Below are 138,871 nucleotides of genomic sequence, written 5' to 3' on the forward strand. Positions count from 1 at the left end.
GGATGGAAACCAACCAAAGAGAGAAGCAACCTAGAAGTAAGGAGAAATTTCCTGACAGTTAGAACAATTAATCAGTGGAACAACGTGAATGCTCCAACAATGGAAGTTTTTAAGAAGAGACTGGAAAGCCATTTGTCTAAAATGGTATAGGGTTTCCTGCCTGAGCAGGGGGTTGGACTAGATGACCTCCAAGGTCCCTTCCATCATCATCATCATCATCATCACTTCTTGATTTTGTTAGATTTCATTTCCTTCAGGTTCTCTGGCTAGCTCTTACAATTTATCACCCTCCTCCCCTTCACTGTTGAATAAAGAAAAGAAGAGTGAGACTCTTTTTCAAAGTCACCCTGGAGCAACTGTAGCTGATGATGGACTTTTTATCTGTCAGCCTTCCCTGGTAGACCAGACAGGAGACAGGACCAGATGGGCTAAGACTTATTATTATTATAAGGCTACTTGAGCAGAATCTTGTAAATCTGAAAGTGCAGATCTCTTGATGTCCTCTTTACCTGAGAAGGCTCAGTCCCTTCTGAGTCTCTTTCTCCACCTGTTCTGCAGCTGCAGACAGTGACCTCTCCTGTCTGATTGTTCCCTAGGCAGCCTCTCTTTGCCCCATTTTTCAAGGTCTTTCTCACATACTGTTACAATCTGGGTCTTCTTAGTTCAATCCTTTAATTACTAATAGTGACACCACACAGATTAATCATCCTTTTCATCATCATGATCATCAAGTTGGTGGACATGGGCAGATCTTTTTTTATATTTCATCTTTTACATTTCTGTGTGGGTTGTAAAATGAGAGTTTCTCATCTTTTATGGATAGCATAGATACCCTGTAAGTTACAGGAAATTATTCCTCCTCTCCCAGATTGTGATAGTTACATGATAGATAGCTAGATGAGAGCTACAGTAGCCAGCTGGATAAATAGGCAGACAGACATACAGATACATAAATGAGAGTGACAGAGAGAGACTGGATTAGTGTATGTATGCATGTATGTATGAATAAAGGAATGAATGAATAAATAAAATAAATAAATAAATAGATACATAGATGATAGATAGATAGATAGATAGATAGATAGATAGATAGATAGATAGATGATAGATAGATAGATAGATAGATAGATAGATAGATAGATAGATAGATAAATAAATAATTCTGAAACCTTAAACTGTTTATACCAAAAAAGAAGAAGCATGAAATAATGTCACTTTTGCTGACATTATTTTGGACCCTTTCAGTGAACTGAGACTGTAAATCTCAGAAATCTCAATTAGCACAGCTGAACAACTTTATAAAACATGATCATCATTTGCCTCCATCGTGGGAAGGAAAACAAATGTAAGATGTCTCATTTTAAAAACATGTTATTTTGATTTATCTGATTTAGAATATGCTCCATCTATAAACCCTGAGGACACTCCAGTTGGGTACTTCTTACATATTTCTTTCCACGCTAATGAAAGAAGAATGTGCCAAAAGGAAAGGAGGATGTAGGTGATGAAGCTGGAAGATGAAAGGAATGTTTAACCTGTAGTTAGAGATAAAGTTTAGATAGATAAAATAGAGATAAACTTTAGAAGCCATCAAAACTGCTTTCCACAAGGGTACCTGTAATTCAGTAAACAAAAGAGACCAGAGGAGGAAAGAAGGTGAAAAGTTATAATATGGTCCTGAAAGGGCATCAATGTCCCAAACTGTAATTAAATCCAGGTGTATTAGAGGTGTTTATTTGAATTTTGCAGAGGGATCTTTTCATGCAGTTATAATAGGTTAACAGTTAATATCTATATGAACAGCCATGAAAAATATACTGTATTCTGCCTTTCTTAAGAATAAGGTGGGTTCTTATAGACATTTCCCATAAAAGAGAGATGCCTAAAGGTAAAGGTAAAGGTAAAGTTTCCCCCGCACATGCGTGCTAGTCGTTTCCAACTCTAGGGGCCGCTGCTCATCTCCGTTTCAAAGCCAAAGAGCCAGCGCTTGTCCGAGGACATCTCCGTAGTCATGTGGCCGGCATGACTAGACGCCAAAGGCTCACGGAACGCTGTTACCTTCCCACTGTAGTGGTCCCTATTTTTCTACTTGCATTTTTTACGTGCTTTTGAACTGCTAGGTTGGCAGAAGCTGGGACAAGTAACAGGCGCTCACTCTGTTACGCGGCACTTGGGATTCGACCTGCCAAACTGCCGACCTTCTGATCGACAAGCTCAGCGTCCTAACCCAGTGAGCCACCGCGTCCCTTAGAGATGCCTATGATTTGTTAATTTGCACATACAGAGCATTTTGACAATTGCTATGATTTAAAAAGAAGCACTTTACATTTTCATCATAATGGGCAAGTCTATAATCAAATGACCTGAGGAGAAAGCAGCTTTTTCACCTTCTAACCAGGTGATCAGATGATGCTTTCAGACAAGTGACTATTCTCTTGTGAGGAAGGATACATCAAGGTCCCGACTCTGAGAACAAAATTGGACATTTAAAAGGTGCCTAATGACCTGTCTCTTCAAAGTTTTTCTTCTTTCATTGGCAAACTTACATGGATCTAGCAATTTTAGAAGCACATTTTTTCCCTAATCTTAGTTTTTGTCTGAATGTCAGGAGCAAAGTTCCATGTAAGTATTAAACACCTATGCTTAGATATACTGTAAATGTTATTGAGTTGAAGGTCTTGCCTAGAAGACTGTGCAGGGGCCAAGTCCTACCTGATACACAGTCAAGACAAAGAATGTTTCCACAGGTCTATTTTGTGTCACCTATTTGATTGCACTTTCCCTACGTGATTGAACTGAATGTTAAATCTTTGCACAAAAGAAACCTTTATTGAAGACAAATTCCAGTGATATAAAACAGAAACCCATTTTATGCCATAGTTAAGTACCACCTTTCTTCTATAGTCATCCTCCCTCACACTATGTGATCTCTTGAGTCATTGATCACGTGGGGGCGGGTATCACATAGTTTTCTGAGAAGCTCTGAAGCAGGGGTCTTCAAACTTGGCCCTTTTATGACTTGTGGACTTCAACTCCCAGAATCCCTCAGCCAGGCACGCTGGCTGAGGAATTCTGGGAGTTGAAGTTCACAAGTCATAAAAGGGCCAAGTTTGAAGACCCCTGCTCTGGAGGATGATGGGATAGAATGCTCTTGGAGTGAACCTGATTAAACACGTACAAGACCCTATATTGAGATAGGGAGGAAAGGTCAAGTCAACCCCTGAAATAAACTGAAATATGCCCCTTATCCTCTTGTGGAATATTTGCATGAAGTTATAAAATGTCAGAGGGAGTCCACTTAAATAAGCTAATATTAACATGACATTGAGAGTAACACTGATGGAGTATCCACTTGTTAAGCAAATGTCTATTAAAAAAATGTCAAAGTATAAGCAAATAAATGATTAAACCTGAAATATCTCCCTCAGTAATGGGACTTGGGCAACCATGCACCCAATATCAGTATCTAGATATTGCAGTAGACGTTTGTAAAGATCATTCACATTTTGCTTATTTGGACTGGCATTGACTGCTGGTCTATTTCATGACTTTAAATGTATTGAGTTCTCTTTTTTTATATGATTCTTATTGAAACTTTAAAAAAAGAGATAAACATAAATACAAATTAATAGAAAGTAAGACAGGAAAAAAGGAAGAAAGGAAAGAAAAAGCAAAAAATGCAAGAAAAAATTGTATCATAGAAGATAAAGAAAGGAGAAAGAAAAAAATATGGGAAGAAGTAGCTTCTGCTATTCTTCACATAATTATAAATACAACTACCGTATGTTTTAATCTCTCTCTGTAAAATTGCATCATAACACCCACTTTCTATAATTTAATTATTAAAGCCATAAATCACAAGCCCTTTTCTTTGTAACAGAACTCCATAAGAGGATTCTGATCACTAATAAATGTAAATAGTGATTACTTTAATCAAAGAATTTATTTTAATTTATCCACCTCAGCAAGATCTGACAGCTTCACTGACAATTCTTTAATAGTGAGTAACATTGAATCTTTCCATCTGTGTGCATATAAACATGTATTGAATTATCCACTATATGCTATAACAGCTTGTTTAATATGGTATTTTTTAGGTTAGAGTTGGGCATCTGTTGTGTAATCCTAGAAAAAGACAGCTTCTTTGAAGATGAGCTACATTCAAGCCCCCACATGTTGCAAAATACATTTGGGGAATCAAATCCAAAGCAGAATCCTACTCCTTATATATTGGGATTTCAGTTCTTGGAATCTGCAACCTCTCTGCTTGGAATAATCTGGCATTTGCCTTTGATTCTCCTACCTACATCTGGAGACCATTTTATTTAATTCATTTTGAATGTGAACACTAGAACCAACACAGAAACATTTTGAATAAATAGCCAAACACAAAGCACTCATTTAAAAAAGAACATGTTGTTAAAAGAGAGTTTGTACAAAAATGTATGCATTCAGAAAAAATGCAGGACCATATTCTTCTACCAGTTTTGACCAGCTTAGTCCATGTGTCTCTGAGACCCTACTTCACCTTCTCCACTTTTCTGTGGTAATGGGGTTGGAAGACCATAAGTGTTGGGAGACCTGCCCTCTGAAGCAACATTTCCCTGGAAAGTCTACCAACTCCCATGCTTTGGTCTTTAAGTTATCAAACATTGAGCTATTTCAGCAAAACGTTGTGAATTAATGCCATCAGTTATTGCCTGAATTTATATGTAGATTATTTAGATCTATTTATTTGTTGATTTATATCAAATGCCACGGATATATATATATATATATATATATATATATATATATATATATATATATAATGTAAATATATATATATACTTGTATATATATATATATATATATATATATATATATATATATATATATATATATATATATATATATATATATATATATAATGTAAATATATATATATAATGTAAATATATATATATAATGTAAATATATATATATATATATATATATATATATATATATATATATATATATATAATGTAAATATATATATATGTAAATTATTCAAATTGCTAATAAAGAATTTAGGGAGGCTGATATGGCTGATATATTAAGCTAATAAAGAGAGAAAGAACCTGTGGCTCAGGAGTTAAACCAACTGCCTAATATATAATCAGCCCAGGTTCGAATCTCAGATAAAGGGTATGACTGACTGGTGAGAACGTAAGAAGTTGGAAATGGCCATATCAGCCTCCCTAAATTCTTTATTAGCAATTTGAATAATTTACACAAGTAATGAGCTGTCATAAGTTGTGACTATATCCTGTGGATAGCCTTGGGTTAGGCCAAAACAGGAAAGATTTAATTAGCAAGGTGTATTCAAAAGACTTGACAATACTTAAAACACACACACACACACACACACACACACACACACACACACACACACATATATATATATATATATATATATATATATATATATATATATATATATATATATATATATATATATATATATATATATATATATATATATATATATATATAATGGATGCACTGTAAACTGCTGAACATCTTTTGATTGGGGGAATTTTAAATCCCAAAAGAAAGGAGGGAGGGAAGAAGGAAAGAAGGGAGGAAGGAATCTGCAAAAATATGGCCATTAGACAAAGTTGCAAACTTTAGAGAAATACAGATAAAACTGTGTGTTTGTATGCATACACCCAGACAACCAAATATACTTCTTACTTCTTAAAATTGCCCTGCATCCTTAGGAGAAATCTCAAAGCAAAAACACTCTGTACATTGAGGCCACTGCAGAGTAAACAACCTGCAACTTGCAGCCCTTAACAATAAGCCAACTATTTTTTTGTCAACCCAGACAAAATATATATAAGATGAATCTACCAATCTCCCTTTTTACAACCCTGTATTCCTTTAATTGTGGTAGAGTCAGGGGAAGCAAACTGAAAGTGTTTGATTTCTTATCCCTCATCGTAATACATCTAAAAGAACTCTATTTGGGGAGCATCTTCTTAACATTCCTTTTTCTTTTCTTTTTTTGTAAATCTGAAATGCTGACCCCTGTATATCACTTTAAGAAATGATAGCTACTGATTAAGCAATAAATTGTGCAGTAAATCAACTTGTAGATAAAATGTCTCTTCTCCTTTGCGCTGTAGTCCATAACACTACAGGCAAATGTTACTTCTATTTCTTAAAGTACAGACCCCGACACTTAGTAATAGCAATTTTTCTCCTGATCTGCTCATGCAATAATTTCTATTTGGTTCTTTCCTTGTGTAAATGGTTTCGTAACTTACAGCAGCCTGCAATATTGACACAGTCACTTGGTTGCTTCCATAACGCTTACTCAACGAAAATATCTATATCTCTATGATGAAATGTAAAGGGCAAGCAGAAAGAAAACATAAAAGAAAGATTCCTGTTCTGACCAGTTGCAACGTGATTTATTAGAGCAGTTGCAGCTACAGGGTATTGAAGAAATACCAAGAAGAGGGCAATCGATGCAGTCAGCTATTCAGTCTAATCTAATGGGTTAGATATAGTTCAAGGTAAATCCATTGTTGTACTAGATTAAGCTGAGTCAACTCAGTGCTCATTGCACGTCAACAGTCAACTAGTATTATCCCGTACAGGAACCAGCAGAAAAATATGCTGGTTTAAGGTTTCATGACCTGTTCTTCCTTGACAGTGAAGCAGAAAAGAGGCTGAGGTGGGAGGGAGAGAAGTAGATGGGGAATCTTCCAGTAGTTGAATGAAAAGACTCACTTATCTCTTGTTGTGAGTTCTTCAGTCCCACAGAATGGTCTCTTTATGGCCTTGGAAAACTGGCATAAGAGAAGCTGTCTCCCCCTTTTCCTTCTCTGTGGAGTAGTGGTTGTTCACTCTTCTGACTGCAGAGAGTGCCAGCCTAGGAACCTCTTTCTTTGTTTCCCTTCTTCTACCAGAAGGAAGGTAGAAAATTATCTTCAACCACTAGTTTCACTAAGCAGAATGGTGGCCTTCCCCCCAGTGTATTAATATCTCGAGCATCTGGTAGTAGGTGGGTGATAAATTATGCCCTGGAAAGTGTGTTCACTCATCTTGCTGATCAGGTGCTACTGTGCTTGGCCTGCCAGGGCCGTGTGGAGGACAGAAATATTGGGGATAGCAGCTACAGATCATCACTTCTCCTGAAAACTGTTTAGAGCCAAAGTATCACTGTGGCATCATTCTTCCAAGCCCTGACTGCCTGTCCAGGAATCTTCTGCCAGATTTGGGAGGGTTGACAAGAAATGAAAGAGATGACTGTTTGCTTGGATTCTTCCTTGCCAAAAGATGGCCCTGAAGATCAGTGACCAATGATCAGGAGAAGGCATGACTGCAGCATCTGGGCCCACAAGAACAGGGCAGGTCTCCATCCCTAAACTTTCCTAGGTACAAGGGGTTGTAGTCAAACCTCATGGCAAGAAAGTGGAGGAATGTAAGATTAAAGATTGCTTCCTTGGGGAAAGATTGGCTAAAGGCAACATTATCTATTCATGCTCTCTAAGTCTATTTGCTGAAGCATCACTGATCTACATTTATAGTGGTTGCCTAGAGGAGTGCTTAGGTAACCACAACATATTGTGGAATATCCAAACCCAGTCATTGCCTGAGTTTTGTCCACCTACAGTATTCCTCCGAAACAAAACTTGGAAAGAATAGCACTGAAAAATCAATTTAGGTATGAAAGAACTCATTGACACAGCTAGGTAGCATTGATTCATGACAGCAGCAAAGCCAACTACATTGCAGCCCACCTGGTCAATGGTAAAAGGCTAGTGAACTGAAAATTTTGCATTCAAAAGTCAGGGAAACAAAATATATTTCGCTAGACAAGAAACTATCTCACATCTGTGATTTGAAAGAAGCTTTTCAAAAGCTTCTGCCATCCCAAACATAGGTAGCATTGTTAATAGATTAAGCAACACACCTTATCTTAAAATATATCCAGTGTTACCAGGGTGCATGCTTGAATAACCTGATCTGGGCCTGGTCCATGTTCAATACATGGTTATCTGTCCAATTAGAAGCTAGCATATCCATGACAATATATTGGGATATTTCCTGCAGGATATAGAATATTGTGGCACTCTGATCTGATAATAATAAAGTCTTTGAGCGTTGAATACGTAGAGTGTATGTGTTTGTTTGACATGCAATATTAGCTGAAAAACAAACTTGTTGGGTAGATAAAAGGAAATGCAGGGGCAAGTTAAATCAGTTTTGCATATGAAGACTTTGCTGTGAGATTAAGATTCTACTAGAATATATGATAGAATATATGATAACATACATCACTAATGTATCCTCCTTCATCAGACAGGACCAAATAAGTTTTTTACAGGGAAATCTGTGGAGAATTGGCAGAGAATTGATTGCAATGTTCAATAAAAAATGCACCGTCATTGAATTATAAAAATGATGACCAGGTCATCTCTGAAATATTTGCAAAATATGAAATTGCACCATCTAGTGGCACTGTAGTTTTCCTACACCAAAAAATTGAATTTTCTTTACCACTGCAAGAGCTAAATGAAAGTTTTTTTTTAATTTTAAATGAGGCAAAAAGAGATTTGTGACATCTTCTGGAAATTCTCAAATAATGAAGAACACATAAAGATCAAAGATAGATTTCTTCCTGCCTTCCAGATCTGGACCACATGCTGTTTATCTATAAACAGAATTGAATTAATGGAAAAGATACCTAGAACAATAGTTACACTGAATTATAATCTTTAAGAGATTTGTTTACATTATGTATATGACATCATTAGTACATGAGAACAGATAAATTGTCAAAAATGTATAAATAAATGTTAAGCATTTATTGGAAATGTAATGAAATCGAGGGAACACTTTTTCATCTTTGGTGGACATGAAATAAAGCCAAAAAATATTGGGATCAGGTATGTATTTTGATGCATACGATTTTTAAAAATGAATGTACAACTGAAATTAGTGGCTGTGCAAAATCAGATAAAATATTGTGATCTGGTAGGATTTTGGCCAGGATACTGGGTGGTAAATAGTTGCCAATCCCTGCTTTAGTGTAAAATAATGGCTGTGTTCACACTACAAGCTAATGTTAGTTAGATTTATCCTTTGCTGGGTGGTGTGCCATGTTGAATAGTTCCAGTATATGTTCAGCATTCTATATGAATAAAAAATGGGCTAGACTGTGTACACTTTGAAAAATGACTAAAAAGAAGTGCCTTGGATCTTGCGCAAGATTTCCAAAAGATCACCAAAGATGCTGCTGCTTTAAAAGTCCTATTAGCTTTAAGGAGTGGTTTCCTTAAAGCAGCAACAACTCTCTTCCAGATTCACAGAGAAGTGGGGCTGAAAATTTGGGAAAGTGTGGAACTACTTTAATGAGTGAGAGAGAATTTTTTCCCCCCTGAATAATTCTATCAACATGCTCAGCTCCTCATATGGCTTAATTCATTAACGCTATTAAAGTGTCTTGCATGGAACCAGTCCCATATGTAATTTTGATGTTCTAATTTTGCAACACCTTTGCTAATTTATAGTTTAGCACAGTATATCAAAACAGAAGATTTTTTGAAAAATATTTAGTCTATTATCCGAACAATAATGTATTGTTCTGAAAGTGATTCCAGCACACCCGCCCCAGTTTAAAAAATATATCTTTCATGACATACTGTAGAATTGGGTCCTCAGACATTGCAGTACCATGACCCCAAGGTGATTAATGAATTTATATGAACTGCAACCCCAGGTGTATCCGACCTAAGAAAAGTGGCAGGGTTATGTTCAGGAAAGCAAAATGAGGAACAAAGCCCAGAGTAAATTTTGAGGGCCTTCCAATTTTCCCTGTGCTACTCTGGACAAAGTTAAAAGGAAATTGTGAGCCCTTTCTAGGTTGTTGACAACTTTCTGGTGAGTCCTAAGCTCCATATGAGATCCATGGCAGTGAGTTTGAATGATTCTTAGTACAGGGCCATATAAAATTATGAATACTCATAATTTAGCAAGTCATCCTATCACCAATTTCACTCCTTATTTGAGAAAGGTTTCTGTCAGTTTTATTTTTGGCATCTATTTCATTGTTAAGTGAAGCTGAATATCAGTAAATAATTTATGCTTCCAGGAGTAAGCCATGCATTTTACTGCATTTTCTGCTTACAGTACAGAGTACAGGAAACCATGGGGTTACTTATGTCTGTATATGGTAGCAAGATGTCATAAAGGAAGTGATGTGCACAGAATGCTGGTGGGGAAAAATTCTTGGCTGCTGTGTCTCTACTTGCTTTTTTCTCAGCTGTTCAGGGAAGCCAAGAACAAAGAAAGCAAAATATAGGTTGAAAAACATATCCAATTGTCTGAGACAAGGGCCAAATGTATTGCAAAAATTGCTTTGCCTATTCGGAGAGGAATAATTCAAAACCAGAAAAGCAAACCATTTGACTCAACTGAAGAAGTGCAAGCAGCAGTAGAATAAGAAAGACTACATAAGCACCACATTCTGCTAGATACGTCAGAGGTATTTTGCTTACATTATATAATTTGGCAAAGACTCCTAATTTCCAATACTGGTTAAGCCTGACGTTTAAGTACAGTGCAGAGGGCTGCTGGGATTTAGACACAGTGGGTCCCTCAGGTATGGGAAGCTGTAGAGGCTCTGTTTGGCAAGGGTTATCGGAGCAAAAGATTGTGTAGCGAATGAATTTGGGAAGAATGCTGCCAAGATAAAAGTCTTTACAGAATAACAGATTTGGAAGAGACCTTGGAGGTCTTCTAATCCAATCCATTCCAGACAAGTGGCTGTCCAGTCTCTTCTTAAAAGCCTCCAGTGATGGAGCACCCACAACCTCTGGAGACAAGCAGATCCACTGTTCTCGCTGTAAGGGAATTTCTCCTTAGGCCCTAAGTTGTGATGTCAGTGAAGTCAGTGATGGGGTGGGAAAAAGCATCTTTTAAACAGCTTTGAATGCATGCCGGTCCAAAGCAAATCTAAAAACCTAAATCTATCTTTATTAAAGTTTTAAAGAAGTAAGATAAAAAACTAACTAAAACTAATAAAGTAAAAAAAGGGGGGGGGGAGGAGGAAGAAGCCAAAGCCAAAAGTGCAGAAAAAACAAAATATATATATATATAAAGAAGTGATTTCCAATTTTCTTTTGCATTTCCCCCCCTAAATAATAAAAAAATATAAATTAAGATCTTACTCAATGATCACAGCATTACTTACATTTTTTCTATAATCTTTTTTTTCCTAATCTTCAAAACTGTATATCATAATTACATCTTTTTTCTTTTCATGCCAAAAATCAGTAGGATACTTTTAGTCAGTATTAAACTTAGACGATCTCTTTTCTCTACTTAAGGCTGTCCATTTGACCGTCTCAGCATATTCCATCATTTTCGCCATCCACTCCTCCATTGTGGGTAAACTCAATATTTCCACCTTTGTGGATATAATAATCCTGCTGCAGTTATCATTTTATTTTTTTTATTTATTTTAATTCCATTTATATCCCGCCCTTCTCCGAAGACTCAGGGCGGCTTACAAGCTTAGCAGTAGCCTTCATTCTAAGTATATGCCTGCTTATTAGGGCTTTCACACCCCTCCCAAGCGGCATTATTACAAAGTCAGCTTAATTGCCCCCAACAATCTGGGTCCTCATTTTACCTACCTTGGAAGGATGGAAGGCTGAGTCAACCTTGAGCCTGGTGGGATGCGAACCTGCACTAATTGCAGGCAGCTGGTGTTACTCATATACGGGTAATCCTCGACTTACAACCACAACTGATATCAGCATTTATGTTACCAAATTGAGTTTTGCTCCATTTTGCTCCATTTTACAACACATTCTTGCCAGAGTTGTTGAGTAAATCATTGCAGGCGTTAAATTAATAACGCCTGTTATTGTTGTTAAGTGAAACTGGTTTCTCCATTGACTTGACTTGTCAGAGGGTCACGTGACCCCAGAACACTGCAGCTGTCGTAAATATGGACCAGTTACAAGCATCTGAATTTTGATCATGTGACCATGGGGATGCTGCAACAGTCGTAAGTTTGGAAAATGGCCCTAAGTCACTTTTTTTTCAGTGCCATTGCAACTTTGAATGGTCACTAAATGAACTGTTCTAAGTTGAGGACTATGTCAAAATAAAATTCCATGGTTTATTTTCAACTGTTGTATCCATCAGTTGCAAAAGAAAAATCTCTGATTTCATGTGTGTATTAATCTTGAGCATCTTCTGCATTAATATATGTAACTGAGTCCTCTAAGAAGCATACAAAATGAAAGCAGCATTAATTCCACAATATAAACCACAATAACTGAGGTTTAAACAATAATCCCTTTTTTAAAAAAAACAAAAACACAACAATTTGACATAGCATTTACTTAAACGGAGTTCCTTTTGTTTAGTGCCAAGTCCTAAAACAGTCCTAAAATAGCATATTTGATTAATTTCCTACATATAATAGTGCACCTAAGGGACGCGGTGGCTCAGTGAGTTAGGACGCTGAGCTTGTCAATCAGAAGGTCGGCAGTTTGGCGGGTCGAATCCCAAGTGCTGCGTAACAGAGTGAGCGCCTGTTACTTGTCCCAGCTTTTGCCAACCTAGCAGTTCGAAAGCACGTAAAAATGCAAGTAGAAAAATAGGGACCACTCCGGTGGGAAGGTAACAGTGTTCTGTGCGCCTTTCGCATCTAGTCATGCCAGCCACATGTCCATGGAGACGTCCTCGGACAAGCGCTGGCTCTTCGGCTTTGAAACGGAGATGAGCACCGGCCCCTAGAGTTGGAAACGACTAGCACGCATGTGCGGGGGAACCTTTACCTTTACCTTTATAATAGTGCAGTGTTTTATTGTTGATTTAATCATTGTCGAGGTTATAAATCAGAGTTCTTCAGCCTTACCAATATTGTAGCATATGTATGCTAATTCCATTTCAAGAAGGTGAAGTTTATAAAGTTCAGCTTATATAGACTTACATAGTGTTGAGCTTTTTATCTTGGAAGGAGACAAACAGCATTCTTTAGGACAACATTTATTTGCAAATGTACACAGGATGATTTTCTATCAACACAAAACCCCAATTTAGTAGTAGTGCTTTGATGGGAAATAGTATCCATCTCACTGTTGCAAAGATAAGTTTGTGTTGGGGGAAGAGGGTAAATCTTAATATCAACCTGCATAGGGCTGTATTACTATTATCCTTTTCATCTTTCCCATTATCTTCTCCTGTTGGTATCTTACGATTATATCATCTTGTTATTTATATGTACTGTACACTGAGAGCATATGCACTGGAGACAAATTCTTTGTGTGTCCAATCACACTTGGCCAATAAAGAATATTCAACATTCAGTTCAATTCTATCTCCTAGATCCTGCTATCAGATCAAAACACAATGAGCCTCATTTCTGTATTAATTCTATATATTTGTTATGTGCAATGGTTTATGAGAACACTTATAAGAAACAGACTTGGATGAAATTAAACTAAGTCCTCGCTGTTCATGCCCTCCTAGGGCCAGCCTAGCTCTCATTTTTCAGCTATCATGTGGGGTCTTCCTAGGACAGTGCCATCTAGATCCACGGCTATTCAAGGTTACACTGTTGGAAACAATCCTGGAAAACATTTTTCAGTAAAGGAGAATATTTGTAACAGAGTTGAAACGAGGGGTCCCCGGTCCTTGTTTCATTACCCAAATTAGGTAATGTCATCAGTGCTAGTAAGGAGTGGAGTTTGCTGTCATTTTATATTCTAGTGGTTTGTCGGTGGTGCTGGTTTTAGAGATTCTTTGGTTGGGCTGTTGGCTTCATTGGAAATTTCTTGATTTGGGTATTGTTTACTTGATTATTGGTCTGATGTTTACCTTGGCTGATTTGGGTGCTGATTGTTGATGGAGAGTGCTTGGGTGCTTTTGTTCCCTTTGGAGCTAGTTGATTGTCTGTTTTGAATTTGAATTTGAATTTTATTGAATTTATATACCGCCCTTTCCCGTAGGACTCAGGGCAGTATAGTCCTCCGGCATAGTCTATAGATGTTGTTAATGTCTTTGTGTCTATTGATGGCTGATTTGTCAGAGTGCCAGGCTTCTAGGAATCCCCTGGTGTTTTTGGACTTGGCTTGGTTTAGGATGGTCACATTTTTCCCATTTGAAACTATGGTTAAGTCTGTCTATATGTTGTGAAATTAAAGAATTTTTATCATATCTTCTGACTGCTAATTGGGGTTTATGGATGCGTTCTGCCAGTCTTCTGCCTGTTTGTCATACATAGTGGTTGTTGCAGTCCTTACATTGTGTGTTGTAGGTGACTCCTGTTTTTTCTGCTGGAGTTGCTGGGTCTTTTGGTTTACTTAGGATGTTTTGAAGGGCTTTAGTTAGTTTTGTTAATTTTCATCCCATAATACTGGGATGCCTTGATTCATATGAATGTTTATTAGTTTGATTCCTCTTTATTCCTCTCTATGTCCAGCATTAAAGATCCCTCCAGAAGATGCTTCAGCTACTCCTTGCCTCATGAATAACTGCATGGAAAAAAGCACAGCCTTAAGATGAATATCAATTTCCGACAACAGCCTGAGCTTCAACTGAAGAAAGGAAACGCCAGGCAAAGGTCAAATGAGCCCGTGCAAAGAGCAGGAACTTATTTTGTTTGTAGACACTCACCACATCCCAAAAATGTATGTCACATTAAAGGTAAGGCTCCTTTATGCCCCAGACCCCATGTGGATAATTTATATCACAATTCCATTCTCATTTATGGTTTCTTGAATAGAAACATTGTCTGAGTTTGTCAAATTATTTGTCAATTTTATATGGCCGCCAATCTCACAATAAGGTGACTGTGTGGCATACAACATAATGGTAAAAAAGTGACTATATAAAAGAAAATTATTTTTTTAAAATAAAAACTCACAAGCCTAAGAAAGCACAGCATACGCTAATAACAATGGAGCTTCATATTGTATTAAACTATGGTTTGTTTTAAGCATGGTTTTTTTATATTGTTCTGGGATCATTTTCACTTCAAACCATAAGCTATGATTTACAAATCATAATGTGCAAGTTTATATACATTGGCTTTGATCCCTAAATTGAGAAATATTTGATATCTTAAGTTCATTAGCAATAAGTAACTAATAAGGTCTGGAATGAAAATTGTTTGATGCAGCAAATCACTACTAATCAGCTAATGGCTTAATAAATGGGTATTAAATAAAAATATATTTTAAAAATATATTTTTTAAAAACCGGTATGAATTGAAAATAGTCTTTACTGTAACTACAGATTTGCAAAACAGGGTGCAACTTTCCAAATTTGCCTTCATTGACACCGCTGAGCCTCCTATATCTCTCAGAGGCATTGTTAGAAAATGAAAATGGATAATAGCTCTTTTGCCTTGTTTTTCTGTAGCTTTTATTTGTAGGGTTTTGTTGTCATTGTTGTTATTGTTTTTCTCCAGGAAAATGGTAGTCAAATTAGAACAGTAAAATGATCTTGGCAAAGACAGGAAGAGATGGCAGGGGACAACCTCATTAGTTTGCATTCTAATAATTTAATGTTTGCATCATGGCTATTAAGCATCTATGAAGGGTCCAGGACAGGGGTAGGCAACCTTGGCTCTTTTATGACTCGTGGACTTCAACTCCCAGAATTCCTGAGCCAGCTATGCTGGCTCAGGAATTCTGGGAGTTGAAGTCCACGAGTCATAAAAGAGCCAAGGTTCCCAAACCTGGTCTAGGAAAACTTGCCATGGGCAACTTGCCACAAGACAATTATATTAATATCAAAGAAATGGTGGAATAGAATAATTAAAGAAAGGATACAAAAAGGACAAAATGAAATGTGAAATTAAAATATTTTAAAAATTATTTTAAATAATTAATGGTCCTGAGTTGTCCTGCAGTGAGTTGGCTGTGTTGAGTTGGTCCATTCCGTCCATGACGGAATGAAAGCAACCCCAGTATATTCTCAAAATTCCTAATATACTCAATGGTCCTAAAAGATTGCCTGTTCATTATGCCAAACTCAGTTATGCACCTGAGAAAATATTAAGGGCTCATTTTCTTACTCAGGATTAAATGATGTGCCTGTCTGCTTTGTACGAGACCGAGGATACAATGAAGGACCTTTCACCATGCCAGGCCCAACATACAGCCAGCCTTACAGGCCTGTTGGAACTCCAGCAGATAAGATTTTTCCCAATAATGCTTTGCCAAGCCTGATACCAGAGGGAGTCGGAGCAAATCTTCCATGTAAGTAATGTGCATGATTGCAAAGTTATTGAGCTTTTAATCTTTCCATACAAGATTAAAATTGAGTTTTTCCTATTTCATCTTGCATTTTGACACACTTTCAGTAGAAATAAAGGGCTGAAGAGTACCTAGATAAGGACTAGTTGGAATGAGGTCTCTGGCACTCCTTGGTGATCTAGTAACCGGAGATCTGAAGGATGTAAGAGACAAAGAAACAACTAGAAGGCCAACTTGAGATGCAGCTTAAAAACAGTAGCTGCCTACCACCATTTACTTTGTGTTTCAACCACTTTGTGTTGTGGTGAAATACAGCAGAAGACTGAATGGTTTGCAAAAAGGTGTATTCACTGGCATATATGTGTTACTATCACTACAATATTGCCCATTTGAACTTGGGCATCTATTTCGCTATCCCGAGTTAATAAAAACATTACACATTGTTGAATTTTTCTAATAGAAGTGTAATTAGCTGTCCAGCCTTCTAAATTTCAACTTCAACATTTTAGGAACTTTCATTATATTCCAGATCTTACTAAGGATGAATTTGCAGAGCTAAGAAATCAACCAGGACACACTCCTCTCCTAAGGAGAAAGGTGAGGAGTCTCCTGCCCCCATTCTAATGGCTTACCAGGAAACTGTTTGCCAGTAAATTGGTTTCATTAGAATTAATAATCAGGACTTCTTGTCTTGGGTTGCATATAATCATTAGTGCCTCATGATCAGGCCACCCAAATAGCTTAATTTCAGCAATGCTTCTATGCTATAGAAATGATTGGGGAAAGAGATGTGGTAACTGTGGGAGAGCGAGTTTGGGGTAATGGTTAAGGGATCAGACTAGAAACTCAGAGACCATGAGTTATAATCCCACTTTAGGGATGAAACCAGCTGGGCAACCTTGGGACAGTTACTCTCTCTCAGCTATAGAAAGTAAACAATGGCAAACCACTTCTGAAATTTTTCTAAAAAAACTGAAGGGACTTGTCCAGGCATTCACTAAGTCAGGGCTTTTCAACCAGTGGTACGGGTAGCACCTGTGGTACATTGGCACCTGGCAGGTGGTATGCGACCATCCTAGAAAAGTGGTAGCGTGGGAGGGGAATGAGCTGAACCGGTGGCAGCACTGCACAAGCCTGATTGAGAAATGGCTGGAGCTGCAGGGCTGTCAGGGCTCAACGAAAGTGCCAGGATCAGCGCTTCTTTGGGGCTGTCAGGGCTCAGTGGAAGCGCCAGGATCAGCGCCAGGCTCCAGCGGGAGCTTGGCGCTGATCCTGGTGCTTCTGTTGAGCCCAGAAGAAGTGCAGATCACCTGGAATGTTGCAGCATCTCCAGGGTCTTGTGATTTACATTCAGATGCTTGGCAACTGATTCATATTTATGACGGTCACAGTGTCCCAGGGTCATGTGAAGTGACCAAAATCTGCTGCAACCACCCAGCAGAGGGGGGGGAAAATAAAAACCAGACACCTCCACCCCCACTGCCAATCCTCAACAGAAATGCTCACAACAATGAAAACCTCAAACAGGAGGAAGAGCGCCGCTGGGCGGGCAGGCAGGCAGGTGTCTTTCTCGGCTCTGGCTTGGGGGGCACTTTTTTCAGTGCCATTGTAACTTCAGACAGTCACTAAGCAAACTGTTGTAAGTTGAGGACTACCTGTACTTCACCACTTTTTTCCTTTTTTTCCCTTTGGTCATCAAGTTTTTGACACCTTGCTAGGCGACTGGTGGTACTTGGATGTTGCCATATCCTACAAGTGGTACAATGGGTGAAAAGGTTGAAAAGCCCTGCACTAAATGTTCACACTAACTCAAAAGCATCACACACACACACACACACACAGAGAGAGAGAGAGAGAGAGAGAGAGAGAGAGAGAGAGAGGCTGTGGAGATTGTATAATTGTAGAAATGAGGGTTTATTTATAGACTTCTCAAGTAACTGTGTTTAGCAGACTAATTTCACCAAGGAGCATAAAGGGAATTTCTTGGTCTCCAAGACAAAGCTGTCAGGTAGCTCAGGAACTGAGGCCACATCTTCTCAGGATGGAAGAAAAGGAACAAGAGGGTCAAATAGCCAGTTCTTCTCCAATTCGACTGCAGGCTTGAACTCTGGTAAAATCTCCCCTCAGATGTTCCTGTTTTCCCATACAATACCACATCAGAACAAAAGCATAGCAAATTCACAGATGCATTTTTGCTGTCAACTATATTTGCTGCCTCCCTTTGTATAATGTTTTATCATCAGGATGAACCTCTGAGGAAATACCTAGAAGACCATCCACCAAGTAGGACTTCTCAGGACCTCCGTCTTGTCCCTCTTCAGAGAATGCATCATAAAGAAAACTTCAGGGAAAATATTAATTATGTCCCAAGCTATCTGGATCAAGAAATAAAAGTAAGATTCGATCAGTAAGTGGTTCTTCTATATGCTATATGTTAAAATAAGTTAAAATATATTGGGCAAAGAGGAATGATGTTTAAAAGATAGGTTGAAGGATCCTGTGAAACAGTGGATTATACAGTAATTTCCCTCTTAACATACCAGGAAGTATTCTGCGATAACCTTATTTTCCTTTGAATTGCATTGTCATTACTTAATTGAAACTACTAGTAAAAATATGCAGATGGTCGATGAAATTATTGGGTTTTGAATATAGATACGTGTTTAAATGGGTTTCTTTAAAACCCATAAATTTCTCAGGACAGCTGTCCCCAACCATGGTGTCCTCCATTTACATAGATTTCAACTGCCAAAACTCACCAGCGGTCATGCTGGAAGAATTTAACTCCACATGAATGAAGGATGCCCATCCCAGGGAAGGCTGAAACAGAACCCTAGAAAATCCTGCTGGTGGAACCAAAGGTGTATACAAAACCTAACTAAGATTTGTTGGTTTGTTTTATTAGCTTCCCATCTTAGGGTAACTCTGGGCATCTTACAATAATAAAAGAAAGATGTTACAAGTAATCCTTGCTTAACTGGAATTGGGTCTGGACATAAAGTGTGATGTCCAATGACACAAGTGTCAAACTGGATCACGTCATGTGACGTATCGTGATATATCGCAATGTTTTTTGCCTTTGTGGAATCGGGGTGGGCGTGGCCTGTGCGGGACGTATCCGGCTTGTGGGCCACCAGTTTGATAGCCCTGTCCTATGACCATATCAATTAGTGATAGTAGTTCTGGCAGTCCCCAATTACTGTTTTCATTAAGTTAATCTATGCAGGTCATTAAGCAAGGACTTCATATGAAATATAACTCTTGATTTCCTGCTGTCTTACCCACTGACTTTGATTGTGGAAAACCAGCAAGGAAAGTTGTATTGAGAGACATTCTGATAGTCAGAAATCTGGGTCAGTTGTCATTGAAAGAATGGTTGTTAAACAAGAACCACCTGTATTAATATTGTATTATTGATCATCGCACAGTCAGCCAGATGTTCAGACTGGATTTGGCATTTTTGTCTACCTATCGAGTCCTTACCAAGGACCTGGGATAGGAAGGATGTTTGATGGAAGCAGGATGGAAGCAGTTCCTAGTAAGGCCGCCTTTTGCAATTGACTAATGGCGAATTTGTCAATGCCAATGGTGTTCAAGTGGTGCTCCAGTTGTTTTGGGATTACACTCAAGGCGCCTTTTACTATTGGTACTACCCTTGCTTGCCTTTGCCACAGTCTTTCTATTTCTATTTGTAGGTCTTTGTATTTTGTTATCTTCTCCAGTTCTTTCTCGTCTATTCTGCTGTCTCCAGGCACTGCCACGTCCACTATCCAGACTTTTTTGTCTTTCTTATTGACAATTATTAAGTCCAGGGTGTTATGTTGCAGGTGTTTGTCTGTTGTTTTTTTCTGGTCTTCCTATCCATTGCTTTTAGTTCTGCTTGAGTCCAGTCCACTATTCCAGCTGTGTATCTAATGACTGGAATTGCCCAGGTGTTGATTGCCTTCATGATATTTCCTCCATTGAGTTTGGACTTTAAGATCTTCTTCACTCTCTTGATGTATTCACCTCTAATCTTTTTCTTGACTTCAGTGTGCTTGACGCTGTCAACTTGAAGGATTATTATTATTATTATTTAGAAATAGTAATAACAATAATAATAATACTTAGAGAGAAGCAACCTTGAATTAAGGAGAATCTTCCTAACAGTGAGAGCAATTAACCGTTGGAACAGTTTGCCTCCAGAAATCGTGGGTGCTCCATCACTGGAGGTTTTTAAGAAGAGACTGGACAGTCTGAAATGGTATAGAGTTTGAGCAGCGGGTTGGACTAGAACAGGGCTTTTCAACCGGTGGTACCTGTACCACTTGTGGTACACTAACACATGGCAGGTGGTACACAGCCCTGCCTGGCCAAGTGTAGAGGGGGAGGGAAGGAACCAGCGCAGGCAAGGACTTACTGTGAGAGAGTCCTCTGGAGCTGCAGAGTGGCTGGGGTGAGGCAAAGGCCCCAGGCTCACTTCCGGTTCACCCTCTCCCATGAGAAAGGAGGAGGAGGGGGGCGGAGACAGGAGAGGCTGTAAAAGGAGGCAGTTTGGGTGGGAGAGGGAGAGAGAGAAAAAAGAAGCAGACTTGGGAGGAGGTGGAGTCAGCTCTAGGTGCATGGAAGGGAAAGAAGGAAGAGGAGGAGGGTCGGGAGGAGAGGAGAGGAGATCAAGCAGGCCAAGCAGGCTGGCCATGAGTTGATCTACAACTTCTGTGGCAGCCACCTGTGCTGGCAGCAACAAACAGGCAAGAAATGCAGTGGGGGAGAGGTTGCCCTCCATGAGGAATGAAGAAAGGCAGCATCAGCTGGAGGTGAGACACAAGGGAGGGAGGGAGGGAGGGAGATGGAGAGTGGAAGGATTCTTGTGTGCTTTTGTGACTTTGAAGTTCTGGGATTTGTGCAATGTGGGCTTTGTGTTCTTAAGGAGTGTTTGGCAATTTCTATTTGGCTGATGGCTGATGTCTCTTGTTAGCTTCTATTGCTCTGCTATTGTTAGCTGTAAGTTTTGCTGCAAGGGATTTTGAAGTATTTTTCTCTTAATGGATTTTGCCTGTAGCATTCCTTTACTTACAATGGAGCCATTTAGGGAGGCTGCCTTAGCCAGCAGCCAGTACTTATTTACATTTTTTTCTTCCTTAAGTGTCCGCTGCACTCCTTAACTTTCCTTTCTAGCCAGTAAGTAATTCTTAAAGGGGAATGTGCCTTTTTAAGGTAGTTCCCTGAATGGTTTGTCTTTTCTGTCTCTGGAGGCTTTCCCTTGTTTGATGAATATATGGAAGAGAGAAAATATGGAGGGGGGGTTTCAAATTCTTTCTTCAGAAGGAGGTGGGCATAAGAAAGAGGGAGGCAGAGAAGGAGGGAGGAAGGGAAGTCCCGCCTTAGCACTTGGCCACCAGCAGCCCTGCCATTGACTTTACTTGTCAAAAGCTTGCAAAAGAGGATCACATGACCCTGGGACACTGTGACCATCATAAATATGAATCAATTGCCAAGCATCCAAATATAAATCACATGACCCTGGGCATGCTGCAATGGTCATAAGTGTAAAAAATGGTCATAAGTCATTTCAGTGCAATTGCAACTTTGAACGGGTTTTTTTTTAGTCATCAAGTTTTTGACACCTTGCTAGGTGTTACTCAAATATTGCCATATCCGAAAAGTGGTACAATCGGTGAAAAGGTTGAAAAGCCCTGGACTAGAAGACCTTCAAGGTCCCTTCTAGCTCTATTCTGACTGAAGTCAATAGCACCCAATACTGGTGGGCTTTTTCTTCTTAGGCTACTATATTTGGAGAGCAAAAATGTGGATGATTACCAAATGGCAATAAAGAATAAAGATTACACCAGCTAGAAACCGGAGACTGAGAGATCTAATCCTTCCTTAGATACAAAACCAGTCAGTCTCTCTCAGCCTTAGGAAGCAGGCAAAGGCAAACTACTTTTTTTTTTTAATTCCATTTATATCCCGCCCTTCTCCGAAGACTCAGGGCGGCTTACAAGCTTAGCAGTAGCCTTCATTCTATGTATAAGCCTGCTTATTAGGGCTTTCGGGGGCCCCCCAAGCGGCATTATTACAAAGTCAGCTTAATTGCCCCCAACAATCTGGGTCCTCATTTTACCTACCTCGGAAGGATGGAAGGCTGAGTCAACCTTGAGCCTGGTGGGACGCGAACCTGCACTAATTGCAGGCAGCTGGTGTTACTTAAGGAGGCATTAGCCCACTGCTCCACCAATGGGCCCCTTCTGAAACCTTGCCAAGAAACTACAGGGACTTGTCCAGGCAATTGCCAGGAGTAAAAAAAAATGACTCAAGGGTGCACACACAACCATGAGCGCGCGCGCACACACAAGTTTTTGGAGGGATATAAGGGACTTAGGCCACATGATCGGGAAGGTTTTAATGTGTTTGAGCAACGTAGTGGGACTGAGCTAACATACAACTGACAATCTTTGCTGGAATGGCGAGTTTTTAGCTGTTTCGGGACTGCTGGTGAGACCGTTAAAAGTCGTTTGTGCTGTTTGAAATTGTTCTGCCGGCAGAAAGTTCTGACTGATGGCAAAGCGATGGATTTGATTGCAAATTAGTGCTGTTTCCGAAGGAGGCAGAGGAAGAGAGGTCCCAGGGCTTATGGAGTGGAGGAACTGGAGAAGGCTGTCGGCAGGCCCAAAGGAAGGGAGAGAGGCTTTTGGAGGAGTTGGAGGAGGTGGTAGCATGCTCCAGGGGCGAAAAGGAGCCAGACCCCTTTAAGGAAAAGGTGGAAGAGACAGGATCAGAAAAAGGAGAGGAGGCGAGGTTGTCGTGCAGAAATACAGGCTAATTTGAGGGCTAATCTGTCCTGTTTGGCATCGTTGGCTCCCTAGAGACTAAAATGGACCTTCTGAAACTTGAGCTGGCCACAAACAAGGAGTGTATATCGGAGGTGGTGACCCTTTCAGAGCTGTATGCAACAAAATTTCATTTTGATGTATGCAGATTGGTGTACATTCAAAGTGACAATAAAGTTGTCGTTGTTGTTATGGTTGTCTAGATCTTTTCAGACTGGGTGCTGTGGCCCTATTCTTTCCATCAGACTCCACATAAGTTTTTAAAAATTCAGAATCCACTAGCAACTGCCTTTTGCAACTTTGCCCAGGTGCATGAAAATGTTGTATTGCTTTGTTAAAGTCAAAAGTATTGTATTCCCTATTCACGGTGACAACATAATTTGATTAAGGTTCTATATAAAAGTAAATTGGATTTTTATTGTTATGTCTTTCTGAAAAATACCTGCCCTTTTCTACCAGTTTAGGTATCTGAAATCTTAGAAAACTGACGCATTGCAAGCATGGTGTTATGTGTTACACATTATGAAGGTTACATTATTTTACATTTTACATACAGCATTTGTATATAATTTGAACTGATGTTTGGCTCAGTATAAACCCAGGTAGGGATAAAATCAATAGTATTCTAAAAAGAATATTGATATCTTTTTGGCAATACATTGAACTGGAACATTAAAAAAATAAATAGAGTTGTACATAAGACAATTAAAACTTCCACCTAATATGACCATCTTGATTCCAGGTCCTAGAAAAACTCTGTGACATTTTACAGACAGATACCCTTGGAGGGATCCAAAAGTGGTTATTAAAGGCAAGTGTGAAAGGTAAAAAAATACATGGTATAGTTGCAAAACATGTATTTTGTTTTGCTTATTGTATCAATAATCAAGTGTTTAAAAGTGCACAATACACTTTGAAAATTATTTGGAAGGCCTGCTTTTGAACTCTTTGCTATTGGCTGCTACTGCTGCTTTAATGAGTTGACTCATTAAACTTAATATGACTATTAAAGCAGTCATTTCTTTTATTTTCAGTCTACTATATGGGAAGAATTAGCATATCTTATTTCATTTAGAGAGAAGGATGAATATTACTCTTAAATCCTTTCAAGTCATATCAACTCTCTCAGCGGCTTTTGATACCATTGACCATGGTATCCTACTGTGGCGTCTCAGGGGGTTGGGAGTGGGAGGCACTGTTTTACGGTGGTTCTCCTCCTATCTCCTGGGCCGTTTGCAGTCGGTGTTGACGGGAGGGCAGAGATCCGCCCCGAGGCCTCTCGTTTGTGGAGTTCCTCAGGGGTCGGTTCTCTCACCCCTCCTGTTCAACATCTATATGAAGCCGCTGGGCGAGATCATTTGTGGTTTCGGGGTGGGGTATCATCAGTACGCTGATGATACCCAACTTTTTCTTTCCACCCCGAACCAACCCAGCGATGCCCTCGCCGTGATGTCCCGTTGCCTGGAGGCGGTCCAGGTCTGGATGGGGAGAAACAGGCTTCGTCTCAATCCCGCCAAGACTGAGTGGCTGTGCATATCGGCATCTCGGGCTAACCAGACTATTCCATCTCTAACAATGGGGGGGTGTTACCCCCCGTTGATAGGGCTCGCAACTTGAGCTTCCTCCTGGATTCACGACTCAATTTTGAAGACCATATAGGAGCCGTGACCATGGGGGCTTTTGCCCAGGTTCGCCTGGTGCGCCAGTTGCGACCCTATCTGGATCAAGATGCCCTACGCACAGTCATTCACGCGCTTGTGACCTCCCGTTTAGAGTACTGCAATGCTCTCTACATGGGGCTGCCCTTGAGGACCACTCGGAGGCTTCAGCTGTTGAAGAATGCGGCTGCGCGAGTTGTGATGGGGGTCTCCCGATACTCCCATGTAACACCTCTACTCCGTGAGCTGCATTGGCTCCCGGTTGCCCTCCGGGTGAGATTCAAGGTGCTGGTGATGACCTATAAAGTCCTAAATGGCTTGGGTCCGGGATATCTGAGGGAACACCTGCTGCCAGCATCAAGCTCCCTTCGTCCAGTGCGCTCCCACAGGAAGGGTCTTCTCAGGGTGCCACCGGTAAGAGATTGCCGGCGGACGACACCCAGGGATAGGGCCTTCTCAGTGGGTGCGCCTGCCCTTTGGAACCAGCTGCCAGTGGAGCTTAGGACTGCCCCCGACCTCCGTTCATTCCGCCGGGACCTGAAGACCTGGCTCTTCAAGCTCTCTGGCCCAGGCTGAGAATTTTAATTTTAATTTTAATTTTAATTTTAACTGGGGTTTTATTTGTTCAGGGACGGATATAATTTTTTAAATTGTTTTTAACTTTTGTATTTTTGTTTTTAATCACCCTGTAAACCGCCCTGAGTCCTTCGGGAAAGGGCGGTATATAAATGTAATAACATAAAATAAATAAATAAATAAATAAACTAGATATAAAAACAGATCTGATGTAATAGACAAACTACATATTGAAGCATGTGTGTGGAATATTCTCTAATTCTGAAAGAAAATGAAAGAAGCATTCTTCAGCTACAGAGAGAAGGAAAAACAGAGTTTGCCACACTGGCTCTGGTTCTTGATCAACCCTTTTCATGTACCCACATTCTCAGTCAGAAAGCATACATGAGTGAAATTTAAACATAAGCAGATTGCTTAGTATCGAACCAAAAAAATAATTTACAAAGCTTATCTTTTAAAGTGCCCCTATATCTTTCCTATTTCAGAGAAAGAATTTGTATCCAATTTCATACGCTCAGATATGACCGGCCATGATCTGTTGAATTATATGCCAACAAGCCAGATTGAAAGTGAAGTTCCAAACATCCAGGCTTTGCTGAGAGGGCAAAAAGGAACACCTAATGAAGGTAGCCGTGTCAGGTAAACTCACAAAAAGTGCACAAGGAATGGAGTTGGCACCATGGAAGCACCTATTGTAACCTGTTTATCTAAAGCTTCTCAGAGCTTCTGCAAATAGAATTTAACAGCTGATCATCTTTATACATTCTTGATTTTAAGAGCTAATGGAATGGGAAGGTCCAGATCCCAATCTTCCCTTAGGCTGAACCTGGCTGGGTGACTTTGGGCTAGCCATTCTCTCTCAAGAATGACTTGAAAGTTTCAAGTCTTTTCCCTAGACTGGAAAGTCAAAAACCATCTATTAGCCTGCACTGGATGAGTGTGCTAGAAGATCATAGTCCTTAACCTCCAATGAAAAGTCCTTCATCCTACAATGGATTGATTTGGGTTAGGGTTAGGGTTAGGCAAGTCATTTTGACACCATCAGTGGTATTACTGCAATCTTACAACTGGACCTACTATGTGGGTAAGTACACTCATGATTCATTCTGCAAGAAGTGTGCACAAACAAAAAGAAAATATATTGTGACTTTTCCAAATGTGTATGATCATCATTTGAATGATACCACCTTGCTGCACTCCACGTTCTGCCTTTTTGATAATCTGTCATGATTGCACATGTATATCCCCAAAGGGCTGAGCTTGCAATGCTGTTTTTGTCATTTTTGCATTCGAAAAGCAGCTGGAACTGGATTGCCCCCAAAAACATAAATAATTTTCTGTTAGTAGTGTAGTAGTGTTTTTATTTAGAATGCATTTAATATTCAAGTTTAATGCAACTATTTTTCAGGATGAGAGTTATATAATTTATAGTGTGTGGGTCAACTCATCATGTAGATATTATCACCTATACATACCTACAACTGCTTTCGACTGGCTGTGGCTTCTCTATATATTTTAAATACAGCATTGCAATGCACGTAGTCCTTGACTTACAACCACAATAGAGCACAGCATTTCTGTTGCTAAGTGAAACATTTGTTAAGTGAGTTTTGCTCCATTTTATGACTTTTCTTGTCACAGTTAAGTGAACCACTGCAGTTGCTAATTTAGTAACATGGTTGTTAAGTGAATCTAGTTTCCCTATTGACTTTGCTTGTCAGAAGGTTGCAAAAGGTGATCACATGACCCTGGGGCATTGCAACCGTCATAAATATGAGACAGTTGCCAAGCATTTGAATATTGATCATGTGATCACAGGGATGCTGCAATGGTTGTAAAAAAGTCCCTTTTTAGCAGTGTTGTAACTTTGAATGGACACTAAATGAAATGTTGTAAGTCAAGGACTACCTGTATTATTAATTTGGTGATATGGTTCAATGAGAAGGGGCACCTTATTTATATTAGTAGGGAATACTATTTGGGAATTTTCTGTAGGCATGGTGAGATGGATTAAAAGGCACCAAAATCCAGTCTGCTGGTAAAACCAGTTTCTGAAATCAAATAGTAAATGGAGAAATTATCAAGGGGACAATCTCTTGTCAGTGACTATCTAAGAGAACACTACTTTACACATTAAAGTAATACAGATCTTTCTGCTCAATTCTCATCTATTTATATATATTAATTCTTTTCCTACAATCCTTTTTTATTAAAGTCACACAAAATTTAATGTTAGATTTGTACAGAATGGTTAAACAATCTTACTTTCATTTAGGACTTCAAGCCAAGGATCACTAGCCAGTAAAGGATCAAGACCAGGTAGGTTAAAAAAAAAGCTCATAAATATTTTAAATTATGAAGAATTAGGAAAACGACATCAGGCTCCTATTTGGAGTCTGCATAACTACATATGTATAACTGCTTACACATTGCACATCCATTATCCTCGCCTTTTCATTAGATGTGTCGATAAGAATACCCGAGTCCTTAAACTAGAATTTTCTGAAAATTTCTTTCAGATACAGAAAAAAGTAATTTATTTGCAAAAAGAGGGAATATAGAAGACAATGCACCACTAGAGGATCTTCCCAGCAGTCCTGCAAAACACTCAAGTGGCCCTCAGTCTCCTTTACTGACCCAAAACAGCACCCATTCTTTATACCGCAAGGCTCGCTTTAGAAAAACTTAATTCGGGAGGAATTCTTCACACCTGTTCCCTTTCCCGAGAGTCTCTGAAAACGAAAAGGGCATTTTCTTGGAGGGCTGTGTGTAGTAAATCTCTGACAGTGACATCCTGATCTAAGTCCAAATCTAATCTAAGCCCAAATAATACAGTGAACCAGTAATGAAAATGCTGAATACAGTTTACAGTATTTGTCTTTGTAAGATTTCACAGCTGATGTTTGAAATTTGTACAAGACGTAACTGACATTTCCGTTATGTCAGAATATAAATAATGAAGTAATTTATTCACTTAGACCTTTCAGAATTTTAAATGCACTTTTCATTGAGAATTAACTCCATATTAGCCTGGATTTAACAATTTAAATTATCTTCTGTTTTGATCATTTAAAACTGATTGTTTTATGCTAATCCAAGAAACTTTTGCTTCATCTAATGTTGTTTTGAAAGGGACGCGGTGGATCAGTGGGTTAGGACGCTGAGCTTGTCAATCAGAAGGTTGGCAGTTTGGCGGGTCAAATCCTGAGTGCCGCGTAGCAGAGTGAGCGCCTGTTACTTGTCCCAGCTTCTGCCAACCTAGTGGTTCGAAAGCACATAAAAATGCAAGTAGAAAATAGGGACTACTACAGTGGGAAGGTAACAGCATTCCGTGCACCTTTGGTGTCCAGTCATGCCAGCCACATGACCACGGAGATGTCCTCGGACAAGCGCTGGCTCTTCGGCTTTGAAACGGAGATGAGCACCGGCCCCTAGAGTTGGAAACGACTAGCACGCATGTGCGGGGGAAACTTTACCTTTACCTAATGTTGTTTTAACTATTAGATTTTATATTTTCAACAATAGAAAGTCAACATTTCATTTCTCCTTTCCAGCATTTCATGAAAAAATATTTGTACTACTGTAAAGCTCTTAATAAGTGATAGGTTTCAATGTGCCCATAATAGCGTATCATCAATCCCAAAATGGGATATGCATACATGAACATTTCTACTTTTTTTCTGGAGTGGCTCAGTGGATTTCAAGAGTCACCACTTAATGATACATCAATTTTTGATGTATGCTGTGTACATCTTTAGGAGATGAAAGGTAGCTTAGGAAAGAGAATGAAAACAGTAGTACTCTTTGGACAGGAAGAATTTTAAGAGTCTTCTTACTAAATCAGGTTGTATATGTTTGTGGAGAAATCCAAATCAACACTGCAGAAACTTCATACTTACATGGATTATGGCTTCTGCAAAAGCATACCATAGCACAGGGAAAGTAATTGGTAGTTTCAAATTCTAGCTAAGCTCCTCATATCCCAGAGCTTCACTGTGAATCCTTATTTCTTTAAGAAGAGTATCACTGCAATGGAATATACAATTTATATAGTCAATAATATCTTCAAACTGATTTTGACACATGGTCTTCAGGGACTCATCCATGTAGCTTGCTTGGCAGTAATGCAGAATGCATACACAATCATATGAAAAAGTAAGTAAGCCTGGTCAGCCTCTATCATAAAATGCACTATGAATTCTTCATTGTACCAGAGAGTACTTGAAAATTGAATGAGACCATGTGAGAAGACTGGACCTTGCAATATGACAATGACCCTAAATGCTTCAGTATATCCACCAAGCGTGGGATATAAAAGAGTAGGAAAAGCAATACTGGGATACAATCCCCAAAATGACAGAATCCAAGGCAAACCATTCAATATCACAGTAGTCCAAGTCTATGCCCCAACCACCGGAGCTGAAGAGGATGAAATTGACCAGTTCTATGAAGCCCTACAGCACCTTATAGAACTAACACCAAAAAATGATGTCCTTATCATCATGGGGGATTGGAATGCTAAAGTAGGAAGCCAAAAGATAACCGGAATAACAGGCAAGTTTGGCCTTGGAGTACAAAATGAAGCAGGGCACTGGCTGATAGAATTTTGTCAAGAGAATAAGATGGTCATAGCAAACACTTTTTTCCAACAACCCAAGAAACGGCTCTACACATGGACATCACCAGACGGTCAACACAGAAATCAGATTGACTTTGTGCTCTGCAGCTAAAGATGGAGAAGCTCTACACAGTTAGTAAAAACAAGACCAGGAGCTGACTGTGGCTCAGACCATGAGCTTCTCATTGCAAAATTTAGGCTTAAACTGAAGAAAGTAGGGAAAAACACTAGGCCACTCAGGTATGAACTAAATCATATCCCTGACGAATATACAGTAGAAGTGACAAATAGATTTAAAGAATTAGATCTGATAGACAGAGTGCCTGAAGAACTATGGACGGAGGTTCGTAACATTGTACAAGAAGTAGCAACTAAAACCATCCCAAAGAAAAAGGAATGCAAGAAAGCAAAATGGCTGTCTGAGGAAGCTTTGCAAATAGCTGAGGACAGGAGGGAAGTGAAAGGCAAGGGAGAAAAAGAAAGATACACCCAATTGAATGCAGAATTCCAGAGAATAGCTAGAAGAGATAAGAATGCCTTCTTAAATGAACAGTGCAAAGAAATAGAAGAAAACAATAGAATAGGGAGGACTAGCGATCTCTTCAAGAAAATTGGAGAGATGAAGGGAACGTTTCATGCAAAAATGGGCATGATAAAGGACCAAAATGGCAGGGACCTAACAGAGGCAGAAGAGATTAAGAAGAGGTGGCAAAATTACACAGAAGAACTATACAAGAATGAGCTTAACGTCCCTGATAATCACGATGAGGTGGTCACTGACCTCGAGCCAGACATCCTAGAATGTGAAGTGAAATGGGCCTTAGGAAAGCTGAGCAACAACAAAGCTAGTGGAGGTGACAGTTTTCCAGCTGAGCTATTCAAAATCTTAAAGGACGATGCAGTAAAAGTGCTACACTCAATTTGCCAGCAAATTTGGAAAACTCAACAGTGGCCACAGGATTGGAAAAGATCAGTTTACATTCCAATTCCAAAGAAAGGCAGTGCCAAAGAATGTTCAAACTATTGCACCATTGCACTCATTTCACATGCTAGTAAAGTTATGCTTAAAATCCTACAAGCTAGACTCCAGCAGTATGTGGATCGAGAACTACCAGAAGTACAGGCAGGATTTCGAAGAGGCAGAGGAACTAGAGATCAAATTGCCAACATACGCTGGATCATGGAGAAAAATATCTACTTCTGCTTCATTGACTATACTAAAGCATTTGATTGTGTGGATCACAACAAACAGTGGCAAGTTCTTAAAGAGATGGGAGTACCAGACCATCTTATTTGTCTCTTGAGAAACCTATATGCGGGTCAAGAAGCAACAGTGAGAACTGGACACAGAACCACTGATTGGTTCAAAATTGGGAAAGGAGTCTGGCAAGGCTGTATACTGTCACCCTGCCTGTTTAACATGTATGCAGAGCACATCATGAGAAAGGCAGGGCTAGATGAATCAAAAGTTGGAATTAAAATTGCCGGGAGAAATATCAACAGCCTAAGATATGCAGATGATAGCACTCTAATGGCAGAAAGTGAAGAACTAAAGAGCCTCTTGTTACAGGTGAAGAAGGAGAGTGCAAAAGTTGGATTGAAACTAAACATTACGAAAACCAAGATCATGGCATCCGGCCCTCTCAATTCCTGGCAAATAGATGGGGAAGAAATGGAGGTAGTGACAGATTTTATTTTCCTGGGCTCCAAGATCACTGCAGATAGGGACTGCAGCCAAGAAATTAAGACGCTTGCTCCTTGGGAGGAAAGTCATGGCAAATCTAGACAGCGCACTAAAAAGCAGACATCACCCTGCCGACAAAAGTGCGTATAGTCAAGGCTATGGTCTTCCCAGTTGCAATGTATGGCTGTGAAAGTTGGGCCATAAGAAAGGCTGAGCGCCAAAGAATTGAAGCCTTTGAACTATGGTGCTGGAGAAGACTCCTGCGAGTCCCTTGGACTGCCAGGCGATCAAACCGGTCAGTCCTAGAGGAGATCAACCCTGACTGCTCTTTAGAAGGCCAGATCCTGAAGTTGAAACTCAAATACTTTGGCCACCTAAATGAGAAGGAAGGACTCATGGGAGAAGAGCCTAATGCTGGGAAAGGTTGAGGGCAAGAGAAGAAGGGGACGAGAGAGAATGAGGTGGCTGGATGGAGTCACTGAAGCAGTAGGCGTGAGCCTAAATGGACTCCAGAAGATGATAGAGGACAGGAAGGCCTGGAGGAACGTTGTCCATGGGGTTGCGATGGGTTGGACATGACTTTGCCACTAACAACAGCAACAACATATCCACCAAGAAATAGCCGGGGGGAAAAGTAGAAGAAATGGAATGGCCAAGTCAAAGCATCACTGGAAAAAATCTGCATGGAGGAATGCAAAAATATTCTCCCAGTTGATGTGAAAGATCTCTCACCTCTTGCCCAAGTAATGCACAGTAATTTATCAATTCTAGCCTAACGCTGCATGAGCAAAATAGTACCTCTGTCCTCCAGTTCCCCCTCCACTCAATATGCATGCACACCTGTTCCTTTGCTTACTTTAGTTCTCCACCAAAAGTAGCAGAACCAAAACAAGCTGTGAGAAATAAGAGAGAGCTATACCCATGTCTATTCTAGTGCAGTGGTTATGTTTCACTGTACTATAATAAATGATTCTCCTCCAAGCTTCCCCGACATTAACAGCTGAGTCTGCAGTCTTCAGGATCCTGTATGTCTCGGTCTACTGAAACAAGTCAAATAGGCTACTTTAAAGTCATATATCCATGTCAAACACCTCATAAAAGTCTTTAGACAGCAACCAAACATTCTTAGGCATGTATTTATACAATTTATTCTAGGGAATTACTAAAAAGGTCACCGGAGATTAGTTGGTGCAAAAGACAGCAAACCCTCACAGTATTATGGGAGAAATACATGATAAAAGTTGTTTCTGAAAAAGATTTATTATTCACAAAATAGAAACTGAAAGTGACTCTTATTAGTATTTTTATCTAGTGACAACTATTAATGGCTACCCCAAAAAAGGCAATTTTAAAACAGAAAACTACAGAACACGCCTGAGAGACAAAATTGGAAAGTTTCTTATTTCGCCAATTCTTTAGAGCACCAAAATAAATTTATAGGTAATACTTTCAGCACCATTTTGGTTTAGAAAGGAAGAGGTCCAATCGTTCTTGTTCTTCCAGAAAAACTCCAGCTTGTGCTGTCCAAAATATCTGATTTTATCTATTTCCCACCTTCATTGGTTTTATACATAACTCAACACAGTAAACGTACCTAATACTCCTTCCTCCTATTTTTTCACAACCCTGTGACATGGGTTGGGCTGAGAGTGACTGCCTCAGTCACACAGCTGCCTTTCACATCTAAGGCAGGACTATATGCCAGTTTCTAGTTTATTAAGATTGGAACCTTCCTGTATGATGGGGAAAATAGTGGTAACCTTCTGATAGTCAATTTAAATAGCTTTTTCAAGGTTTAAAAAAAGCATCCAAGCAGTTTTTGCATACATTTCCATTCCCCTTTGTTGCCTCCTTATTGCTTACAGAGGAAAGCCAATTGGTTTTAGAATCTAATTTTCTTACACTGTATATACCAAGCTGCATTTGAGTTAAATAAACAATAAAAATGCTGAAGGAATCACTATAACATGTAACACTTTTGTGCTAAAATCTATTATTCAAACATCACATTTTGTTTTATAAACCTCTAGTCATTTCACTTCAGTAAACTTTTTTTAAAAAGTTAAAATATGTAGAAATAGTTCAACTGCGTGGCAGAATTATTTCAACAAATTAAACAACTTTGATCAACTTTGAATACTGTTTTATTTACTGCCGATGTCTCTGTGTATATTGTGTGTGTGTGTGTGTGTGTGTGTGTGTGTGTGTGTGTGTAACGAGGGGAGAAAACATTTATTTTAAATTTCACATACAACTGAATGAGAAACAACGAAACTTAATTCTAGCTAGCTTCTCATTTTGATATTTACTTAACCTCTCCAATCATATCAAAGTTCCTTAACTTGTCTAAAACTTCCAAGCTTTTGGAATATAACTGAATTTCCTAGTGATTTTGAACTTCTGAAAACTAAGTAACTTTGAAGAAGCAGGCTTATTTTTTTCAGCATGCCATATAGCACATAGGAAATATACCTTTCTAGACATTCAACTATTTTAATATTGTCAATGAAGAATTGCAACTATTAAAACAAATCTTTCAGTGAAACTGGGGTGGAGCCTCTTCTTGTATTCATTTGCAAAACAGAAGTTGTGAAAGCATAGCTTCTTCACACCTGAGCCTTGCAGGGAGAAACATATACAGTTGCAAGAAAAAGTTATGTGAACCCTTTGGGATTACATGGAGTTTTGCATGAATTGGCCATAAAATGTGCTCTAAACGTCGTGTAAGTCACAACAATAAAAAAACACAGTCTGCTTAAAATAATACTACACAAACATTAGCTGTTGTCATGTTTTAACTGAACATAAGATGGAAACATTCACAGTGCAGGGTGGAAAAAGTATGTGAACCCCTAGCCTAATGACTTCTCCAAGAGCTAATTGGAGCCAGGAGTGAGCCAACCTTGACTCCAATCAGTGTGATGATATAGGATGTGTTGCTGACAGCTGTCCTGCCCTTTAAAAACACACACCTGTTTTGGGTTTACTGGTCTCAAGAAGCACTGTCTGATGTGAACCATGCCTCGCAGAAAAGAGCTCTCAGAAGACCTACGATCAAGAATTGCTGACTTGCATGAAGCTGGAAAGGGTTACAAAAGTATCTCCAAAAGCCTTGATATTCATGTGTCCACGGTAAGACAGACTGTCTACAAATGGAGAAAGTTTAGCACTGTTGCTACTCTCCCTAGGCGTGGTCGTCCTGTAAAAATGACTGCAAGAGCACAGCGCATAATGCTTAATGAGGTAAAGAAGAATCCTAGAGTGTCAGCTAAAGACCTACAGAAATCTCAGGCACATGCTAACATTTTTGTTGACACATCTACAATAAGGAAAACATGAAACAAGAATGGAGGACATTGGAGGACACCACGGAGGAAGCCATTGCTGTCCAAAAAAAAAATATTGCAGCACGTTTGAAGTTTGCAAAAGAGCACCTGGATGTTCCACAGCACTACTGGCAAAATATACTGTGGACAGATGAAACCAAAATTGAGTTGTTTGGGAAAAACACACAACACTATGTGTGGAGAAAAAAAAGGAACAGCACACCAACATCAAAACCTCATCCCCACTGTAAAACATGGTGGAGGGAGCATCATGGTTTGGGGCTGCTTTGCTGCCTCAGGGCCTGGATGGATTGTTGTCATTGATGGGAAAATGAATTCGTGTTTATCAGGACATTTTGCAGGAAAACGTATGACCATCTGTCCGCCAACTGAAGCTCCGCAGAGGATGGGTGATGCAACAGTACAATGACCCAAAGCATACAAGTAATTCAACAAAACAATGGCTTCAACAGAACAGAATATGCCTTCTGGAGTGGCCCAGTCAGAGTCCTGACCTCAACCCGATTGAAATGCTGTGGCATGACCTTAAGAGAGCGATTCACACCAGACATCCCAAGAATATTGTTACACTGAAAGAGTTTTGTGCAGAGGAGTGGTCTAAAATTACTCCAGATCGTTGTGCAGGTCTGATCTGCAACTACAGGAAACATTTGGTTGAGGTTATTGCTGCCAAAGGAGGGTCAACCAGTTATTAAGTCCAAAGGTTCACATACTTTTTCCACCCTGCACTGTGAATGTTTCCATCTTATGTTCAATTGAAACATGACAACAGCTAATGTTTGTGTAGTATTATTTTAGGCAGACTGTGTTTTTCTATTCTTGTGACTTACATGACGTTTAGAGTGCATTTTATGGCCAATTCATGCAAAACTCCACGTAATCCCAAAGGGTTCACATACTTTTTCTTGCAACTGTACAACGGTAACTCCTTACACTTAGACAATGTCAATAGTATAATGGGAAGCTGCTGTATAGGTTATGTTTCTGATGTTGCACCTTCATTTTCATTCTTACTGAAAAAATTACTAAGTGTGCCCATGATGTAAACTGTACTTGAATTACATCAGGAAAGTTGAAATGTAAAATAAAATTCTGTCCTGTTTCTGCACAGGAATCCAGAGGATTTAGATTAAAGTCTTCATGAAATGCAAAATTACTCTTCATCTTCTTAATCTACAATTGTAGTTGCAGTTGCATCTTGTCATATCTTGCTTTTACTAAAGAAAGATCTCAAATATTATGGAACAGAAAATTATAATTATAATCAAGAAAACATTCTACAGGAGTTTCAACTCTACAGGAGTTTCAATACATATTTCAGCCAAATGAATGTTTACTGTATTGTAATTGAAATTCTGTTGTGAAGTTCAGAATAAATCAAATATTACAAACATGAAGCAAAAAAATAAATAAACAAGAAAACATTACACTTGATATGAGTTTCAGTATAATTTCAGTCAAGTGAATGTTTACTGCATTATAATTAAATTTTATTGTGAGGTACAGAATAAAAAACAAATAGTTTCCGGCAAATATTAAATAAAAGATTAAGAAGGAAAATAAATACTGGCTTCCTTGAAAATCTAAGCTCCTTCAATGTTTTTTTTTTTGCATATTTAAATGCTATTAAATATTTTATGAGTAAATATGCAGCTTAAATTTGGTAATATAAATCTGGCGCTTGAAACCAGGAGACGAGGTATAGCATCATCCCATAAATTCCAAAGTTGAAAGCTTTCTATCTTGTGTCATGAGTAGCATTTTCACTGACATTTAGCTGCTTTCAGAGACTTCATCTTGAATAATTTTTGACTCTTGCTGCTTGCATGGGGAGGCAACGGTCACCTCGGTTGCCCCGTGTAGCAGTTTGGCCCCTTTTCGCTGTGGCAAGATAGTAAAAAAGGCTTCTTCCCAGTTCTTCTTTTCCAGATATGCCAAGATGATTTCAAATACTATGAGAAAAAGAAAACCATGTTGTTATTTTTTTAAAAAGGAAAAGAAAATGTTTGATAAGAAAATTAGATAACAAAGGAAATAAAATAAAATAAAATCTTACTTTAATTAAACTAAGTATAATTTAATCATTAAAAACTTATGTTTAATTTTGTGCAGTAACCACAAAATTATCTTATTTTGCACACAGAATTTGATTTATATATTATTAAATGGAAGTCAGCATGCAATTGTTCTTAAGTGAGAAATAACTCTATTACTTAGTTTTTCTCCCTAAATTCTGTAATGTGACAAACATTCTAAATCACACATCTATAAGTAGAATAGATTGATATTTAAAAGCAGATAAAAAACATAGTTCTAAAAGAGATATATTGCAATTAATCTAGGCAGCAAATAAGAAAAATAGACTCAGCAAAATCAATTCCATCTTTTAACATCTAACTGTACTTGTAGCTTATGTATTACGGGAATTGAGAAAAAAGGTTACTCTGGAGAGCTACTCGCAATAAGCTAATAGCTAATGGATAGCTGAGGGCAGGGTGGAAACCCTTCCACTGAACTATTTCTGTGAGTATGTAAATAAAAATAAGATAACTGCTTCACGTACACCCAAGCATTTTCCTGATTTCTACTTTGTCAGTAGAATATCTGTAGCAACAAAACTTTCCTCTGCTATATTGTACGGCTTTTCTTCCTGGTTGAAGACTACTTCTGCACCTTCTCCATCTCAATTATCTTTATTGGGATTTGAACCATTTACTAACAGTTGCATTAAACAATATGATGTAGCAATTTGTTGTTGTTAGTTGCGAAGTCATGTCCGACCCATCACGACCCCATGGACAAATTCCCCCAGGCCTTCCTGTCCTCTACCATCTTCTGGAGTCCATTTAAGCTCACGCCTACTGCTTCAGTGACTCCATCCAGCCACCTCATTCTCTGTTGTAGCAACTAGGAAAATATTATTCTTACCATGATTGACTGCCAGAACTTTCCTGCTGTTCATTTTCACAAAGTTTCCTAGGGGGAGCTGTGCATGGCTTATACCTTGTTCTTTTGCTCTTTTGTATGTAATTCCCTATAAGCAAAATAAAGAAAATGACCATTTGTTATTAAATTACATTGCCTGAGATTATTTGCACTGAATTCATTTTATGTTTGCATAGTAAAATATATGCATCACTCAGTCTTACAGCATGATTTAAAGATGTTTCATATTATAGAGCACTGATTTATACAAGATGTCAATTATTAAGCTATTATATACAGTATAATCTAAAATGCTGAGAAACCACTTTTATTTTCATGGCTTGTATACAAAGTCAACCAATTAACTGATTATGTATTCACCAAAGTAAACAGTTTCTATGAACTGAACCAATTATCAGAACTGATATGAAGAGAAACAGCTCAAAAGATTAATTAAAATACGGGCTTATTTCTTAAATTGTGCACAAATTTGTTGTGTTTATCAAATCCACCTTATGCTGTCATCTCATTTCCCCAAATATTTGACTCACATTTTCAATAATGTCCCAAAACTATCCATATTAACAAATAACAGCTGTTGAAGCTAAAGAAATGTAATTCCTAGACTGTGACTTGAAGGTATATCATCAGAAACACATAAAAACTATACAAGCTTTTTAAAGAAACAGTAAGATGATGACAAATGATAATAAACATACCAACCATTCAACACCTTGCTGTATTTCTGTTCTGCACTTCGGCAGATTTTCCTGTAAACTTATGTCTATGAATGCTATAAACAGTTTTATTAGACACTAAATTCCTTTTGCATTATTTTTAATGCTAGCAATACAATAAACATGATTGAAATAACAGAATATGCACTGGATGAAACACTAACCGCACAAGTACACTGCTGGTATGCTCTCTGTGCTACAGAGCATAGATGTATTGTGATAATATGCTATCCTGTGACCATAATAAAGACTTGATTTGTAGTGTGGCAGTATCTACAGAATTTCCATTTACATATGGGATGGGATGGAACCTCTTTCTTAGTTCCTGCTGGTGATCTTGGAGTCCAGATGACTCAGGGCTAAGTAGTCTCCTCCATATTACTTAAAGGTGCATGAAAACAGTAGAGATCATTTAGAGGTTCAGGCTGAGTTTACTGTGACTTCAGGCTTTAGCTTCAGGATAAACAGGAGGAAACCATGGCCAGAAAGCCTCTATCCAGCTCCATCTGACATGCCAGAATAACCCTACTTGAACAAAAGTGCCCTGGATGATAGGAACCCATACTCTGATTTGGTCGGTCTACTGCAATGCACCCCATGAGGTTGTGTTTGAAAGTTATCAAGAAACTACAGCTAGTACATAATGTAGTGGCTCCTAAGAGGTTTGGATAGCATCCATTTTGAACTCATACTGGTTATTGGTAGGTTTTCAGGCCCGGTTCAAAGTGCTTTGAAAGCTCTTTATAATGCTGCCCCAGGATTATCAGGCAGGTAACACAATAGAGCCCATCTTATTTTGCCCTAATCAAGAGGGCCTAAAGCTTATTAGGTGCATGGGACATGTTCTAGGCAACAGGCCTCCTCGATGGTAACCCCCCGTTTATTCTTTCCCAGAAGCGCTAATGGCCCTGACTCTGCTGGCATATTGTGAATTAATTAAAGTAGTTTAATCCTAATGAGTGGTGAACCCTTAGGTCAGTTTCAAAAACATCTATGAGATTTATTGACAGCTGTCCAGCATATAACATATAAAGGTCCAACTTATCCAATTATGTTTCATTTTTTATTTTTACCTTTGCTGTACCATAACTATGGTGCAGGGTATAAGTATAGAAAAATACTGTACATCCCAATGACTCTCACCATGAGGGATGTTGTAAGCTGTAAATCAACATGTGGGAAATCACAAATTCTCCAAACTGAAGATAAAACTACATTCATAAAAATCCCATTTCATTTTTCATTAATTTTTAGTTCATTAAGATTTTTTTAAAGTATGCATGCACAACATTATAATTAGTCATCTACCTTGTGATGATTGTGATCAACCAAGCCTCCAATAACATAGACTTTTGATTCATCTAATTCATTCAAGACATCTGGAGAATCTGAGGTAAGGTAAACAAGATCTTCCTTTTTCACCAATTCATTATAATGAGCTGATTTAATATGAATATCCTTCAAGACACAAACACAAGTCCAAATATAAATTATTTTTAAACTATTTTTTTACTATCTTGAGTATATATATATATTCTATACCTGCACTAAGAGAAATGTATGTGACTATCAGTAAAGGGTTAACAACGCAACGAAACAGTATTACAATATTATCATTTATCTGGAAAGAATATCTATTTATACACACACACACACACACATTTTGAGCACCTCGTCGACCCAAATATGGGCGAAATATTTTGCCTGTATCAGCCCAAACTAGGGCCATCCACAGGCGGCAATCGCAACTGCGACGATTGTTTCTATTAAATAAATTTGGATTGCTGACAAAGAATTAAAGGGAGACTGATATAGCCATTTTAAGTTTCTTTGCTCTCATCAGCCAGCTACACCCTTCTGAGATTCAAACCTGGGCTGCTTTGCATGTTAGGCAATTGTTTTTTCCTTTAGGCCACAGGCTCTTTCTCACTTTGTCAGCTGCATTAGGGAGGGAAGAGATGAGCGGAGGAGATATGTCTTGAGTGTTTTGAGCACCTTGTTGTCGAGGTGCATAAAGATTATAGCTAAAATGAAGAAGGCACTTATTTGCAAGTCACTCAGTGATCACAAAATACAGGTAATCCTTGACTTATGACCATAATTAAGCCCAAAATTTCTGTTGCTAAGCAAGAAGTACTTTTTGCTTCATTTTATGAAATTTCTTGCCACCATTGTTGTGAATCACTGCAGTTGTTGACTTAGTAACATGGTTGTTAAATGAATCTAATTTCCGCATTGACTCTGTCCGTCAGAGGGTCTCAAAAGATGGTGACATGACCTTGGGACACTGCAACCTCATAAATACCTGCCGGCTGCTAAGCATTTGAATTTTGATCAGATGATCATAGGGATGCTGACTTGGTCGTAAATGTGAAGAACAGTCACAAGTCACTATTTGCAGTGCCGTTGCAACTTCAAATGTTCACTAAGTGAATTGTTGTAAATCGAGGACTACCTGTATCCGTAGTTTCATTTCACCGAAGGTAAAGTTCATAGTACAGCAATCTGACAATGTTGAGACAGCTGTTAAATTCATGCATTTCTAAGAAATTGATTCAAAAAATGTTTGGCGAATATCTGTAGCTCGCGTATAGGATGAAGGTGAAGGTTTGTTCTCCAAAAACCCACAAGCTCAGAGAACAAACCTTCACCCTCATTTTTTTTAAAATATAAGAGTTAATTAAAAATTATATACTTAAATTGCTAGCACCTTCCAATTTATCCATCCCTTGTCTGTTTCATTCATGTTGTCCTTCAGCTGGCCCCCATGACTGGTCAGGTAAAACTGGGAAATAAAAATGCATGCAACATTCATTGATAATTTTTAAGATTATACAACAAATACTCTTTCCCACCATTTCATATTTTGCACATTTTAGTTCACCTCAAACAGGATAATAACTTAAGACTTGGAAGTTCAGAGGGATTTTTTGGTACACACTTTAGGTGACACTGTGGTTTTACATAAAGACCCCCAAAATGTGTGCTAAAAGTTATATATACTATAAATAAAATAAAAAGCATGGAACCATACAAACATTTTGTCAAAGGGGAAAAGAGAAATGATGTTATAGTAAATATGCTATATCTGTAAGGGATCTCCAAGAAAGAGGAGGTGAAAGTCAGTGTGAGTAGTACAAACTTCATTAAACTTTATGACTCTGTTAAACTTACTGCGTTTACTTGAAAATAGAACCGGTCTTCTATATTTTTTTGGCTCCAAAAGACACACCATGGTTTATTTTCAGGGAAACACAGTATCAGGGTGATCAGCCCGGCCAGGTGCTCCTCCTCCCTGGTGTGCGCACAAGAGGCGGCGTGCATGCGGGGGCCGACGGTGTCCGGCAGCAGCTGCAGCCTGCCAACCCCTTGGCCAGTGCATTCTGCGGCTGCACAGCCTGCGCAGTGCAGGTGAGTTGATGATCTGTCCAAGCAGTGGGTGGAGGCAGATGCGCGAGGGGGCAGGCAGGTGATCTGGATGTGCGGTGCGGCCGTAGGCAACCCGAGAGACAGTGGGACAGAGAGGGTGGTGCGTCAGGATCACCTGCCTCCCCTGTGCCTCTCCCTCCTGCCGGCGCATGAGCATTCTGCGAGCCAGGCTGCCGCACAGCGTGTCCGGATCGCCTGCCTCTCCACCTCCATACTTGGACGTACCTTTGTTGTGCAGGCTGCGGCTGCTGCTGGACACCATCGGTCCCCGCTCGCTTGCCGCCTCCTGTGCTGGCCATACCGAACTACCCCCAGGCTTATTTTTGGGGTAGGGCTTATATTAAGAACATGCTAAAAATCAGGCTAGGGCTTATTTTCTGACTGGGTCTTATTTTCTGTGAAACATGGTAGCATACATGCAATTTTATGACAACAGATTCTGGATTCTGCCATAGCACATCCCTACCAAGAATTAGTTTATAAAGTTTTTATAATTATCTTTGCATTCACTAATCTCATGCACAAAAGAAGTTATCAGGCATAACTTACGGGGGAAAAAAACCCAAGATTCTCAATGGAATGCTCTTTCCATGAAATCTGCAGTGTCTGTATGAGGTGTCATGTCATTTATGTGCCTATACGGTCTGTGCCTTGCTGCGCAGCTGCTATGTTTTATATTAAAGTTCATGCAGTGATTAAATATGGTGTTAGCCTGTTTTAGTGTATACATGGAGAAGTTTTGTCATAAAGAGGGAATAAATAACATATATATATGAAGGAAGAATGAATGGCCTGAGACAAAGCGGTGGCAGGATGCAGCGGACAGGATGCAGCTGACCTGAGAGAGAGGTTTGAAGAACAAAAGCCAATGTTTGAGTTGTTATAAGGATGTGGTGGATAGTTTGCAAACTATGACTTGCAAGCAGTAGAAAGATAGGAGGAGAGATATTTATTTATTTATTTATTTATTTTATTACATTTATATACCGCCCTTTCCCGAAGGACTCAGGGCGGTTTACAGGGTGATTAAAAACAAAAATACAAAAGTTAAAAACAGATTAAAAAAATTATATTCGTCCCTGCATAAGTAAAACCCCAGTTAAAATTAAAATTAAAACTAAAATTAAAATTCTCAGCCTGGGCCAGAGAGCTCGAAGAGCCCGGTCTTCAGGTCCCGGCGGAATGAACGGAGGTCGGGGGCAGTCCTAAGCTCCACTGGCAGCTGGTCCCAAAGGGCAGGCGCACCCACTGAGAAGGCCCTATCCCTGGGTGTCGTCCGCCGGCAATCTCTTACCGGTGGCACCCTGAGAAGACCCTCCCTGTGGGAGCGCACTGGACAAAGGGAGCTTGATGCCGGCAGCAGGTGTTCCCTCAGATATCCCGGACCCAAGCCATTTAGGGCTTTATAGGTCATCACCAGCATATTGAATATATTGAATATTGATATATTGAATGGATTGCTGTAAACTACCTTTAGGCACACTTTATATTCTTTTTCTTATCTCCAGGCATTAACCTCTTTTCCTTACCACTTCTAACTCCTTTTCTATGCGTGCATTGTTACCCAGGATATTTTGTAGCAGAAAAAAAAATACATGGCAATCAGTACTTTAAATTATTTATCTATACCATGCGTAAACTCAGTAGAGGTATGACAACTATATTCAGACACATTTGGACGTTAGTATTGTCACATTTCTAGACCAATATCTAAAAATCTTTAAATTATTTTTGTGTATGCTAAAATGCAAGTATAATAAGCATGATGTTATGTTTAAAAATCATCTTTCATATGTATTGCATAACACTAAGAAAGTCATCAAAGAAGGAGATTACTTGGATTGACATACCTGAACAGGATGAAGTGCTTTACGATTTTCTGCATAACACCTCTGAATTTGCTTGTGAAGTTTCTTGACATCCTGTATACAATACAATTTGTTTTTATACTGTCCTTCAGAGAAAGCACCACAAAATGCTTTAACCAAGAGATTCAGAAAGACGCTAAAGAGAAAGAAAGGAAGCTTTTAACCAACAGAAATTACTTCTAAAACATGTACCTGAAGAAGAAAGCATGCTAAAAGTATAGAGGTTTTCTAAGCTCTCACTTATTACTAGCTCATCACTCTAAAAATAATCCAGATGAAGCTAACAATCTGATTAAAGACAATATCTGGGCAGCAATGCTGTGTACATGAGCTTCAAAATGATAATAGTCATGCATAATTCTTTCTGGGACTTGTCTAATTTTGAATTCAATTTATTAGTAACATATTAGTAAAATGTAATGAAATTAAACAATTGAAAATGAAAAATAATTTTCCTAAAATTAAATTATACAAGCAATTTACAAAAGCGCAACACCATTTTTTCCTAAACCTATTGGGAATATTGGTAATGTTTGTCAAGTAACACTAACATATGAGAGTCAGTCTGGAGAAACGGTTAAGGCATCAGGCTAGAAAGCAGAAGACCACAGGTTCTAATTGTGCAAGGGCAAGCAATTTCCAAAAATCTTGTTAAGGCAAACTGCAAGGACTAGTCCAGGCAGTTGTGACGAGTCAATGCTGACTCAAAGGCATACACACAAAAATGTACCATATTTTTGTACCAGGTTAAATCTTACTTCTTCGGTCCTTCTACATTAATTTCTCAAGTCTCAACATTTTCCAAAAATTCATTTGAATAAATTCAGTTCAGATATTCATTTCCATCGCTAAGCAGTGCAGTCGCAAAGTACAATGTCACATGACTTCATCTCTCAGTGACAGCAATCCTAACAGTTGTTGCTACCACTGTTACGAGGTTCATGAATCATTAAATGAGAATCTCACATGACTACAGTGTGAGACTTTGTGTGAACCTCTCCCAAAGTCAATGGAGAACCTGGCAGGAAGTCTCAAGTCCTCAGTGGCTTGCAGGGAGGAGGGTAAATATTAGAGAGAGGCAAAGAGGAAGGGTACTGAAATAAGGGCTTATGGCATAGGGGTGTTGCTGCGAAGTGCAAGCCAGCTGGAGATAAGATGTTGCTGTGAGGCATGAGTGTGCATGGGCTTGGGACAGGCTGCTATAGCAAGACACGAGTGCATGTAGGCTGAGGAAGAGAGCTGCTGTGACTGCATGCAAATTGGGAAGGATGTGCTGTTGCAAGGTGCGAATGTATGGGGGGCTGGGGAGAGGTTGATGATGCAAAGCAAAAAAGTGTGTGAGCTGGAGAGAGGAGGTGGTGCTGGTGCAAGGCCCAAATGTATGTGGGTGGGGGGAGGGTGCTGCTGCAAGGCACAAGTGTGGTTGGGCAAAGGGGGAGGGTGGGGTTGAGACCTGACTTCACACTAAAGAACGTGAGTTCTGTAGCAGTTACTCAGGAAAAAAAATGGTGGGAACAATTTACAAGCTTCCCTCCCAGCTTAAAATGTCATGGTAACTTCAGTCACTGAATGTGTCATTGATAACCAAAGGTTACCTATGTCTTGGGAATCTAAAGAATAACTACAAAATCTACAGGATTGCAACGAGTTGACAATGACTTGATGACATAATCTTTCAATCAATCCAGGGGTCTTCAAACTTTGCCCTTTTATGACTTGTGGACTTCAACTCCCAGAATTCCTCAGCCAGGCACACTGGCTGAGGAATTCTGGGAGTTGAAGTCCACAAGTCATAAAAGGGCCAGGTTTGAAGCCCCCTGAATCCATCCATCCATCCATCCATCCATCCATCCATCCATCCATCCATCCATCCACTTCTTAAATATTATTTCTATTTACCTTTAACTCCATTAAATTGTCAAAACTGCAGTCTATTATAATCCGAAGTGCACTAGGAACAATATCCCTACGCATACGTTTCCTGACATTTCCTTCACTGTTTGATTCCACCTGAGATTGGCGCTCCGTTTTTCTCTTCAAGCGTTTTTCTTTACGTTTTTGCCTGAAATGTTGGAAACAAAAATATCACTATATTATTCAATGGCATAATATAAGTTTATTATATTCTTCCATATTGTTTTAAAGATAATTAAGAGATAACTGTTGATTATCTGCTAAGACACGTACTTTTAAATGTCGGATGCTGGCATATAATAGTCAAGCAGAATACATGTTTAAAGGATAATGAATAATGAGTCATGAAGAGAAAAAGAATGTTTGAAATATGGAAAGGAAGGCCAGAAGAAAACAAAAAGATTTTTAGGTATTTACTGTATATATAACCTATTATTTCATTTGTCCAATAAGATACCATTTATACAGTGTGAAATCAGATAGGTCATAAGAGTTTCCTAGAAGTCTTTCATCACGCAGGAGAGAGATTACACATTTGTTCAGTCCTCTCCAGTATAAAGGAAACAAAAAGGATGAGTTTATATAATCCTCAGGCTTAGTTCTGAACTTTTTCATGGAAGAAACTGGGTAGCAATAAAACAGCTCAGAAGTGCCTAATCACAAAATCCATCCCTTTTATAAGAAACAAACCGTACTTGCGCAAGGCTCTTTGTTCTTCCCATTGCTTCTGCTTTATTAGCTTCTTTCTTTGTCTTTTTGACATAGTTTCAATATTCTCCATCTTTTCCAATGGCAATTCTTGAATTTCTACCTTATCAACATTGCACTTCACCTGTTCTTCTGTATCAGTAACACTGGGTGTTTTAAAGTTTTCTGGTGGCATTCCTGAAGACATGAGCTTCAAAAACAACAACAACACTTTGATTATTAGAAAGCTTAATCCAAACAGAATATATATATATTAAGCTCTTGCCTAAGGCAGTTGAATATAAAACATTCTCCGCCTATCATACAAATTATGATGAAAAAATCATTTCATAATTTGTACTAAAATGCATACACACATAAAATGCCAATCAACAAGAAATAGTACAAATTCAAGACATTTGTGATTGAAATAAACAAATAGATGGCCCAAAGCTGGTACAATATTTTTGGGGGCAGGGAATTGTAATAAAAGAGAACATTCACAGATGTCAGTTATCTTACATTATCATACATTCTATTTTGCAACCATATAATAGCCATTGTATTATTTTCAGTTTAAAAATTATCTGGATTATGTCTGCATTTTATTACATTTACTAGAGGAATCAGCAATCCATTTGATTAAATATCAGTAAAGAAAATAATAGTAGAGAATTCATAAGGCTGCTAAATACAAAAGCTTTGAAATTTTATAAAACTCAATGAAATGGAAAATATCCCCAAATAAAAAAATAAAAATCTGTACACCGCCTTAGAAAAAGGTACTTAGCAGCATTCAAAAGCACAAAAGAATTGCCTCTCCTTGATGGCTACACAAGCATATAGACAACCAGGGGCAGCTTTCAAAGAGGTTGTGCAAGCCTGTGCTGCATTCTGCAAAGAATCCCTTTCAAATGCTTTGCATCAAACTGACAACAATACAGTGTAAAACATCCATATAATTTATTCCATTTTCTTGAAACAATTTAAATTGCAAGAAACCATGACTTGCACTTTTTCTCCAGCAGAGTCTTAGAGTCAAACTTGTAGGTTTAAGAAACACCAAGCTCCACCCTTCTGCATGGACAGGGAGAGGGAGAAAGAGACCTGTAGTAAAATACTACTTATGTCATTTTAACAAAAGCAACAGCAGCCTAAAAAAAGCTCACAATTTTATTTTATTTTTACTAGGAAGCCTGAAATGAAATGAAATGAACCTTTCTTGTCAAAGTACAACTATGTGTACATTGAGATTAGCTGAGCCTCCCTTTGTGCTCCCACCCCCCAACACACAGTGACAACAAACCCTCCATCTTACTACACCATCTTACTACACCATGTACACCACACACCAGCCTCCCAAGTCAATTCTGCATAAAATTCACAAAAGTTATTTCTCATTCAAAAGCCTAACAGCCCACGGATAAAAGCTGTTTTTCAGCCTGTTGGTACGGCTGGCTATACTCCTATATCTCCTACCAGATGGTAGGAGAGTAAAGAGATACCGTCCAGGGTGTGAGTCGTCCCTGAGAATTTTCCTCACTCTTCCAAGGCAGTGAGCCCTGGCGATGTCATCCAGTGGTGTCAGGGGACAGCCCACAATGTCTTGTGCTGTACTCACCACCGTCTGTATTATCATCCTATCTGCGGCTGTCAGACCAGCATACCAAACCACAATACCATACGAGAGGACGCTCTCTATAGTAGACCGGTAAAAGAGGGTCATAAGCCGTTGTTCTACCCTGTTCTTCCGCAAGACCCTGAGGAAGTGGAGTCTCTGTTGGGCCTTTCTGGCCACCTGGGTTGTATTAACTTTCCAGGTCAGATCTTCACAGAGGTAGACTCCCAGAAATTTAAAGGAGGAAACTCTCTCCACACAGTCCTCCCCGATGTAAAGTGGGGCAGGTTCCTCCTTTTTTTCTCCTGAAGTCTAGCACCATCTCTTTCGTCTTGCTGATGTTCAAGTGCAAGTTGTTGTTACTACACCATATGGATAGTTTTTGTACCTCCGCCCTGTATGCTGTCTCATACCCACCTGTAATGACACCCACCAGAGTTGTATCATCTGCGAACTTAATTATTGCAGTGGATGGGTCAGATGATACACAGTCATATGTGTATAAAGAGTACAGCTAGGGGCTAAGCACGCAACCCTGTGGCGAGCCGGTGCAAAGCTTCAGGGAGGTGGTCTTCTAATTCTCACATATTGAAGAGATGAAGTTGAGAGGACAGATGCTTTAAATCCCTTTTTTTCTTTTCAAATTATGAGTATTATCCAGTGACCTCTGCTGAAGTTTCAAGTTTTTAATGGTCAAAGTCAAAATGCCTTATGCCTTGTAAGATCCACAGAAATTAATCTGAGTTGTGAATGACAAAAAGTCTCCACTCCTATGTTGGTTATTATTGAATTAGACATGAAGGCAGGGATGGAGCCCTCAAGACTCAAATAATCAGAGACAGAAATGAAGCTAGCTGCACTGGTTCTATTATTTTAAATACTGGTTTCAAAATATGCTTTACTCTTATTACATCCCGAATATTATTCTGAAAAACAAATCATAGTAATGGTTCATAAAGTGGTATAAATTACACTGACAGAGAAAATGGAGAACTGCATGGCTAAGGAGGGAACAGAATAATTTAGTGATGCATTTGTTGGAACAAAAGTCCCAGAATTCCCAGTCACAAGTGTCAGTCCCAACAAATTTGGAAAGCACCGACTTGGAAAAGAGGACTGTCAGCCACGCCGTTTCCTTTGCGATCTATTTTTTGCTTATCATCATAGGCTGATCTCAATGCTCTTAATTCGGATTTTCCCGGCCCCGCCGTTTCCTTGGAGGAGCATAGATTACTTTGGCTCCGTTCAGTTCAAGCTTTCTCGTCCCTGACCGCACACATTTTGCCCCTGGCTTTTCCCTTCTTTTAGGTCAGGGGTAGGCAACCTCGGCTCTTTTATGACTCGTGGACTTCAACTCCCAGAATTCCTCAGTCAGCTATGCTGACTGAGGAATTCTGGGAGTTGAAGTCCACGAGTCATAAAAGAGCCGAGGTTGTCTACCCCTGTTTTAGGTCATTCGTAACAGAGGCTCAAAGCATTTCTAAAGGACTTGGTCCGAAGTGGATCGGGGAGAAGGAGCCGAGAGCCATGTACGTTATCTTTGGAACCAGGGCTGGACTACAACTCCCGTCGTGCCCCTCGCCAACATGGCTGTCAGCTAGCGCTACGCTGGGCAAAATCGGGCTCGACTGCTGAAACCTTCGGGGAGGAAGGTTGAGGAGAAACGTGACTTCCCGCCGACCAAACTAGGAGGAAGGGCTCTCTCTGTCTCTCTTACCTCGCACCCCAGCGCACGAAGCAGGAGCAATGGCCACCGCCGAAAGACCAGCAAGCCGGGCTAGACCTTCCCTCCGCAAGCGCCGCTGACGCCCAACACCGCAGTGGCCTCACTCGACGCGGACTAATGACGCAATATCACAGTCCCTTGATTTAGTAGGCGGGGTTGTAGTGGGAAAACTCCTCCCCGGCTCGCTTTTGCGTTTATAATACTGTATTTTGTCTTTTTGAGAGGCTGTTAAATCATTTTTATTTTTAAAAAAGACCATAGTGCCTTTCAAATGTATTGGCTTACAAACGTTTGTCCGCGGGAGCTGAAGAAGTATTTAGCATCTGCTAAGCTTGTAAGCCGCCCTGAGTCTTCGGAGAAGGGCGGGATATAAATGGAAATAAAATTAAAAAAAATCTGTTTCAATAATCCAAATGTGGTTTAGTGCACGTGCCTTTGATCAGACACTAATGGACAATAAATAGTTCAGCGGCTTTCAGAAGTGCCCACTGGCTTTTGAATCTGCACTTTAATGTTTTTTATTACCTAGTGTACATTACACACAATATCTTTCCCATTCAAATATTTTCAGTGAAGAGTAGCTTCATAGGTTGCAGAAGCAGATAGAAAACGAAAATTAATATAGAGTATACCTTCATAGAAGGGACGCGGTGGCTCAGTGGGTTAGGATGCTGAGCTTGTCGATCAGAAGGTTGGCAGTTTGGCAGGTCGAATCCCTAGTGCCGTCCCAGCTTCTGCCAACCTAGCAGTTCGAAGGTACGTAAAAATGCAAGTAGAAAAATAGGGACCACTATGGTGGGAAGGTAACAGCGTTCCGTGCACCTTTGGCATCTAGTCATGCCGGCCACATGACCACGGAGACGTCCTTGGACAAGCGCTGGCTCTTCGGCTTTGAAACAGAGATGAGCACTGCCCACTAGAGTTGGAAACGACTAGCACGCATGTGCGGGAAACCTTTACCTTTTATACCTTCATAGAAAATATTGCTACATAGTGAGCTGATATATGGATAAGTTTCTTAATGACTCAGCATGACACATCACTTTTTTATCTTTGGGGATTGACACATATATTACTGTAAAATATAAATTGCAATTGCCAGATTACTACAAATGGACATGACGGTTTACTGATCATTGCAATCAAAGGGATGCATCTTAAATTGGATTAATCAATGGCCTGTGGCTATACAGAGGCCTCAGTTCCCAAAAAATGTGATCTCTGGAGCTGTGACTTTTAGTGGGTGACTGATGAGAATGATAATGCTATTTATAGTAGGAAATCAACTTGGGTTTCTGCCAACGGGCAGAAATGGTTGGCAGAGGGTCACTGGGACAGAAGCAAAAGGGCAAAGAAGAGAAATGTGTGAGTGCATATTTGAAAAGGTCTATGCCAGTTTGCATGTCCATAGTGATGCGTTCCTGAAAAAAATATTACCCACACACATTATTGTAATGCATAGAGATATTCTCTTCTGCACTAGGTTTTTCTTGCTTGGCTGGAAAGTAATTGCCAAATTGTTTTGTATTGATGGTAGTACATACAGGAGAAGTTTATAAATGACATTTCCCCCACTAAGCATTCAAATGAGGCTTGTGAGAAGAGCAGAACAAGACTTTTTTTAAAAAAAATCAGATTGGTTAAAGAAACCATAATTATCTTCATTACATGATAATGGAAAGACTTTTATGACTTGGACTCTGGAAATTTATGATGGCGATAGGACTTTAACCCTGGAATGCTGGCGAGCAAGACTAAAATGAAGTGTATTGAAAGGAAATGTTCATTTAGATCAAAGAGAACAGTACCATTTGTATGAATAGCAATCCTGGAAATAGGAATATCTTTGTTCTCAAAAGGCACTTTGATGTTCCCTGAAATAATGCATTCTAATTTACCATTGAAGCAATATCTTCAGCTCAGAACTAAATTAGATGTGTCCCAGAAAATCTAAAAATGGCATTTGTTATGCCTTTGTATATAAGTTATTGGAAACAATAGAATGGAGAAAACCATTTCCCCAACCCTACCCCCTATATCATATTTTGAATTTTCTTCTCTCTATTTAATCAGTGTGAAATACATGATTGTGGACTAGAAAGGGGTTTGGCTTGAGTAATGCTGGATCAAACCAGAGGCTTTTCAACTTCAGTAGGCAGCTTTAATACATCAACATCTGCCTATCCCAGGTCCTTGGGAAAGACTCGATAAAAATGGATGGTGGATAAAAATGTCAGATCCAGTCTGAACATCTGGCTGACTGTGCAATGAACCATAATACAGCTAGTCCTTGACTTGCAACCATTTGTTTAGTGATCAAAATTACAATGGAGTTACAAAAGTGACTTATAAATGTTTTTCATACTTACGATCATTGCAGCATCCCCATGATCATGTGATTAAAATTAGGATTCTTGGCAACTTATTCATACTTATAACAGTTGCATTGTCTTGGGGTCACTGATCCCCTTTTGCAAACTTCTGACAAGCAAAGTCACTGGGGAGGCCAGATTCACTTTACTAACTTAACAATTGCAGTGATTCACTTAACAATTGTGGCAAGAAAGGTTGTAAAATGGGGCAAAACTCACTTAACAACTGTCTTGCTGAGCAATAGAAATTTAGGGCTCAGATGTGATCGTAAGTCAAGGACTACCTGTAATCCTGAATTCTTGGGAAGAAATCAGTGCCAACACCAACTAAAAAACTGGCAGCTGTGACTTCACATTGTTGTGAACCAATAACATCTGCCTATCCCAGGCCCTTGGGAAAGACTTGATAGGTGGATAAAAATGCCGATCCAGTCTAAACATCTGGCTGATTATGTGACCAACCATAATGATAAAATGCTTATGCTTCCTGACTCACAGCAACTCTGTGCAGTTATTAGAATTAAACAGAGTGTGTACTCTGACCATAATTTGGTTCCAGGAAAGCAAACAGGTGAAAACAGTTTTTCAAAGCATCTTGTTTTCTCTTAAAAATTAGGAGTAAGGGAGTGGCATAATAAAAACATTTAGGGCAAAAACATAGGAAGGACAAAGTATGTTTTGAAAGTTCTTAAAGACATAATGCCACACAGTGCAAAGATTTAAAAGATTAATTTTTCATGAAATTTATCAATCATGTCTTTTGCAATAATTCCCATTGCATTTATGAAGTTTAAAGAAAGTTGGGCAAATGTACATGTAATACACTGGCTAATATTAGTACGTCTTTTAGCATGTAGTAATGAAAGCTTAAGAAAAGAATAAAATATTTAAACACAAATTACCTCACTTTTCAATAATTAACTAGAAAGACTTTTAATGAACTTAGTACCCAAGTGTGGAATTTGGAATCTGACTCTTACTACATCTAGATAAACACCATTGTGGCAGACAGAAGACTTCTTTGTAGATTTCATTTCAATCAGAACAGTTCACTTCACAATTGCCTTACATTATTTCCAATATGATAATTTGTAGCTTATGTGAGCCAGCTATGGTTCTTCTTACTGTGCTTTTCCCATGCATCATTTCCACATATTCAGCATCAGTCAAAGGTAAGTTGCTTTAAACTTTTAGCTTGCATTCATATGTTTAAACCTTTGACTTGCATTAGCAGATGTGTATTTGCCTTTTAATGAGAGAAATGAAGGTATAATGTAGATTTTACTTATGTGGATCTTTTATATCTAGATAATTTTGAATTAATTGGGAGGTGAGGGAGATTTTGTTATATGGATTGCTTTATGAGCTATCTGTGGTTTGGAGCAAGTAAGGTCTTTCTTCTTAGGAAGACTGGATTTATGCTTTAACATTGAAACTATTCACAGGAATCTAATTGAAAAAAGGTTTAAGAAAACAGTTTTTCTAATCTGGGCCAGACCTTTTAACCAATGGAAATTATTTCTGAACAGATTTCACTGTCAGTTATTAAGGTCTTGTGTAGTCATGACCAATAGTTGACACATATTTGCTTTTCGAGGCGTCAATTATTTGTTGGTTTTTCAAAGATTGGTTGAAGGGTGCCATTATCAGAATAAAGAACTTAATTCCCACTAGTATGTACTTTGTGTGAATTAACTATATGTATATTTGCCTATGCACATTTAAACAATAATGTAAATACAATATATCTCATCAAGGTCTTCACCTGTATCCAGCAACCCTTTTCAATCTATTCTCCTCCTGATCTCTCTTCTTATATTTTTTCATATTGGGCTGAATTAATTCAAAATTATAATGCCAAGGCAGTCTTTCATTAGAGATCTGTTTGATCTGAGGTATGACAACTATGTACAACAACATAGTTGTTAAGCAAAGTGCACTGCACTATCTTCTTTAACTCTCCATGCTTTTAAGTATCTTGGAATGTCCTGTTAAAACAATGACAGATAATCCGCTTGTAAAATGTGAATGGTAAACCAGTAAACTGGCTAGATACTGGGCCTATCAATAAGAAAGAAAGGTAGCTAGTTAAATTTGGAAGGAATGGGTAGGTCAAGCCCATCAGTCTACATGATTATAAGATAAACAGCTGCATAATGTAAGAGATTAAGATAGAATGTCTAGGTCTCAAGACCTAGAATGTCTTTATAAACAGAACTATGTTCCTCTGACTTTGGAAGTAGGATATTTAGAAGGAATTAACTACAAATTTTCCAAGAGATTTAAGAATGTATGCTATGGAAAGCCAATTTATAGGACTACCTCTGTTCAGTGATCAGATTGAAAATGAACTTGGGTGATAATTTAAATAGCAGAATGGAAGAAATGATTAAATGTTTCAACCCAACTACTATATTACAATCTACCGTATGTGACAAGAGGTGATGCAGCAGGTTGTATTCCATTGGAATGCAAATACAGAAGAAATCGCCAGCAAGAAATCATTTGCTTACACTGTGCAGGGATTGTAGCAAGGAACTACATCCTTATTAGTTTTATTTGGCAGAGATTTTCTGCGTTTTTTTTTTCAAAGTCGCTTAACAAAAATATAGTGGAATATCTTGCAGTACATTGGGCCACATTTGCAAGAGGTTTCAAAGACAAGGTTTTTCCTAATTACTGGGTATTACAATGAAAGTCAATTTAAAAATCCAGAGCACTCTCTATATTTTTATTTTTATATTTTATTTAATTACATTGTCATCTAACTAATTAAATTTTAGGACTAATGATGTGAACAAGAAGGTATGTCATTAAGCACAATGGCTCTTTGCTTACTACACCCAGCAAGGAATAATAGGTGGTGTCTTGCAGATGATGTAGTCCTCATTGACAAAGAGTTAGCTCTGGTCCATTAAAAGAGGTGATAAGGAAGGAATATTGAACTACGGTCAGATAAGTTGGCTGCTAGCCAAGTGTGGGTACTCTCGGGTGAAATGCATTTTCTAGATCACCTTCAAATGGAGTTTGGCACTTGCTTGCAAGGAGACTTGCAGGGAGAGAGATGAAAAAGTACCCTGACATCCTCATTGTCTTTTAAGAAACGTTTAGGTCCAAATGAAGATGCTGGCACAGTATGATTTCAGGGAACAAATGGAAACAGTGGGCAATATATTTGGCCCATCTTTAAATTATAATATGCTTAGCTTACTTGCTTCAAGATGTGATCAGCAAGCCCTGCTGTATGTGTTGTCCATTCTTTTCACTCAACTGAGTGACAACTGAGCTTTCTGCCTGAGTCTTAAAATTCAACCCTTTCAAAACCTTTCATAGTGTGAGGATTTACTGAAGAATTGCTTCTGGATACATGCGCCTACTGAAATGCTGGCGTAATCTTCCATTGACCTTTTCTGAGTGTCCCTGCTGAGTGATAGCACGGTGAGGGGGTCCCTGCTATGGATGTCCTCTCCAAAAACATCTTAATCGTTTTTTTTAAATTTTCTTTAAGCCAATTTATCTTGGACCTTGTTTCAACTGTGTGCCTAGTTGTCTCTGTTTTAAACGTGGTTGCTTCTCTCTTATTTGTCTTCTGTAATGGTTATTTTGATTTAAGGTTATATTTTTGGATATGGTTGCATTTTAATGTCCTTTCACTGCAACATGTTTTTTTTTTATTCTATCCTACGCATTTCTGGGCGAACGTGTTTCAGTGGGTAGTTAGAAATCATTAGGTAAAGGTAAAGGTTCCCCCGCACACGCGTGCTAGTCGTTTCCGACTCTAGGGGCCAGTGCTCATCTCCGTTTCAAAGCCGAAGAGCCAGCGCTTGTCCGAGGACGTCTCCGTGGTCATGTGGCCAGCATGACTGGACACCAAAGGCGCACGGAACGCTGTTACCTTCCCACCAGAGTGGTCCCTATTTTCCTACTTGCATTTTTAAGTGCTTTCGAACTGCTAGGTTGGCAGAAGCTGGGACAAGTAACAGGCGCTCATTCTGTTACGCGGCACTCGGGATTCGACCCGCCAAACTGCCGACCTTCTGATCGACAAGCTCAGCGTCCTAACCCACTGAGCCACCGCGTCCCTATTGAGCCACCTCGTCCCTATTAGAAATCATTGGAATAGTTTAAAAAATTAGGAGGGAAATGCAATTTTTATAATTTCACTGAGGAATGTCTAGTGGTTCCTGGAGAGCTGGCAAGTAAAAAAAAATAAGATGGTGTCTATAGCACGTTGAAAAGGTTGGGGATTCATTCGTGCCCTCTTAACTGCCATACGCCCCTGGAAATGAATTATGTTCAGCCTGTATTAATAGACTAAATTCCTATTGAAGGCAGTTTTGAAATGTGTTGCATTTCATTCATGCTAGTAAAAAAAAAAGGATTATGAATACACTGAAAACACTCCCACTTTTTTTTTCTTAGTTTCTGTTGGAGCCATTCATTGGTTACCGTGGGAGGAAAAAAGTGAGCTATCATATTCTAAAGAATGTATTCCTTAGTTTCCTGCCCCAGGTGAAAAGTGTAGGGTGGCCTTTTGTTTTTCCAAGAAGTACCTCATTGTCAGTGTGTTTTTCTTCAGTTGGAGGCAGCCCAATTTAAACTTAAAGAAATACAGTACAAGCAGTGATGTCTGAAGAACAGATTGTCTAGTCCAGGGGTGTCAAACTCAATTTCACTGAGGGCCGCATCAGCATTGCGGTTGCCCTAAGGGGGCCGGGTGGGCGTGGCCAGGGTGGGCGTGGCCTACTGGGTGGGCGTGGCTAGAGTGCGTATGGCCTGCTGGGTGGGCGTGGCCAGCTCCACATCGTTCGCATCAAGGGTGCCTATGGGGGCCTGGGCAGGAGTGGGACAGATCTGAGGGTCTCTGGCAGAAGGAGGGTCTCTGGGCCAGGGCCAAGGCAGTGGGGGCCGTTCCCTCACTGTTTCCAGGATGGCTTCGCGGGCCGCATGAAACCACTTCGCAGGCCGGATCCAGCCCCCGGGCCTTGTGTTTGACATGTCTGGTCTAGTCACAGATTACCCCATAGTAATGAAATGCTATTATTGTGCTTTTAGATCTAGGGTGGACCACTTTGGGTGGCTAAGATCTGCATCTTTAAGAAAAATAATGTCTCCACTGAGTGGAACTAATTGTGGTATGAGGTTTTCAATGTTTTATTTGGCTTTTCTGCTTTTAAGCAAAATGCAGATAGTCCTCAACTTACAACAGTTCATTTAGTGACTGTTCAAAGTTGCAATGGCACTGAAAAGAATGACAGGACCATTTTTCACAGTTACGATCTTTCCAGCATCCCCATGATCATGTGATCAAAATTCAGATGAATTCAGATGCTTGGCAACTGGTTCAAATTTATGACGGTTGCAGTGTCCCAAGTTCATATGATTGCCTTTTGCGACCTCCTGGCAAGCAAAGTCAGTGGGGAGGCCAGATTCGCTTAACAACCATGTTCCTAACTTATCAACTGCAGTGATTCACTTAACAACGAAGGCAAGAAAGGTTGTAAAATGGGGCAAAATTAACAAATGTCTCACTTAACAACAAACATTTTGGGCTCAGTTGTGGTCGTAAGTCAAGGACTACCTGTAAACTGCTTTCATTAGATGCACTGAAATATTCAATGATTTAACACACCTACTTTTGTTAGTTTTTGACCAAAAGTGGACAGGAAATTATTTGAGATACGCACATATATATTTCTGACATACTTTCCTGTGCATGTGTGTTTGTGTATGTGTATTATATGTGTGTATGTGTAATATATAAATGTGTGTATGTGTACATGTGTAATACACACACACACAGACACAGACACACACACACACATATATATATGTCAGAAATTACTAATATCCTATCTTGCTATTTATGGTAATTTGTACATTAGCCAAGGGGAAGTGCAGAAAAGCTAAAGGGCAAATAGCAGCTGGGAAAGTGGATTTTGAGTGGCAAACTGATGTGGGCTCTGATCCAAATGTGGGCTCTGATCTGGATTACAGCAGCAGATTGGGGTTCTAAACAGCCGCTTTGCTTTTTAAAGAACAGTAGCAGCGTTAAGCATTTTCAAAAATGTCATAAGTATAATGTTTAATTTAGCAATATGAAATTATATGGAAGCATGAAGAAGTCTCTAATTTTTTTCTATTAATCTGCATTGAAATGTATTCCCTTAATTATATTTGTATTATCTCTGCAAATTGCAACCTTTAGACTATAGCAGGACTTAAAGTATACCTCCATGGAAGATTTCTTAAAGACATTGTGTTCTGATAACGATAAATGCAGAACACTAAGTTAGCCTGAGTGTATAGATATCTAATGTTGCCTTCATTCCACTTTAGTAATTTATTATAAAAGAATATGTTTGTGCATTAGAATGATCAGATAACTGGGCAAAAGTGAACCCAAATTTATCACAGCCACCTGGTGTTATAAGATGGAATGCTTTCTTTGACAATATTGTCATTATGTTGAAGTTTATAGTCTTAGTTTATTTCATACCCTTCATCCTGCAGTGAATAGACAATGGCTAAAATGATATATACACAGTGTGTGTGTGTGTGTGTGTGTGTGTGTGTGTGTGTGTGTGTTAATTTGACATTTTGAGTTATTGTAATGTGCTGTACTATGTGTTGATACTTTGCAACTTAGAATCACAACTAAAATAACACACATGCTTTTGAAATAAAATGGACTTTGATTATCATATTTTGATTTTTTATGTATGTAAAATATTTCTAAGTATTATACTTTTCAGATGGATTCAGTGAGATTACAGTATCTGTAATATTATAGCTTAATATTTTCTCTAAACTGCTTGCTGTTTTTTGATATAGTGAACTAATGCTGTAAGACACAGCAAGGGTAAACTTAGAGCCAGCTAATGGTTAAAACTGCATGTGTTGTCTATGCCAGCAGTACTAATAAAAGGTACAGTCTCTGACAGCTGTCTCAGCTCAAGCAGCATAGCTTTCTCCATTATACAGAACCACGAGTTAATTTTAGAAAGTTGTAATGACAGATACTAAAATAGTTATTCAAGTTGCCATGTACTCATTTCTCTCTGCAACATGCTTAGATAACAGAGGCACTCTTTGCCTTACGTGAGAATCTCAACATACAGCATTAAAATGTACGTCTAGTAATATTTAGAGAAATATACATATCTATGAATAAGCTCTGCAAATGTGTCAGGAGAATAATATTCAGTGGAAAGCAATGTAAATTAAAGTTGTGCAGATGAAAATAGATACATATTAATTAAAGTGTCATGTATTAGCATTAAGACCATTATTTGTCACAGTTTATAATCAGGTAAAATACTGTACATCAAATTTTTGTAAGCTATTCTAAGTCAGTAGATCAGTCATAGCAAATTCTAAAAAAAGATAAATTAAAAATTGAACTAACAGGCTAAACATATTATTTTTTTCTAACTCAGTCTGTGTTGTTCCCTAGGATGTATTAAGGGTTTTTTTTTCAATCTGTGTTTTTTTATTATTATTTCTGTGATCTTAATGCATTGCCTCTGCCACAATACCCAAGGGACTTTCAAATTTAGAATACTATCATATAATTTAACACATGGATAAGAAAATAAAAAAGCATGGGAACAGAGAGAAAAATAAGCACATTTAGATGTATGCATATATTTCTATGTGTACATCTAAATGTGCTTATTTTTCTCTCTGTTGCAGTGGCTTAGTGGGTTAGGACGCTGAGCTTGTTGATCAGAAGGTCGGCAGTTTGGCGGGTCGAATCCTGAGTGCCGCGTAACAGAGTGAGCGCCTGTTACTCATCCCAGCTTCTGCCAACCTACCAGTTCGAAAGCACGTAAAAATGCAAGTAGAAACATAGCGACCACTCCGGTGGGAAGGTAACAGCGTTCCGTGCGCCTTTGGCGTCTAGTCATGCTGGCCACATGACCACGGAGATGTCCTCGGACAAGCGCTGGCTCTTCGGCTTTGAAACGGAGATGAGCACCGGCCCCTAGAGTCGGAAATGACTAGCACGCATGTGCGGGGGAACCTTTACCTTTACTTTTTATTTATTTCTAACAAATGAAATACCGTACATTTGATCTTAGCCAAAAGGCTTGGAAGCTATTAAGAAGAGGCATCTTAATGCAAAGTTTCCAGAAAATGAGTGAAAAAATGAAGGTCAAATTGAATGGTAAACCCAGTTCAGGAATGCAGTTTAGTACTTTGCTGTTACACCATTCATCCTAATAACCAACAATCTCAGCCAATAGCTTTACTAGGTTTATAGTAGGGATGGCCTTGAAATTGATACAGGGGCATATTACTTCCCTTATGAACTCTGCCCTGCAAGTCATCTATTGAAAATTTAGTTGAAATAATAATATCAAAATATTATTTACAGCACATCAGATTATTATGGAATGCTACCGGTAGGAAAGATTCATATATATATGCAAGATTCATATATATATATATATATATATATATATATATATATATATATATATATATATATCTCAAAAAATAAAGGGAACACTTAAACAACACAATGTACTGTATTTAAATAGTAGGATGTTTATCTTGTGTTCCCTTTATTTTTTTGAGCAATAAATATATATATATTCCTATATGCTTTGCTATATAAGACTGTTCCTGTTTTTAATCCTGGAATGTTGGTTTGGGTATGCTACTCCATTATTCTTTCATTAAAGGCAACTATTTTTAAGTAGAGTTTAGTACAAATATGATTCACAAAAGTTTATGAAAAAGCATCTGGAAAGACCCTTAAGGCTCAGTATGAGGAACCTTGGTGGTGAATCTGATCAGAAGTAAGTTTAAGAGTTGTTTTAAATCTCTCATATTTAAACTATGCTTTGGAGATAGGAATATAAAATATGGTGGTCTCCTTGAGCTTATCACTGATGTAACACTTTCCACAATTAATTTTTTGTTCATATAGGCCACAATACAGGTCCCCGAATAAACAATGACAAATTATACAAATTTGCATATTCCACCCAAGTTCTTATTGACAGAGTGAAAGGTTTACCTCATGAGAGTGTGGGCTATCAAATTTCATCTGGAGTGGATGTCAACTTAGTATGGAGAAATCCCAATAATGACGATGACCAACTGATCAAAATTGCGGTAGGCAATTATTGTAACATGATGTTATAAAGGCATTTTCTGATTATTTGGGTAGTTAGCTAATGTAAGTCAAGATGTAAAATGTGATTAAATTCTATTTATAGAAAATATAAGATGAATTTTAAAATTGAAGGCATTTAATATTGCAATGTTTACTTAGAAAGTATAGACCACGATGTTCAATGGTACATGCTGGGATACAGGTTTCAACATAGGGAGCTGTCAGGGTCAAAGTTGCAAATTTAGGCAAGAAAAACCAAATGCACAGGTACAATGTAGGTGGTACCTTGCTCAACAGTAGTAACTGTGAGAGGAATCTTGACATCCTAGTGGACAATCATTTAAATATAGGCCAGCAGTGTGTGCTGCAGCTGCCAAAAAAGCCAACATAGTGCTAGGCTGCATTAACAGAGGGATAGAATCAAGATCACGTGACTTACTTTACAAGTAAGGCCACACTTGGAATACTGCATCCAGTTTTGGCCACCATGATGTAAAAAAGATGTTGAGACTAGAAAGAGTACAGAGAAGAGCAACAAAGATGATTAGCGGACTGGAGACTAAAACATGTAAAGAATGGTTGCTGGAATTGGGTATGTCTAGTTTAATGAAGAGAAGGCCTAGGGGTGACATGATAGCAGTGTTCCAATATCTCAGGGGCTGCCACAAAGAAGAGGGAGTCAAGCTATTCTCCAAAGCACCTGAGGGCTAGCAAGAAGCAATGGATGGAAACTAATCAAGGAGAGAAGCAACCTAGAACTAAGAAACTTCCTGACAGTTAGAAGAATTAATCAGTGGAACAACTTGCCTCCAGAAGTTGTGAATGCTCCAACACTGGAAGTTTTTAAGAAAAGACTGGACAACCATTTGTCTGAAAATAGTATAGGGCAGGGGTGTCAAACCTGCAACGTTACGTGATGTGTTGTGACATATCGTGACTTTTTTTCCATTGCCGGCAATGGGGTAGGGGCAGTTTCACTCTGATGCATCTGGCCGGTGGGCCGGCAGTTTGACACCCCTGGTATAGGGTTTCCTGCCTGAGCAGGGGGTTGGACTAAAAGCCCTCCAAGGTCTGTTATTCTATTCTATTCAGATGGGCTGAAATTTCAGAGGCATTATTTATGTATACTATGCTTCTGTCAAATGCGTTGTTGCTTTATGTCTTACAGTATATAATTTAGTGAACTGAAGCCAAATGAGAAATGTAGATTTTCTATTTAGAAGTTTCCAATATTTAAGGCTCATTGGTGAAGACCTATCAATTATATAGAGTTTAATCATTTCAGGATGCTTATGTAAACTCTCATATAATAGAGCAAAGGCCAGATTTGTCAAATTCCCATCATAGTAAATCAAAAACAAATCACATTATAGGTTAGTGTGCTATGTGAATTGTCTTTGACCAATCTGTATAAGACTGACTGGTTTGCAATAATCACAGCAGAAATCACATATATTTTTCAAAGGAGAAATTAAGTGTGAGGAAATAAACTCCCACTGCAAATTAGTTGATTTTGTCCTATTTTATTTTATCGGGTTTTTTGCCTTTTCAGATTACAGATGTGTCACTTGAAAATGTGAACGAGCGTCCTGTAGCAAAAGACATTTTTCAGCAAAAAAACATAGATAAACTATATGAAGAAGAGCATCTTGCTGCTTTAAAAAGGCCTGTATTTCTGCACTGGATTCGTGGAAAGGTAAGAGAATAAGTAGAAAGGTTTGTTTTAAAGGTTTTACTTGTTGCCTGAGCAAATTTTCATATCTATCTATCTATCTATCTATCTATCTATCTATCTATCTATCTATCTATCTATCTATCTATCTATCTACTGTGCTTTGAATTAGGGTCATAACATTTGTGAAGGGCTAAATGATACGTAGTCCTGTCACAATGTATTATATAGCCAGCACATGCTCAAAAACTGTCTTGTCAGTTCCATGCAAACAATAGCAGGAGAAGATTTAGTACATCTCTGATAGCTGATATGGCTGGGCAAAGTTCCATATTCAAAGCATACACTGTGATTAAGAACTTTCAATGGCATTGAGTGTCGGGGGAGGGCAAAGAGCACAAAAAGGTTGCACAATCAAAGTTCAGTTCTTTTTTTCTGCATGCCATGACACATGTAGAAAAGGGTGGGGCTTCAGTTGAGTGTTAATGGCTTACTTTTTGAGCCCCTCCCTCACCAGTGGTTGCCCTTGAAGACACGCATGTAGCATCTGTGGGGAACACTATACAACCAATGTATCTTTTCCAGGATTGTGTATGAGCTGCAGCTGCTTTAAGGTGATCCCAACAAGTATTACATGCACACCCACATGTTCTCTGAATCACTTGAAATCCAGTTCTCAGTACAGCCCTGATAGAATCTACATGGCCAATGTACTAAATGCCAGCATTAAAACCAAAAACCAAAAAACACTATATCATCATGACCGCTTTGAGGATATTGTGCAAGTTATGGAGTGGACAAATTAGATTTTTGTCTTCACTCTCTGCCAGAGCAATCAAAATAAAATGTCACGGTGGACAGTGTTTTTGGGTAGAGAAGCTGCATTAGACCACATGAAACTATGCAAGGGTTTCATGAGTGGAACTAGCTTGTGGATAATCCATTCCCACACATCCATTCATGTCTTGGATTCTCCATTCCAGTCTAATGCCAGGGAGAGTCAGAATACATAATAGAAAAGCAATTTCAATTGTGTGGGCTACACTAAATGCCCTGGACCTTTTTTGTATTTAACAAAGAGCACAGGATCAAAGGCTGGTGAGCCCACTCTATATCAGATCCCATGCTATGATCCCACTGGTGAAAGCTTTATGATCAGAAGATGGAAAAATGGCATTTCGAGGGTGAATGAGAAGGACTTCAAATGATTCAACTACGTTGCTTGAAAATGTTTTGCCCATCATGGAAATAGAATACATCTCTCAAAGGGATGCCAAAATGTATCAATGGAGTGCTTTAAGAGATAATGTGTTTATTGTAACCCTTATAAAGTGCAGAATGGAAGTTATAACGGCTCGAGTGCTAGTTGAAAGGACAAAGTCTTGTGGTTTAAATTCAGATGCAGCAGCCAGTGCAAAGATCACTCTGCATTTGACACGTCCCTGTGTTATTAATTTCACTATAGTTCATTTTTGACTGATTGTGTAGCTTAGATTGAGGGCCAAGATATTTGTTATCTCAACATTTCTGCTGGGGTGGCAAAAGAGGAGTTACTAGGAAAGGTGAACATATTAAGTATCCTGCAGACTAATCAGTGTACATGACTATTATTATGGTCAGATAGAACTAACATTAGTAGTTTCCTCCTGCCATTCCAGAGACATCCTTATTTATTTTCACTTTATTAGAGGAGGCAATCATTTGGGGACACTTTTTCCCAGTTTGTGAGAATACATGGTGGTATTAGGATTGGTCCCAGTGCATAACACCAACATCATCTGGATCATTGAGGAAGCATCTTGTGCAATCTCTGTGGCAAAAATTGTATTAAAAGAAACAGTAAATACTACTTTAAGACTGCTATAGGCTGGCGATGATAAAGAAAATATCATGAGTACATCATCATCATCATCATCATCACAGCTATACACTGCTCGATGAAGGCTTAAAAATATTTATTCTATGCTTAGAGGGATATGAAAAAAATCCATAAATTATTTAGATTATGGGTTTCCAAAAAACACATCATGCATATTTAATATTCTCTCCATCTCTCCCAAAGATGCTTTTCCAAAAGGCTTCTTCATTTCTTCTTGGGTGAGAAGCAAAATGTTTTCAAGGAAAAAAAACATGCAAGTCCAGTTGCCTTTTGGAAAAAGCACTTTTGGGATAACCATGACCTGGATGATTGAGAATCTCCATAGACATCTCTCCATCTCTCCCAATATTTTATTGCATTGTTGCCCAATTTCAACAAAGGATGAACTACAGGTATTTTAAAAAATAGGATAGAATGTAATTTTTTAGCTACCAGTAATCTAGTCTGGTAGTGATTCCCTGGGGTTTTGAGTAGCTAGGGTTTCACCTTCTGATCTGTTTTAAAATTGAAGATGCCCGGAACTCACTTTAGGATATGCAGATATGAGGAATTCTAGAAATTGATTTACAATAATCTGGAGGTCACCAGGTTGTGAAAAGTTGGATAAAGCCTTCTGCATTTACAGTAAGTGTTCTATATCAGAGCTGGAAAAGGGTGCAATAGCTCAGTGATTAAAGACGCTAGGCTTGTCAGCTGGAAACTGACAGCCCGTGTTCAAGACCTCAGTGTTGTATGAAGAGGTGAGCTCCCATTAGTTGCCCCAGTTTCTGCCAACCTAGCAGTTCAATAGCATGCAAGTAGATAAATAGGTACTTCAGTGGGAAGATAACAGTGTTCTGGTGTGCCTTGGCATATAGTCTTGTTGGCTACATGACCTTGGAAGCATCTTCGGATAACATTGGATTCCTCTCTAAGAAATGGAGATGAGCACTGCCCCTAGAGTTGGATACCACTGGACAGGGGAAACCTTTACTAAAGCTGGATACTCAGCCCAAGAAAATAGAAGACTTATTTGCAAACAAACATCACATCGTCCATCCTTTTTTGTACTAAGTATTCTAAGTCTTTTGGCACTTTAAATAACCATCGGATGGTAATAGTATTTATTCAGTGCAGCTTGAGAAAAATGTATTGCATCTGATTCTGGGTCAAATATTTTGACCTCAGGTTTAGGTTTTCACGAGACTGCTGATTTTGCATGAATTAAAAGTGTTATGATGTTTCTATTATTGAAATAAAGTGTTGCATAATAAGATCATTCTATGCTTGGAAATAAATTATAATAGATTGTGTTTTGCCCTTCTGATTTGACAGTTTTCTGTTGTTGTACTGCTGCTTTTCATTGGACCTGCTTTGGGACATATCTGTGTAGAACAGAACACCAGTTCATCTTCTAATATTAATAACTGTGAAAATAAATTAATGATAAATAATGACCAGAATTTTTGGAGGATAGTTTTCAAATTAAAATTTAATTCTTATTACAAATTCTCTCTTTCTCTCTCCCTCCACCACACCTTCTAGATTAAAAATTTCTACTGCTATGAAGATGAACCTTCTATTATCAAGAATCTCAAAAGAGGACTGGCTAGCTTGTTTCAAATACAGCTGAATTCTGGAGCTGCCAGTGAGGTACACTCTTCTGTTATGAATGCTAAATGTATTGATTTTAATAGGAGAGTACTTAACATATTAAATTGGCTTAATTTAGGCACAGTGCAATTTCAAATTGACTCTGGGTGGTATATATCTTAATCAAACAACATAGGAAAATATAATAAAATTATAAAAGTGAAGGAATAAAGAGAATAAAGAACAGAAACAGATGGCATATTACTCTGGAATAGGAAATACATCATTAAAATAGAAGAGAAAAAGGGATATATAGATTTTTGTAAAAAGTTATACAGGCCTTTTCTAGGTATATGTTCACATTTGGGCAGAAATTAATGCAGAGAGTACTACCCTCTTACAATGTTGAGGACAAAGTTTTAAAGAGCAAAAATATAATGCATATGTCTTATTCATGTTATATAAAAAGCTTGTTATTTAATTAACACACCACCATAATGAGAGAGATTTATAAACTCTGCTGAAGAACCAGCTCATTATTGCCCTCAAAGTAAGGGTTAAGGGCAAGATCAAATGAAGTCACAATCATGAAATGCTATGCTAATGATATAAACATAAACACATTACATTACATTCTATTACATTACATTTATATAAATATAAGTATCAAATTAAGAGCCTAAAGACCTGGCTCTGCCTGTTGGCCTGGGAACCAAATGGTGGGCTTCCATCCTAAAGGTGGCAATTAGACTGATGGAAAACTCCACTCACCCACCCTCCTTGTACTCTCCTCTCCACCATTCATCTTTTTAGTTATCATACTGATGTATTCTCATTGTGTTCTTGTTCATTGTTTATTCTGTTCTATTATTTTACTTCTGTTTACACTTTTTTCATTTTCTTCTTTTTATTATTGTAAGCTGCCTAGAGTAGCCCCACAGCCAGATAGGCAGAAAAATAAATAATAAAACAAATAATAAAAAAATGCTACAAAAAATGAATGTATTTGCTGCACATGTATCCTATGTTGAAAACAGTCAATTTGTGAAATGTTCATTCCTTTTTGCTAAGCCCTTTGTTTCAACATGTTTGCCACCGTTTCTCGACTTAGACTATTCTAAATTCACCTGAAGAAAACTGGGGAATCTAAGATAGGAATATAGTTTTGTTTGGTTCTACTCAACTATAATTTACATGATGAAACCATAGTTGACAAACCATGGCTTGTCAGGATGCAAACACAGCTAATAGTTGTTGCTTGATTTGTAGAGTTTCTACACAAATGTCAGTTGTAAATTAAACAGAATGTTCTGATTCACTTTAGTATTTAAATAGGGCCTATTGATTGCTAGGTACCTGAAACAGCCCAATGTCAACAGATGTGTATTGATGTCATTGTGTCTAATGCCATTATAATACATATGACATCATTTGCCCTGCCTCTCTTCCTTGTGCAGACATCCTTGCTACAATCTATTTGGAAATCTAGACTAAAGGTTAGACTGACAGTATAACAATAAAAGACTTATAGAGAAAATTTGGACCTATTCCTGTCTCCTCTTTGATGTCAGAAAGAAACATGAGCAAATATTTAGAGTTGTAGTGTTAGCATGAAAAATGTTGACACAAGCTAGTCAGTTTTGTTTCTCATAAACAAGTTGTGTGGATCCACTCTGTGTGGTTTCTGAGCCATGGTTCGTGGCATAGTATAGTATATGAACACAACCAATTGTGGCTTAATCAACACATAATTAAGCAAATAATGCCTTAATGTAATAAATGAACTAGGGCAGGGGTCAGCAACCTGAAACAGTGAAAGAGCCACTCAGAACCAGTTCCCTACAAAAGGAAAAACTGGGAGCCGCAAAAAATGTGTGTGCATGCGTGTACATGCGCACATGCGCAGAACAGGGTTTGACTGAAGAGTGGAGCCAAGGCAAGATATGCACCTACCTTGCATATTTGAATTGATTGGTTGAACTTTTTTAGTCCCACTTTTTTTTTGGACTACACGTAGCAGAAGACTGGGAGCCGCAGGAGATGGCTGAAAGAGCCGCATGCGGCTCCGGAGCCGCGGGTTGCAGACCTGTGAACTAGGGTTTAATTAATATTAAACACTTCTTTGAGATTATCTTACAGATTTTAAAAATGTAAACAGTATTACTCTAATGGGAGTTAGAACTATTGGGACTGCAGATCCTTCCTTCACCAGCTATAGTCTTAAAGAAAATTCCTTCACTGAGGTGAAATTTTCTTTGGGTAGAAACCCAGTTGGAATCTACAACTCCAAAATGGTCAGATATGGATGGCAAAAAGATTTTGGACCCTTAAAACTGGCTTGCTCACTAAGGCTTTTAAATTATATCTCTGTTCCTGTGCTTTATTCCTTCAGTTACATGGTTTTATTAGTTTGCTACTATTTTATAATATTTGTAATGAAAAGCAGAGACTATGTTTCATAAAAAAAAGTTGGTCAGCAAGTCTTTGATACACCAACATATTTATTTCATCTGTTCTCTAGATTGATATCTGTGGAAAATGCAATGTGACTTATCAGGCTCGGCAGAATCAGATCACTAAAGTGAAAGCCCTGAACTCTTGCAACTTAGAACACCCAAGTGTAACCAACCACAATCAGGTACAGTAGGGTGCACTACTTTTCTACAACTTGGTTCATTCTTAGGTTTTAATCTTGTGCTCTCAATCCTGAATTTCTTTCTTCAGCAAAACTATGGTCAGTTGGATACCTCCAAAACTATGACAATTAAAATTACACTTTTTTGCATCAGACAAGAAAAAAAGGTTTGAAAAATACTGAATAAAGAAAACATGAGTTTGGGGACAATGGAAGCTAGTTTAAAAAGATTTTATTCCACTAATAGTTGCCATATGAAAGCTAGTATGGCTCAATAAATATTTTTTCCAATGTCTTAATGATTTATTGATTTAAAAAATCATATAAACCAGGGATTATCATCCTAAACTGTGGCAATGTATTGTATTTGATTTGCTTTCTTTTATCATAAAACTATAGTTAATTGACCTGATTCTGTGTTATAACCTAGAACAAGATAATGTCAAGTAATTTTATATCTGGCAAACAGTATTAGAAAAAGGGATTGATGTACTAGAAAAAGGGGTTGATGTAATTTGGAGAATTAGTTTCTGATTTTATGTATTTTTTATTTTTGTAAAATCATTTTTTAGCTCTTTGAAGTGAACAAAAAATCCATTTCAGCTGTAATTTATGTACTGGAGGACACCTTTATTCAATCTGTGCGGGCTGAAGAAAATCATATTTTTAATTTGAAATCTCTGCAACTTATTGATACAAAAGTCATTTCAAAGTAAGGTGGTTTCTTTTATTTTTCAGAAAATTTCCACTGGTCAAATCCAATTAATAATACTTTTTACTTTTATTGATATCCCACATTATTGATATAATTTAAAGCAAGGGGAAAACATTTTGAAAACAATATATTTTTGTATATAATTTAAGAAGCTTAACATATTTATTATTGTTTTCATTGTTTCGTATTAATTGGATTTTCTACTACAGCAGTGCAAGATGTTTCGAAGAAGTGCTTTGCAAGCATATAAGCAAAGCATATCTTCTCAACACATTAAAACAGCTGCATCATTGAAAACCATGAGTGGTTATCTGGAAATTTCTCCCTGACTGGGGTGAATGCAGCCAAATTGTGCAAACGATGAAGCTGCTTTAATAATCTGAAGAGAGTATAGCTCTCTTGTGGCCCTTGCTACTGCTATAAATCAACACATACAGTCATTTTAAATTCTTTGTGTTAGAGGAGGCATGTTTGTTGAACTGCTTCCTTATATCTATACACAGGCAGAAACTAGAACTGAAGTCAACTGAAGCCGGTCCAAGAATGAAGGCTGGGAAGCAAGTTGCCAGCATTATAAAAACTCTGGATTCAAATTATGTGGCAATTTCTTTGATGGCAGAGCCTGTCTCTCATGAATGCAAAAGCTGTCCATCAGTAAGTAATAACAAAATACATAAAAAATACAACAGTTCATGTACTATTGAAATGGCATTAGCTGAAAAGGTACAAGAAAGAATTTGAGTACTTGAGATTTCATTATTTGGGGAATATATTTGCTGCTAGTTATACTTCTGAGCCTAATTCCAAGATTTTGAACTCTATGTGAGCAGTTTTCAAGGCCTTATCCTATGGCACCCTATTCTTCTCCAGCAATTGAACAACTGAGAATTCTATCCTTATGCAGAATTTGGGACTATCCAAAAATGCTCTTTGGCGAAATGCTCAAATTCTAGATATGTTCTGACATAATGCACATAAAGACAGTGAAAAGATGCCCTGTTCAAGTACTACTGTTTCCCGTTTGCTTTTCCTGAATATCCATGAGCGTGCTTCCTCTGAATGGCATGCCTAGAAGTGATTTCTGGTAACTCAGTGGAAAAAGTCATTTGCAGAGCTTCCCACACAAAAACCTTTGGATGCCATATTTTCAGCATAGAACATGCTAATAATTATTGAACAAGTCACTAAAATGTTCTATGCTGAAAATATGGCATCCAAAGATTTTTGTGTGCAAACCAATCACAAATCTATGAGCCTGATCAACAGAGCCAAATAACTCTTATTGAAATCAAGATAAAGATAATCCAAGAGTTAAAACAGATTGAGATTAAAAAGCAAAGCATGCTTTTTAGAGAAAGTCAGGCTTTCACTTGAAGCTAGTTTGGCGAGCAAAGGCAAAAACCATAGAATAGGCATCTGTAAAATGGGCAAGACTGTGTGGCTTAATAAGCTGTGCACATCCTCACAGCTCTCCTCTCTAAAGAGAAAAGACAAGGAGAGGAGCATCTCTTACCGATAAATTAGAATGGGGCAGAACACAAGAGAAAAAATATCTGCTAAACTCACAAACTCTTGAAATGTCAGTAATTGCTGATCAGAGTTGTTGCTATTATATAAAAATTAAGAAAGCTTGAAATCTTCACACTATTTCAAAACAAGGACAGGTAGTTTTTTTTCAGAGAAAGCGTTGACAAGTGCAAAAAGTAGGCATGGTCAAGGTTAAAACTCCAAAATTCAATCTTTCCCACTCAAAGACATTCGTATTTAATTCTAATGCATTCAAAATACTATGCTTGATAAAACAACTGCAGCCAACCACATTTCACAGGTAACTTATATAGCTAAATTTCAGGCAAACATAAACCAGTCATTTTTTGCTTTGGCAACAACTATACAGTATGTATAGGGACGCGATGGCTCAGTGGGTTAGGATGCTGAGCTTGTCAATCAGAAGGTCGGCAGTTTGGCGGGTCGAATCCCGAGTGCCGCGTAGCAGAGTGAGCACCTGTTACTCGTCCCAGCTTCTGCCAACCTAGCAGTTTGAAAGCATATAAAAATGCAAGTAGAAAAATAGGGACCACTACGGTGGGAAGATAACAGCGTTCCGTGCACCTTTGGCGTCTAGTCATGCCAGCCACATGACCACGGAGACGTCCTGGGACAAGCGCTGGCTCTTCGGCTTTGAAATGGAGATGAGCACCGGCCCCTAGAGACGGAAACGACTAGCATGCATGTGCGGGGGAACCTTTACCTTTACCTTTTACCTTATACAGTATGTAGATTAATGTTATTATTCTCATATAACAGAGAAAGGGCTCATTCAGCCAGTCATCTCATTGTTCAGGCCATTGCAGGGAATCCTCACTAACAGAAAGTTCATTTATTATTCATCTATCCTTCTTCAGTATAACTGTAGAGACTAAATGTCCATAAATTAGGAGGAGGCAACTTTTGGGGTTAAGGTCACAGTTGGCTTTTAAATGGCATTTTGGGGACAGACTCCAAAAAATTGGAGGTTAACACAAACATTTTAACTTTAATTTTAAAATGAAAATAATTAATATAATCACTCCTCACATATTTCCAATATTTCTCCTTGTAAAATATTTCATTCAGAGGAGTTGCAAGGCTCACACACAAGATTTTGAAAATGATGAGGGCCACTTACAATCCCAAGGCCTTGGGTCATACATTCTTGGCTATAAAGCAATATTTAGCATAGGATATATAGGGATGCTCAGCTGAAGTTTATAATCTCCAGCTGTGTTGGGAGCTATTAGTACTCCCTTGCCATTCATTAAAACTCCAGAAATAGCTTCTGTCTCACTCATCATTACTTCTGTGTGTTTAATTACAATTCAGGCAAGATAAAGTTGTACTGCTGAAATTATACTAGCGCTATTTGGAATTAGCATCTGTTACTATTGCTTAATAAACCTGGCCCAATAAGAGAGAGAATATTTTAGCAGAGGCTGAGCTGAGCTCCTAATTTCCTAGTTAGGAGAGCTGCAATAAACATTGCTGGAAGGAACAGCTGAGCTTTCTCTAAAGAATGCCAGAGATAATACTGGATAACAGTAGTGGCTGTATATGGTAACGCTGGTCAAAATATTCACTCAGCTCTCTACAGGAAGTTGTTTGAACATTCACCTTTTTTTAATGACAGACAAAACTTCACAAGAGATTTCAAGGATAAAAATCAGACTTCTCAAATTAGACATCTGAAGTTTTTAAATAGTATCCAGCACCAGTATTGTAGGCCTATGTGTATCTACAGTATTCAAAAGAAGATTTTACGGAATGTTATGGGATTTATTCTTAGTGAAGTGTATAGTATTCATTTTTTATTCAGAAGAGTGTGAATATATAACGTGTTTGATAATCAAATGGTGTCAAGTGGAAAGATGGTTCCTCAAGCCAAGAGTTATTTAATGGCCTCCCTCAGGGTTTCATTCTGTCTCCAATATGGATATATGTGCTCAATAAACATATGAAATAAATGGGGCTGTTCATCACAGGTTTTTGAGCAGGGTGCCACCAGTCTATTTTTATATGAAGGTGTTGCTCTCCTGAAGTCAGTACTGGGTTGGATGATCTACAGTAAGTTAAAGCTGAATCCAGATGAGGCAGATGTATTTGTGGAATGGGAAGAGGAGTGTCACACTTGAAAGTTTGGAAGTGATTTTGGATCTTCCATGATTGATTACCCTGAGATAGCAGAGAGGAGCTTTTTTATTAGCTTTAGCTAATAGGCAAAGTAGAACTCAAAATCCCCAAAAGACCAATGATGCCTCTGATACTAATATTACTGTCAGCCCTTGAGGAAAGCCAAGTCAAGAGACTGGCTCCACTCAAAATATTGAAACTCTATTTTGTTTATATACACTGTAATAACTCAGTCTTCAAAGACTAACAATATTTCCCTTTCATTTGCTCCTATACCAAAGAAAGTCAATGTCAAGCAAACGTGACAGTCAAAGCAAGTCAACTTTAAGATTCTTTCTCATACTACCTTGTCTTCCTGAGCTTAATCCACATTTGGTTAACAACCTTGACATTTGCAGGCTCAATTCTGTGGTTTTTAATTGCACTGGGTTTCTTTTTGGATGAAATATCAAGTATTGATTATTACTTTTAAAATTCTGTAAAGGTATGATCTAGGACAGTGATGGCGAACCTTTTAGAGACCGAGTGCCCAAACTGCAACCCAAAACCCATTTATGTATCGTCGGGGTGTCGGGTGGGCATGGCCCATTGTGTGGGCGTGTCTGCAGTGGTAATGGCAGACTGGGTGGGACTAAAAAGTTCAATCAATCTATTCCAACTTTGCGAGATCTTTTTTTCCCCCGCAAGAAGTTGAAATTGATTGATTGATTGAACCTTTTTTTTTTGCACACAGCGGTGAAGGCCTAAAGCAAAAAGGTTTTATAAAACCCAGCTGAAGGCCTAGGACTGGGGCAACGGCGCGCGTGCCCACAGAGAGGGCTCTTTGTGGCACGCGTGCCATAGGTTCGCCACCACGGATCTAGGAGGTTATCCTGCCTGACTTGAGCAGATCTGAGGAAGCTCAATTACAATTGCTATGGGCTTGCCTCATAGTGACCCAGGACTGTTCTAGTGCTTCCAAGCAGGCTTTGGAACATGAATAGACATACGGACACGGCACTTGTGTACAACACTTTAAAGCAGCTGGGTCCCTTTTTAAAGATTGCATATCTGTTCTGTGTCACTGCTCTTGGTTCCACCAAAAAGTACAATTATTTTTAGGCCTAACAGAAAGGTGCCATATTTGTTTTCCTGAATATTTCATAGCCCCCTTGTAAGATCAGATATAAAATGGTGCACTTTCCTGTAGCCACTTTACTTCTTTGTTATTAAAGGCATTAACTTTTCTTCTAATATTAATTTTTAATTCATTTAATACCTTTTGCTTCAACTCCCTCCTGCCTTCTTATTCAAAACTTGAGAGACTTCAGGAGACAACAGTATGTGCAATATAATGCCTGCATACATAGCATGGATGTTGTCTATACATGTAACAGTTAATAAGAAGCCAAAAGCTGAATCAACTGATAGATTTGATTGTCCTCTGAAAGGCAAAACAAGATGCACCCAAGACCGCCTGGTATTTTGAAATTTGATCAAATATTATCAGAATAGCAAAAGTCATGCTCTTCATGCTTCCTTGTGATGAGATGGATATTAATCCGTCATTTATCCCTTCCCATTCAGCAAAAGTTCCCTAATTCTTCATGGGAATACTTTTTTCCAAATCACTGGCTATTTTATAAAATCTGCTGGTCAACACAACACAAAAACACAAATGTTTTTCTGATCTCTTACTTTCTCATTCTGTCCTTCTGATTTCTCTGAAAGAAATAAAAAAAAATCTAAAGGGGTCAAAAGGTCAGATCCTCTTTTAGGTGCGCGCGCACCTCCCCAAACCTCCCCAAACTTCGGCAGGTCTCCAGACGGCGGCGGCTTGGGAGAGGTGCGTGCGATCCTGGAAGCACCGAAGCCTCGGCCGCGCGCAAGTCCTCGGTAAGCTCCGGGCGGTCACTTGCTTCGCATCTCCTGAGGGAAGGGGGGGTGACTGGAGCGGGCGTGTTTCCTCGCCTGCTGGGCGCCGCGATTTGCCCGGGGAACGCGCGGGCCCCGAATGGCAGCGTGGAGCGAGGAAGCGGACAGCCAGGGCTTCCCCGAGAGCCGCGGCCACACAGGGTATTCCTGTGTATTCAGGCTTGCAAAATGGCGGATCGAGCCTCTGCTGGCGGCAGAGGCTTGCAGAGCGCGGATCCAGCCTCCGCCGGTGGCGGAGGCTTGCAGAACGGCAGATCGGCTTATACTCGAGTCAATAACTTTTTCCAGTTTTGGGGGGTGAAATTGGGGGTCTCGGCTTATACTCGAGTCGGCTTATACTCAAGTATATACGGTATACCAGGCCAGTTACAAGCAACATACAAAGGACAAACTTTTTTAGGGGCAAAAGTTCAAATTGTGTATCTTTTTTGGCAGCTGTTTCAGCAGTGGATGGTCATCCGAAAACAGTTTGAACCAGATAATCTTTCAAAAGCTGATGCTGCAAAAGGATTTTTGGCGTTTATCGAGAGTGTGAAGAAAGCAACAAAAGAAGAAATCTTACAGCTACTGAGAAATGAAAATAATACAGAAATACTGTGAGTTGCTAGCAACAGGTTTTACTCTTTCTGCAATAACATGTCCATTTTCAATTTCAGTTAGCTTTGGAGAAAGATTTATTGAATTTTGTAAAGTTATATAAGATTAGACCTGTTATGATCAACATGAACAAAACACCAAAGCACTGTTGTGGTTGTTGCTTGTTAGCACAATATGCACCGTTTCAAGCCACTATGAGCTAGATCAGAGGTCGTTATGTTTTTTTTTTCCAGGATAAGCCATAAACAAATCACTAGTAAGCCAGCTAATATTATTATTAAACAATTGCCTTGTTAGTCAGGCCTTATTACCCTGGTTTCAGATCTAACTTTAGGTTTAAGTAGTTTTGAATTGCAAACAATATGCAAAATCAGTAGATGGCAGAAAAGAGACATAGACCAATGCTAACTTTTTGCTGCCAGCTAGCGTTGTGTGGAATTTTTTATGGAAGCTAGTGTTGCACAAACCTGTTGTGTAGCTGCTCAAACTGACTAGTAGAAACATAAAACACTCTTCAGGTAGTCCTGGCATAAAAATGGCAATTGGGACTGACAACTCTATCACTCAGTTATGTGGATGTCACACAATCACTATTTGCAACTCTTGACAGCTTTCCCATTGACTTTGCTTGTCGGAAGCCGATTGGAAGATTACAAATGAAAATTGTGACAGTGGGATGCAGCAACCATTATAATTATGAGATAGTTGCCAATCGTGATCACATAATGGTGGGGATGCTGCAACAGGCACGCACAACCTCAAGGACCAGCCACAAGTCTCCTTATTCAGTGCTATCATAACTTTGGTCACTAAGCAAGGACTAGCTGTAATCCAATACAGTTATCAAAAATGCAGGAAGACACAGCAACAGCAATGTGTTTTAAAATAAATAATTATTAACTTTTTATTTCTCTGTTTGGCCTCCATACAGACCCCAGCTAGTTGATACTGTGGCATCCACACATACTTCAGCCTCTCTGGATGCGATATTAGATTTTCTGGATTTCAAGAACAAGAGTGGATCTCTCCTTCAGGAACGATTCCTCTATGCTTCTGGTTTCACTTCTCATCCCAATGAGATATTACTCAGATCTTTAATTGTAAGTTACCCATGGCAGTCAATGAAATGTGACTACAGCACAGTTTTTAAGAATATTTTTTTCTGAGAAACACTCTTTTCTGGAGAGCTGAACATAAGCTTTTGGAAGTCACCTGGAAGTGAGCTTCCTTGAATCAAATGGGACTAGCTTTTGACACCCCCTTTGGTTTGGGTTGCACTTAGTACCATTAGCAACATGGTAAAAGTAATAATTAAAGTAAAAACAAAAACCTTATGAATATGGATAAATAAGTGTGTTTGGAATTCAAAAAGATCAGTACCATTAGAGAAAATGCACATAACAATGTGACTAAAATTCGTCTTCCTCCTAGTATGCAATTAGCACTAAGAAAAATGTTTGAGGGTGCTATTTAATGGGATTTGTCTTCCTTCTACTGCTAATTTTAATGTGGAGAGAAAGAGATGCTTATTCAAGTTATGTTTGGGACAGGTAAGTTTAAATTCCCCCACATTTCATACTGCAATACGGATTGTTTTTTCTCTCCTGACTCTTAATTAAAAACAACATTTTAAAATTGACAGCCAAAAGATGCTCCATGGAGCAGCAGATCTCATCAGCAGATTTCCTCCTGATGAGATGAATACAATCCATCATTTATCCTTTCCCATTCAGCAGAAGTGCTCCAATTCTTCATGAAATATTTTTTCCAAATCACTGGCTGTTTTATAAAATATTGTCTATAGCACAGCACATTGGTAGGTAGGCTGGTCTTTCTTGAATAAGGAGCATTATTCCCTCCAGTTATGAAACAGGACTTGGAACATTTCCTCAAGAGGATTTATTTATTTTATCAATTTATTCAATTTGTATGACCGCCCATCTCAGATATTTCTCTTGGTGGCTTCCAGGAAATCAAAACAAGATAAAAAGATAACAAAACAATAAATAAAAAATATAGCAGCCTGGATAAATCCTAGCAAACAGCTCAATCAACCATCATATGGGCTCAACCTACGTACTCCAGCATCAGGTTTGGCAACAGAACCAGGTCTTTAAAGCCTTAGAGAAAACCAGTAGGATTAAGTCATGCTAGCTTTGTGTAAGCTCAATTTAAAAAAAAAAGGTTTGTGCCAAATTATCCAAAGGGATTGTAGACATTTTTAAATGTTAGATTTAAGGAGTCAATAATAACACTATTTCCCTTTTTTTAATACAACAGAATAAATACAAGAGTCCAATTGGTAGCAGTGAAATCAGAGAAACGGTTATTATTATTGCTGGAGCACTGATCAGAAAACTGTGCAATGTGGGAGGCTGCAAACTGCCTGTAAGTATTTTCTGGTTTCCTACAAGAGTTTATGACAAAATAATGCAATAGTCCTCAATTTACACAGTTACTTAGCAACCATTAGAAGTTACAATGGATCTACCTGGAGGCTATTTACAATCCAGATTCAAAGTCCTGATGGACAACCTCCTCTGGTCACATGATTGAACTTCAAGAGCTTGGCAATCAGGCTGCATTTATGGCTGTTTTTGGCATCCTGCAAACACAACTATTTTGAAACAATTTTGTTAAACACCAGCATTCACTTCCAATTTTTTGGCAAAAATATGCCCATAGCAAACCATTGGTTTGTTTTTTTAATGATTGCCACAAAAGAAGATAATAAAATTTTATGACTGTCACGACTTACAACCAAAATGAGCAGGTTCCATTACTGATGTAAGTTGAGAACTACCTGTATGCACTTAATGCAAATGTGAAATTTCATTTACGTTCCTCTGGCTATTACTGACTCCAATTATTAGGTTTGCTTGAAAACAATCCTTCCTTTCTCTGTGCCTCTGACAATTTCCCTTTCCTTTATTCCATTGATGCCCCTCAAGAGCAATCTTCCAAATAATTCTTATTTTGCTTTCCTCACTCCCTTATTATTTCTCATCCTTATTCTCTTCTATTTGTGTCAGCCTCCTTCTGCTTTCTGTTTTCTTTGCTTGGCTACTGCTGTGATGTTATCTATCCAGGAAAGACTAGCATGGTCACTGGGTGAGAGAGCGTGTCACTTCCATATACTGCAGAGTACAATGGTATGCTATCTGGGCTATATATAAAAGGCCCATCGTAGCAGCCACAATTGTATTTTGCGCTTAAAATAACTCACAGATGCTTGTTTCATCTCCCCTGCTCCCATCCCAAATTAAATATAGACAATCTGCAAGCCACATGTGGCTCTTGGACTAATTTCCAAAACTCTCTGCACAAGATCACTTCAACCTCTGCAAAGAGATTTTGCCCATTGTTTGCGACTTGGGAAAGAGACGGGGTTGTTAGATAATAAAAGGAAAAGACGAAGCTCTTCCACTATCTCCTAATGGCATTTCCACATACCATTATATCTTCCCATTATGTAAATCCTTGCCAAAGACTCCTGAGGAAATTCAGTCCTTGATGGAAAAAGGTTTGTCCATAATGCCCTGAAAAATAGACCAATATAATGCTCTCCAGTGATCTCTTGCCCAAAGGCTTAAATCATAATTAATTTCATATTCATAATATTATGGTCAAATACTTTATTAAATAAAGGTAAAGGTAAAGGTTCCCCCGCACACGCGTGCTAGTCGTTTCCAACTCTAGGGGCCAGTGCTCATCTCCGTTTCAAAGCCAAAGAGCCAGCGCTTGTCTGAGGACGTCTCCGTGGTCATGTGGCCGGCATGTTGTTCGGAACGCTGTTACCTTCCCACCGTAGTGGTCCCTATTTTTCTACTTGCATTTTTACGTGCTTTCGAACTGCTAGGTTGGCAGAAGCTGGGACGAGTAACAGGCGCTCACTCTGCTACGCGGCACTCGGGATTCAACCCGCCAAACTGCCGACCTTCTGATCGACAAGCTCAGCGTCCTAACCCACTGAGCCACCGCGTCCCTTAAATACTTTATTAGATTCATCAAATCTAAGAAGAAAGCCCAATGGATGACTTGTAATGAAGTGCAATATAGGTTGTCCTTGACTTACTACTATTCCTTTAGTGACCATTCAAAGTTACAATAATACTGAAAAAAGTGACTTATAAAAGTTCTTTTCACCCTTAAGACTGGTGCAGTCTCCCCATGGTCATGTGATCAAAATTCAGATGCTTGGCAATTGGTATACATTTATGAGGATTCCACTGGCCCAGGGTCACGTGATCATCTTTTGCGCCTTCTGACAAGCAAAATGGGGAAGCCACATTCACTTAACAACTGTGTTACTAACTTGACAAGGGCAGTGATTCACCTAAGAATAGTGGCAAGAAAGGTCATAAAATGGGCCAAAACTCACTTAAACTGCCTTGCTTAGCAACAGCTGTGGTTGTAAGTGGTGGTTGTAAGTCGAAGACTACCAGTATACTGTTCTTGATTCATAGTTTTTTTAAATATATTTGTTCCTCATTTTACTACAGCAGGTTCCCCTAGATCGGGGGGGTAGGCAACCTTGGCTCTTTTATGACTCGTGGACTTCAACTCCCAGAATTCCTGAGGAATTCTGGGAGTTGAAGTCCACGAGTCATAAAAGAGCCAAGGTTGCCTACCCCTGCCCTAGATTCTCTTTGGTGCACTATTAATATAATGGGGTTGATTCTTTCCAGGCTGTTGTGGAAGCCAAGAAACTGATATTCCAAGGCTTGAACAGAGCAGATAAAGTCGATGATGTGAAGATGTTCCTTTTGGCACTGAAAAATGCCCTTTTGCCAGAAGCTGTCCCTGTGCTGCTGAAATTTGCTGAGTCAGGAGAAGGACCGATCAGCAACATTGCTGTGACTGCTTTACAGAGATATGATCATTCATCCATAACTACTGAGGTAAATAAAAAGAGTGGGTTTTTTTAGGAGTATCGTATTATTCCCTGTTATCTGATGGGACTCCATTTAGAGAAAGGAGTTGTAAATACATCTGTGTATTTTACCAAAGAACCCACAAAGATTATGGAGTTCTCATGCAAAATCCAAGAGACTGCTGAGTTATACCTTTACATTTTTATATCAGCAACTATTTTAAACAACAGCTGTCATTCTGCCCTTCCAGAAAATTGCCCCAAATTTGGCTAGATCATCCAGTCTTCAAAATGTTGAAATCTTGAGCTATGAAACTTTATGGAATTTTGATGATCTCATGTATAACTTAAAAATTCTTGTAATTAAAAATGTAATGTTAACATAACTTGAGCAGTTTATATACACTGTCTGGAGTTATTGCAAGTCCCATATTGCCAAACCCTTGTTTTAAAATTTTCTACATCCAAACAGGGAAAAGCTCTAGGCAAGGTAATGCTTGGACAGCCTCCTTACTTTCAGATTTTCCTGCTTGCAATCTTGATGGAAACATTTTATTCAAAGAATAAGAATCAAAATCTCTGTTAATTCTCTCTATCAGAAGGAAAGTAACATTTATTAAACAAAAGGTAAAAGGTGAAATAAATATTAGAAGAAGAAAAATTCCATTGAGGATTATGAAAACCTACAGTATACATAGGCAAATTTAAATTCTTGTCCATTTCTGCGTTTTCTGTGAAAAGATATGGATGCCTCCCTCTTTTGTGACAAAAGAGTAGTTACTATGTATTCACGGTTTTAAACTCACTTTTATGAGAAGTAACTCTCATTCTAAATTCTGTACATTCCATATACCCACAAATTCCATTAGCTAGAAATAGTGGGAGTTGTTATCCACTATATCTTTAAGGTTAGAAAAAAGTGAGTTGATTGCTCTGGTATGAACAGAAATATATTTAACATTTTGGGAGAAGAACCATGCTTTGGTCTTTCCATGTATCTGTCATAAGAAATCTGAACATGTGATCCAGGGTGACGTCAAATTTGCAGAAAGGTGAAAATGAAATGAAATTTGGGATTCGTATTGCTAGGTTGTCTAGCAATTAACCTCACAGCTTTCAAGTGTGATGCATGACTATAATATCCTGTTATTTTCTACCACCACCAAATAAGGTACATGTTAACCAAAATTTACTATTTTTTTCACCAGTTTGAGAGAACCGAGGATGGGAGTTCAAATTCCTAGGTAGTTATTGATCCTGACACAATCATTTGAATTTTGGTACCATCCCAGTATATATAGCAGTGATGGCGAAACTTTTAGAGACCGAGTGCCTAAATTGCAACCCAAAACCCACTTATGTATTGTCGGGTGCCGGGTGGGTGTGGTCAATTGGGTGGGTGTGGTCAATTGGGTGGGCGTGGCCAATTGGGTGGCTGTGGCTGCGGTGATAACGGCAGACTAGGTGGGACTAAAAAGTTCAATCAATCAATTCCAACTTCGCGAGATCTTTTTTTTCCCCTTGAGAAGTTGAAATTGATTGAACTTTTTTTTTTGCACACGGTGGTGGAGGCCTAAAGCAAAAAGGTGTTATAAAAGCCAGCTGAAGGCCTAGGACTGGGGCAACGGAGCGTGTGCCCACAGAGAGGGCTCTGCGTGCCGCCTGTGGCATGTGTGCCATAGGTTCGCCACCACGGAGATAGAGCATCTGAAGTTAAAAACCTATCTGGTGTCCTTTATTTGGTTACAGACTTTCTTTCATTACTTCTGTCTTCTATCAGCTGTTCAGTAGAATTGACCAGATTATGTCTCCGCCAGGTGAAAAAAACCATGAACAGGATTTATCATCAGAATTACAAGGTTCATGAGAAGACTGTACGAACCACAGCTGCTGCTATCATCTTCAGCAGCAATCCTTCCTTCATGGAAGTTAAGAACCTCCTCCTCTCCATTGGAGAGCTGCCACTGGAGATGAATAAGTACATGCTTTCACTCGTCCAGGACATGCTACGTTTTGAAATGCCTGCCAGGTATATCAAGTGTCACTGTTATTTGTGTAGCTATGCCGCGATATAACTGCTCCGCAAATATTACTCTTGTACACCACCTCCACCCCATTTAGATTGGGATAAAAAGCATAGTTGTTGTTGTTGTTGTTTTTTAAAAAAGTGAAAGCTTAAAACCTCACTGGCTAGCAGTTGTATGTATTTCCTGTTCCTTTCTTAATGGAATAGCAGAGTTGGAAAGGACCTTGGAGGTCTTCTAGTCCCGTGGTGGCGAACCTATGGCACGCGTGCCACAAGTGGCATGCAGAGCCCTTTCTGTAGGCACGCGCATCGTCACCCCAGTCCTAGGCCTTCAGCTGGCTTTTATAAAACCTTTTCGCTTTAGGCCTCCGCCACCGTGTGTAAAAAAAAAAGGTTCAATCAATCAATTTCAACTTCTCGCGGGGGAAAAAAGATCTCGCAAAGTTGGAATTGATTGATTGAACTTTTTAGTCCCACCCAGTCTGCCGTTACCACCACAGCCATGCCCACCCAATGGGCCACGCCTACCCAATGGGCCACACCCACCCAATGGGCCATGCCCACCAGGCACCCAATGATGTATAAGTGGGTTTTGGGCTGCAGTGTGGGCACTCAGTGTCTAAAAGGTTCGCCATCACTGTTCTAGTCCAATCCCCTGCTTAAGCAAGAGATCCTGATCTTGGAATGATTTAACGTTTTAAAAATTATTTTGATGATGATGGTGTAGTAGTAGTAGGAGTGGGAGAAATATGACAGTCCAAAGGTTAAGACAGCTTAACTCATCAGAAACATTTTTTAAATCCACATCCACATTAAGGCTAGCAAAATGCTAACTCAGTTCTCTGATAGAATGACTGTTAGCACAGTATGCTTACTATGCTAGGTTTAAAAAAATAACCAGTTTTGGGGGTTTACATGATAGTAACAAAATAGGATACACTTGACAATAAAAAAGGTAAAGGTAAAGGTTCCCCCAGCACATGCATGCTAGTCGTTTCCAACTCTAGGGGCCGGTGCTCATCTCCCTTTCAAAGCCGAAGAGCCAGCGCTTGTCCGAAGACGTCTCCGTGGTCATGTGGCCGGCATTACTAGACGCCAAAGGCGCATGGAACGCTGTTACCTTCCCACCGTAGTGGTCCCTATTTTTCCATTTGCATTTTTACGTGCTTTCGAACTGCTAGGTTGGCAGAAGCTGGGATGAGTAACAGGCGCTCACTCTGTTATGCGGCACTCGGGATTCAACCCGCCAAACTGCCGACCATCTGATCGACAAGCTCAGCCTCCTAACCCACTGAGCCACCACGTCCCTACACTTGACAATACATTAAGCTAAATGTGGTTGGCAAGTTTGTGTTTTATTGTGAACACAGGCTATAAGTCATTTATGGTAATAGGGAAAACAGATTTACACTACAGAAGAATTACTCAATGTAAGAACAATTCTCATATAGCCTGAACTACAGAATTTGAACCAGCAATTGGTATCATAATGATGTTTGTAAGACAGATTATTTTACTGTATCTTTTAGCAAATAACCATACCCTTTTAATCAGATTAATTTCTTAAATAAATTAGTATCATCTCCAAGGAAGGTTCTTAGTATGGATTTCAGGTCAAATCATTCTGTATGAAGTGCTATTATTAAAATGTATCATTTTGGTATTTTATTGTAGAAAGAAAATGTTTTCTTCTCCAATAGAAATAAAATGTTTGTTTTTCAGCAAAATGATCCGTAAAGTTCTGAAGGACATATGGATTCATAATTATGACCGATTTTCAAAAATGGGTTCATCTTCAGCTTTCTCTGGTTACCTAACACGTATGTGATGATCAAAATGAACGTTAGATTATATTTGCATTTCTTGATTGTTTTGCCAAAATTGTAACTACAACATATAACTGTGTTTAATTAAGGTGACCAATTTCTATCATCTACATATGGCCTTGATATACTGTATTCTGGTTCGGGCATCTTAAGAAGAAGCAACATGAATATCTTTATTTTCAATAAATTTGCTCAACTTCATGCCAGCCAGGTATGTCTCATGCATTATTAAAATAAAAACATCAGAAAAGAGCCTAACCTGCAGCTTGAGTCATGTACAACTTGATCATAGAAAACTGTCTTAAATCAGGTCAAACTATTGTTTAGGACCAATTGTTTTAAACCTTATGCACGCACAAGCATAATTTCTCTCTTGTAGTTATGAAAGCAATTTGGAAGATGAACAGCTTACTATTGTCCTCTTAATTCATTATGATGGTAAAGGTCCTGCTCATCATCCAGATGTTTGAGTGGTGATGTCTCAGATTGAACCTGATCTTCTAAGCTGCCTTTGATGGCATAGTTTAGAGTTTATTGTAACAGCAACTCTCATCATTTTGTATTCCCTACCTTTTAAATTTAAAATACTGTTAATTGGCCAGATGAAAAAAATGTTTCTGTTTCATTCGTAATTATGAGAAATAGTTGCAGTTTTTATTACCCTGAATGCTCAACTATGCCTATCAAACTCTGATAAAATCATAGGATCTAGAAATCATTTATTCCCAACCCTTCTCATTAAAGACTCTGTAATACTTGATGCATGACTAAAGCAATCTGCATAAATCCCTCCAATGGATTTATGGGACAGCTAAGAAAGTCATGTTCCTTGTCAAACAAGAACTTCCATAAGATTTCTCTACATTGGTCAAAATATGCCTTTCTGTAGCTTCCACCTATTTTTTTCCCTTAGTCTTGCCCTTTGATGGCAGTTGTCATGTCTCCTTTCCTTTTCAATGTAGCAGTTATCTAGAAGAGTCTTGTGCTGCTTCTCAGTTGTAAGAAGGTATAGGTAAGATATGAATAATATAATAATCTTGATGAACCTAGAACAAAATGTTGCATACACATATTCCTTTTCCCGTGTGCTATGTGTTGTTGCTTCCTTTTAGGTGATAATTGAAGCTCAAGGTCTGGAATCTATTATAGCTGCATCTGCAGATGAAGGTGAAGAAAATCTTGAATCCTTTGCTGGTTTGTCAGCAATCATGCTTGATGTTCAACTGCGGCCAGTTACTTTTTTCCAAGGATATAGTGATTTAATGTCTAAAATGTTCTCAGCCACTGGAGACCCCATGAATGTAGTGAAAGGGCTCATCCTTCTGTTGGATTTCTCACAGGTATGTACTGTGGAATGTATATACTGAAAACTTAATATTCTTGGGTATTTCAGTGTATTTCTTGGATATACTTATATTGCTTAAGTGGGTTGAAAACAGGAGGAATTCTGAATAACTATGCACCAGCTGAATCCTTCCACAGAATTTCTGGAGAGTAAATTATTTTGAGCCCAGCAGGACACACTTCTGAATAAATAAGCACCTACGAGAGCTGCATCATACTTTGTTTTATGTATTCTAGGAAGACCACAAACATATTTAATATGATTTCTAAGCCATGTGAACCTTAAAATGTTAGCATGCAACTGAAAAGACTTGCTGTGACCCTGAATTGCTTTCTGTTTTAAGTGTTCCCAAATGGACTCTGTGCAATGGATTCCCAATCCAGTTGTACGTTTTTGATAGCTGGGAGGACTAGTCTTGGCAGGAAGCTACTTTAGCTATAAAGCTATGTCTCTCAGTGAATTATATGGGAAACCATTTGTCCCTTTATTCAACAGATTTATTATACCATTATACCAAAAATGATCAAGAATCCTAAAGAGATTTGGCTTATGTGGATGATATCTACTGATATTTACTGCATTACAAATTAAATCTGTGAAATTTTAAAATATTTATTATTTAAAATATTTATTTGACTTAGTGGACCTCCTGAAGACACTTCAAGAACCACTTGGTCAAGACCAAAAATAAGAAACTTGCATGAAAAGTGCTGAGGGGACAAATGTTTAGTTTCTGTGCAATATGAAACAACTGTCTCAGGAACAGTTTTTGTTATTAAAATGTACTTTATAATAGAATAAAATAAAAGAGTTGGAAGGGACCTTGGAGGTCTTCTAGTCCAACCCCTTGCTCAGGCAGGAAACCCTATATCATTTCAGACAAATGGCTGTTCAATCTCTTCTTTAAAACTTCCAGTGTTGGAGCTTTCACAACTTCTGGAGGCAAATTGTTCAACTGATTAATTGTCCTAACTGTCAGGAAATTTCTCCTTAGTTCTAAGTTACTTCTCTCTTTGGTTAGTTTCCATCCATTGCTTCTTGTCCTACCTTTAGGTGCTTTGGAGAATAGCTTGATTCCCTCCTCTTTGTGGCAACCCCTGAGATATTGGAACACTGCTATCATATTACCGCTAGTCCTTCTCTTCATTAAACTAGAAATACCCAATTCCAGCAGCTGTTCTTTATGTTTTAACCTCCAGTCTCCTGATCATCTTTGTTGCTCTTCTCTGCATTACTTTGAAATGTCTCTCTGGGTAGCTGCTCTACACTTTCTGTTCTCAGCTGGTTGAGTAGCTCATTTGCATGGAATGGAGAGATTTTTCTTTACACCAAAGGGAAAACTCAAAAAGGGGAACTGAGAAGTAGAAACAGAAAGTATTTGTGTCCTCCTAACATTACTAATCTGAACATATATTAGTTAAGCAAGAAATATTATATGTAATAATAATAATAATAATAATAATAATAATAATAATAATAATAATAATAATAATAATAATAATAATAATATAAAGTTGGAAGGGACCTTGGACGTCATCTAGTCCAACCCCCTGCTCAGGCAGGAAACCTTATACCATTTCAGGCAAATGGCTGTCCAGTCTCTTCTTAAAAACCTCCAGTGTTGGAGCATTCACCACCTCTGGAGGCAGGTTGTTCCACTGGTTAATTGTTCTAACTGTCAGGAAGTTTCTCCTTAGTTGTAGGTTGCTTCTCTCCTTGACTAGTTTCCATCCATTGCTTCTTGTCCTGCTCTCAGGTGCTCTGGAGAACAGCCTGGCTCCCTCTTCTTTGTGGCAGCCCCTGAGATATTGGAACACTGCTATCATGTCACCCCTCACCCTTCTCTTCATTAAACTACACATACCCAATTCCAGCAACCGTTCCCTATATGTTTTCGCCTCCAGCCCCCTAATCATCTTGGTTGCTCTTCTCTGTACCCTTTCTAGAGTCTCGACATCTTTTTTACATCATGGTGACCAAAACTGGATGCAGTATTCCAGGTGTGGCCTTACCAAAGCATTGTAAAGTGGTATTAGTACTTCACTTGATCTTGTGTTCTTTTTTTTGTTCTTAGGCTATCCAGCTGCAATCTGGGCTGATTTGCAATGCTGAATATAAGGGAGGTATGACTATTGATGTATCAGGAGGAATGGAGTTCAGCCTTTGGTACAGAGAATCCAAAACAAAAGTTAAAAATCGGTGAGACATCTAATTTAGTTCTTGAAGGAGATATTAAATTTCATCAACAACATGAGGGATTTTAAATATAGTTAGTGTATAAAATTTTTAAACATTTTAAAAATTTAGATCCTTAGTTGAAAGAGTACTTGTATGAAAACATGTAGAAAAGAGAGAAAATGTAGCTTTACTATTTCTGCAGAGGATTCTTTTTCTATATGATTCTGAAAACCATAGCTGAAACATCTGGTACAAACTGCAATAGTGAAAACATGAAATGTGTATTGCAGCAACCTGACACAAACCTTGCATTGCATACTTGCATCCCAGCATCAATGGCAAGCTGATAGTCATGTGAAGGTGAAATGAAACTTTCCTCCATTTGACTGTCAACTCGCAACTGATGTTTATATGGTTTGTATGGCAATATTTCATCATTTGCCCTCCATGGATCAGTTGAACCACAGAATAGTAAAAACTGTTACTTATACCCTTGGTAGCTCAAAGCCTGTGTATTGTCTTTATCAGGTGTTGAGCAAAGCTTGTGTATTGCCTTTATCAGGTGTTGAGTAAAACTTGTGTATCGCTTTTATCAGCTTTGAGTAAAATAATTTGTGGAACAATACCTGAGAACTTCATTTTTTTCCAGTTGTCAGATTACTATATTTAGTGATCACAACCAGAGGGCTAGGGCGAGGGAATGTTGCAATTTGTCATTCCGCAAAATGTAGGGAATCAGATTTATTATTCCTGTCCTGTCCGAGGTTTGAATTCCTGTAACATCAGGAATTATCGTTTGAACTGTATAGCCACTTTTCTTTTTCTCCTCCTATCCTTAGCAACATCAATGTTTGACTGCTAGGAGCAGTCAGTAATATAGAGGAAGCCAACGTGAAATGAGAATACAGAACAGTTTGTCTAAAAGTTATCAGTTGGAGGAGATAATATTTCAATATAATATCATTCAATTTTTGACAACTTGTTTTTTCCCCACTCCTTTTTTGTTTCAGGGGAGCTGGGGCTATAATTGGTAACTTTGTGGTTGATGCTATGTTTGTGAAGGCTGGCTTGGAAACCACTTCTGAAGTTGAAGCAACGTTGGATTTTGTCACCACAGTGAAATTTTCACAATACCCATTTTTAGTCTGCGTGCAGATGGATAAAACTGAAAGTCCATTTAGGTAGGAAGCAACTAGAAATGTTTATTGATCTGCCTAGCATTTTAATACAGCTTTCTACTATCTGATTCTGGAGAAGATCATTATGTGTTAAGTAAATAAGAAATTATAGTAGTATTATGTGCAATTTTTATAGGAGGTTGGATGGCCCTTAAATTAGTCCCTAATAAGCAATTTTTGATTGCCCTAATCTCATTACCAATCCTGGTCCCAATTTATCACCATATTCTCACAGGGATTTTTACAACCCCTTCAGCCTTGCAAAGGAGGTTGCAATTTCTTTTCTCCAAGAGGGGAAAAGCAAACATGGTATGATCAAGATTGCTGTCATGATAGACAGGTTTAGGGAAAGACCTCTACTTTTCACCAGTGTTCACCACCACCCTGGGTGTGACTTCTGGAAATACCTAGAGATATAGTCTAGAGCAGGGGTGTCAAACTGCCAGCCCACGGGCCGGATGCATCATAGCGAAACCGTGCCCACTCCATTGCCGGCAATGGCAAAAAAGTTGTGATACGTTGCGATATGTCACGTGATGTTGCAAGTTTGACACCCCTGGCCTAGAGAGATTTTTTATCTCTAACAGGTATAGATGAGATAATCTAGATCATCAGTTTCGTGGAAAAGACACACTGGCTGAGGAAATTAGTTTAATGTATTTAATGGAATGTATTTAAGACTAAAATTGAGTACCCTGGAATTAGTTGACTGAATCAAATATTTTCTTTTTTATAATTCCCACAACACATTAACTCCTTCCTATAGATCCAGATCATTTGAGCTACTTTTCCTGTGGCCTTTTCCACAGAATACTTCAGTGATTTTTTTATTGTACGCCACCCAGAGTCCCTCTCTAAGGAAAGATGGGCAGTTCTTAAATATCATAAATAAATAAACAAAGAACTGGAACTTTATATAAATGGATATAGCATACTATATATTTACTTAAATGCTATCAATGTAGTATATGATGCTAAAGAGCAATTGAATTTCAAAGATGTGTGACATACATATCAAGAAGATGAATACTGCAGGCTATACTAGAACCATCCATTTTCTGGCAGAAGCTAATGGTAAAATTTAATTTCTAAGGAAGTAAAAAAGGAAATAGGGGTTAATTCTACTTAAGGAATTAATTTCAGGAGAACTGAATGGTTTCCCCGTTGGCTTTGCTTATTGGAAGCTGACAAAGGCCACAATGCTAATCATGTATATCTGGAGATTCTGCGATGGCCAGAACTACGAGGGCTAGTCATAAGCACCATTGCAAATTTGAACTGTTACTGTACAAGTGGCCATTAAATGAGAAGCTTCTGTATCTGCAGAGCAGTGATCAGCAAATTATTCGGCGGCCATTGTAATGGTCTAAGCATCCTTAAAGACTACTTCCAAAAGGACACTAAATTTCATGATCTCACATGTTTATGCACTTATTTTGAGAGGTATCTGAGATTTTATAAAGAGAATTTTCTCCATAGAAGAGATTTCATAGTTCTCACAGAAGATTATCGTAATCTTATGAGATTAAACAATACTTGCCTTCTGTAGGAACCATTCTGCCGCTCTCTGTTGTTGAGGAAAGGTTTTGAGTATTTTTTTAGTTAGAGGCTGCATTCCTCTGAGGTAGCAGTCAAAATGTACATAACACTCTCCAGCCTTCATGCGTTCATATGGAAGGTCTGAAAGATACCACTGTAGATATACAATCGCTTGAATGCAAGCATAGATTATTTTTAAACATCTCATCTTCACCAGTAATACTGCTCCTATTCCTTGATCTATGCCAGGGGTCTTCAAACTTGGCCCTTTTATGACTTGTGGACTTCAACTCGTAGAATTCCTCAGCCACAAGTCATAAAAGGGCCAAGTTTGAAGACCTCTGATCTATGCAAAGAAATTCTCAGTAATCAAGTTTTCCCAAAATTGTCTCAGAACAGCATCTGACATTGTGTTCAAGGAAAAATACGTTGATGTCAAATTTGTATATCAATGATCTATGATTCTCAAAGCCATAAAAAGTGTATTGCATTCATTTTAATTCAGTTTTGCTCTGGAAGATTGTCCATAGGGTTTTCATGGCAAAGATACTGGAGTGGGTTGCCATTGCCTTCTCCAGTGGATCACGTTTTGTCAGAACTCTCTGCTATGACCTTTCTGTCTTGGGTGGCCCTGCACGGCATAGCTCATAGCTTCATTGAATTACGCAAGCCCCTTCGCCACGACAAGGCAGTAATCCGTGAAGGGGTCTGGAAGATTATGGATAAGGAAAACTGAAAACACAATCCCTTGCAACTGTGTGTGTCATTAAGAATTATTCCTAGGATTAAAACATGCTGTCCCTCTAGTAATACAGTATAATCATATCGCTATTTTATTTTATTTTTTTGCAGGCAATACCTAACGAAATATGAAAGTCTTCCTTCTGGAAAGCCATATGTCTCTCGGAAAAGAAAAGTGAGCTTGCTGGCAGGTTCTGAATATCCCCTTCACCAAGAAAACTCTCACATGTGCAGGGAAGTTTTCAGTGACCAAGCTGATTATTCTGAATCTTGGTTTTGAAATAGGCACCTGATCTTGCATTTCACTAAAAACCTAGCTGATTCCGGCTTCACATTCTGCTACCTTTGTTTAGGGCCTAAGCCTATAATTTACAAGTCTGTGAGAACTTTGTTGTATTGAACTTTTAAGAGACCCAGGATTTCGTCTTGTGCACTGTGTTTACATATTTACATATATTTAAAAGATTTATTTTGGGTTTTGTTTGTAACATGCTAGGAAAACAACTTATTTCAAATCCAGGTGTTCATTGAAGACCATTAGATGTGATAGGAAATAATTCTGCTGGATCTCTTAAGAACATTTTCTGCTGTTTAAGAGGAAAAATAACCTGGGGGTGAGATACTTGATGGAGCTGAAGTTCTAATCAGTTCTTCATTGTCTTCTGTAATTTAAATTCACTCCCTACACCCCATTCAAAATTGTTAGCCTTGGACAGAAAAAAATACAAATAAGGTATTTGTACCTCTCTGCACCTTACAGCGATTTCAACAGCCATTTCAGTGACATAACAGCAGTAATTTTAGAACTCCTGGTGTATTTTCCCTTAGAATCACAGTAGGGTTCATGGAGGAGCTTGTATAATTCTTGGCTACAAACTGTTCTAGTTTTCCGCGCCAGGGAAAGTTGCTTGAGAACATTATGCATCTTAGGCAAGATTGCAAAGAAATATGCCTGGAGAAATGTGCACTGCATTTCATTGTAAATACATGCAAATTAAAATGCAAATTTCAAAAATAACTTTATCAACTTTCATAACAGAAACTGAGAAAATGTTAACAGATTTTTACAATGAGAAAAAAACTGAAGTTTGAAACACAAAAGAAAAAGCTGCGATAATTCCAGTCAGAAGCTTCCTTTTCTCATATTTATTTTCTTTAAGGATTAATATCATTTGGTGTTACAAGTCAAAACACAGCAAATACATATTGTTTCTTAAACCATACAAAATCCATGTTCATTATGGGAATTCTTGTAAATTACTCAATAAAACAAATGCTATTTAAAATATATTTAGGTTGCTCTTCTCGTCATAACTTTAATGGAATATATATATATATATATATATATATATATATATATATATATATATATATATATATATATATATATATATATATATATATATATATATATATATATATATATATATATATATATATATATATATATATATATATTTTCCCGCGTAGAACTAAAGGTGTAGGGGCGACGTTTCGACGGAATCCCATCCGTCATCATCAGGCTGGTGGCTTCTATATAGATACATACACACACACACACACACACACACACACACACACACACATATATATATATATACTTAAAAGAATTATTAGCACATATATATATATATATATATATATATATATATATATATATATATATGTATGTATGTATATATATATATGTATGTATATATATATATATATATTTGTATATATATATATGTATATATATATATATATATATATATATATATATATATATGTATATATATATATATATATATATATATATATATATATATATATATATATATATATATATATATATATATATATATATATATATATATATATATATATATATATATATATATATATATATATATATATATATATATATATATATATATATATATATATATATATATATGCTTAAAAGAATTATTAGCACAATCCAACCAAGACGGGTTCTTTTTGCAAGTCTTAATACAATGTGTAGATATGTTTCTAGGAAAGTCATTCACCTTGATGAATTCAGCAGATGGGTGTTTTTTTTACTAGAATGGGTTTTAGATAGTATTTACCTATTAAACAATAATTATTGTGTATAACTTTTCAGAAGCATTAAGCTAATCTTGCTCAGCAAGTGAATTTAAGATTGAAGCCTAAGATTTAAGTTAACTCGTGTTCATAATTTATCTTTATTTTTACTTTTACATGCATACGTTAGATCTATTTGAAAAGAGGGCAGGAAGACAGTAGAGTTGAGAACATTAATTTTCCTCCCTCTTTCAAAACCTGACTCCCATGTAAACAAACAGAGTCCAAGATGGTGCTTTGTCAAGATTTTATATGCTGCAAGTATCAATGTGATGTTCATTCATCACAAAACTGGAACAGAAATCAGATCAGAGATCAAAAACAGATTTTTTTCCCTCTTTCTCAATTTATTATGGCTTTATAGTAATCTTTTCCATATGCTAGGTTGGAAATTGATGCCTATATCACTGTATTATGTAAAAATCTGTAATTTTCTGACTTGACTGGAAAATGTCCCTTCCCTAGTTTGAGAAGTAAAAAATATAATTGGTTTTAAATTAATCCATCTATGTAATGGAAAATTATTGTGGCTTCCTTCCCCCACCCATTTGCTAATAAAAGTAACATGTGGAATTGCCCTCAAATTCTCATTTCAAAACTGATAATGAAATGAGTAAATAAAATCTCTGAACTGAGGAGTGCATTCAGGAAGTTTCAAAGATGACTTAATCCCACTAACAAAGCAGTTTCCTCTCATCTGAGACTGTTCAGTATATATATATTGTCTTAGTGCAGATTTTCTGTTTTACAATTTTGGTTTGATTGTAACTAAAAAAATCTGTGATCCAGCACTGTTACTGTTTTTCTGCCAAAATCTTGAATGGTTTTGGAGTTTGGTAACTGAGTTCATACAACAAGCTATGTTCTAGATCTAGATTAACAAAAAAACTAAATTAAATCATATTATGGCTTCATATGAAGGTCCAGCTCATACAACATATTAAGTTACTGCTGAGTTTCTTATAACATGTAGACCTAAAAATGTCACCCTTTTTTAGTCTAAATTAGCATGCTGAGCAAATCCAACCTGTAAACACTAAATTGCCCATTATAACAGGTGCAATCAAACTTTCATAGGTAGCAAAGGAGAGATTTTGACAAGACTGCAACGAGCAGACAGCATCATGTAAATCACTAGGTTTAGATTTTTAAGAGGGGAGAAAGGGTAGTATTTTTGATATTGTAGACTTTACCACATAATAAGAGTCTTAAACTGTAAGAAGTAATTTTAGTCTGTTTCACACCTATACAAAGAACTATGCCAGTTTCAGTTGGAAACTGCAAGATTTTGATCTCAGAGTTCAGGTGCTCAGAAAACAATGTTTCAGTGCTATGGACAGGTTGTAGATCATATGTTGCTTCCTCCTACTGTACCTTAAATCCCTGTTCTGTGAGAAGGTCAGTGTAAGTTGATGCTGAGGGCATGGGAAGTGGCCTTCCACAAATGTAGCAGCATAGTTAATAAGGCATAATCATAACCACTATTAAGCATTTCTGTTCTGCTGAGTGTTCTTGCTTGCCTGTTGGCATATCTTACCAGAGTATCTGACCTTTTCTTCCTACTAGGTCTGTTCCATTTTAGCCATTAAAACCTTATGATCAGTGTTGTAGTTACTGGAAAGATTCTATAAAAACATTCTTAAGTGTACTGTATATAGCCTCTTCTCTGCAGATGCTGTGTTTACCTGTTTTGTAAACAATAAGTAAAGAATATTGTACTAATAGAAGCAGATCTACACTCTGTTTATATATACATCTGGTGGATTTAGTTAAAGTTGTAAGATTCATCTTACAACTTATCTTTTTGAAAACAAATTTCTCACAAGTTCCTAACTATGTATTAGGAAAACGTAGTATGTATTCTTAGCAAACTTAGATAATTTGTTCCCACTTAATTATCAAACACTCCACTGGCCAAGAAGTGACTAAATTGTTTTTATTGCTACTATGAAATAATAATAAATATATATGTGATCCACACCAAATATTGAAGCCCTTATTTAGTAAGTGTGATTTAATTTACATTATTTATATTTTCTATATATGTTGACCACAAGATTTCAGATTATTTTTTTTAAAATAGCACTGGACTTTGATCAGTGAGAGGGGTTTGATCTCCATACAGTGACAAAGTTCACTAATATAGCATAATATTATAGAGTTCTTATGATGATGAGGTCCATAGAAGATAGAGCAATAGTATTATGTATAAACTTTTTATTGGTTGTTTAAGCAACATATTATCTTTTGATTGATCATTTAATTATTGTGCTTTTAGAGGCATCAAACTGATGTTGATTTTCATTTCATATTGTGCTTTACTGGATTTCCTTGAATATAAAGCAGTGAAATAAATGAACAAAATCATTCTTAATGAATGGCTTAATGCTAAGACTGGCCAGCATGGAGCTGTTAAATTTGGGCATTGGCATTAATTATGCCTAAAGGTCAGTTCAATAGGTTGATGATTTTATGCTTTTTGATATCTGTTTCAAGGTATTCTATTCACCTATACAATAAATAGGAAAAACGTTACCCTTTTGTTTCTCATTATTTTGTGCAGGTTTTGTTTTGTGGTGTGTTTGTTTTTCAGTAAGTACACTAGGAGAGGACGATGTGGAAATCAGAGGCGAGAGCTGCCTTTACTAATTCACTTCTAGTGATGTTGAAACTACATTTGACACCTCTAGTTTTGAGTGTGAAATGCCCATTTAATATGAAAAATATTTCTTTTAAATGCAAAATTGGTTGTGAGGCATTTCCATATTGGAAGAGTTACATTTGATCATCTTTCTTGAGCTCAAAGTACTTCCAAGATGCTCAAAAAAAAGCCTGTTCTAAATTTGTTTAATCTTTGCAGGTAGTTTTGTGCTCAACAGACAGCCTTTGCAAATCTTTGCCTATCCATAACCCACTTCACCTTCTGCATTATTGCAACATATATCTTTTAAGGACCTGTAGAAGACCTTCAGGCCTTTGGAGGTTCAAGGGTTCTCCCAAGTTCATCAGGCCAGTGTAGCTATCCTTTGAAGGACAGCACAAGCATGGAACAACTGTGTGTTCTTTTCAGAAAACAGAGTAAATTATAATTCATAATTACACAATTCCTTCCTTGGCTCTCATTTCTCACTTTTGTGGTTTCTATATCTATTCTGCCTTCCGCATGGTGATGTAAAACTTAGAGAATGGCATTGTATTAACACATAGTCAGTATTTTAAGAAATGGAGAATAATGTTAGTGTCTTTTTAGTTCCCCCTGGTGAAAAGATGGTGAATCTTAATTTATTTTTATATGAGTCTATTCTTTATTTTACATAACAATATTTATAATTTTCCCCTGCATTATAGATTAATAGATTTCTAATACAATATTTTTTAAATAATCCAGGCAGAATACTGAGAGATTGTTTATAATATTGTTTAATGAAAAATACATTTTATTTGTTATAACATTCAAAAAAATATACAAATCCTTGCTTATTTGCTTAAAAAGTTTGCTTCTTAAAGGACTTAAACAGTTTATTATATATTCTTGCGATCCTCATACAATTATATCTTTGCTATGTGCAATACACATGTAGTGCAATTCCCAGATTGTCTTAGCTAGGTTTGCTGTCTTTCAATTTCAAGCTCATAGCTGTCTGTAAGAGGATCACTTCAGATTTCAGCCAAGAACTTGCTATAGGGTCATCTATGTTGAAAGCAGCATAGTCATTTTCTTCCAGTTAGTTTTCCTTAAGCATTTCACAAGTAGCACTATTTTATTAAAGCAATCTTCAAATGCATTCTGCCCTTCACATTTTATTCAACTGCATTCATTTCAGACATTCAACCAACCATCTCTTTCACGATCATTGTTCTTTCTTTATCTTACCATTCTTAAATTCCTTTACCCTGATCCTCTTTTTATCCAGAAATAGGAGGAAAACCACACGACCATCCTCATTCAGTTTGAAAAAGTATTTTAGAATTACTAAGTTCCAATTGCTAATTCACCTCTTGGGGAGCCAAAATTTTGGTGCCATTGCAATGGAAAAAGGAGTTATACCTTGGGCAACCAAATCATACAGCAAAGGCATTTTTCAGTCTAGACAAAAACACAGCTTTCTGAAGTAACTATCAAAGGAGAATTTAATACTTGCATAAGTAATCCTGTAAAAGTCAATCTCAGGTAGAAATATTCAACAAAACATTTCAGGTCTGAAACAACAATATAGGTAGTCCTCAGCTTACAACTATACATTTACTGACTATTCAAAGTTACAATGGCACTAAAAAAATAACTTATGACCATTTTTCACATGACTGTTGCAGCATTTCCAGTCCCATGATAAAAATTTGTATGCTTGGCAACAGACATGCATTTATGATGGCTGCAATGTCCTGGGGTCATGTGACCACATTTTGCAACCTTCGAAAAGCAAAGTCAATGGGGAAGTCAGATTTACTTAACAATTGTATTACTAATTTAACAACTCCAGTGATTCACTTAACAAATGTGGCAAGAAACATCATAAAATGGAACAAATCTCATTAACTATCTTGCTTAGCTTAGTTGTGGTCGTAAGTTGGGGACTACCTGACCATACAGAATCCAGTGAAATTGATAGAACTTGTTTTTTAGACTGTATGCTGACAAAGATCCTAACACTTAATTGATGCCTAAATATTATGACTGAGATTTTGTGTTTCTGTAATAACAATGTGAAATACATGTAATATAAAAAGTCAGTTTCTTAATCCTACAGATAGTTATAGACAGAACTGTAACCTAATTTGATTTGTTTATATGTTCAAATCCAAAATATCTCTTTATGAAAATGTTTTTTTATGTTGATGCCAAGACATTGTTTAAGAAAAATAAGATTTTAAAATTTGGTTGTGTTGTTACCTAGGTTGAACAAGAAGATATCTACAAATTGCTACAAAGTCTACATATAATAGCAACAAGTAAATATAAATATTTGCAGAATTGCTTTAGTGACAGTTCTTTCCATCCAACTCTACAGCTTGGATACAAAATATATTTAATACATCTGAATTATTAATTTAATTTATCCTATAGTATATGAAATTACATTCTGCACCTTAGGAATATCTTATTTACAGCAGGTCAGCCAGAAGTCAGATTAATCTTTTCCCAGATTTTTAAAGATGTATATAAATAAATAATGTGAGAATGAAGTTTCCTTTAGCAGAAAAATTGGAACTATCCTTCAGTGAAAAGGGTGGAAATTTGTAAATGAAAAATCTGACACTAAAAATATGTCTCTTGTCAGATGAAAGCCGTCTCAAAGCTCTAAAAAAAAAAGCATTTTTAATTTAAAGCTTATTCTATTATCAGATACATTGTTTTGCTATGATGGTTTTAACATAAGGCCACATTCCAGGGAAGAAATGGTGAACTGCAGATGTTTCTGCAAAAAGTGGAGCTGATGACTGTAGTGGAATGAAACCTTTCCAGATCAGGAAAGGGCTTGAGATTGCCCACAAATACTCCAGACAGCTGTTCATTACAAGGAGCCTGCAAGATAATGATCTTCTACGGGTTTAGAGCTTTGGGAGACAAGGGAATAGCCCTCTTTTTCAAACCAGGATGGTGCCTTTAAAACATTGTTGGAAATTGCTTCTTAACTGCTATTCAGCTATTAGAAACCTTTGGATTGACACGTTTTACTGCAACAAATAAGTTTCTGTCAATCCTTACTGAAATAAGTTTTAATTAGAAGTTTAAAAACTTAAAAGAATTTTTAAAAATAAACATCAAAAGGATGTTTAAAACTATAATTTTAGAAAGTTACAACTGGGCTAAATTTGAAATAAGACGAAAAGATACTATACAAGAGGAACAAGTTCTAGTTAATAAGGTGAAGACTGAGATGAAAGTGCACTTAAAAATGGTTGGCTACAAGAATGACATCAAAAAGATTACATTGGGCATACAAAAGAAACCAGCTGATGTCCTAATAACTAAAAGAGACATACTAGCAACAAACCAAGAAAGGGACCTGAATAATTTTCTGTATCAAATCAGGCTTGCTAATGTTTTGAAGAATTTTGTGAGAAGGAACAAAGAAAAAAACTAACAAGAAGTCAAGTTCCAGTACATTATTTGAAGAGATTATAGATTAAGAATATTAGAAGTAAAAGGAATATAACATTGGTTTATTTGATCAGTCTTGATCAAATTAAAACAGATATGTTATTATCTCCGGTAACCCTTAATGGACTTTTGCTGACGTCAAGACTGTAATGATAAAGCTTTAACAATTTATTTATAGAAAAGCAATGGGAATTGCGAAGAAGAAATAATTTGTTGTATTTTAAAAGAAGGTAATAAGTTATTAAATTGTTTATACTAGTTGTTATAAAGGCAGGAAGCAACTTCCTTATATATTTCTTTTTCTTTCCTATACTCATTTTTTTCCTATTTCTATTTCTTCCTTTTTCTTTCTTTTTACCACCTTCTGCTCTTTCTTTTTAATTTTTAATTTTACAGTTTATGTTAGTTTTTACTATCGCAATGGTATGCTTTAATAAAATTATTAAATTAGTGGAAGTTTATAGAATTAATTCTCCCTGAAATCATGAAAATACTTGTTTTAATAATAATTAAGTGATGCAAATAACTATTAATTTTATAGTGGATGAATAAGGAACTCATTTGCATATTAGGTGACATAAACTGAAATTTTCTTGAAATGCTGGAGCACTTTCTTCTTTGGCACTGTTCTGAAGAGTTTCGCCCTGAGAAAAGATTTTTGTAGATATCTCTTCAAAACTTAAAAATAGTATACTTGTTCATCATTTTAATAGACAAAAATTCATGTTATAAAAAGCACTTATTTGATTATTGAGTCATGTTATGATACTGATTCTACAATGCTGCCTGCCAAACAATGAAAGATGAAAAAAATGCACCATGTGAAACATGAGGTAAATGTGAATGACAAATTATGAAGAAAGAGAAGTGAGAACTTGACACAAATTGCTATTCTTGGTGATGGCCCTCTTTTCAAATAAAATGTAATTTCACTCTGATTTTCAGAGTAAAACTATAACCCTGAGCATCTGACAATACAATTGAAACTCAAACTAACCATTCACGGTGTATTAAATTGTTTGTGTTAAGATATACACATGGATGAAAAGCTGCATCTTGTAAACTATAGACTGAAACTTTATTGTGAGCACCAAGATGAAAAATATCATGTTATTATTACTTGTGTTTCTATGTGGATATAGCTGAGATAATTTTGTGGCCATACTGTCTGGCAGTCTGAAAATAGTACATGGAGTTGTTATATAAATCTTTTATGCAGCACACTCATTTCAGGAGAAACAAAAACAGAACAGCTGGGCAGTACTATGAAAACAATATTGTATATTCATTTTTCTTTAAAAAGCTATTAATTTGAAAACAAAACAAAATACAAAGCAGAAAAATAAACATATGAATCCCACAACAATTGTCTTATTTTCACATTACATTATTTCATTCTTCAGAACTTGATAATTGGTTTTTTTATCTAAAGCTACTATAAAATGGAAATAGCCCATGTTAAATCACCTCTAAGGAGATCTGAATAAGCATCATATTTAATGAGCCTGTAGATGCTTAGAGCTTTTTCACACATTCAACCAAAAGCATATTTAAGCCATTCTCATAGTATACACATTAGAATGACAATAACTACAAGGAACTTCCTGTGCATGAATCCAATTTTTACATTGCATGTTAAATTTTTTATGCAGTAGGAACATAACTGGTCTTTCATTTACCATTACTTATTTGAGCAAACTGAGCTTAAATCAGCACGGAGAATATTTAAGTCACAATATGGGTGAAGGAATTCAAATGATTCAGAACTATGGGAATGACTTGAGTGGTTTTTTGTGTGTAAGAGCTTTAGTGGAAATACGTTTTAAAAAAGTAGGATGGTCCATCTAGCATTGCATTTTCAAAATGTTAAGCTCAGTGTTTTAAAACAGGGCTAAAATCAAGAGTATTACGATATGTGATTAAGCCCCACTGTGCTGAATTCTGGCCCAAAACCACAAAGAACTTTCAGTAAAACAATATGGCAGGAAAAAAAATAAGACTTGTTCTTAGGATACAATGGCTTATTTATTCTGGCTCTACACTTAAGTTTAGCTATTGACTATTTAGTTTAAGAATCTGATCTACTAATCTGTGTCACTATACTGATGAACTGCCAGCCACTGGAAACTGTAAACTAATTGGAATCTGTATACTGCATCGATCACGTGCCACACAACCCCCACTGGTATGGTTGTGGGTAGCAGCAGAGTTTGTAACATGCCTAACCAGAAACAGAATACTGAAAGTGAATTATCACTGCTTGGCCAAGGATCTCTTAAAATTCATGCAACTAATGTATTTTCTATATGATTTGTAAAATTAAAAATTCCTACGTCACCTATGGCATCTAAAAATACTTTACAACTGTAATCAGATGTAGAACTTAAGATACAACACTGTGTTTTCAGAGCCTTCTGGGGTCCACACCCAAGATTTAGGGGCTATATGTGGTTCTGGTCCTTTGAGTTGTACACCCCATGTTTCATATTATACCAGATATATTTTGGGATTTGTACCTTTTGCATTTAAACATCATTCTGAGTTTGCTCAGGATTTCCTGCATAGCTCTTTCCTAATTGTAGCTGAGATTGCCATACCTGTGCCAAATAAATCTATGAAAATTCTCTATTTTAAAAGCTCATTAAACTGTTCATTCTTTTCCCTTTAGTGTTTCAAGGGGTATATTTTAAATCAGGGATTCCCTGGGCCGAGACTGGTCCATGGCATGCCAGCAACTGGGCCACACAAACAAGTGAAACCCCATCCATGGGACGCGGGCAGCACGTGAAACCATGCTCCCCCAGTCTGCGGAGAGTCTGCGGAGAAACTTCTCTCCATGGAACCAGTCCCTGGTGCTCAAAAGGTTGGGGGCCACTGTTTTAAATTACAACTTGATGCCAAATATTCATTAGTGGTTTAGAATACTAACTGGAAATAGCTAGGTTAAAATCTCAAAGTACTTTCTAAAATAACCTTTTGAAATTCATATATTTGTAAAAAAAACAAACAAACCCTCCTATCCTAAAATTAATTCCTCCCATATAAAGAAGAAAAAAATGTGTCTTCCTTCTTTGAAATAATAACGATATACAAGACACATACACAAAAGGGTTAACACTTTTTGGGGGAGCTGCATGACAGTTATCATCACATAAGCACAATTTATTCCATATGGAAATGAAGTAGTTAAAAAAAAGCTTCACTAGTTGAATGACTGCTTGCTCCACAACTATTGAAGGCACCAAGAAAGTGTAGTAACTTTAAATTAAATTGTATCACTTTTCTAGATTTCTGATATTTAAACAAAAAAATGCAGCTCAAGGACTCCTTTGAAAATAATATAAAGCAGCATTTAAACAGAATAAAGAACTATATTTTCAGTTATTTTCACTATCGATTTAAGGGGAAGCCATTAAATAAAATATATACTTTGTAACTCTATTTCAACAAAATCTATGAATAATAAGAACTGAATCATATGCATGCCTTTAGCAATTAGCCCCGTAAAATAACACGATTTAAATCCAAGTAAACATCCACAGAATTAGGCTTCATATTCGAAGGAATTTAAAGAAAGCCTAGTTTTCAGTGGGTCTTCAATACATTTAACTCAGGATTCACTAAACTTTTTTTATTCCTAAAATACCCTCATCACAGTTTTGTGCAGTGGGATTCCCCGTCCTCAAATTGCCTTAAATATTGCAAGATCTGAAGATTTCTAAAATTTAGCACATTCTTTTTTTGCCAGAAAAATCTTGCAGTCCCTCATATGATACTGCTGAAGTTTCATGGAATTCTGGAGAACCTGTAGGATTTGGGCATTTTTTAAAACTTTTTTTTGAGGACTATCAGATACTATTGTAGGGCTGATGTTTGCCTTGATAGCTATGGATCCATAGCTGATTGGATTCAACCAACCTGAGGTTTAAACTAAACTCAAATTAGTTGACTGCAAACCTATTATGTAATGAATGAGATCCTAATTCAGCTGCTATTGAAGATTAGCCATAAATTAAAACTAGCTTCAATGGGAATTACTTAAATCTACTGTAATTGGATATTATTGCCAAATTCTGAATATATTTGAATATTTTAGCAAAACTAAGGAAAAAGAAATTTTTACTTCTTTTACTTTTACATTTATGTTTTCTCCCAAGACAATAGAGAGATATCAAAATGTATTAAAATAATTTTAAGAATAAACTACACATACATATAGTCATGTATAAAAACAATCCTACAGCCACTTTTTTTAAAACAGAGAAATAGATTGGAGTAATAATTCAAGCTTTCCAAGCTTTTTTTTTTTAAAAAAACCTGCAAATAGGTATCTGCAAAGCTATATCAGCATCTTATTTCTTCATTCAAAATTGTTTATTGTTTGAAACCAATAAAGACTCCTGCTTTTATATATGGATTTGTAGGTAACCTGCAGTTAGCTGTGTGTTGCACAGTACACTGATTACTAGTTTCTACATTTAAAAACTTACAGAAAATACCACAATTCAATCATTTATATTTGAATAATTAAATTTCTACATAGTTAAAAATGAGGGGGGAACAGGTTATCCAAACATGAAAACAATGTAACACATGTTTTGGACAAAGCAATCCATGAGAAATACATCAGAGGACAGCTATTTAAATGAAAATTTAGAATTACCAAGTACATTTCAAATTGAGTGAAATTCTTGTTCTTTGTGCCTGTAGGAATAAAGCATAAACACATACATTAAATGTTTGATTTAACAAAATGGTTATATCAATGCAAGATGTTCTATGATATTTCTTGAACTTTAAATGTATAACTTTAAGTAATTTCCTCACCTTCAATTTATCTTCATGACCCTTAGACCGTTTCATATTATGCTAAAGTTGTCAGTTGCTATTTTAGAAAAGAAAATTTCTATATAAAATTTAAGCAGATCCTTGGTACATAATTTATATACCTGACCTAATAGTTTTTGTTAAACTCTATCATCATATAATTTTAAAACTTTATTTTAATATTTCTGTTAAATGGCTACACGAAAGTGCTACTCAAATCTTAAATCTTAAAGCAAAACTAACACCATTACTTCTAATTTCTGCCTCTATTTGTAAGACTTGCTGATCAAATACACATAACATGCACATGGGTAAACTGTGGCAGTATTTTGCATGCTCCAATACTTTAAGAAAAGTAGCTTCAGGTAGCTGAGAAATGAGAGTTGATAGTTGTTTAATTTGGCTAAGGATTCTGAATGCAATTTAAAACGAACAAGACACTTTTCCTTGTATTTCCCACACACACCCCCGAAGTGCTCAAAAAATAATGAAAGAGCCTTGTACTGGATTATATGTCCTGAAGTAGCACAGGGGTAGCAAACAGTTACTAAATGAATGGTTGTAGGTCAAGAGCTACCTGTACTGTGTGCCTCTCATTTAAAAGAAAGCTTTATTCCATAAGGTCCTCAAAACTTTTTTCCTAAGAAAGAAAGACTGAGGGTTTTTGTACTGATTTGCAAGTGTATCTCAGAAAAGAAAAGCATGATACAGTTCAAGGAAATCCGTTGCCAGGGATTTACTATACTGCTACTCCATGTCTAATCTGTTCCCTCAAGTGACAGCCAGAGTTGACATTATTTCAATAGCATGTTTTAATACAGAATTTGGCAGGCACAGCGGACTGCATTCCAGATCATGGTCCTGTCCTAAAGGAGGAAAAGTTAACTCTTCTGCTGAAAATTCTTGTTATTGCAGAACAAGATAACCTAATAAATAATTAAAAGCATTTAAAAATGATTTGATGCAAAAATAGCTTGACATAACTACCAGTATTTACTAATATTACTAAAACTAATTTGTTGTAAATAGGATATTTTATATTAGAGATATATTTTATATTACTACATTCTATTCAGTGTAATACAGATTATATTCTAACAAAGAAACCCACAAGTTGAGCTCAGCTTCTTATCTGCGGTACATAATGGGAATAAAACTTTACCTATGCAGTTCCTGTCAAATGACTGTTAAAGCCTTACTAGAAAAAAGCTTGGAACTCCAATATTAAAATGAATGGTTTAATGTATCAGTGTCGAAACAAGCTCAGTGGCATGTATAGTTTGAAGCAGGTGGTGAACTGCACTCTCACTACTTCTGTGATATGTCAAAGAATTCACATACTCTATCTTTCTCACATACATCTTGTGTCTCCTGTAAATTGCTCTCAGAAAAAGAACACTGATTGGGTTCATCTCTTTTTCCAAAAATTCTTCTGTTGTCTAGTGTCTTTCTCTTATCAGAAACTTGAAAATATTTGTTCATTTACTCCCTCTTTTGGTTCTCTTGGTGAAAATAAGGTCAGAATGGTTATAAAGTACTAAGAAATAAAACCTAACAATAATTGACAATTCTAAAAGCAGAGATTACTTTTGAACAATCAGGGATGGTTTGGTTTTAATTTTTGCAGCGAGCACAGAGTGAAACTCAGTGCTCCAAATGTCACTTCCCAGTTCTTTGATTGCATACAAACCTGCTTCAAACATGTCACAGCTGTATTTATTAATATATTCTGAGTAGAAAGAAAATGTATAAATTGTATGAACACCATCGTGTATGAGTGCATATGTTCCTCCTTCCCACTGCTTCTGTTTTTGCCCTGACTGCAAGCCTATTAATGAATATTCATACTGATGTTAAGTTTAATGTCTTTTATTGACACATGATACTGTATGTTACAGAAAGAATGTGTCCATAAACAGGGATGCTGTCAACAAGGTTTTTGTTAAGGCATCAGACTAGAAACTGGGAGACTATCACTTCTAGTTCTGCCTTAGGTACAAAGCCAGCTGGGTGATGTTGGGCCATTCTCTCTTAGTCCTAGGAAGAAGACAGTGGCAGAAACCTTGCCAAGAAAACTACAGGGATTTGACCAGACAGTCTCCAAGAGTCAAAACCGACAGGAAGGAAGGAAGGAAGGAAGGAAGGAAGGAAGGAAGGAAGGAAGGAAGGAAGGAAGGAAGGAAATTGTCTTTCATTTGTAATTTAGCCATGTTTTATCACTTCTTGCTATGTAAACAAAATGGCCAATATTTCTTGATTACTACAGTAAGCAAGCTGCAAGTACTTTGAGACCTAACGTTATATGCATTTCCTTTGCCCCATTTCCAAAAACCAAGATAATGTGGATATATACAATGATTGCATAGTTCCCGTTCTCACTTTTTTCTGTTCCCCCCCCCCAATAAGGTCATAAGGAAGGAAAGAGAAAAAAACCCCTGCATAAATGCCTTTAGAAGTTATTCCTCTGGAAGCATTCCTTTTTCTGCAAGACAGTATTCCAGGGGAGACTAGGGAAGAATTTACTTACCCTTCTAAGTTACTCTCCATTTCCCATTGTTCTCCAATATTTTTGCTCCTCAAGAAACAGTGGCTGGACCCTTCCTCTTTACAGAATAGATTAGGGGCTGCTGCTATTCCTGGTGGCTTTGATTCCATCGTCTTTCACCTACAACCCTCCCGCTACTATTCCAGCTTTTTCATTACCACAAAAATCTGTTCAGCAAGAAGAATGTAAATATAGCCCGGTACTTTTTCTTTTCTATTTCTAGGAATGGTTGTGCTACCAATCAATGGCAAATGGGTGTAAATGGCAAAAGATTCCTCTCTGGACATAGCTGACTCGTTGCAAACCTTAAGTGTGTTTTGCAAGCCTTCTTCCCACTCTCCCTCACCCAGATGCCCCTCCGCTTATGCAAGCTTTCGCAGAAACGCCACCATTTTGTAGCGATAATTAGCTATACCAGCAGGGCGACTCACCCGTCGTACCAGCAGCAGCAGCATCTCTCCTGGCCGGCGCCCCATCACCGATGCTCCACGACGAAGCGCATGGTGGTGCCGTCGAAGGACGGGGGCGCGATGATCCGGGGACCCAACGGTTGCGAGGTGATGCTGATGAGCGGCGCTTTCCCGTCGCTAGAAGCCGCCTGTGGGCACGGTGGCTGCTGCTGGGTGCCCGTGGGCATGTAATACGGGCTTTCGGTGGCGGGGCTGGCGGCGCTCCTGGACGAGGCGGCCGCAGAGCCCAGCTCACCGCTGGGTTGCTGGGCAAGCTGGCCTTGCAGTGCGGTGGCGGACAGGACGGCCGGCAGGAAGCCCGGGTAGAACATGTAGGCTGCGGCCGGAGCGCCGTAGGTGCCAGCGGCCGCTCCCAGCGCCAGGGACGACATGGGAATGGTCATGGGGGCCAGGGCCGGCGGCTGTGGCGGCGGCGGCGCCGGCAACGGTACTTCCACGTACTGCCCTGTTTCGGGGTCAAAGAGGCGCCGCTTCTGGGGCTGCGGCTGCAGCGGGGTATCCACGAAGTAGCACTGCCCCGTGCTGAGGTCCAGCAGCACCTTGCGCTGCGTCTGAGGCGGGAAAGCGGCGGGCTCGGCTGACGTGGGCGGCGAGAAGCAAAGCAGAGGCGTCGCCGGCTGAGCCGCCCCTGTCAGGGCGGCCGCAGCCGCTGCGAGAGACAGAGCCTGAGGGAAGATGTGCGCCGGAGACATTTCCAGCGGTGGAGCCGCCGCCGCCGCCGCCGCCGCCTGAAGTTGCTGCGGCGGCGGCGGCAAGGGCGGCTGCTGCTGTGCCAGAGGCTGAGTGGTGGCTGCGGTGAGCTGCTGCTGAGGCGCCTGGTTGGGGTTGGAGCCTGCCACGGACCGGCCCAGGTTGAGAGGCTGGGTGGCAGCGGGCGAAGCAGTGGCGACGGGGCCTGCGCGGCTGCTGCCTCCGGCTCCTTCTCCTTCTCCTCCTCCTGTGCCTAAGGCCACCGGTCCCGGTTGCTCAGCGGACGACTCCTTGAGCGAGATAGCCAAGTAGTTCCCGCAGTCGGGAAAGGTGGGCTTGTGGCTCTTGTCGGGCTCCACCAGGCTCCCCTGCCGGTTGCCAAATAACTTGATGGCGCGAGGCCTGGCCTGGCCTTTGAGGCCTCGAGGTGGGGAAGGAGACGAGAGCACCGGTGGTTGTTGCTTGGACTTCTGGCCTTGAGCATTAAATGTTAAGGTGGTCCTGGGGACCACAGGGACTCTTTCCTTCTCAGCAGACCCGCTGTTTCTCGAGGCAGATTCTCCTTGGAGGCCTGAACCGCGTGCCCGCTCTCGGGTCAGATTCTCAAAGGCCGCTGTCTTGGCTGAGACTTTCTCTGTGTTCTTGGTCAGGTTGGTGAATCTACCACGGGGTTGGCGTTCTGACGCCGATCGGCTGGGAGAAGTTGTTAATCCCACTGTCTGAGTTGCCTCCTGGTCCTCAGTCTTGGCAACCGTCATCGATTCTTCCCTGGCGGCGTTTATGGCTCCTATGGTTTGCTCTTCTCTGGCAATGAGGGACAGGACATGGCTGTCAGTTATGGGTAATGGGTCACTCTTTCGTTTCCACTCATTTTTATTGAAACTGTACAGCTCTTCCATGCTCCGGACTGCTGCTGTTAGTTTTTGCAGGGCCTTGTGGTTTGCTGAGACAGATGCCTTGGTCACCTCTTCTTTGGGAAGTTCTTCTCCATCCACCACCAATGGTCCCACTTTATTGCTTTTCTCAGTTGTCATTGACTGCTGTGGTGGTGGATGTGACTGCTGTCTCCAGGGCACAGATGTTTTGGAGACTATCTTCAATACAGCAGGCTGGTGAGGGTCACTCTTGTTGGGAGCAATGGTGGCTACTGGTAGCCTTCCTGAGGTCCTGTGTACCAGGATAGTTCCTTCTTGGTTGGAAGGCAGCATCTTGCCTCCATTACTTACTTTGGCTCCCAGCTCTTGAGATCTGTTAGGCTTCTTGTCCTCTTTAATGTTACTTACTGCCTGACAAGTTATCACCATGGGAGACAGAGACCTGGGAATGCCTGTTGACATCAGCTGTTTGGGTTTCTGGTCAAAAGTTCCCAGGTCAGAGTTAACACTACCTCTGTCACTGTGGTTATCCCCTGACTCAAGACTATAACTACTTTTGATTAATTTCCTGACATCTCTCACCTGGTGTATAGGCCCTTGGACTTTACATTTATTTTCTCTTACATCGCGTACCTGAAATTGAGGCAGTTTGTCCATAATCTCCCCTTTTATTTGCTTTTGCAGTTGACATCTGGTATCAACAGCTGTCTTGAAAAAATTGGGGGCATTTCCAGCTATCTTGGGGCTGAGAAGTTTAGTAATATTGAAAAGATTATCTTTGTTCTGCTCCACACTTCCCAAGCTTATCTTGATCTCTGGAGGTTTGGGCTTTATCACTGTGGTGGCAATAGCAGTCTGAGCTGCTGCAGTTGTTGCTGTGGAGTATTTTGTCACGTGCAAGTTAGTATTATCTTTGGCTGTTTGTTGAATATTTGGAACAAAAAGACGAGACATTTTAGTTGCTTTATTAGCTGTGATTTCTCCCATATCAGCTTTCCAATCACCTTTAAATCCTGTTTTCAGTTTTCCCACAGGAACTTTTTCCTCTTTTTTCTCTGCTTCTTTTTCTTTCCATGTTCTAAATGCACTGTTCTGGCTACGGAGGAAAGTTGCCTTGAGCGTTTCAGAGGCACTTTGTTTTATTTTACATGCCTCTTCTAAAAATGTTTCTGAAAAGGTTCGATTTAAGCTAATATTGGCCTCCCGTGGAGTAGAAGGCTTGGAGGTTGGTGACTTGGTATCAAAAAATTCCCCCAAATCATCTGCTGTTACAATAGTACAATCAGAGCTGCCTTCTGAATATCTTGAATTTTGTCTCTGTAACCCCCCATTCTTTAACTTCTCCTTGGCAGTGCTATCTACCTCTTTAGAAGATGAGGAATTTGACATACCGGAGTATGTGGTGTCTGTGATCTCTCCCCTTTCCATTTTGAACTCATGTTCCTGTTGCATCTTCTTTGAAATAACATTTTTGAGGAGGCTAGATGCAAATTTTGACTTCTGCGTTCCTTCCATGGTTTCTGCAACCACTCCAGTTTGTTTGCAGATTTCATTGCCCTGCTCCTTTGGCAGTGTTTCTGTAACTTCATCTGTGCAACTTGACCCAATAGCAGCATTTTCAGAAGGTTTACCAGGTCTGGGGACACCCGCATTAATATTGCTGCTCAAATTCAAAGTCTCCAGCAAAGTAACAACTCGGGAGCCTGCCTGGACCTGTTTTTCAAAGCAACGTGGTGTTTCAACGTGCGTTATTTCCCCATCAAGTTTACTGACAACAAATTCCAATGCTTTAGTCTGTGACTTATTGGAGTGAATGTAGAAATGGTCACTGGCTGTCTTAGTCCCAGAGTTTCTTTTCCATCCAGCAGATGCAGCGCTGCTTTTGAAAAGATTCTGCTCTGCTTTCTGTCCAAGACTGCTGCACTTTAAATCCAAGTAAGTTGACCATCGGTTGATTCCTAGGTTGTGATCTGAAAGAGATGTGGAAGACTCACTGGAACTCAAGTTCAGGGTATCAAGGTAGGGATAAGCTAAGCTCCGAAATGCCCTTGCTGTCAGGCTTCTTACTTCTTTATCTGCATCATCCAACTCACTGACCACACTGGAGGCACCACTTGAATATCCACCCAATTCTCTTGCTTTTATTGCTGCACACCTTGTTTGCAAGTGTGCAGGAACTGCAATAAATTTTTTTGCATAGTCATGAAACACATCTTGTTTGAAACTTGAATTTCGTTCATGAGCTGTGGAGACACAGAGGCTCATGTCGCCTTCATGCTTGGCAGCGTAAATAATGTTTTGCTTTTCATGCTGGTTGCTAGGCTCATTTATAGCCCTGGAAGTTGGTTTGATTGATAGGAGTATCTGGCCTGCAGAATTCTCACTCATGTTGCAGAGGTTCTTGGACTGACTTTCTTCCGAGCTGGCGCATTTGTCTGTGCTTGGAGTATCATTTTCAGAATTAATGCTGACTATCTCTGTACTGCTGGTATTATCAATACTGTCTGTCTGATTATTAGGATCACTGGTGGTTGTGTTGAGATAACAGCTATTATCCTCTTCTGTTTGTGTGTCTGCAAGAGTTTCTTCACTCCCAAAGGAAGCATAATCCACAAAGGAATAAATGACATTGTTGTCCTCAAAGTCCCATCGAGAAGCTAATCCATAGTCAAAATCCATGTCATGGTCTACTTCACTAAGCTGGATTTCATGCGTGGTAATATAATGTGCTTCATCATTATTAGTATTGTTGTTTTCACTGGTATAGCTGGGTTGGGACCGCAATAGCTGTGAAGCATGCCTGCCTCTTCCTCTCTCATTGTTCAGACAGATTTCTTTGCAGTCTATTTCATCATCTTCATCGCTGTCATACCCAAATGAAGAAGAGGTTTTCCCCCCTCTTTCTAAGTCGTCCATTTTTGGAAAATTCCTTGTATTTTGTATTGGTGAAGGACAAGATGATGAAGATGATTCTGGGCAGCCATGTGTGTAAAGCTGAACATTGGAGATACTAGGGGACAGAGTGTTCTCAGACCCTTCTGAACTGATGCCAGAGATCCTTTCCCCAACCTCATCATCTTTCATCCCCATGGGGGAAAGAGTGCCTTCCATTTTAGATGTATAATCCAGAGATTCTTGATTCGCAGATTTGTCTGCCAAGATTTTGTTAGCCAATCTGTTAATCTCACTGATCTCACAAGGTCCATTTTTAGGTCTGATAAAGGCCACTTTACTTCCATTCCGTTCTAGGTTCAGCTTTAGAGTCTGGGGACTCTCTCCTGTCCCTCCAGGGTAATCATAAATCTCCACATATTTTGATTCCTCAGCTGAGGAAATTGATGGCTCTTGAGGATGACACGTGATCATTTGGCTGTTGCTTTTTCCATCATTCTCTTTTTCAGTAACTATCTCTTCAGCAGGCAGTTCTGTAAGCACTTCCATGGTGGATGCTTTCAAGCTGATTGAAGGGAGCAACAAGCTTTGGACCCAGGACCAAAGTCAAGCGAGAGACACAACACATATACACACGTGTTTCCCAGGGATTCCTAACTTTGTTCCTTGTAGTTTAGCTGTAGATCTTGGAGAGCTGCTCAATAGTGCTGGGGGTAGTAAGCTGGGTGGCTGCTGTTGTCTCTGTGGAGATGGGGGGGGCGGTTTGCTGGTAACTGCCGCTGCTGCCAGTGTCTTATTCCTGAGCTATGAAGTACAGTTGTTAGTTTGGCATGAAGAGCTGTCAGTCTGAATGCCATTGGTAACAGAAGTAGCAGCATTAACAGCATCTGCCACTCAACTTTCCCAGACATCCCAAAATGAAGAGAAAGCATATGGAAATTCTTATACTTCTAGTTAAGGAATATGTAAGCGTATGAGAGATATTAATCCATGTAATAGTTTTAAAAGATTATTGCTTTGGGGATGAACAGAATGAAGGAGAGTTACATGGAAAGCACCTTTTACTACTGGAACAGTATTTTTAAGAATATTACCTAGATAATATTTCTATAGGGAAAAAAGACTGAATTTTTATCTTAATAAAACATTAGTAATTTCAAATGACTTGTATTTTTACTGGTAATCTTTAAAAAGCACTTTTTCCCAATTTATGAAATATTATTTGTATTGTATGCAAAAGTATTTAAAGAGGGTTCCCCATCCTTTCCTTTTTTTGAGAGAAAAAAAAAAGAGCGGAGCGCCATATCAACATGCTTCTTCCAACAAAAATATTTCCAACATACGGAATTAGAACAATTCTTAATATATCATGAAATAGAGAAATAAAACTAATTTAAGTTGCTTCTGTCTCTTTTTTTAAGTTGTTTTAGAACAGTTAATTATATTATAATTAATTATATTAATTATATAAGCCACAATAAACATTCCCCTTGAATCCTATTAAAGTTATACAGTCTGAAGCTTCTCTAGTGTAAGCTAAATAGACTTTATCTGTTACAGTGAGTTCTAATAATATGTCAGTACAGAGGAAACAAGCAATCTGAGAAAAAACATTTACCTTTTCTTTGATTTTTGTGGTATTAATCCAAGGGATGTTAATCAGCACCTTAGATCTTGAAAAACGTTCTTCCCATCTTCAGAGGTTTTTAAAAGGATGTGAAGGAGATAAAGTACAAGCAATGAGAAAATACCAAACTGGATTGATTTTCATAATGACTTGTTCAGAGTAAGAAAACTCTGAAGCATTTTTGTCAGATCAGTATAGCTTGCTGGGTCAAAACTATTATCTATACATAGACTGTGTGTCATTTCAACCGGGTGAATAAAGTACTATTTTAAACTACCACATTTGTACATAGTAAAAATAAATGTGTTTGACTGTCATTCATTGCAGGAATCTCTGATCTTCACTAATATATTTTTGCCTCATTCTTCTACTTTTAAATACTTAAGAAAAATAAATAAAAATGCATATCCTTGTTGTGATATTGTTGAAGTAGAATTAAGTGTGTGCAATAAAGCAGTGTAAAGGAAATATAGTTAGAAAAGTTCAAGTATTGGTTTTTTTTAAAAAAAACTATTAATATTTCCCTTTTTTGGACTTGTGCCTTAATACAATTATTACCAATATGAATATTACTAAACCAGTTTTAAAATTTCTCATCATTTTAATTTTTTAGGGACGCGGTGGCTCAGTGGGTTAGGACGCTGAGCTTGTCGATCAGAAGGTCGGCAGTTTGGCGGGTCGAATCCTGAGTGCCGCGTAACAGAGTGAGCACCTGTTACTCGTCCCAGCTTCTGCCCACCTAGCAGTTCGAAAGCACGTAAAAATGCAAGTAGAAAAATAGGGACCACTATGGTGGGAAGGTAACAGCGTTCCATGCGCCTTTGGCGTCTAGTCATGGCCACATGACCACAGAGACGTCCTCGGACAAACGCTGGCTCTTCGGCTATGAAACGGAGATGAGCACCGGCCCCTAGAGTCGGAAACGACTAGCACGCATGTGCGGGGGAACCTTTACCTTTACCTTATCATTTTAATTTTAATTCCATTTATATAAATATCATAACCAAAGAGGTATACAAAAATGTTTAAATCCACATGAAAATAATATATAAAACAGCTTTAAAAATATTATAAACCTCTTAAAGCACCACAACAAATAAATAGCCCGTGTGTGAAATAAAAGTAAGTTCATATTTGTGCTGATCTCTACTGGATAATGATCTGATTTGCACACCATAGTATTGAAAAACAAATATGAACAAGATTACAGTTTAGCATGTGGGAATCAGGCCACAGGCTGTCTAAAAGTAATGGGAAAAGTGAATTCCTCTATTTTTTAAGTACAACATTTCAGAACCGTTACTAATAAAGATGTGTCTCTTATACCCAGGTGCTTTAGGCTACATCTCTAAATACCTGGAATGCTAGAATTACAACCTCTGAAATCACAAGTGAGGGTTTCTGATGCCAATCTTAGGTTTAGCTATAGACAAAGGTTGTTATGCAATAGATTTGCTCTTGGAAAAAGAGTAAATCTATGGCAAACTTGAAAATGGAAGCAGATGTAGGTTTGGGAAAGGCATTTTCTTTTGTGCTTGCAATTGCAAGTACGTCAGTGGCTTTTTTTTTCCCTTTAAGATGCCATTGTGAAAATAGTTGGGGTGCAAATGGATTAAAATCTTCAGGTGATTATGAAATTTCAAATTAACTATGCTGAGTTACAGGAAGGTTGAACAATATGTGTCTGACAATTTTTTTTAAAAAAAACCATTAAAATACATTATATGCAAGAAAAACTACAAAACTGACAGTTTCTAATGATTTCTTCTATAGTAGATGTGATGGATTCGGGGATAAGGCTAGAATTTATGTTATATTTGTACATTTGTAGCATTAAAAGTTTGATATTTAAGAGAGATTCCACAGCTAAATAAAAATATAGTTCTGATTAGAAGGAACACAGCTTTTCCAAAAAAGAAACAAACACATGCTCTGATTATATTGCAGCCTAGATATTCAATCAGAATAAGGCATTGAGCCAGTCACACAACTTTCATAACGCGTCTGTCAGCCATACAGGATTCCCAAATTTGGGAATCTGTTTGAATCATGAATCACTTCTCAGACCATCTGCATCTAAGATCAGGTGGGAGGGATTTCAGCCCCAGAGGACGAGAAAGGAAAAGCATCACAATTTCACACTTCAGTATCTGATTATAAAAGAGCTATTTCAAGTGTGAAGGAAAGTTCATTAGGAGGAAAGCAATTCTCAGGCAGAAAATCAGTTTTGAAGGGTACTGTTTAAAATATTTCCTGCAAAATTCAACGATGTTTAATGACAGTTTGGAACACAACTTTATTTTTGAAGTGTCCACTTTTATTTATGGCCTGAGCTAATAACAGATAGCTCTGGGAATTGTTAACCTATGCAAAACAGCCCTCTAGTGTTGAAATAGTATATTGTTTGGGTGGTTTTCAGATTAATTAGATTATCAGCAGTTATAATGGAGAAAGATAACTCATTAAACTGAAGAAAGATATCAAAGGTAGCAAATGATTGTGAGGTAGCAAAAGATTCATTGCAGGGCTGTATATTTTTCAACATTTTTATTTATGACCTGAATAAAGAAGTGGGTGGATTGCTTTTCAGATCTGGAAAAGAAGTAATTGGGTAGGAGAGCAGAAATACAGAATACAGAAATAAAAGTCAACATGACCTGGACATGTTAGAAAAATGGGCGAAATTGAAATTTATCAAGTTCTTCACATCAGAAACAAAATCAGTTCCCAGATGTGGACTACTGGATACCTGGCTTGATAATGGAACAATAGTTGATTACAAACCAAATACGAGTCAGCAGAATAATATGGCTGCTGAAAAGCAAATACAATTGCAAAGAATAATAATTTCAGTGGTTTGTGCTTTAATACTCCACTTTAGACCGACAGATGGACAGATTGACTAACCAATTCTGGGTAACATACTTGAATATGGATTCAGACAAACAAGGAGCCTGAGAAAAGGGCCTGAAGGATTATAACTGAGCATGTTGGCCTAAGGAAACAAAGACTGAGGAGTAATATAATAGCAGTTTTCAAAAATCTAAAAGGATGTCCTACAGAAAAGGTCAAAGCACCTGAAGGCAGGACAAGAAGCAACGGATGGAAACTAACCAAAGAGAGAAGCAACCTGGAACTAAGGAGAAACTTCCTGACAGAACAATTAATCAGTGGAACAACCTGCCTCCAGAAGCTGTGAATGCTCCATCACTGGAAGTTTTTAAGAAGAGACTGGACAGCCATTTATCTGAAATAGTATAGGGTTCCCTGCCTGAGCAGGGGATTGGAGTAGATGACCTCCAAGGTACCTTACAACTTTATTACTACTGCTACCACTACTACTACTACTGGTAGTAGTAGTACTGTTGTTGTTGTTGTTGTTGTTGTTATTATTATTATTATTATTATTATTATTATTATTATTATTGGCTGTTTATGATTCCAGAATGAAAAATGTAGATTAATGGTTATATGAAAGCAATATTTCAGTTGAATATTAGAAAAAAACCTCTATATTCCACAGTGAAACCAATTCCCCAGGGAGATTTTGAGTTCTCTTTTGCTGGATGTATTTAAACAGAGGATCTAAGGATTCTTTAATCTGGATTCCTATAATGGCCAGTACAGGAGTGCTGGGATTGCCATCACTAAGTGATCTGGTTACATGACATCTCGCTTTATGACCACATTGTTTAGTGATGGAAATTCTGGTCCCAGTTGTGGTTGTAAGTTGAGGGCTACTATATTTCTGTTAGAGGGATTCTTAGCAATCAAAAATTCAATCATGGTACATTGTTTAAAGTGCACAACTACTCAATGCAGACTTCCATTTAATGAATAACAGCAAACAATGATAAACCTTAACCTGTATTATAAATAATCACAATTAGTATGGTTGTACTTTACTGTCTCATTTGTCTCTTTCTCAATCGGATATGCAGTTTAGAAATTAGTGTTAACTTTATTTGGGTTATTCTCTCTGTTTAAGAAATCCTGAACATCTACACATCACACTCAATACATTTATGAACCTAAAAGCCTGCCTGTAGCTTTCTGGGTGATATCTTGATCAACATATGTCATTTTATTCTTATTAAATATCAACCTTCTAAAGTTTGTCTTTCGCTGCAAGCAAGACCCTATTCCAAGAAGTGGAACTATAAACCTGGACAACTTTCAAGACTTTAACCTGAGTAAGATTAAAAGGCCTTAAAGGCTTTAAATGGCCCCTTAGAATGGGAGACTGTGTTTCCTCTCCAGGATGAGTACGGATCAAGTTCTGGCAAACTATTATACTGTGCAACGTATGTTCATGTAACTGAACCCTGTTAGCATCAGGAGCAAAAGTACTTGTGAAATAACACATTTAAAAAGTGCTGTCTTTCTCCTTAATCAAGTCACACCATCATGCCAGGTGCTCTTAGGAAATACGCTGACTGAGGCAGGATGAAGTTATGAAATGGTTACCCTTTTACATGTTCACTCTTACAACTGTCTTTAGTTCAAGAAGAAATGCCATATAAACACACCTTTTTAGCAGATTAAGAAATAAGCACCTGCCACTCACATATTCAAACAATCTGTGCAATGCCCATCGAGAATTTACACTACCATTGGTATAAAGTAATGATAGAAATAAGTGATTTTACTGAAATTCAAGGAGAAAATTTTTCATACATATGCAGCATACAAAAACTGGTTTTGAACACAAGTGAATTCTCTATTTGGATACAAGCATAAATTCTAGAACTTGAACAAAGTCTTTTATTGTCAACGCAGAAGACCTGCCATAAAAATATTATTCCAATAAATTGGAACTCTAGTGGAAGATTGAACATTTGAGACTAGATGAAGGCAAATAGTTTGAATGCATAAAGCTACCTTATATTGATTGGGACATCATACTAAATCATAATTCATGGGTTATAAGACAACAACTAGATTCAACAAGCTCAGTCAGAACCAAATAAACCATATTATGAATAATGCATGAGCTCAATGGGATCTTATAAACTGAATCACTGTTAAAAATCTCAGTGTTATTCTTATTGGAGACTTTTTGAAAAGTGCTGTTGGTCCCAATAAGCCACTAATAAAACTTTCAGTTTAATGTTTCTTCTTTAGCACTGAGATAATACAGTAAAATAGCCACTCAATTGGCCTAGAGCCCTAGACCAAAACATTGGGGAAGATCTCCTAACTGCTAGATTGTAATAGGTAGATTGGAATATGGTCCTTTTGCCAAAGCTTTATTAAATCTCTCCAATTTAGAATGGTTGTTAAGTATCCAGATATAAGTTAAGAACTACCTATATGGTCTATGATCCCTTTGCTAAGGCTTTATTAGAATAGAATGGAGCTGGAAGGGACCTTGGAGGTCTTCTAGTCCAGCCCCTTGCTCAAGCAGGAGAACCTATGCCATTTCAGACAAGTGACTATCTAGTCTCTTCTTAAAAACTTCCAGGGATGGAGCTCTCATGATTTCTGGAGGCAAGCTGTTCCACTGGTTTATTGTCTTCACTGTTAGGAAGTTTCTCCTTAATTCCAGGTTGCTTCTCTCTTTGATCAGTTTCCAACCATTGTTTCTTCTCCTGCCCTCTGGTGGAGAATAGTTTGACGCCTCTTCTTTGTGGCAGCCCCTCAAATACTGGAATACTGCTATCATGTCACCCCTATTTCTTCTTTTCTTTAAACTAGCAAAACTCAAATCCTGCAGCCATTCTTGTATGTTTTAGTCTCCAGGCCTTTGATTGTCTTAGTTGCTCTTCTCTAAAAATTTTTCCAAAGTCTCAACATCTTTTTTGTAGTATGGTGACCAAAATTAGTTGCAGTGTTCCAGGTGTGATCTTACTAGGGTTTTATAAAGTGGTACTAATACTTTGTGTGATCTTGATTCTATGCCTCTGTTTGTACAACCCAGGATTGTATTAGCTTTTTTGGCTACTGCTGCACACTGCTGGCTCATAGTCAAATGATCATTCACTAGGACTCCAAGGTCCCTCTCAAAGTTACTGTTTTTGAACCAGGTCTCAAAATACTTTTATGCTGATGGAAATGCATTAAAATGCCATCTTTATCACAAATGAATAGTAAATGTAATCCAACCAGGAGTGTCTGAATCAGTGTAAATTAATGTATTTGGCATTAAAAAAATTGTCATGATTTTTCTTAAAAGCTTGTGACCATTGGATGCACCAGAATTATTCTTATACATTTAAGATGATAGTGCTGCTAATTTGATTTAAAGGTTCAAAAATGATTAATATGTAGTGTTAAATCAGTCATCCTGTTATCATTATAGCTTATTATAACTATTTTTTCACCTGTTCCCCAGGTGTTTTACTTATTCTAGTGTGGTACTAGAGGAAATTAATGAACGATTAGAGCAGGGGTGTCAAACTGCCAGCCCCCAGACCAGATGCATCATAGCATCCCATTGCCAGCAATGGCAAAAAAGCCACGATATGTCGGGACACATCACATGACGTTGCAAGTTTGACACCCCTGGATTAGAGGCTTTTCTAGCAGTTATAAAGCATTTTTATAGCACTTCAGAGGTATTCTTCCTTTTCTTGGAACGAAGCCATGATAACAGGCTAACAAAAGGAGGATTATAACTTTGACAGAAGAAGTAAGATTGAGAACTCAATAGGTAACAGCACCTACTTGATCTTGTTGATCTTACAATGCTAAGCAAGGTCATAACTAGTACTTAGATGGAAAACTATCAGAAATAAGTTTAAATTGGAAAATACAGAAATTTAATCCTGGAAAAATGTAATAGCAAATAATAGCCTTATTGTTGCAAACAAAACAAACTTTTGAGGAACTGAGATAAGGTTGAGGCATTTTTTTTAAAAAAAAGAATTAGGCATAGCAATATCTGGCAACTGACCATGGACATTTTCCATGACATTTGGCATTTGGAACAGCTACCCAGTCATTCCAGTTGCAGGAATTTGGCTCACTTCTTTATTTGATTGTTGCACTGATACTTATTTACTACTCTAGTTCATATCCTTAGTCACATCTTGAAAGGAACCAGCCCATAGGAAGCTTGCAATATATTTACATTGTTGGCTGGTTTTGCTAATTTTGCATTCAGTCACCTTATAGGATGCTTGTTTTACCTTCATCATAGTATTTTAGCTGTCGTCTACTGAATCTATTGATTTAAATGCAGGAGATAAATCACAAGGCAATCCTTAAACACAGAATATCCAAACTCCACATTTAATCCCTGACTGATGAGGTTAGAACATGCCTGTAGAGATTGGAGCCAATCCAAACCTTCTGCTTTATAAGTGCCATCTCCTATTATTTCTCACACTGCTGGAAAAATGCGATCAATGCAACAACTCAAAAAGTGGTTTGGTAGGAGACCAACTGATAAGCATATTTCCATATCACTGAAGATACATACTGTGTTTCCCCAAAAATAAGCCCTAGCTTGATTTTTTGGGGTGAGTCTAATATAAGCCCTACCCCCCAAAATAAGCCCTTGTTTTGGGAGGAGGTACACACCTAAAAATCAAGCTATGGTGGGGGTGGGGCTGTGGAGCTGCCCCATGCGCCCCATACCCACTTACCTTGCAGCCAGGCCTCTCCTTGCTGGTCCATTTCTTCTGCGGTGTCTTCTGCAGCCATGCCTGCATTTCTCAGTCACAGGCCTTTCCAGAAGGTCACTGCAGATTGAATCCATAGCTCGGTGTTCAGCTATAGTGGCCTTCCAGAAAGGCCTGACTCCAAAATGCAGGCCGGAATACAGCTGCAGAATGAAGCTGCTCCTTTGGTCAGAAGAGGTGGACCAGCTGAGTGGGGCTGTTGGTGCCGTAGGTGAATATAAAAGACAACCCCCAAAAGTAAGCCATGGTGCCTCTTTTGGAGGCAAAAAACCCCCAACACCAAGACCCGGTCTTATTTTATTGGAAACACAGTAGTAGATGAATGGCCAAAGAGATAAGATTAGGAACAAAGGAAATGGAATCTGATACAGCTGGTAGGATCAGTTTCTGCCAATTTTAACTATCCCTACTTTCCAAAAGGAAATAGAAAGTTCATGAGCAATGTAGAAAGATCAGATAGACAATGGTAGGCATAGCCATAGGTTAGGCTGGAAGAGTTGAAATAAGAGTTGAGTTGAGTAAATTCAGGATAGTAGATAGGGGTGTAGTTTATTTGAAGGCACAAATGGAATAAAACAAATGAGACATTCGCTCTGATTCAAATAAACTAATAGAAGAATCTGCAGGCACAGATTCTTGTATGAAAAATAATACATATTTGATGCATATATAGTGATGTAGTACCACTGCATGTATTTGAGGGAAATAGGTGGTTAAAAATGTGAAATATTGATGAATAAATAAATGTGTATATATATATATAAAATAAATAAATAAAGTGATTATTTCCTGCTCATATTAAACAGAATAAAGCCATCCTAATATAATTCAGAGGCATAGTTTTTCTTGATGTAAGAAGAAGCTATACGATCTATGAAGAGTTGATATTAAGATTCAGGGATCATAAATCTGTTTGTTCTTCTGCTTGTCTGAAACTATTATTTTCCACTTGCATATACCATGAAAACATCTCCTTTTGCAAAGAAGCATAAACATTTCAGCACTCAACATAAACTTTGGAAGGGATGATTTAAGGTGGAGACCCATCAACTTATTTGTCACCATAAAATATTTCACAATCAGCAAAGTTAGAATTTACACAGCCAAGTTAAAAGCTACTCAACTATTTTTGGTTTTAGTTTGGTTATAATACCCAAAATTCATGTGCTACAAATCTATCTTATATTTCTTCTTTGATTTGTGGGGAAAATAGTGCTCTCCATCATATGGTGCTGAAAGGATAAATTTAAAAAAGCCCCAGAGCAAAGCCTTCACGAAACTGGATTTGCTATATATAGATGAGTGTAATAAATATCATTGTGACTGTTTGCAGTCTGTTGCAAGAGAGATACATAATCATACACACACACATACACACATGCACACACGCGTATCCCATACATATTGAGTTATAATTAGATTTCTTCCATAAACATTTCTAAGTTTCTCTTTCTCTCTCTCTCACTATCTAGTTATTTTCTCTTTCAAAGGACATGAGGTCTAATACTATAGCTACTATAAATTATTTGAGTCAAAATGTTGATTGGTTTATGAAATGTTTAACAACAGTAAATATATATTTAAATCTGTAATAGTATGGTGTAATAGTTCTGATGATGGATTGTCACAAAGAGATCAAGGTTCAAGTGAATCCTCTTCACGAGAGGTGCTGGGGTGACTTCACAGGTTTTTGGTTGGAAAAATAAGAAGAGAAAATGCCGTGTATATTATCTTGAGATCAAAAAGGCAAGGTGGGATATATATCTAGTAAATAAATACATATGGACTAGGTAATTTTCATTCATTGCTGTATATCATTTTTAGTATTATTTAATGCAGAAGATTCAGACTAATCACCGAATCTCCATCCAGTATTAAATATCTTTGTATTCCATATTGCGACCATGCTTGGAATATTGAGTAGTATTCTATTAGATAGATTGATAGATAGATAGATAGATAGATAGATAGATAGATAGATAGATAGATAGATAGATAGATGATAGATAAACAGCAGCCATAAATGGAGATTTAAAATTTAGTTGGAATCTGCACTCTTGTAATTTAAAATCCATGTGAAGCACTCTAGAACTCCGGTTCAAGGAGGAAAAATGGTATTGCAATGCTTTTCAATCATTTTTCAGTTATTAACACGCATTTTTACATAAGTTGGAAGGAGAAAGATTCCATATATTTTTTACAGAATATTTTCATTACGGTTCAGTGATGGGTAGTACCCTCGACTCTTACAAGAAGCAAAGAAAAAAATGAAATAAAAAATAATCCAAAAAAGTTATAGGGCAGGCATGTCCAAAGTCCGGCCCGCGGGCCATTTGCGGCCCGCGGGGCGGTTTAATACGGCCCTCAACAGCTCTCCCTGCTGTATGTAAATGTGGCCCTCCCACGGCCCTCCCTTCTGATTGAGGGCTGCCCCTTTGGGAGCTGCTCCCGCCTCCCCCGCCGAGGGGCCGCCCCAGGAAGCGCAGGCCAGCCCAGCTGCCGCCCCCACCCTGCCAGCCAGGCTCCGGGGCTCCACGCGGCTTCCTCCGCCTCCTCCTCCTCCTCTGCCAGGCCTGCTCGGGGCCCGGGGCGGCTCCAGTGCGCAGGGGAAGCGCGCGGAGAGCGGATCGCGCCCTCATCCCGGCCGGAGCGCAGCCCAGAGGAGGAGCCGCTGGGCCGGGCATGCCCTGAGCGGCCGGGGGTCTCCGGTCAGGCCATGCGGCGCTGTGGGCGAGGCGGGGGTGGCCGGCGGGGGTCTCGGCCTGCCCACCCGTCCCGCTGAGCACCTTCCCTGTGCGCCGCGGCTGCCCATGGCGGCGGCTCCGGCTCCGGCGGCGCTGGGGCTCCCGGGCGCGGGGGCTCCGGCGGTGCAGGGCTGGCCGCTCTGGTACCACAAGGACCTGAGCCGGGCGGCGGCCGAGGAGCTGCTGGCGTGGGCCGGGCGGGCTGGCAGCTTCCTGGTGCACAACAGCGAGAGCGTGGCCGGCGCCTTCACCCTCTGCGTGCTGTGAGTCCGGGGACCCGCGGGCGCCGCCTTGGGGACGGGCCGCGGGAGGGAGGGAGGGGAGGGGAGGGGGCCAGGGCGCGCCTGCAGAAGACTCCCCCCCGAGGCTGGGCATTCTGTGGCGGCGGCCCTGGAGCCTGGAGCGGTGTCTGTCCAAGCCTCCGATTTCTTTCTTTCTTTCTTTCTTTCTTTCTTTCTTTCTTTCTTTCTTTCTTTCTTTCTTTCTTTCTCTCTCTCTCTCTCTCTCTCTCTCTCTCTTTTCTCTTTCTTCTTCCTCTCTCCTGCCTCCATTCTCTCTTCTTCCTTCCTTCCTTCCTTCCTTCCTTCCTTCCTTCCTTCCTTCCTTCCTTCCTTCCTTCTCTCTTTCTCCTTCCCTCCCTCCCCCCATTCATCCTTTCTCCTCCCTGTCTCCTTCCCTCCCTTTCTCCCCCCCCCTCCCCCTCTCAGCCCTGCCTGGCGCTGGAGTCCCAGGGGTGACCTTCCGCCATGGAATCCGAGACGACTTTTTCGGCTGCAGAAATGTGAGCCTCCCGGGACGGGCTGGGCGACCCCCCGGCGGGGAGAGGTGACTCCCCTCCCCCTTCTAGTGGCTTTCCCGACTCCGGCCGCGCCGATCTGCCGCTCCTCCGGTGGGTTGAAGGGCCGGCTGCCTGGCCGAACCGCCGCGCTCCTTCCCCTCACCCCGGGCTTGGCGCAGCGTCTGTGCCGGTGCAGCGAGGCTGACAGTGCACGCCTGGCCTGGCTGAGCGCGTGGCGGTTCGGCCAGGCAGGAAAAGGTGCAGGAAGCGGCCGCCGCCTGGTAACGGCGCCCGGGCTCACAACGTGGAGGCGGCGAGCAAGCGTGCGCTCAGGGCGAGGCGGCCGCAGTCCAGTGAGGGAAGAGCGCCGAGGGAGTGGCCGGCCGGGCTGCGCTGCTGCCGAGCAAAGCTCGGCCGGGGCGCCCGCTCTGCTCTGCCTGGCGCCAGCTCAGAGACTCCGCCCACCAGGCCCTTCTCCCGCTCAGCCAGGCGAGGCGCGCACCGTCAGCCTCGCTACACCGCCTCCACGTTGTGAGCCCGGGCGCCGTTACCAGGCGGCGGTCGCTTCCCGCACCTTTTCCTGCCTGGCCGAACTGCCGCGCTCCTCCCCCCCGCCCCGGGCTTGGCGCAGCGTCTGTGCCGGTGCAGCGAGGCTGACGGTGCGCGCCTGGCCTGGCTGAGCGGGAGAAGGGCCTGGCGGGCGGAGTCTCTGAGCTGGCGCCAGGCAGAGCAGAGCGGGCACCCCGGCCGAGCTTTGCTCGGCAGCAGCGCAGCCCGGCCAGCCACTCCCTCGGTGCTCTTCCCTCACCGGACCGCGGCCGCCTCGCCCTGAGCGCGTGCTTGCTCGCCGCCTCCACGTTGTGAGCCCGGGCGCCGTTACCAGGCGGCGGCCGCTTCCCACACCTTTTCCTGTCTGGCCGAACCGCCACGCTCCTCCCCCCGCCGCGGGCTTGGCGCGGCGTCTGTGCCGGTGCAGCGAGGGCACGCCTTCTTTGCCGCCGGAGCTGCCCCGGCTTCGAAGCCCTCTGGTTCCCCTGGGCGAAGGCGACGTCCAGGGAAGGGCGGGTGTGTCTGTGTGTGTGTGTGTGTGTGTGTGTGTGCACGTGCGCGCATTCTGTGTTTCACAGCCATTTTATGGGCTGGGATGTGGGGAGCTGGACAGGGGTAGGTAGGGCCCTGGCCTAGCAGAATTTGTGAAGTGGTGGAAGTGTGTGAGCTGTTACCAGAGAGTCTGACCTTGTCAAAGCAAATAACATTTGCCAACATTTGCCTGGCTCCTAACACTATAGCATGGAGAATTGAATTGAATCAGTTTCACCCTTCATATTAGTGCAGGTAAGTTTTTTTTTTATTTATTTAAAATACATTGTGAAAACTCAGCTGTCAGTTGATCTTATGTTATAAAATGAAAAGTATGCCATTTGCAATTAACTTGGCATAAAATAATTCATTTGCATTTAATTGTAATTGTTCAAAGAATGTTCGGAAAAATGTTCGGCCCTCCAGCATGTTCACTTCATCCAATCTGGCCCTCTTTGAAAAAAGTTTGGACACCCCTGTTATAGGGCAACATGAATGGAGGGGTTGATTATTGCTTTCACATCCTGCATGTATTCAGTAGGAACAGAATGCTGGGCTAAATATTAGGGTTTAAGTTAGCATATATTTTTTTTCTATTGTGTTTTGCAATGTATTTTTAACCAGCCATTTGATTTTGAAGTAGCCGAAGGACCACTCGGGACGACAGGCTAGTTACTAAAATGGTTTATTTAGAGCAAGACAACATAGAATAACTTGCCCGGCTTTTATAGCCGGCAGCTGTCAGCGAGGGCCAATCAGGAGTGTTTATTTTGGCGCCGCGTCAATCCGGACCAATCCGCGTCGTCTTCTCTTGACAGCTCAGGCTTCCGCATGGTCCGGTGTTTTGACAGCCGCGAGCTGTCAGTGGTTGCGCCTGCGCTGTGCGGGGAACTTTGACAGCTGTCAAAGTTCCCGCCTGTTCTTCTGTCAGATTTGCTTTTCCTCACGTATACGGTTTAATCACATCTAACTTAACTGTTTACATATATAATACACCCCTTACCCCTCCCCTGGAGCGTTCTCTCCCTCTCTGTCGTTGGAACCTGCCCACTGGTAGTCCTTTAGGTAGGTGGGGGCCCTTCGGTTCCTGGTGGAACGACGTGGAAGTGGGGCGATGTCTGGGTCTGCCGGTGGTGCGTCTCTTTGTTCCTCTTCCTCTTGGTTTGGTAGTATTTCTGGAGGGGGTTGTAGGTTGAGTTCCGACGTTTGGGGGTCTGGGGTGTATGGCGGTTGTCTGGGTCTGAGTTGGTCGATATGGCGGCGTAGGTTGCCCTGAGTTTGTGTGGAAATTAGGTAAGAAATGGGTCCTGTTTGTTGTAGCACTGTCCCTTGGACCCATTTGTTTTTATCAGAGTAAGATCGTGCCCATATCATTTGCCCTGGTTTGAATGTGCGGATGGGGGGGGTTTGTTTGTTTTCTTCCGGATATGTGTCAGGATGCAGTCTGTCAAGCCGTGTTATCAGCCTCCTTCCCCATCTTAGTTCCGCTGGTGATTTGCCAGTTGTTGTGCATGGAGTTGCGTGTTGTGACATTAGGAATTGGCTGAGTCGCCTTTGCCAGTTCCCCTTGACGAATTTTTTTAAAGCTTCTTTTGTGGAGCGTACCATAATTTCAGCCATCCCGTTACTCGATGGGTGGAAGGGCGCAGACGTGACCAGCCTAATACAATTCTTCATAGCGAATATCTGAAATTCACGAGAGGTGAATTGAGGGCCATTGTCTGAAACTATGGTGTCTGGGAGGCCGTGTGTGGCGAATATTTTTCTTAGGGCTTGTATAGTGGCTCCTGACGTTGTTTTCTTAAGGGGAGTGACTTCTAACCATTTAGAATAACTGTCCACTACAATTAGGAAACTCTGTCCCTGGATAGGTCCTGCAAAGTCTAAATGTATGCGTGACCATGGGTTTTTTGTTGTTTCCCATTTGTGGATTGGTGCCTGGGGTGGTTCGTTCCGGGTTTCTTGACAGGTATAGCACCCTCCTACATATTTTTCTATTTCCTTATCTATGCCCGGCCACCAAACATAACTTCTGGCCATTGCTTTCATTTTGACAATGCCAGGGTGTCCTTCGTGTAAGATGTCTAACGTTTGATTTGTGTTCTTATTTGGTATTATGACACGATTTCCCCATAGCAGGCATCCCCTATGTGAAGATATTTCATTTTTCCTGTTGAAGTATGGTTGGAATTGGGGGTGTGGGTTTTTTGCTGGCCACCCTGTTGTGGCCCACCTGAGAATTCTGCTGAGTATTATGTCCCTAGCCGAGTTGTTCGCTATAATCTTAGCAGAGAGGGGACAGTCTGGAAGTTGCGAAATTGCTAAGATCATCCCCGCTGGGGCTGGGTCTGGGTCATTGCTAGGGATTGGCAGTCTGCTGAGGCAGTCTGCGTGTCCTAATTCTTTCCCTGGTTTATGGATTAACTGATAAGAATAGGCAGATAAGAATGTGGACCACCGTAGTATTCTCGGTGAGAGAATCTGAGGTGTTATTTTATTCCAAGTGAATATCCCTAATAGGGGTTTGTGGTCTGTATATATAGTGAAGGGTCTCCCATAAAGATAGTCGTGAAATTTTTTGACCCCTGCAACTATTGCTAGGGCTTCCCTGTCTATTTGTGCGTAATTCCTTTCTGCTTTTGACAGAGTGCGTGAATAAAAGGCTATGGGTCTTTGGGTGCCATCCTTGTATAAATGACTTAATACTGCCCCAATTCCATAGGGAGATGCGTCGCAAGCGATGCATATTGGCGTATCTTCTCTGAAAAGAGTGATCGTTGAACTATTGCATATAAGCTTTTTTAGTGATTGGAAGCTATTTTCATGAATTTTGGTCCAGCACCAGGCAGTTCCTTTATCCAGGAGTCTATGCAGAGGCTCTGCGATAGTGGCTTTGTGGGGTATGAAGGCATGATAAAAATTTAATAATCCTAAAAAGGCTTGGAGTTCTTGTTTATTCCTTGGGCTAGGTGCTGTTTGAATAGCCCTTAGTTTGTCTGTGGTGGGGTGGATGCCCTGTCCGTCTATTTTGTACCCTAGGAACTCTGTGGAGGTGACTCCGATGGAGCACTTTTCCCGCTTAAGTTTGAGGCCGGCTTCTCTGAGCCGGCTCAGCACAGCTGACAGTCTGTCAGCTAAATTTTCTTCATTTTCTCCGGCGATGAGAACATCGTCGAAGTAGGGACAGACCCCGGGTATTCCTTTCAGGGTTTTCTCCATGATACCCTGGAAGATACCCGGGGCTGCTGATATGCCGAATTGTAGCCTTTTTACTTTAAAGGCACCGCGGTGGGTGACAATTGTCTGGGCTTCCGCGGTGTCATTAGTGACAGGCAGTTGCAAATACGCCTGCGTGAGATCAAGTTTGGCGAAAATGGCGCCGGAGCGGATGGAAGCAAAAACGTCCCTTACCGCTGGCACCGGGTAAGCATGGGGGCTAAGAGCTACGTTGAGGGTCGCCTTATAGTCCGCGCATAATCTTATTTCCCCATTAGGCTTAACCGGGGTGACTATTGGGGTCTCCCAGCTTCCCCCCTCTGTCGGTTCAAGCACCCCGAGCCCAACGAGGCGCTCTAGTTCCCTTTCAATTTTTTCTTTAAGGGCAAAGGGCACCCTCCTAGCTCTTATCTTAATGGGTTGGATGGCTGGGTTTAATTGTAAAGAGATGGGGGGACCCGTGTATTTCCCTAAAGTGCCATCAAAGACGTCTGCATACTTATTGCAAACGGCTTCGAGGCTGGGTGATTGTACAGTACTTACCCCCGTTATGGCGATCCCTAACGGTCCGAACCAGTTCAACCCTATCAGGTTGGTGCGATTCCCCGGCGTTACCAGTACTTCTAGGGGACCCTTGAAAGATCTGTATTCAACTTCCACCTTAGCCCTCCCTTCCAGAGGAATAGGGGTTTTCTGGAAGTCTGCTAGGTGGACCTGGGTTTGCCTCAGAGGAATTTTTCCCTTGCCTTGTTGACAGATCTCCTGATAAGTTTTTAACGAAATTAAGGAGACTGCTGACCCTGAATCCACTTCCATGAGGCAGGGCACCCCCTGAATTCTTACCCTGATCTTAACCTTTGAGCTTGGGCTGTTTACCCTGTCAATTGTTTCTACTAGGGGCCCTGGCGGTTTTTCTCTACTGGCCTGGGTAGCTGGCCTACCTGGGGAGTTTGCCTCCAAATCATTGATGTTGTCCCGGCCCTTGCTGCGGCACACCGGTTTGATGTGGCCGGTCTTCCCGCAATTGTGGCACTTAGCGTTTCTAAACCGGCAGCTTCCTCGGGCATGGTTGCCCCCGCAGCTGGCACAGGCGGCCCGTTGTTCGTAACGCGGCGGTGGCGGAGGGGGGTTCCTGGCCCTTCGGCGGTCCGAAGTGTCGCCTCTCCTTGGTTGCCTGCGTTCCATTCTGCGCTGCAGGGCTTCTCCGTCGGTGAAATCCACCGACTCTTCGCTGTCGCTGAGGGTGGCGCTTCCTTGGAAGACTGTCGCTGGGCTCTCTGGGGTCGTGGTAGTCGGCTTCTTCTTGTGGTTGTGCTCGTAGGCCATGATTTCTCTGGTCAGCTCTGCCAGGCTCATGTCGGGTTTGGATGTCAGCTTCTTCTGCAGCTTCTCGTCCCTCAACCCGATCACCACCTGGTCTCTGATGCGGTCCTCCAGGTCGGGGAAACAGCAGTTCCGCGCGGCGTGTCTGACCCCAGCGATGAACTCGTTGGCGGGCTCGTCTGGCCGCTGTTTCTTCTGGGCGAATTGGACCCGCCAGTACAGTTCTGAACGAGCCGGCATATAGTACTTGTTCAGCTGGTCCACCAGGTCCGCGTAGGAGACCTCTGTGATGGGCACCGGGCTGAACAGGCCCACGGCAGCATCATACACTGGAGGTCCGCTGATGTATAGTAGAGCGGCGGCCTTTGCTCGGTCGTCAGTGATTTTACTGACGAGGAGGAATCCCTCGACCTGGCCTAGATGTGATTGCCATCTCTCGGGATGGCGGGTATCGAATTCCCTCACACGCCCGAAGTTTGCCATGTTGTCCGGTCCTGGGTCGCTCCTCTGGAAGTTAAAACTTCCAGTGACAGCTCTTGCCGGGAACTCTCTTCCTCGGCCGTGACTTCAGCTCAGGAACTCTCTTCCTTGGCTGTGACTTCAGCTCCGGAGCGATCCCATCCTCGTCGCCAGTGAAGTAGCCGAAGGACCACTCGGGACGACAGGCTAGTTACTAAAATGGTTTATTTAGAGCAAGACAACATAGAATAACTTGCCCGGCTTTTATAGCCGGCAGCTGTCAGCGAGGGCCAATCAGGAGTGTTTATTTTGGCGCCGCGTCAATCCGGACCAATCCGCGTCGTCTTCTCTTGACAGCTCAAGCTTCCGCATGGTCCGGTGTTTTGACAGCCGCGAGCTGTCAGTGGTTGCGCCTGCGCTGTGCGGGGAACTTTGACAGCTGTCAAAGTTCCCGCGTGTTCTTCTGTCAGATTTGCTTTTCCTCACGTATACGGTTTAATCACATCTAACTTAACTGTTTACATATATAATACAGATTTTGCATATTTCTTCAATTACTATTTTATGAATTACAGTGGAGCTTTATTTATTTATTTATTTAAAGTGGTACCTGGCTCAATAGTAGTAACTGTAAGAGGGATCTAGGTGTCCAAGTGGATCACCACTTAAATATGAGCCAGCAGTGTGCTGTAGGTGCCAAAAAGCCAATGCAGTCCTAGGCTACATTATCAGAGGGATGGCATCAAGATCATGAGAAGTGATAGTTCCACTCTATACTGCAATAGTAAAGTGTCACTTGGAATACTGCATCCAGTTGTGGTTGCCATGATACCAAAAAAATTTTTTTTAAAAAAAATGCTGAGACCCTAGAAAGAATGCAGAGGAGTCTGGAGGCTAAACCATATGATGCCTGGTTATGACAACTAGGTATGTCAAAAATATCAAAGAGAAGAATTAGGGGTGACATGACAGCTATCTTCTGGTACAAGAGGGACGGTCACAGAGAGAAGGGGGTCAACCTATTCTCCAAAGCTCCTGAGGATAGAACAAGAAAGCAATGGGTGGAAGCTTGTTAAAGAGAGATCCAGCCTAGAACTAAGGAGACATTTCCTAACAGAATAATTAACTAATGGTAAAACTTTCTTCCTAGAGTTGTAAGTGCTCCATTGCTGGAGGTTTTCAAGAAAAGATTGGAAACCATTTGTCCAGGGTGATATAAGGTCTCTTGCAATGGGCAGGGGGTTGGACTAGAAGACTTTAAGGTCCCTTCCTACCTATGGTTTTATTTTCTATTTTCTTTCTATTTTAGTGACAATTGTGGGGTGGGGAGGATTGCACAAGTGGCAATTCTACTATTTCTAGAGATTACATTTTCACTTAGCCCAAACTTTGCATGTGCTGAGGATATGATTAAGCAGGTAATTTGTAAATTTTGGATGCACTCTTGTACTTTGTCTTACACAGAGTATTGGTCACACAGCTGAAACAATGTGACTACTTGCTTACAATTTTCCTACGTCTGCCCTCACTTCCTTTTGCTCCCATGGTAGCCAGCATACTGTACATTGTACAAAGCACATGCACAGGAAGTTGTAACATGCAAGCCTGTAACACACATGTTGCAAAGTCCAGAGCCTGCCACATTTCCCCACCAGAAGGCTATCATAGGGTGACTCATGTTCTTGCAAAAAGCCGCTGTTCCCCCTGGGCTTCTTACAGATGGAGATGATTTTGTCCTGTTTCCTCCTATGGCCTCTCTCTTTTCCCTAATCCACTTTAGCCTGTACTTGGCAGTGGGATAGTCAAGAGGGAGGTCAGGCTTGCAATGCATTTGCCAGATGCCAGACCTTTACTCATTTGTGCACCATGGTACTTTCCAACCACAACAGGTGTGTCCTCTTTCAATCTCTTTCACATTTCAAAAGCAGGATAGACCGCTTACTAACTCTTCTTCTTTCCTCCAAGAAAAGCAGGGTATTAAATCTGCCAGGGTGTTAGCTCTGCAGTTTAGGCAGAATGACAGCCAGAGATCAAAATGCTGTTCTTCTTTCTTTGAATTACATGATTGGAAATGCATATTTTCTATTGCTATATTTTGGCATTTACATCAGCAGCCAGTCTTTTTGTATCTCCATTACCTACAAACATTAATTTTGTGCAAGCTAACTTTTATCCTATGGAATAAACTGGCAATACTGGAAATTACAGTGTTGCACGGTGGTAGGTCTGCTAGGGATTTCTCAGGAAAATCTATACTAGAGGCATTATGGTTTCTCAGGCAACACTTTGTCAGTTTTAAAAAAAACAATAATTGTTGGTCTAAGGCTATAAATAAACAAATCGGCATAGCTTCTGGTGTTTATAATGCCTTTACATTCCATACATTGTAGATGTACAAAAATCATTAAAACAATGAGTGGTGATTATATACATATTTAATGTTGGTGCATCTATACCTACTGTGTCAAAAATACAGAAAAAGTTAGGGGTTATGATCAGCAATTGCCAATTACTGTATTTCTTATTAAAAGTCCAGGAAATGCATGGACAGTTGTTCAAGAGTGCTTATTTTGAAATAAAAGGCCTGTACCATAATTACATGAATTCGTATCAAAAATTAGATTCCCAATGGCTCATGAAACACCCCATTTGTCCAAGAAGAAACAAAAACAAGGGTTTTTTAAAAACAGCTATAGAATTTTAGGTCTCATTAAGTTAACTGAAAGAGAACATGTTAAGTTTGTTTTGCTATTTTCATGAGCAAGTACTTGTGATATTTAAGGTTTTCTGTAATCCTGGTTTTATTGAATATTTTATAGGTGAGATGACTACTACTATCTTATTTTTATTAATAAATAAAATAAAACAATTTATTGAATAAAGTAAATTATTAACAGAAATAAATTAGTAGTAGTAACACAGAAAGAAAGATGGTTAAATTAGCTTCATTTTGTAATTTTAGTAAAACTTTTCAGCTTCTCCTGGAAAGATAGTCATGACTTTAATATTAAGAATGCCATTGAATTCTGTTTTTTAATCAATTCAAGGCTGGGGGAAGGTGAAAGAGAAGAAGCAATAGGCAAGAACCTATGTGGCAGCTGCTTTTGATTATTTTTCATTACTATAATCCAAATCTAAAGGATTAATTTAATTTGCTGATTTGTTCATGTAATTATATCTATAATCCATATATCTATATTAATAGAGAGGATTTGTTATTGTTCTTAGTCATTTTTATTGTTGGATTTAAAGTATAACTTTGCTATTTTATTTTTTTATATTTTATTCTTAACTTCATTGAATAATATTTTGGTAGAAATAAGAATCTAATATGTGAACAAGTTACATTTTGATTTATAAATAAAATGACACAAATAACATTAATGGAAAACAAATATGATGAATAGTTACAATTAAAAATAAACAAAATAGAGTAACAAGAGGCCATATTGGAAATAGAAAAACCACATAAAAACAGTTGGTTTTTCAAGAAAACAACAGCAAAAAATGCTGATAAATGATTGGCAGAATTTTTTAAAAAATAAATAAAAGAATTAGTATCCATTGGTGGAAAGCCATAAATCAGAGATCAGAATGGCTCTTTTCCAATCCCCTGTGAGGTCTCCTTTTTGGTCATATCTCAGGAGACTAGATAGGAATTACTCTTAATCAATAACAAGTCACTCCTGAAATGCAGCTTTGGGCTATGGACATACTGTCACATTTTTTTTTAATAGCAGCTACAATGGTGGAATAAACAGATTTATTTGACTGATGCTCCAACTCGAGTGGGTGATATAAGACTAAGGTCAACTAGTTTTAGAAGAGAGGCCATTATTCTTCTAAAATAGGAGCAAATAAGGATTTGAGGCTGTGAATCTATTGCTTGTTACATGTCTCTCAAATAATATTAAGTGCTGCATTAAGGTCAACGTGAAGCCCTGAACAGGTGTCTTTTCCATAATCTATGATAAGTCAATGGCTGTAATAGAGTGGTGAAGAAGCAACTGAGGTATGCATATCCCTCATTTGAGTCTTGTTTGTGCCATGAATTTGGCAAAATCTCATCTCTCTTTGGCTTCAGTACTCTTCTCCTGTTTACTACAGGAACACAATAGCATCAACTTCCCTTATGCAGTTTTGTTAAAAATTGGAACAAGACTATCCTCCATTTAGGGTGTGACAACACTATATAAATATGAAATATTTTTAATATAGTTATTTCATACCCTTAGATTCCTCCCCCTGCATTTTGAACCAAGTTTTTATTCAGAATGATTCTATAATAAATGCTGCCTGCACATTTCTGCCAGTGACAGTAAGAACTGCCTCACATGTTCTTATGAAAACTATCTTTATTCTGTAGGTTTTTTATGATCTTCCACAGGAAAATTTTCCTTCAAAAGCTGCACCAAATTTCTCCAACAAAGGGAAATGGGTATCAGCTAGTGATACCTTATGAGATATTGTCAAGTGATAGCCATTAAATGAATTGGCAGGAATATTTAAAAAAAATAATTTGAGCTGCAATATTTGTCTGCCTATCTTGATGATGGATGTCAAATTAAATACACTATTGAAATTTTGGTTTCCCATTAGCATTAGCTGAGATTCATTCCTCTAACTTTTTGCATTTTGTCAAGGTTGCTGTGCTTGATCTGCGTTGAGCGCACAGTGAAGAGCCTGTGTGATTACTTTGCCACATGGCCAAGTGGCACATCAGTTCAAGATGAGCTGAGAGTAAAAATACAAAACTATCTACCCATAGCTTGGAATTAGTAGGGGTTCATATGTCCTGGCCTTGGCTTACTTTACATTTTAAAGGGAAAGGGGAAAAGGTGATGGGAAGTATCAACTTAAACATTTCAAACCCGTAAATCCACCTGAACCACGCTAAAAAAATTATTTAGGTTCAGCCTTTAAGCTCAGGTTGTGCTGACAATGCACACTATGTGTTCTGTAACATAATACAGTAATTTTATGTATGAGCACCCAAAATAGTAGAATCTAAAATGAAGAAAAGCCACAAAAGGCCACAAGGCAGAATGGACAAATCAAATATTGCAACTATCAGATACATGAGTAAACACTACACTACTATGTCTCTGTTCAATGTTTTTATTCAAGTTCAAATCACCAGGACCAGATGGATTATACCCCAAGATTCTGAAGGAACTGGCAGATGTGATCTCAGTACCACTCAACTATATCTTTCAAAGACCCTGGAGCACTGGGGAACTACCAGAGTACTGGGAAAGAGCTGATGTAGTTCCTATCTTCAAAAAGGAGAAAAAAATAGATCCAGGAAACTACAGACCTATCAGCCTGACCTCAATAGCTGGGAAGATTCTGGAAAAGATAATCAAGCAACGAATCAGTGAACACCTAGAGTCAAACAAAGTCATTACCAAAAGCCAACATGGGTTTGTCAAAAACATCATGCAGAAAAATATTATTGCATTCTTTGATCAGATGACAAAATTAGTGGACCAGAGGAATGCTGTGGATATAATTTACTTGGCCTTCAATAAGGCATTTGATAAAGTAGACCACAACCTACTACTTAATAAGATAGAAAAATGTGAGTTAGACAGCATCATCACCAGATGTATTCATAGCTGGCTGACCGGCCATACTGAGTGTATGGTCCTCAATGGAACTGCATCTACATGGAGGGAAGTGTGCAGTGGGGTGCCCCAGGGTTCTGTTCTGGGCCCAGTGCTCTTCAACATCTTCATCAATGATTTGTATGAGTGGATAGATGGGGAACTCATCAAATTTGCAGATGACACCAAGCTGGCAGAAATAGCCAACACTCCATAAGATAGGCTTAAGATACAGGAGGATCTTGACAGACTTGAACAGTGGGCGCTATCTAATAAAATGAAATTCAGTGGTGAAAAAAGTAAGGTTGTACAATTAGGCAAGAAAAACCAAATGCACGGGTACTGTCTAAGTGGTAGCTTGTTCAATAGTAGTAACTGTGAGAGGGATCTCGGAGTCCTAGTGGACAATCACTTAAATTTGAGCCAGCAGTGTGCTGCAGCTGCCAAAAAAACCAACACAATGCTAGGCTGCATTAACAGAGGGATAGAATCATTGTCAAGTGAAGTGCTAATACCACTTTTTAATGCCTTGGTAAGGCCACACTTGGAATACTGCATCCAGTTTTGATCACCACAATGTAAAAAAGATGTTGAGACTTTAGAAAGAGTTCAGAGAAGAGCAACAAAGATGATTTAGGGGACTGAAGGCTAAAACATAAAGAATGGTTGCTGGAATTGGGTATGTCTAGTTTAATGAAGAGAAGGACTAGGGGTGACATGATAGCAGTGTTCCAATATCTCAGAGGTTGCCACAAAGAACAGGAATTCAAGCTATTCTCCAAAGCACCTGAAGGCAAGACAAGAAGCAATGGATGGAAACTAATCAAAGAGGGAAGCAACCTAGAACTAAGGAGAAATTTCCTGACAGAACAATTAATCAGTGGAACAACTGGAAATGTTTAAGAAGAGACTGGACAACCATTTGTCTGAAATGATATAGGGTTTCCTGTCTGAGTAGGGGGTTAGACTAGAAGACCTCCAAGGTCCCTTCCAACTCTATGGTTATTAGGATGAAGGATTCAATGTATTTCTTTTAAATGTCCTTCCTTTCAGAGGTTTCTTTCATTCCATTTAACAAGTTCTTGATCTGGTTTCCCAAATGGCAAACTGGGATGGCAATCAGCCACTCCATGTTTATGTGCTTGAGCGAAACCTTACCAGCTGCTATCAGTACTGATAGCCTTCATACTTCCTCAGCCCCATCACTTGTAATTTTTTACTGGCTGCTTTGAAGAAAAATATATATTTTAATAGGTCTTCTTTCTTTGGCAATTGTATTGCCAAAGTTTTACAATTCATTCTCCTACTGTGATTTTATTACAGAACTGTCTTGATGCAGAATGTGTGCTTTATTAATTAGCTTTGGTCCATTAAAGTTTCCTTAGGTATATTACTCATTTTCTGCTGTTTAACCTCATCATTTCTCATTTCATTTCCGATCTCTGAGATACCTTGCTCCAGTTCAACCTTTCATCATAAAATGAATAATCTGGCTACCTCTCTTATTTCATCTCAACAATGGCAGGAGACAAAGATTCATATAGCTTTAGAGCCCCACTGTGCCCATTGATACCCTGGATATATGTATAGAGAAAATGGGTTGAACAAAAGAACGCTACAGCAGGGAGAACAAATAGGCCAAGCATACTTTAAATAGAGCAGGCTAGCAAGGAACTGTAATGTGATCGGATTTATGTTGCCATAGCCACATGCAGTATTACAAATATAATGAAAACAAACACTTCCCTGATGAGCAGACCAAACTGAATTTCATTGCACAGGGCAGGAATAAAGGCTTTCCAACCTCTAACAGTGAGATTAAAGGTTAAAGGGAGGCAAGACTCTCGTCCTTTTTTGTCCAATTGAACTAATTTGGGTCTCGCTCGCTTGTGCGCCATCTGTGATTTGTTTATTTGAATGGGGTTTAATACAGTCTAATTATATCTCTTCTGAAGTGGGTCGAGAGATCTGCTATGAATAGATGCCGTCTATTAAAAAAAAAACACCACCTTAATGGACTGTTGGCAGAAAATGGACGTGTTGCTCATGTAGGGCTCTTGAACAGCTGTTATCACCTATGCAATAATAAATAACCAATAAATAACCAAAGGATCAGTATCTGATCAGGTCTGGATCAGATTGGATTGAACTGGAACTTATCTACTTAATGGCCTGAAAACCATTCCTAAACTCCTTA

At 39.0% G+C, this 138,871-nt stretch overlaps 3 protein-coding genes across 3 annotated transcripts; 1 reads left to right on the forward strand and 2 right to left on the reverse strand.

Moving 5' to 3' along the window:
• Window positions 1–32,843: 32,843 nt before the first annotated feature.
• On the reverse strand, window positions 32,844–49,945 carry TRMT10A (tRNA methyltransferase 10A). The gene is made up of 8 exons (XM_081332768.1): window positions 49,845–49,945; window positions 46,518–46,720; window positions 45,808–45,970; window positions 43,891–43,962; window positions 41,322–41,396; window positions 39,920–40,069; window positions 37,878–37,983; window positions 32,844–36,901 (listed from the first exon to the last, which is right to left on the reverse strand). Exons 2-8 carry the CDS (start codon window positions 46,715–46,717, stop codon window positions 36,723–36,725), a joined length of 945 nt encoding a protein of 314 aa, XP_081188894.1. The 5' UTR covers window positions 46,718–46,720; window positions 49,845–49,945; the 3' UTR covers window positions 32,844–36,722.
• A 3,391-nt stretch (window positions 49,946–53,336) lies between these two features.
• Window positions 53,337–91,988, forward strand: MTTP (microsomal triglyceride transfer protein; the record flags this gene model as incomplete). The annotated part of the gene is made up of 18 exons (XM_081332229.1): window positions 53,337–53,397; window positions 61,164–61,351; window positions 62,905–63,048; window positions 66,428–66,535; window positions 68,997–69,113; window positions 69,683–69,822; window positions 70,329–70,479; window positions 75,841–76,001; window positions 76,934–77,102; window positions 78,283–78,390; window positions 80,691–80,903; window positions 82,693–82,904; window positions 84,624–84,721; window positions 84,817–84,938; window positions 85,840–86,067; window positions 88,147–88,271; window positions 89,261–89,431; window positions 91,820–91,988. 18 exons carry the CDS (start codon window positions 53,337–53,339, stop codon window positions 91,986–91,988), a joined length of 2,685 nt encoding a protein of 894 aa, XP_081188355.1.
• Window positions 91,989–104,204: 12,216 nt separating this feature from the next.
• On the reverse strand, window positions 104,205–112,765 carry LOC308670711 (uncharacterized protein C4orf54; the record flags this gene model as incomplete). The annotated part of the gene is made up of 2 exons (XM_081332340.1): window positions 104,205–104,621; window positions 107,721–112,765. The coding sequence occupies one exon, from the start codon at window positions 112,763–112,765 to the stop codon at window positions 107,765–107,767; it is 5,001 nt and encodes a 1,666-aa protein (XP_081188466.1). The 3' UTR covers window positions 104,205–104,621; window positions 107,721–107,764.
• Window positions 112,766–138,871: the final 26,106 nt, after the last annotated feature.

This window comes from Vipera berus (assembly GCF_964194415.1).
Source record: "Vipera berus genome assembly, chromosome: 7".
In the NCBI taxonomy this organism is placed as follows: Eukaryota; Metazoa; Chordata; class Lepidosauria; order Squamata; family Viperidae; genus Vipera; species Vipera berus.

Coding starts and splice junctions, on each gene's coding strand:
- TRMT10A (XM_081332768.1), bottom strand. CDS start 46,717: ATGTCTTCAGGAATGCCACCAGAAAACTTTAAAACACCCAGTGTTACT. Junction 40,070..41,321: donor AGGGATGGATAAATTGGAAG/GTGCTAGCAATT, acceptor TGTGTCTTGAAG/GATATTCATATTAAATCAGC. Junction 36,902..37,877: donor AGTTCTGGCAGTCAATCATG/GTAAGAATAATA, acceptor TTTTTCTCATAG/TATTTGAAATCATCTTGGCA.